The 144,179-nt window shown below is 34.7% G+C and overlaps 1 protein-coding gene across 3 annotated transcripts; it reads right to left on the reverse strand.

Moving 5' to 3' along the window:
* Positions 1-10,517: 10,517 nt before the first annotated feature.
* On the reverse strand, positions 10,518-117,420 carry LOC149532677 (lipid-binding serum glycoprotein family protein). Of its 3 annotated transcripts, none has more exons than XM_089807440.1 (6): positions 116,908-117,420; positions 48,564-48,703; positions 23,439-23,790; positions 22,039-22,287; positions 11,507-11,632; positions 10,518-10,931 (listed from the first exon to the last, which is right to left on the reverse strand). In XM_089807440.1, exons 1-6 carry the CDS (start codon positions 117,346-117,348, stop codon positions 10,764-10,766), a joined length of 1,476 nt encoding a protein of 491 aa, XP_089663566.1. In that variant the 5' UTR covers positions 117,349-117,420; the 3' UTR covers positions 10,518-10,763. The 3 variants fall into 3 exon arrangements, with proteins under 3 accessions (XP_089663566.1, XP_089663568.1, XP_089663567.1); XM_089807442.1 differs by lacking the exon at positions 116,908-117,420 and adding an exon at positions 77,289-77,456; XM_089807441.1 differs by lacking the exon at positions 116,908-117,420 and adding an exon at positions 76,677-77,441.
* Between the last annotated feature and the right edge of the window lie 26,759 nt (positions 117,421-144,179).

Genomic DNA, 144,179 nt, shown 5'->3' on the forward strand with positions numbered 1-144,179 from the left:
CATATAGGATAGTTGCATGTATTACACTTACCCTTGTTTATTCTAGGCAGTCTTCATTATAGTTTTGGTGGGATAAAACTCTTTGTAGTTATTTTCTTTCAATGCATTTAATGATTTACTTGGTGATTGCAAGAGTAATTGTAAGATCCTTTTCTGTCTTCACTTGTTATTGGACACATTGTTGATGGAGTTCATACTTTTTGAGTTGTTTGGAATGTTGTACTTTGAATGTGTATTTATCTATTTTGGCAAGTCATGTGTTCACTTTGTAGTACTAAATATGATATGTAAGAAATGTACAATAACTTGCTCTTTATTAACTTCATTTTTTGTGCTATATCATGTTGATGTATGAAATTTCCATGGATGTAGGTTCAACAATATTGTGTTAGTTGTGGTGTTTCTATGTGAAACATGCAAATTATTTGATGATGATGTATAGGTTTAATATTTTTCAGTGTTCACAAAATTTATTTCTTGAAATAATATTTAGATATGATACACCTTATGTTCGTAGACAAGTTTCTCTTCCATGTGTTTTGTATGTGTAGCTAGCAAGCAACTCTTGTATAAGCCAAATTTCACCAAAAAAATCTTCTTCATATTGCTCTGCTCATTGTGCGAAGTCTCCATTTTCTTCCATCATTCTTTCTAGTTGGTGCACTTTTCATGTGATTTTACTACTTTACTTCAACTTAAAGGATAAACTGTGAACCCTAAGAATTTGAATTTTTTGTGTGATGATTTTTGGACATAGCCATGGATAGCGTTGTCAATTTAATTCATTCAACTCTAGATCATCTTCATCACACCAATTACCATTTCAATCATGTCTACAAGAATGCAATTCGTGTAATTGTGAGGGTTTTCTTGTCAGAACTTTTTTAGTCACATGGTCATGTGAGTTCTCACAACCTGAGTCCAACTGCCTAAATCATTGTCATTGCTAACATCATTGATTTGTATGATATCAATAGCTCAACTCAAATGTAATAGGGTATATTGTTCAAACAAATCTTTTGATGTTAGTTATTTCCTTGACATTTGATTGGCATGAGGAAAATGGATATTTTCTTCTTCAAGTAGGCTTTTATTAGCAAAGTAAAAAGATTTATATCTAGATTCACTCCAATTCTAATAATTATTTTAATTGGCTTTTGTCTTTGCATTTCTATAATTTAAATCTTATTCCTCAAAACATCTCTTTTATAATCATGCTAAGGTCGGTTTTTTAATTTTCAAACTCTATTGTCATTTTAGAGAGATATTTTCTTCATTCGGCAGGGTTTAGATGCATCCCAATATAATTGAAGATTAAATGTTTGTATTATCTATTTGTGAATTTCGGAGGCCATTTACTTGTTGAGGAAGTAGGAGAAAAAGAGTTAGTCAAGTGACTCGATATGCTGAAGCTGAACATTATAGCAAAACTATTAAACTGACATGTGTTATTCAATTGGCAAATTGTGGTTTGTGGGAAAAGATCACTAAGGGTTCTCTTGGTTCCTGGAAGATGACGAGAATTGGTTTTTTCAAAATCCGGATTTGAAAATTTTTGTGTTTGTTTCAAAATTGGAAAAATGGAATTAGCATACCAGGCTTCCAATTTTCACTCAAAACTAGGTTTTCCAACATCCTACTAGCAAGTAGGAATTGAAAATCAAAACCTGGTTATGTTTTTTAAGGAGTGTAAAAACAATAGATTGGACTACTTTTTGAAATTTGCCTTCAACTCCAAGCTTATGCATAAAAATGTGTCTTCACACACATCTTTTGAGTGAAACAAACGGTTCAATTAAAATCCCAAAAAATCGAAATGAAGATTTGTAAAACCTTGATTTGGCTAAACCAGTACCTTGGCAGTGTTGGATATCTGATTGAAAAGGTCATTGTCAGAAGAAGAACGATTGAAAGAGGGAGATTGTTGTTAAAAGAATGTTTTCAATCATTGATTTGTCATTGATGTCAAACTTGCTATTAGCTGTCCAATGACAATTGCTTATAAGATCCAAGTACTATCACTTAGTTGATTGATGAAGAGGATTTAATCAACAAGATGTAACAAAAGCACCTAAGGGAAAGGTTGAGTTATGGTTTTGTAATGAAGTGCAAGGATTAGTTAAGACAATGGTTAAATGATGTATTGATAACATACATAAAGATATAGAAGTTGGCCACACTTAGAAACACTAAAGGAATAAGTTGGAACAAGATTGACTGCAAAGCTTAAACTAAGTTCATTAGTAAGTGTCGAGCAAGTTAGTTCAAGCTGAGCAAATTTTCAGTTAGTGTTGAGTAAATGAAAAATCTAGTGTGTGTCGAGTGATATAGAAGGAGCCGAGCGTGTTCAGATGTTGAGCAAAGTAATAGGTGTCGAGCATCAAAAAAACTTAGTGGATGTTGAGTGAATCCACAGTAGGTGTTGAGCATCAGTAAAAACGTAGTTGATGTCGAGTAACACAATATGTGTCAAGCACCAGAATTTCAATAGTGTCAAGCTACTGCATTATTGAAAAGTGAAAGATTCACCAAATCTAAGCTGACAAGTTTGTTACCTCGAATTTTGTGAACTAATTGGAGGATAAGGATGATGAGCTGGTGGTATAGAATTCTATGTAAACTATTCTTGAGTGAATTCAAGAGGATTCTTCATGATGTTTCTAGAACGAACAAAATGTGAGTTAGATTCAATGAATCCTACCTAACCCATTCGAATAGAAATCAAAAGAGGAAAGAATCGAGTGGGAAAAAAAAATCTCAAACTTCTATTGAAGGAGTCACAAACCAAGAAGCAAAGAGTTGCTGGAGTGCCAAAAATTGTGAAGTGGTTGAAGGGTGTCAAGGAGAAGACATCAAGGAGAATGAAGAAGAGAGCACAGAGACTCTACTTCAATAAGTGGTCGAAAAGAGAGGGTTGCACTGGCATATCGAGCATGAAGGAGACAAAGCTTGAAAGGAGGGCAAGTTGTCAGAGCTGCAAAGACTGAAAGCCAAGCAAATTGTGAAGAGCTAAACAGTGATCTAAAATCTGCAAGATGAGTTGTGAATTGTAATCAGGTCAAAACCCCTTATTGTTACTCTCTAGCAATTGTGTCAATTAGGGTAAAATCCTATGGACTTAGGTTGGTTTAACAACCATTTGTAAATCCTTTAACGGGGTGGCATCCCAAGTAAATATTCTGAAGTCCTCCAACCAAGCCCACTTCTAACAAGGTGGTTAAATCCTTTAACCAAGTCACATTTAATGATGTGTTGTAGCCTTTAACAGGGCAGGCCTTTCAGAGGACATCACTTCAGAAGAGTGAGAATTGAGTAGCATGTTACTGGTGGGTTTTCCCAAATTGGGTTTCCACGTAAATCATTGTGTCATGTGTTGATCTTTTCATGTGTTATGTTTGCATGTTGATTTACAGTAACTTGCTAAATAGGAAAGTTTAAGCTTGGATGAATAAATAGTTTGATGGGCTTGAAGAAAAAGGTTGAATTGGACATTTGGACTTTGAATAATTGATTCACCCCCCCTCTCAATTATTCTAAAGGTAAAAATCTAGTACAAGCCAAGTTGATTGTCAAGACTATAGGAGTTGAATGATTAGTACAAGCCAAGTTGGTAGAGGAAGCCGAGTGAAGAAGAAATCTCAGTTGAAGCCGAGTAAGTAGTACTCCAGTGGAAGCCAAGTAATGTAGAATCCTTCAGAAGCTGAGTGGATAGTTGTAAACGCACTAAGCATTAAATGCGATGAAAATAGGGTATATTATCTTATTTTCAACCATTTTTCTTCATTGCGAACAAAGAACAAAGATGAGAAAGAGCGCAAAGCAAATCCAAAGTAGAGAATCCAGTGTATAAGAAGATTTCAACAACATTCCAACATGATTCCATCGATTTCAAGGTATTTACAACTATGTCAAGCTACAAAGTTTCATGTTTTCTTTGAACCAAGGTTTGTAGAAATCCCAATTTTTTAAATTCCACAAACCAAATAGACCCTAAGAGTACCTTGGCAGTACCCCTAGCTCTACCTGGACCCATTTCCAAGTAACTTTGTAAAACTAAAAATTTTAAAGGAAACTTTTATATATAAATGATTTGTGATTTGTGAGATGCTATTTTAGATAAATTAGATGTTATCCATTCTTCCTCTCCACAAGATAAAGTAAATATTTAGTGGAATTGTTTTGGAGCACTTGTTATCTGGTATGTATACACTTTGGAATTATGGGAAAATATCCTTTTAACTGTCCCCAATGTTTAACTAGCCACAAGATTATTAAGATAAAGCTTTTTTGGTCTCCCTTTGTATAATGTTTGTTGAATATTATCTATAAAGTAATTTTGTTGCTTTATTTTTCCTTATGCATTTATGTTTAACAATGCTAATTACAATTTGGCTAATCTTTTGATGTTAATTTTTTTTTTAAATTGTTTGTTCTTCCTCATTCATATCACTTTCTATTTTTAGAAGTTTGGTTTATTGTTGATACGATCTTTAATTATTATTTTACCAATTTAAAAGGATGGTGTTGTTTTTTTGTGTTGCAGGAGCAACACAATATGAAGTTGAGATGAAATATTAAAATAGAAGGAGATGCTTCTTTTATACTACATGTTAAAGTGATATGTTAAGTTGAATGAGATGGAGACACTTTCACTATTTTGTGTCTTTAAGTCGACTAAGCTTGACTTTGTTCTTTTTACCAGATGTCAAATGCTATTGTTTTATCTTTCTTATTCATATATTTTATTTTATTTCAAATGAAATAAAATCCCCCATATGTGTGTAAAGGTATGGTTATAGATAAGTTTTTCTTGCATCAAACAAAATAGTCTACAAGGTAACTGTTCTTATTTATTCATATAAATTGTTCAAATAGATTAAAAATTTTGCACATCCTTAAAATTTGAAATATTTATTGAAAAGAATACTTACTCAATTGTTTGGCGAAATTAAAAATTATTATAATATTTTTTGACCTATTAAAAATATTATTTTCAAAAATACTAAATTTATTTTATAATTTGAACATTTTTATCTATTTTAAATTTTAAATCTTATTGACTGTGATGGAGGAAGGCAAGCAGAAAAATAAATTTTTAGTTTAGAAAATTAAATAAAAATTTAAAACTTTAACTAGTGCTAAATATTTTTTCACTAATATCAAAGACTGAACAACTTTTCACAGTTATCACAAAGGTTGCCACATTTTTGAAACTTTTCTTGTTCTAGACGTCTCTATTCTTGTAAATGAAATTGAAAGTGGTTTAGTAATGTTTCCGGGAGATATGAAAATGAATATCAGAGCATATTATTGAGCACTCAAATGTTTTAAAACCATTTTCATTGAATCCCTATATTTTCTCAGTGAATTTGTAAACCATGCGCAGTCAAAATGTTTTTGTTAGTAAACCAGAACTGTCTCGGCATTTCTTTGGTTTCATGTTTATGTTACGCTGATCTTAGTCTATGTCAAACTTTTTCAGGAAGGCTAGGTATGACTAATATTGTTTTGTTTACATTGGATTAATCTTTACATGTTCTATTTCTGTACATTTTAGGCGCGAGGCCCTGAATCGAGAGAGGAAAGTTGTACTATATTTATCATTTTGTCATATTGAAAACCTATTTTATTTGTCGGGTGACATCATTATCCCAAGTCTAATTCCTATGAGCACTGATTGGTAGAGTTTTGGAAATTTTCTATCAGTTTTGTCTCCTTAGTAACATTATTTGTAACATCTTTTAGAAGGTTAATTCAGAGTTTTCTTTTTCATTTTTAAAACATACTTTGTTATTTGTGCATTTATTTATTTCTATTATATTTAGGTTCTAATGTCAGTGGAAACTTTACAAGGGTCCTTTAGTACTAGAACAATGTTCTCTGATATCGAATTTATGTCATGTCAAGAAAATGAGTTTGTAGACATCTAACTCATATAAGAAAAAAAATAACTAGATTAAAGTCCTTGAATTATGTCACTGATATCCCAACACTCAAGCTCCTCCTTTAAAAAATTTCTCACAGGGTCTCTAGATTAAACAAAACATAGAGGAATCCAAATGGTATTTAAAATGTTTGCGAAATCTTATATAATTTGGTCAACGTCTGAACCTTCTAATTTACTTGATTTCCACCGTTTGGCCCAAAAACTTGTAGATGAGCAAAGGGTTAATCTCTATAATGCAGATACTACCATACAGACATATCTATGGCGATCTTAATGTCTAAAGTGGTGTAAAGGAAAAATGACTAGAAGAAATGAGAGGAAATAATTATCTATGGCTTTTGTCAACTTCCCATATTCCTGACATTCTATATCAGTCATTTTGAAATATGAAACCAGTTGGCTAAATTTACATTGACCTACACGCTGAAGCACTATATTCTAAATTCATTTAACTCATTTCTAGTTCATAAACTCTAATATCCACTTCCTACACTAACATTTTTAAATTTTTAAATTAGGTAAGTTGAAAGATGATGTATGCTCCATAGAAATTTAACAGGAATAGGTCTTTCACCATTCTTATATGTCACATTATGACGTTGTTCTTCAATGTCTTATCATGAATGTGTCTCAAAAGATTTCTTCTGAATTCTTGTACAACTAAATCACTATCCAAACCCTTATTGTGAAAATGGCAATGACAAAGAGAAATATTCATACATTGGAAGCGAAGAAGAATCAACTATGAAACCTTACACAAGCAATGAAATCGCTAATCAAAGTACAAGCACCAGTCCTCTATTTAGTACATTTTCTAAGATTTATTGTTTCACTATCTTATTAAATTACTTGATACACAATTTATTTACTTTTTTGGTTTACATTGTGTACGCTTTCTTGTTTCATGATTCATATACTCTGAAGAGTTAAATTTATCCTGTGCTCTATTTGTAGCTTCAGAGAAAAATTATTGTTTCGCTATCTTGTTAAATTACTTGATACACATTTTTTTAAAAATTTTTGGTTTACATTGTGTATGCTTTCTTGTTTCATGTTTCATATACTTTTTAAGAATTAAATTTTTTATGTGCTCTATTTGTAGCTTCAGAGAAAACAAATCATATAAGTCATTAGAAAAATTTCAATACAACTAAGCTACTGGGTTCTTTTTCCTCTCATGCAATTTCTCATTAGCAAGTTGAATAAGAGGTTCAATCTCATTTTTCAATCAATTTTCCAAAATTTGTAAATTGTAATATATTTTAAAGCCATTTTCTTTAAAGCACTATGAGAAAGTATCATAGCTTTAGACAACTTAAATAATCACTCTTTTTTTCTTAACATCATCTAGATTCAACTCAGTTGAACTTGGTTGATTTAGTACATACCATGATGAAAATCAAACCCTTGTTGAAATGTAGAACAAAATAAAACTATCACTTTGTAGAAATAAAATTTAAATTGTATGTGTGGTAACAAAGGGCAATATGTGGTTTTCATATAACACTCATTTTCTACTAAAATGTTATAAAAGTAGATCAAATAATATGATTTCTACTATAATATTAAACTTATCTAGTCAAGTCAAAAGCACATAAATTTGTGTAAAATTAATAGTCTAGCACCAATTTTAAATGTTTCTTACAGTTAGGTTATCTTTCAAAACTTTAGACTTTCAACTATTTACACAATTTTTTTTAATGTAACTATCAAACTTTATGATAAGGGAGATGAAATACTCATTGTATCAATGTGACTTGGCAATTAAATATTTATTTGATCTACTGGATTCATAGGTAGTCATTTACTTAGTGTAAAGTCATTTTCATCAAGAACATTAATTAATTATCGACATGGGATCTTTTTTATTTGTATTTCTAGAAATTTTGTTTTAAATTGATTAATATAATATAATAAGTATTTGGTCTATATGAATTATTACTTCAAATATATTAAAAAATAATATAATCATTCTTCATGTAATATTAGAAACCCGATTAGGTCTCATGCTATTTGTAAGAATGTATAATATATATTTTTTGTCATAAACACTTGAAAGTTTATAAAAATTAAATTAAATTAAATGAATTACTTATAAATAACATAAAATTATAAATCACATAAAAATTATTATAAGATAAATTTTAAAGAATTTGTTGTAGATTTTGGACTTGAGGTTCTCAAATGTATCTAAATGGCTGAATAAATATATGTCTTACCTCAAATAATCATCTATGTTTTGTAAAATATACTAATAACTAATAGCATTACTAATTTTTTCTTAAAGTCAAAATGATTTTTAGAACTACTTTGGTAGTATTTTTTATATTACAATATAAATCTAAAAAATTAGATTAGATAAGAAAAAGTACAATGATAACTATCTCATTAAGTCCATTCAATAGTCTAATCCTAAAGGGGATTGTCTATGTAGGGGCCAAAATGCACTTTTAATAATTAATTTAAATTTTTTATATAACAGTTTTATGAATTTTAATATATTTTAAAAGATAAACAAATTGGTTATGCAAGTGCATTTTAGCCCCTCCATAGCCACAACCCCACCATTGAGCCTAAGTACTAGATGCTTCTCCATGTATTTAAACATATCTAAACAAGTAGGTTATTATCATAAAATAATTTTTTTACTAAAAGAACCTTGTTTACAATTGATATTTATAGTTGTAAGGATTACAAATGTTAAAATAATTATTTGTCATATGGTGGTATTTGTATATAGATGATCAGAAACCTAAAATGGCAACAATTGTTTCAACTAATAGTATGTAGAGGAGTACAAAAATATCAACGGCTATCTTTTCCACACTTCTTGTCTGCTCCCATACTATAGCACAGCCCTTGTTTAGTCCAGCTTATTAGAACATGGTTGATTAGAGCGATGACAAAAACAATAAAAGTTACTTTCTAAAGACACATTGTGTATTGAAGTAAATGACATCTTAACTTGAATTTTTCAATCACGGTGTAATTAATTAAAAGATAAATTTTATTAATTTATCTTCAAAATTCATTCCCATTGTAATTCATGGTGAAAGCTTCAACACAAAATTTGGTTTGTTATTATATTGAAGTAAAGTCTTGGATTATAAGCAAGAAAACAGAAGCTCCACTTTCTATGTTTTTAGTTGAAAATATCATCTTCATTATAGTTCTGATAATTCTAACAGGCTAAAAATAATTTTTATTAATGAAATATGGCCCGAATTTAAAATATTTAATAACGCTGGCTTCTGTTTGATAACCACAATGCAAGGCCAAAATGGCCCAAAGATAGTGAGAGGGACCAGACAGCTCAAGAAGAATGACAAGAAACAAAGATGGTGTTAGTAGGTATTAAAGTTCGTGCCCAAATTCATAATAATTATGTTTGTTGATTGAGGATCATAAGCATATATATAATCACAATTTCAAACTCGTGTTGATTTATTTACCATAAAGAGTTGGAAACACGGTCAATTACAGGGACGACAAAACCAGTAAGAGGAGCTCTAGGGTACATTGTAAGATAATGACATATATTTTACAATAACATGTTGTATATGTTCATAAAATAAATTTTATCCGTGTCTTTTAAGATTCATTCTCATTGTATTTCATGGTGAGAGCTCTAACAAGAAATTTGGTGGTTATACCAAAGGTATATCCTGGATTATAAGCAAGAGAACAGAAGCACGCCCCACTTTGTATGGTTTAAATTATATAATATATTCTTTATACGAATTCTGACATTTTTAAAGGTCTAAAAGCGGTTTTAATCATTAAGTGTGGTCCAAATCGACCATAAACACATCTCCAATCATGAAATTGTGATAAGATTTCAAACACATTCTAACTCGTCTACGAGATACACCAAAACAGCTCAAAGACTAGGAACCAGAATGGCCTGAAGAGGCTGCACGTGCCCAGATAACTTTAGAATGAACACAACAGAGGTGTCTAATCATCTGAAAATTAAGTTTGAACAGACCACGTATTTCCAAACCAACTCACTCAGAAGGTATAACAACACAGGAATAAACATTTACCAGCAAACACTCTTGTTAATATATATGTATGTGCTAACTAATACAAGTCTCTGCTTGTTAATACAATATCCACATTCCCTTGTATCATATGAAATAGCAAGTTCTTATATTCCATCGTAATGCGGATTTATTAGTGATATCCATAAATGTGCATGAGTTTGTCATACGCAGAACAACCGCCACACAATTACATATGCATCCCTCAACTGTTAGACTATGTTGAAGCAAGTCTTTTAGAACATTTCAGCAAATTTGGTTTCCTTTCCAAATAGCATTTTCTTTCTCTATTCACTTGCTATCACCAAATATATCATTCTGTGCTGCAAAGCCTTTAAAGTTTTCAAACCTTTCCGGAGTAGTTGATTCCTCACATTCAGTATCAGGAATGGCTAGACTAAACTCGGCAGTATTGAAGCTTATAATACAGGCACATTCTCCAAGAAGCAGCAGTATTTGGTAATTCAATACTTTTTGCTTTTCATTTTATACACAGAAGTACAAAGAAAATCAATTGAAACAAGGGCTACCCCAAGAATGTAAATTCATGAATATCATCCATGTTTCCTGCATACTTTACACCTCTTTTTTCGAAAGTAAATGAAAAAAGATAAATATGTGGATGAATCTCTGACAAAGTTGGCCAAACAAACTGCTACAGGGGGTCTAGCCTTTATATATTTATTGCACAATGGCAATGAATAACATATCCACATGCTAAACTAGTAAGTGCAAAGAAACTTCTACCATATCATTTACAGTATGTGAAATCTTTAAATAGCATACTGTACGTCTGTACATACAATCAATTGAGATTCATGATATATGACGTCAGCATTTTGAACTCTGAAGTTCCGAATGATTGGTAAAGGGAATCCTTTTTTCAATTGTACATTTACCAAAGGTAATAGGACATCCTTCACAAGAGTTTGAACTATAGCCTGCAGAAGATTCAACAGAAGGAATGTTGAACGTGAGATGTCATAAATTGCTCATGGTCATGAAATGTTCATAAAGTCTAAGCAGTGAAGTTAAAGTAATATCTCTAGCAGATGCAAACAATTGTCAGGAAAATCAAAATATCATGATTTTCAAAATGTCCACAAAGAACATGTATAGATGACCCATAACACCACGTTTTGATTCCCCAATGCTCTATAGCTATGCTGAGGTTAGATAGCATTACATCAATGATGGACCATCAAGAAGCTATCAATTATACAGAAAGGTTCATATGCAAAATAATCCCTAACAGGACCAAAAAAAATGACACCAATGATTCTTGATGCAGTGGATAAACGCTTCTTTTAACATAACAGAGAACTATCAACGGAAGAACATACAAAGGATGGTGTCCTTTTATTCTTAGACAAGTAGTTTATACATTCTTTCTACTAGTGGTGAATAGGACAGTAAAATTTTCAAATGTACATGATTTTTGCACAAAAATGCATCGGCAAAGATTCTGCCAGTCAATTGAACTTAGTAGGTAGAGAATCTACAAACTGGAATTTACCTGGATAAATCGCATGTGAAAATCACCAACATTGCTCCACTTAAGCTTAAGGGCGAGGTTTTGTAAATTTGCCTCACCAATAATATTGTTCCCAGAAACATCCATTAATCCATTAGCAGAAATTGTCTGTTACAAGGATCAATCACAGCATGTTTCAATTAGTGATGCTCATAGACACTTCCAGTTTCACGAAATACAGAATAATAAAACAATCCCAGAAGATCAAGCAAATACTGCTTGTCACTTTTGTTAGAACCATTATGTCAATACAGATTCCACCATATCCACTGTTGGCTGAGGAAATGTTCAACTCTAACCTATTTCAAGTAGGGACATAATGCTAACCTATTTTTTTTCTATCTTTCTAGTGTTAAATATTTATACAGGGATTAAATACACCTGAACCACTCAATTCCACCAGTAACCTGTAATGATATTTTCTTGAACTTCACAGTACCATTCCTCAAATGAACTTGTTCAATTGGATTCTAAAGTCTAGGACCTTTCAAGAAAGAGTGAAGATTTAACCATGTTAGTTCTTTCTACAAGACAGAGTTCATATATACAAGACTCCCAAGACTTGTCTAGATTTTGAAGGTCCTGAGGCATAGTTACACTGCCCTGGGGGACGGGGGGTGTGTCGAGACGTGGGGACAAGTTTCCGAGTAGGGGGGTAGAGGGGCCTTGATTTGGGGACAGCGAGGGACGACAGCAGGGGGCAGCAGCAAGGAACAGGGGGAGATGTATATACTATACATGTGGTACTTAAAATGCTAGTTCTGAAAATATCCATAACAATATAAGACACAAAAATGTACAATTAAAAATACTAATTTTCTAAAATTTAAATACTTGAACATTGCTTTGTGATTGAACATCGAACGTGTAAGTGGAACATTGAACATTGAACAATAAATATTAAATTTTAAATACTCGAATCAGCAATAATAATAGGCATAGATATCAAATTTTCAATAGTAGGAGTATCTTATCAATCATCATAAAGATGATTACATTGAGCAACATAATATCAATATGATATTCAATGTTCATAACTTCATATATCAAAACAAGTACAAACTATATAATCAAAATGACAAGGCTCAAATTGTAGTGGAGGCCTCTAATCATCCCAATGGAGAAATAAAAAATGTTATTTCTTTTTTCAAAACAAACTTAAATTTTTTAAGTGGATGGGAGACATCCAATCGTCCCTTGGAGGGATTGAGGGACGCATTCTTGTGCCCTTGTCCCCTCAAGGAATGCAAGACCTTGCATCTCCGTGAGAATGATGGTAATTGGGAAGCATTGTTGGGGACATTGGAATAATATCCCCCCCTCTCCCCCATCCCCAATGCGTCCTCTCCCCAGTGTGTCCCTATCTTGAAGACATGGGCATTTTGGGGGGTGCAACGCGTCCATGTGTTACTTTACTATGTCCTAAGCCAGGCAGACCAAGCAGAAGTACAAACCAAACTAACTAAACCCTGGCTCAAAATATTCATATATCAAAACAAGTACAAACTACATAATCAAAATATTCATATATGAAAACAAGTACAAACTACATAATCAAAATGCCAAGGCTCAAAATGTAGTGAAGGCGGCTTCTAATTATCCCTCGAGAAAAATTAAAAGATATTAATTTATTTTATAACAAACTTAAATGTTTTTAAGTGGATGGAAGACATCTGGCCATCCCTTGGAGGGGTCGAGGGATGCGTTCCTATCCGCCTGTCCCCTTAGAGGACGTCGGGACGTCCCCGCATCTTTGTTGGAATGACGACGAACGGATGATGCTATTGGGGACGCCAAAACATCCCCCCATTCCTAATGCATCCCATCTCGAAGACGTAGACATTTTGGGGGGCAGACCCGCCCCCGTGTTATTATCTCCTAAGGCAGGCAAACCAAACAAAAAGTGTGGGTACTCAAGACCCAAGCTATTTGAACCAAACTCACTAAACCCTAACAAGCTTTGCCATGACAATTAGGTGGAAACTAGGAAAATAGGAAAATATAAAAAATAAAACAAGACTAAAACAAGTAGTTTAAATTAAAAATCAAAATCTTGTGAAAAATACCGTGTACCATGAAATATGGTGTGCCCTCAAAGGTATTAATGTGGCCCCTTGGGACTCCTAGGGGGCAGTAAACCCAAATCCCCATGAAAGGGAGTAGGCATCAGTCATGTTGGGGGTTGCCACCATACACACATGCTCCAATTTTGAAAAGTGCAAAATAAATGCATTTTGGGCCATGTTGAACTGAAAAAGCTAGGGTTTTAGTTTATTCTTTCAACATTTCCCTTGTTAAATCCTAAGTGATTGAAATACATAGTTGCCAAAAAACTAGCACTATACTTGTACAAGTGATAGGTTGATGAAGGGTGCTCCCCTTAATACCATAAACTCATAACAGAAACAAAGAAACAACAACAAATGCGAGAACAAAATATGGACTTCTTATTTGCTCCACAAATGCGGAATTACAAAATTCACAAGTACAATATGCTAACCCACATGGGCACCTTTCATTACAACAATTTCCAAAACTAAGCTGCGAACTACCACCCAGAGCTCTCCTAGACAATGTTCGAGCTTTTCTTAAATAGGAAATTTTATGCCACCCGAGAAGGTTCTAGACATTGAAACTTAATACCAAAGGCCAACAGACCCTAACAATACATAAAGAGTCGGCCAAATACATCTTTGACAATTATTTTAGATATTTCGGGTAGCCCAACTTTGAAAGGCCATAACTCACAAACCATTACTCTGATTGGCTATTATAACCACTTTTCAAAAATGCCAGCTTGATCTACAGGCTCGAACCAATGCTAACGCCCTTTTGTAGAGTTTTCAGACCTCATCCGGGCACTCTAAGGTCTCCAACGGTGAGCCTGAAGATTTTCTACAAATATTTCCACCGAAAATCCGCAATAACTTCTCCAATACCTATGCTTGAGCAATGAGATTTTTATGGTAGGCTTACAACTCTAAAATGAACCTTCCTATAGAAAATGAGAACATTCCGAGCTCATATGAAAAACTTATTAAAAATAGTAAGTTCCCATAAATAGTAACCACCCTGTCTACTAGTCTTTATTAAAATAGAAAAGACTAAAAAGAAAATATTTTTGGGTGATGCAAGATTGCTCTTAAACCCAGGATGCTCCTGCATTAGACACTCGAGGTAATTTGAGAAGTGACTCCATCACGTCTCAAGTGTTCAGAGGAAAGCCAAGAGGGTAAACCTCCTCCCTTGCAAGCCATGATGAATCCTCTACTAGTCTCCCTTTCCATTTGACTAGGTATTCCTCATAAGTTTTGTTCCTTGTACTTTTAACTACACGACTGTCCAGTATCTCCTCAATCTCCTTTGTAGCCGAACTAGTTGCTGGAACACTCCTTTGCGCTTATGCAACTTCATCACCATCACCTCCTTCATAATACTCTTATCAAATCTAAAATATTAAATACTAGTGAAATATTCAATTCAGCAAGCAACTCCACTTCATAAGCATTTTCACAATCATGCCTTTCACTACTTTGCACGGTCCAAACTTCTTCATCTTCAACTTTTTATATGTACCCACTGGAAAACGCTCCTTCCTCAAATGAACCATGACTCCATCTCCAATTTGAAACTCCTTTTACCTCCTTTTCACATCTTCCTTAGCCTTATATTGTGTATTAATCTTTATGATGTGCTTCCTCAGCTCCTCATGGATGTTCTTCAAATGTTCAACAAATTCTTCTACTTCAGCACTACTTATCTCCTTTATCCAACTGCCTCAATTTAGAAGCATTTTTGGGACTACTCCCATATACAATCTGAAATGGTGATTTACCAGTACTCCTGTTGACAGAATTATTATATGCAAATTTCACTTGTGGTAAAATCATATCCCATCCTTTTGGCTTGTCTCCAACCAAACATCTCAGCAAGTTTCCCAAACTGCGATTCACAACTTCGGTCTGTCCATCAATCTGTGGATGATGTGATGAACTGAACTTCAAATCTGTTTTCAACTTCTTCCACAATGTACGCCAGAAATACCCAACAAATTTGGTATCTCCATTTGAAACTATACTCTTGGGCAAACTACGTAGTCTCACTACTTCCCTAAAGAACAATTCTGCCACATGAACATTGTCGCTAGTCTTCTTGCAAGGAACAAAATGTGCCATCTTTGAAAACTTGTCAACCACCACAAAAATAGAATCATGCCCTCGCTGTGTCCTCGGTAATCCAAGAACAAAATCCACGTTGACATCCTCCCACTGCTTCTCTGGTACAGGTAATGGCTGATACGATCCTATATTCTACTTCACTCCTTTTGCCATCTGACATACTCTGCAACTCTGTATAAACTTCTTCACATTTGCTGCAACTGTGGCCAGTAATAATTCTCAGCAACCAAAGCTGTGGTTTTATCTCTACCAAAATGTCCAGCCAACCCTCCACTATGCTTCTCCTTGATGAGATTCTCTCTCATTGAACTTCTGAGAATGCACAACTGGTTTCCTTTGAATTACATACTATCCCGGATCATGAAACCCAACCACTTTGTCCTATCAAGTGTAACAGGTTCTGTACAAGCCTTCAATGCTTCACCAAAATCAGAATCATTTGGATACAAAGTACTGAGTTCCTTCAACCCAACCACCTCTATCTGCATTTCTGTAAGCAAAAGTTGTCTTCTACTGCAAGTATCTGCAACTCTATTAGACTTCCCACTCCTATGTTTCAAAACAAATGTATAACTCTGCAAAAACTCAACCCACTTCTAATGCCTTTGGTTCAATTTTCCTTGACTATATAAATATTGCAAAGCTTGATGATTAGTATACAAAACAAACTCCTTAGGAAGAAGATAGTGTCTCCACTTCTTCAATGCTTGAACTATAGCATAAAATTCCTGATCATAAAAAAAATATTTTCTTTTGGCATCATTCAATTTCTCACTAAAGTAAGCAACAAGTCTACCTTCTTGGCTCAAAACAGCTCCTATTGCAGTACCACTAGTATCACAGTCTACTTGAAACACCTTGTTAAAATCAGAAAGTGCTAAAACAGGCTACTCAGCAACTTTTTGTTTCAACAAATTAAAACTCTTATTTGCTTCTACAGTCCACTTAAATTCTTTTCTATCCCTTCTCATTGTTTCAGTCAAGGGTCCACAAATACTGCTAAAACCTCCTACGAACTTCCTGTAAAAATTAGCCAATCCATGAAAAGATCTTACCTCTGTCACACTTCTTGGAGTAGGCCATTCAAGGATAGTCTTCACTTTCTCTAGATCCATTTTTAGACCTTCTGCTGAGACTAGAAATCCTAGGTACACCAACTCCTTTACAAAACCGCACTTCTTCAGGTTTATCAACAACTTTTCTTCCCTCAACTAATCAAACACCTTGTGAATATGGATCAAATGCTCCTCCAATGTCTTACTACAGATCAAAATATCATCTAGGTAAATAATGACAAACTTACTTGGAAACTCCTTTAGTACCTCATTCATGAGCCACATGAAAGTTCTCAGTGCATTGATTAGCCCAAAAGGCATGACTAACCACTAATACAGTCCTTCCCTTGTCTTGAAAGCAATCTTCCACTCATCACCTTCTCTGATACGAATCTGATGGTACTCACTCTTCAGATCTATCTTTGTGAAATACTCAGCTCCACTCAAACAATCCATAATATCATCCATCCTTGGCAATGGAAATCTGTACTTGATTGTGATCTTGTTAATAGCACAAGAATCTGTGCACATCCTCCATTCTCCATTCTTCTTTGGTGCCAATACTGTTGATACAGCACTTGGACTCGGACTCTCTCGAATCAACCCCTTCTGCAACAACTCATGAACTTGTCTATTCAACTTTTCACTTTCTACTGGTGTCATTCTATGCGCTGCCCTGTTTGGCAAACTGGCTTCTGGAACCAAATCCATTTGGTGACTAATCTTCCTCATTGCGGGCAATCCATCAAATACATTATCTGATACAATATCAAAAAAATCTCCCAACATATCTGCAACTTCTGCAGGTACCTCCTCTACTTCTTCTTTACTATCTTTTGGAATTATAGCAAAACACATGCTCACGATTCATACCTTTGAGAAACTCTTTTCCATTAACAAAAAATAGTCTGGCAGGATTACATACCTTTTCTTCTTTATCCTTCAATGGTTTCAACTTATGTTTCACTCCATCCTTGGTCAGAGTATAGGTATTGGCTCACCCACCATGTACAGCATGCCTATCAAACTGCCACGGCCTACCCAGCAACATATGACATATGTCCATAGGTATGATATCACATAGTACCTCATCCTTGTAGCTTCCAATCTTGAACTTCGTAGAGCACTGCTCATTGACCATGACCTTATGGTCATCTTGCACCCAAGCAATACGATATGGATGCGGGTGTTTCTGTCTCTTCAGCTTCAACTTGGTGACCATTGTTTCTGACACCAGATTGTCAGTACATCCACCATCAATGATCACATCACAACACTTATCTTCACATCTGCAACTTGTGCAAAACAAACTCCTTCTTTAATCAGGTTCATTCTCACCACTCAACAGGACTCTTCTGTTAACTAGGACTTCTCTTTCAACATCTTCAGAATGTGAAGATCTGGCATCTTCATCAACATGAGTAACTCTAGCCTGGCCTTTGTTCTTTGATCTGTTCTTCCTTGGCACTGAGAACATTCAAATGCTCTATGCCCTTCTTCTTTGCAGTGAAAACATTTCCCACGGAAGCCTCCTCTTCTAGATCCTTGTCCTCTACCTCTTCCTCTCTGATCTCTATTGTTTTGATCATGGAAACGATTGGAATTGTTTCCCCTCTGGTTCTGATTGCTACTTCCAGCCTCATCCTTGTTCTTCTAATCATCATTACGACCTCCATAAGGTCGTCCGCCAGATCTTCCACCATGACCTCTTCCACTATTCTTGTTATCAAACTTCTTGCTTAGTTTCTCCTCAACCCTTAGGGCAAACTGGTATGCCTCCTCAATACTGGTCACTCGAACAAGCCTCATCTCATCCTGAATGCTTGGTCATAATCCATTAAGATAATGGACGACTTTCTCCTTATCAACTTCTGCATGGCCGATTCTATTGAGAACTCGGTAGAACTCTTCAGTATACTCTTGAACTGATTTTCCCGCTTGCTTCAACCCTTGCATTTTCTTCAACAGATCAAGCCCATAATCCACGGGAATGAATTGTCACTTTAGTTTAGCTACCATTCGTTCCCATCTAGTGATTTTGTCCTCTCCCTTTCTATTTCACTCCAAGGAAACCTCCTGCTACCAGATCTTCACATGTCCCTTCAGTTTCGCCTTCGCAAACTTGACCCTATCAGGATCCTCAATATCTTCAAAGTACTCCTCTAGTTCATTGATCCAAGCGATCAACTCTCTGGGTTAAGATTTCTTGAAAATGTGGGAACTTCAAACTTAGGTCTTTTTCCAATCTTGGAGATGGCCCTAAAAAGTCTCTCTTCCTCTAGGTTTAGAACTCCCTCCGCTTCGGTATTTTCATCTACTTCGTCCTCATCCTCGCTTTCATCTCTTATAGGAAGATTTATTCCTCTACATATTTGTTCTTCCAATGCTTGCATTTGTCTTTGAAGGGCTCAGAAACCCTCAGGTGTAACACCTACAGCTCTTCCACCACGCACTCTTCGTGGAGACATTTTCGTGCTTTCGCTGAAACCCTAGTGCAAGTTGCCTCACAATCGGCGATCTGTCTACACACTCAGCCGAAACCATGGTCCTGGAACGAATTGCCTCACAGTCGGTGATCTGTCCACACACTCAAGAACTCTAGCTCTAATACCACTTGATGAAGGGTGCTCCCCTTAATATCATAAACTCATAATAGAAACAAAGAAACAAAATCGAATGCGAGAACAAAATATGGACTTCTTATTTGCGATGCAAATGCAGAATTACAGAATTCACAAGTACAATATGCTAACCCACATGGGCGCTTTCATTACAATAATTTGCAAGACTAAACTGCAAACTACCACCCAGAGCTCTCTTAGACAATGTTCGGGTCTTTCTTAAATAGGCAAATTTTATGTCACCCGAGAAGGTTCTAGACATTAAAACTTAATACCTAGGGCCGACAGACCCTAACAATACATAAAGAGTCGGCCAAATACATCTTTGACAATTATTTTAGATATTTCGGGTAGCCCAACTTTGAAAGGCCATAACTCACGAACCGTTGCTCCGATCGACTATTATAATCACTTTTTGGAAATATCAGCTCCTGATCTACAAACTTGGAACTGCACAAACGCCCTTCCATCGAGTTTTTGGACCTCATTTGGGCACTCTAAGACCTCCAACAATGAGCCTGAAGATTTTTCTGCAAATATTTCCACCAAAGATCCACAATAACTTCTCTACTACTTATGCCTTAGCAATGAGATTTTTATGGTAGGCTTACAACTCTAAATGAACCTTCCTATAGAAAATGAGAACAATCTGAGCTCATATGAAAAACTTACTAAAAATAGCAAATTCCCATAAATAGTAACCACCCTATCTACTAGTCCTTATTAAAATAGAAAAGACTAAAAAGAAAATATTTTGGGGTGATGCAAGATTGCTCTTACACCCAGAATGCTCCTGCATTATAGGTACCCATACTGGTACATCTTTTTTGGTAAATAGGAGACAGGAACTTGGAATAGGTAATATATACGACTCACCAAGACCTACGAATACTTGATGAGTCAGAAGATGAGGCATGTCTAGCAAGTTTCCTGGACTTGGACTCAGACTCTCCCAAGTTTTTGCCAATAGACAAGTGGATTAACAAGAATTTTCAGCCAAGAATGGAGTATTTGGTATAGTTAATGACTACTAGGAAAGAGCCTTCAGCCCTTACAGAAGTGTCAGACTTGTTGATTTGATGCTTTAGCAGATTATGCTTCGACAACAGTCTGCTTTACATTTATTGCTGAACGAATTGATAATTAAAAAACAAATTTCTGAGTTGAAGATCGTTTCCATGAAGTTTGCTGATTGATTGATTGCTCAAACTCATTCTTGTTTGATGATTGAAGGATTTGCTAATTCTATGCCTGAATGGTTGATGCTTGATTTTTTTATGTTTGAATGATTGATATTTAAGTGACGGATATTTGAATGATTTGAATTATTGATATTTAAATGATTTAATTGATAGATGGATTGATCTTTTGCTACTTCTTGGTGTTAAAATGTTAGCTGACTACACAACACCCCCAAGATCAAATGAAAGACCAAAATAGCTTCCACGAGAATGGCAAGAAGATGCATAACAATGCAAGAATGGTGATATTGCTAATGGACATGTCAATGTACATAATGAACCTTGCATATATAGGCAAGGTGAATATGGAGGATTAGACAAGATGCAATGCACATTCTATCACCCACATAAGGTGGAAAAGTGATCGTGTGCTAAAACCATGAAAGGTGGAAGATCCAATTGATGTGGAAAAATGATCATGTGATAATACCATGAAAGGTGGAAGATCCAATTGAGGTGGATAAGGGATAACTTGATAAAACCACCTAAACTGGAGGTGCTTCTAAAGTGTGTTGTGATCACTAAATAAACTTAAGTGATATATGTAATAAGGACCAAGGTGAGATTATCACTAGGTACGAAACCTTAATTATGCCACACTTGGTTTGTTTGTTTGAATGAATTGATGATCTATCCAATGATTCTCTTAATGAAATGATTTACCCTTGATATCCATAAAAAGTCACCGCCCTTAACAAGTAATGAGTCACCACCCTTCATTATTTCCTTCTGAAAATAGTCGTCTATTTCCAAATCGATTGATTTCTTTCTTCATTCCAAGTTGAAGACTGATTCAATGATGATGGTCCATGGATTGTCCTCCTTAAATGAAATGATCTCCCTTTTATATCTCGTGTTTGAGGGAGCCACAACTCTTCATTTCATGCCTTCTAATCATATCATATTTTATTTTTATTTTTATTTTTATTTTTATTTATTATTGAATCACATTTCAATAAGGAGTCATTACAAGATGAGTTTCTTTGGGAAAAAAGTACATTTCAGAGAAAAGAGATAAGCAAACAATCTAAAGATAGTAAGATACAGGTCCACGAATGACACAACTTTCTGATTATTGGAATATGAACCTTACACTATACTATATTTTCCACAGGTAAAACAGGCTTGAACTTAAGTTCCTAGCCAACTGCATTCCCAATGGACCATTCTTGTAAATATGCTTTTGTTATATGCTAGCACCGGAAATATCAAGCAATTGAATTTGCTAGTATTCAAACGAGCTATTTCCCAAATCACATAAACGTAGATATTATTATGGATGAATTAGAAGCAAACTTATTCAAATTCAGAATTCTTTTGTACTTGCAAGATCAAGGCATTAGGTGTTTTCCCAATCATTTGAAAGCAATTTGCAATCTCAATGGGTGTAAACTCTAATATTTTCAACATGTCACTTACCATTGATACGCAAGCTACAGGAATAGTATTGTCACCATCCATAACATCTATTATCATATCTGCAATAACAACAGCATCTACCCCTTCTGAAGTAATGGTTATTATTGGTGGTGAAGACACTGAAATATTTAGTTTCATGTCATCATTGGGATACATTTTATAGAGCTTGGGAATAATAAACCTCCAGCTAGCTGTATTTAAAAGTGACTGTTCTGGCAGCTTATCCACTAGCCAGCTTAGTAATCCTTCCTGCCAAACAAAACAGCCATAAGACTTGTGTCAGAAAAAAAACGGATTTCAACTTGCAATGAATAAATCAACCAATAACCTAAAGGTTAGGTGACTACTAGCATCTATTTTTCTAATTCATCAACTTACAATATAGACATCGTCAGCATGATGTCAACTATTTAAAAGACAAGTCCATTTCTTCAAATTTCATAACACGAGATATCAAGTAGATTAATAAATAAACAGAAACAAATATTAAACATAAAAAAAAAAAGAAATGTTTCAAGTTTCTTGACATAATCGATGGGATTGTCCTGTGGACTAAATACACATATATGTGAAAACAAAGTTGTCGTTAAAGGAATTCCAGCCTAGTCGAAAACTAAAATTGTAAAGCTGATATTAAAATATTGATAAAAACAAAGTAAAAATCAGCTTGCCAAGTCTATATCAAGCCTGAGTCTTGATAGCAGGGTCCAAACTCACAAAATGTGTAAGAAAACTCACTTTATTCCTACAGTGATTCTCGCAAAAGATCTTACAATTTTTTGAAGGTTACCTTATTTCCTGAACCGTTACACATTTTAAGGAAAAACTAGGGATGGTCAGGGACATGCACTACTATTCCATCATCTCCAAAATGTGAAATGAGACTAGTCATCATATATGGGTGATGGCATACTCCCCCACTAGGCTAGGCAAATAAGGAAAGAATATCCTAATAGCATTGCAAAAGAAAAAACATCCAAGATTGGCTATCAACCTAAGGACTTACAATATAACACACTGATTAAAAGAAAGAAAGGGAAAAGAAGAATAAATAAGGTGTTTGTGACTCGCCCTAATTTGGGAGTTACTAATACATCTTGACTGAACTAAGAGATGATAGTTAAAAACTTAAAAAAAAACAAGGAAGAAGGTGAAAATAAGAGAAATAAGTAAGAAGGCAAAGTGCTAGAAGGAACAGAAAATTAAGAACAAGAAAATGGAAGAAACTGAGGTGGCCAAGCAATGTAAATTTTGACAAACACCCTAAAGTGACCTTCAAATGATGGGGAAAGATTGCATAATGACCTATATTTCCTTTTCTCCAGAAAATTAGTACTCTGCTTTCCAAAAGAAAATAAAAATGTGTGGTGTGTATAGGGAAGGAACCAAGAAAGTATTACATTAGTGTACACTTCAGCAGCCGAATTCAATACAGTTTCACTCAATGCAATTTCCATCATCTTTGATGGACCACTACAAGAGATCCCAGGTTGCAAATTGGAAAGCCTGTGGATTTGAACATTAGGAGGAGTCATTGACACAAATAGTCCTTCAACTCCAATACTGATTGATTTAGGACCTACATCAGGAGCTTGCATGACTGTAAAATTCATTGCGACGTTACTGTCAACTCCTATTTCCTTAGGAAGATTCTGCAACAAGGAATCAAGTTTCATAATGCCTTCCTTGATCTTTGATGTCACTGCATTTTCTACTGCAGCCCTAATCTCCCCTTCAAATGCATCCACAAACCTGTCCAGGCAATAAGACAGTATATAAATCCTTTGAAAAATAAATAGGCCCTCTTATTTCATATTAAAAAGGCAAAAAGGTTTTCCTTCTTGGCTATGTCAACTTTTTAAAGATAAATGTCAAAGATAATTTCTATAGAGGATTCATTAAATTCACAGACAATGTGATAATATATTCTGTATAAGAATGTAAAAATTACTGAATTTTCTAAAGCACTAAAATATATACAACGTTAACATATAATACATGGTATTTATGGTCAAAATCCATACTATGGCTCATAGCTGTAGCTATGATTCTGGTCTACACAGGAACAGCTGAGAAACATTCTAGGCATACCAAAGTGGAATAGCTACTTACAATTCACTCTGTTTTCTATGGAGCCAATGGTGTCGCCCTCTTCTGTTCTGAATGGCTAGTTGTTAATAGCTGATTTTGGGACAAGAGTTATCCTTGTCTTTGGGAGGAGATATGTAATCATCTGATATATATATATGTTGTGCAAATGAACATTGAATGGAAAGGTGGAGAAATGATTTGTTGGCTTGCTGCAGTTAGAAAATCTTGTCAGTCCTAGTATACCTCTTCCTTGGAGTGGGCTGTTTGTGCAAAGATATCATAGAGAAGGATCTATAAGATGGCTTTCATCTTTGATCATTACTTCAAGGCCCATTCTCCAGTGGATTTATGGCAAAGCTTCATCTTTAGAGAGATGCTTCCTAAGCCATACATTATCCAACCTCTGTTTTCCCTCAATCCAGAATTTCCTTCCACTAGAGGATTGTGTATCTGTGTTTGAGTTGCGCTATGAGTTACTCTAATTGTGTTATGATGCCTAGTTTGTAAAAATTATCATGAATACATTCCATGGCATTTCAGAGCTACCATGGGTCGATTCAACCACATAGGCTAAAGTGCCTCTGAGCATATCATCCTGTACACCTCGTACTTGCTACTGAGCATCTAGTTTTTTAAAGTTACTGCAATTCGTACCCAAAATCTAGCAGGCAGACAGTTACAAAATTTGCAGTCCCAATATAATGACTCTCCATCTTCCACAGACCCCTGATTAGGTAAGAGATTTAGACTGAACTGCTTGATATTTGATCATTTAAGTAATGTCCTTTTGAAATCTTGACACAGAGGTAAATTGACCTGGTAAACTTCTCATGCCAGCTCCATATAAGAAATATGGTTAAAGATGGACAGACTCTTTCCTTGTTGAACTTCTCCCTTTTTCTGTTTGCTGACCATCTTCTACAAAATTACGTAAAAAATGAACTTTTTCTAAGCCTCTCTATAGAAATTTCTTTAGCATGTCACAGATTTCCTTTGGAACCTTATTCACGGTTGCAAGCAGTGAGAGGAGATAAACTGGCACAAGTTGGAGCGCTATTGGTATTAGTTGAATTCTTCTTGCCAAAGATGACCAATTGGAAATCAAATGCTGAATTTCTTTCGAATTTTTCCCTCTAGAATCCCTAGAGCATAATTGTTGTTGGCTTGATGTTGAGCTAGAAGCCAAGAATACTTATCCAAAGTAATTGTCCTAAAAGTGAATTAACAGCTTTGGATATAAATGTTAAAGAATATTATTGTTCAAATCACCCTTTGAAATTAAAGCTCTATTATTGAGTATTCCACAATAAGAGGAATTTGTAATCCACAAGTTGAAAATTATGAAGCCATGTGCCTCATGGAGCACAAGACAACTTGTAGATTTAGTGGTACTCTTTGGACAATCTTATGAGCCTACTAAGAATCAAAACATTCTTTTGAGGGAGATCAGATCCTTCAACAAGCTTGTCTTTGACAAAGGCAAGTCATTGCAGCAATTTGTCCGTGCCATGGATCTTCTTGCAATAGAACCTACAATATGTTTACCATATCTTCCAATTCCTTATGCTCCCATTCATTGGCTACAAGTTGTTCGAAACCAATATATATGTAATGTCCCTCTTATTAGGGTTAGCAAAACCTGCAAAATAATTGTGAGAATCATAATAATAATGTATCTCATTATACTATTCTACCCTCTATCTTATAACTAACCTTAAAGATATCTCTAGATCGGGTTTCCTAACCCTTGGTCATTTGACCATCTTCTCTAGAATGCACCCTTTAAGGTTCACATATGCATATGTTGACATCATCAGAATATTCTGGCCATTATCCATTTCCCATCCAGCCATTCATATAGGGTTACTCATCTCCTACACTAGCAAAAAAGCCATTCACACAAGGATCTCACTTCCTGCACTAGCACTATGAGGTTCCATTAGCCATTCATACGAGGTTTGTACTAATCACTCGCACTGGTGCTATGAGATTCCACCTAGCCATTCATATAGAGATGACCTCACACTCTACACTAGCACATAGCCATTCATATAGAGACGAGCATGATCTCTACACTAGCACAATGGAAATTAATTAAAAGAATTTATATTGCTAACTTGCTACATAACCATTAAGTCTTTATTATTAATAATGTCAAATTATGGGATGTTATCTTTGCTACACCATATTCTCACATATCATTATCTTTCCAAATTTCTATATGTTTTCATCTTTATCTAAATACATACTATACTCATAAATTACTTCATGATAATATAGAGAGAAACTTAATAATAAACAACTGATACTTACCTTTAAACTCTATCAATGTTTTGGGTCCTTAACATCCTCCACTAAGGTGTACGATCACCTTTACCTTTGTAGTGCACCGACTATTTTACTTTGGCGATGAGTCTTGTCACTACACTTGAATAACCATGCTCTTATTATAGTGCTTTCCTTTCATTACAAATGTCTGATTATTTCATTCATGCACAGGTTTCAAGGTTTTCCACTTGTCATGCTAACCTTTGACCTCCCTGTTATGTATGCCATGTCACTCTCCTTGGCCTTTGACTTTACCCATGTTCCTCACAGTACTTTCAAAACCCACGTGGGATGAGGTGGCACTTCTCCCTTCATCCCCACGGTCTCCTATTCCCTCCAACCACGTAGTAGCTTATGTCTTTATCCTTTATTTATTGTGTTGTTCCTTCTTCTAATGATATTAAGATTCCATTGATGAGCATCTAGGTCTTTCTTTCAAATATTTATATCGCTTGAGTTAAAAGTGTTTGAGGATTGTAACCCTTTACATTATCATGTCCTTTATATTAATGGCATTAGTTGTTGTAATTTACGTATGAAATAGTAAGTGTAAAGTTGATGTGAAGATTACCATTATTAATAACATTATATATTGATTTACTTTACTAATCATAGATATCACTTCTATATGAATATGCTCAAGGACTCAATTGGTCTATTATTATTGATAATTTATATTATATACTTTTTTTTATAGAAACCTTATATAATTCAAACATGTATTATATTATTTATACATAAATCGGGCTCTTGACAATATATTTTGTTTCCTTGTTTTGTGTTGCAATTTTTCCTTTGTGTCGTGTTTTTATGTAGTTATGGTCCCTATTCAATCTTGATAAAATTTGTTTCTCTCGGTCATCTTTTGGCCCCGTATTTTGGTCTACTCATAGACATAGATATATTCTCTTTGTGCTTGGAGGAGGCACACATCCATAAAGCAATTGCTAAAAGGCTTCTGAAAAATTGTATAAGTGGTCTACAACCTTGCCTATTTGGTGGAATATTTGGTATCTTTTTTATGATCCCCATATGCTCAAGATATAAGAAGTTGAATAGAACCTTGGTCTATGATCTTTACCTTGAACCATAACATGTCAAGGACAATAGAAACATATGGACCAAGTCCAAGCATTGTGTTCCCTCAGAACCGCAACCCACACCTCCTTTACCATCACCTCTTAATCCCCCCATATAGCAAGTCCATGGAAAAACTTGGAATCAAGGAACTACATCTCAAAGTTCCTAAATTGTAGGGTTCTAGTACCTTCTTTCTTTTCACTATCTCCTTGAAGCCCCTAAACCCATGAGAGAACCCTGAACCCTTGCAAAATGTTTCTAGTGCTAAGTCCATCTATGGCCCAAACTCCACAATTCCCCTCCTCCCCAATTCCCAAACCATTCCTAAGCCTGGTTCTCATCCTTCTAGTCCTCTTCATTTATTATTTCCCAATCCTTCCCAAAACTCAATCCCTATGCTATCTTCCTCAATTATCATCTATTGTTTCCTCTCAAGGGCTTAACCTCATCAAATTCATGCCCTCAAATTGCAAGAGCCCAAATGAATTTGTCACCATCTTCATTTCCAACTTCCATTTCTCTCCCCACTTCTAACTCTCAAATTACTTCATCTCTTCTTAGGTTCTCAAGTCCTTACCAAACCAAGCTCCCACCAAGCACTAGAACATTCAAAATTCTGCACCAAGGCTACACTCATTCAACTATCACAATGTCTTCCAAAAGCCATTAATGCCTCAATTTGACCTCTACAATGTTCCATGTTTTATTGTGTCTTTCCTCTTTCTTATAACCCTAAAGGGCCTTCTAATTGTTTAGTATGAGAAGAAGAGAGGAAAAGTGAGGGAGAAGAGAAAAGAGAAACCATAGGGTTGCAAACAACAAGATAGAAGAGCACCAAGGAGATCAAGAATTAGTTTGGGGAGGCCATAAGATTGCATTGGGAGCTTTAAGGAGCCAATGGCAACACACCTCAACTCATTTGCAAGAGGTAAGTGTTGATTTTTTTGTATGTTAGTGTATTTTTCATTCTTTTGTCAATTTTTTAGTTTTTCATTTATAAATCTTGAATGTCTTTTAGTTTCTACATGTTTTTTTACTAAATTGCAAGGTGCAATCTTGCAAACCCTACAATTGGTTTTTATAACAATTTGCAAACATCTATTTGATTTTACATTGTACAATTTGCTCAAAAATAATGTAGGGTTTGTTGTTTTTTTTAGGTCAAGTTTGTAATGGATTTTTCTTATTGCAACAGCCTTAGCTTTCATTTTCCATAATGCCTAAAAAGGATGAGGCTTGGATCTATACTGAAGAATTTCCTGAAATAACAAAATATCAAACAAAATGTTTCTTTTGTAAAGAAATAAACTCGGGTGGCATCTATAGATTCAAATATCACATTGCATTAGAGGCTTTGGAACAAGAGAAGTTAAATAAGAAAATTCAACTTGAACAGTTAAGTGCTATTGGCTCCCATGCGCCCTCATCCGCATTTGCATCTGTAGGTTGCATTGGAGAGGGTTCTTCTAGGCCTCCCTTTCATCCTAGTGTTACTACTACTACTAGCCCTAGTGCTTGTCCTAGTCCTAGTCGTTCTTATACTGAACTTGGGCCTATTATATTTCAGCCTAGAGTGTGGAAGTCCAGATTGGATAGTTACTTTGTACCATGCACTACTCCTTGCTCACAACCTTCGCTTGAGAGCATGGGTAGTTCGAACAAGGAGATTCATGATGCTGCCAGAAAACAAATTTGCAAGTTTTGGTACTTTTTGCAACATTCCATTTATTGCATTCAGGTAATTATTTCTTTTTTATTTGCTCTCTTTTTTAATTATTTAATATTTCTACTTGTGTAATCGTAGATTCATATTTGATATTACATAATGATTTGTTATCTAAATTTCTAATAATAATCTATTTGTGACAAAACTCCTTATTAGCAAGGCATGATAAATGCTATGACTATTTGTGGTCTAGGCTTTAAAGCCCCTACTGAGGCTGAGTTCGGCTTCCTCTTAGATGAAATGGTAGAGACATGAAGTTTGAGCTAGCCGACCACCCAAAGGAATGGACCATAAAGGGTTGCACCATCATGAATGATGGTTGAACAAATAGGAGGGGAAGAACACTCCTCAATTTTCTTGTTTCTTGTGGAGGTGATTGATAATTCTACTTTCCTACATGCTAATTTAAATTCTGATTTGTTGATGGTCCATGAATCATAATCATAACAATTAAATGTTTCGCTCTATTTCAGTTTTGTAGGATGCACCATGTTCATCAAATCTATTGATGCTTCCTCTCAAGTCTCAAAACGCCACATACTTGTGTGAGGTTATTGAGGAAGTCATAGCAAAGGTGGGGGAAGAACGTGTGATGTAGGTGGTGACAAATAATGCAGCAAATTATGTTGTTGCAGGTAAACTTTTAAGTTTTAAGCTTAATTGTTTAAGTTTTAACTTATCAAATTTTGAACTTTTGTAATTATAAGTTTCTTAACATGTGTAAATACTAAAATTCTAATTAATTTTAAAATTGCTACAGGCAAACTATTGATGGAGAGGCACCCCACTATATTTTAGACTCTTTGTGTCACACATCGCATTGACCTCATGTTGGAGGACATTGGTAAGATTGAGTGGGTAAAATCATGTGTCGAAAGGGCAAAAAATATATACAAGTTTATATACAATCATGCATTTGTCCTCACCACAATGAGGAAATACACGAAAAATAGGGAGTTAGCTCGTCTAGGCATCACGAGCTAAGACCACTGCGGGTATAGATGTGAGGAATACCCTCTTTGATGAGGATGGTTTTTGGGCACCTACTCAAGAAATAATCAAGGTAAATTTTTTACAATTTAACATTTAGTATTGTTATTTATTATTTAATAATTTTAATTATTTAATGATTTAACTTTATAATTTAGTTTTGACTCAATTTTTTTTTTTTACATTATATGTAGATTAGTGAGCCCCTTGTATCTCTCCTACGAACTGTTGATGAGGAGAAGCCCTCTATTAGCTACATATATGAGGGCATGGATAGGGCCACAGAAGCCATTAGAGCCCAGTATGCAAAAGTGTCGGAGAAGTATGGCCCCATTTGGGACATTATTGATAGTAGATGACAGAATCAGCTCCATAGGCCCATCCATGCAACTGCCTATTACCCTAATCCAGCATATCGCTTCCTTCCTAACTTTAGGGCGGATGAGGAGGTTCTTACCGGCCTATACAAAGTCATACAGAGGTTGAGTCCTGATGGTAGTGCCGCAACTACAACCATTGAGCTGGACAAATTCAGTAATAAGGAGGGGTCGTTTTTCTCTAGTAGGATGGCCATAGAGGCTCACACATCATTACAACCAGGTAAAAACAATATATTCTTAAAGTTAATTCATAATTGTTACAACTTATGCATTTTAGTTTTTAATTTTGTAATTTAGCCTTAAAGTTGTGCTTGTAAATGAGACTAATTGTTTTTCTTTTCCCTCATTTCAAATAGATGGTGGCAAATGTTTGGGCAATCAACCCCAAATCTTCAGAAGATTGTCATCTATATTTTGAGTCAACCTAGCAACGCTTCTGGATGTGAGTGCAATTGGTCTATGTTCGAGCATATCCACTTGAAAAGGTGAAAATGGTTGCATGTGCAGAGGTTGAATGATCTTGTATTTGTTCATTACAACCTCCTCCTTAGGACCAGACATATTTTGGCCATTGACTCTTCTCCGATCATTCTAGAGGAGATTGATCCAAAGTCAGAGTGGCTCACTGAGGCTACAGATGCAGCAGTCGTCATTGAGGAAGACCATGAGTGGGTTGACCAAGTAAATATAGAGGCAGAGGCTGTGGCCATTGCAGAGGAGGCTAGAGCTCGTTCAAGCATTGACAAACGCACATGTGCACGCACAAAGCACGCCACAAATACAGGCCCTAGTGATGTTAGTGCACCCATCTCACATGTGGGGGCTATGGCTCAGTGGTCCTCTAGGACCTACCTTAGATGCCTTTGTAGAAGGCATTCAGAGGCTGAGTCTGACCCTGAGGCTGCAGTTGATCTTGAGGATGATGATGAGCCTGAGGCTTGAGCTAGAGCCTTGTTTTTTCATTTTGTTTACACTTTGACTTTATAGATAGACATGTGTTTCATGATTCATTATCATGGATCTTCATCTTACATACATTATGATTTGATGTCATTTGATTTGGTTTTATGATTATCATTATGGATCTTCATCTTACACACATTTATGATTTTGACAACATTTATAATTCTATAATCCATATATCTATGTCATGACTCATTATGATCCTATGATTTTTATTTACTTAAGCTACAATTTAAATTTTACGTATGTGATGGACTTATCAATTAGGTTTCTTGTTTATGTATGTTAACTTCTATTTGATGATGTTATAGTGTTTTTTAGTTATATTCCGTAAAGGGTGCATGAAACAAGTTTTAAATCGTTAAAATCTTTAAATTTCAAAGGTTTTTTCAAGATTCATAGTAGCGATTCACGATTTGAGTAAGCCTTGCCAATTCCAATTGGTTCTTTGATCTCTCTCTCTCTCTCTCTCTCTCTCTCTCTCTCTCTCTCTCTCTCTCTCTATATATATATATATATATATAGACACACACATACACACACCTTCCTTATCCTTTCAATGCCGATCAAATACATTACCTTTAGTATGTCGATCATGTTCTATATATCATACATGTAATAACGGGTTGTTATGTGCTCATTACTTGTCATTAAACATGAAGCGATACATTATCGGATACAAGTCTTAATCAAGACTAATGCATTGGTTATGAAACGATTTGCATCTGTTCAATGTTAGTAAGGAAGTTATAATATTATTATTAAGTATTGAGGTAAACATATCTCAATGCATATATATATTGCCTCAATACTTAATAATAATATTATAACTTCCTTACTAACATTGAACAGATGCAAATCATTTCATAACCAATGCATGTGTATATATATATATATATATAGTGCATGTGCATTTGTGAATACTGAAAATATATCAATGACAAAGGCAATACATTCTCAGGCATATTCAGATCTGCACACATATATTTACTGGAATAAATCATAACATAGTTATTATTGAAGAACTGAAATCTTCACATAAGCTTCATTACTTTCAATTCAAGTCTCCACCAATAAAAGATCATAAAACTTTACATGATATCAAAGCCTAGTTGGTAGAGAGACTTTTTCAAATTCAAAATCTTGAAACAAGAGTAACAATATGTCAAACAATGTGAGAGTAGAGGACAGGCTTAAAGGAGCAGCAAATTTCTTCTCATGGAAAATACGAATTATTACAATTCCCGAAGAATTAGCACTAGAATCCTTCATTGAATCAGATATATCGATGCTTGAAGATGAGGCACAAAAAGCCACTTGGAAAAGACGAAATAATAAAGCTAGGAAAATAATTGTTGATTCAGTAAAAGATCATATTCTTCCATCCACTTCAAATCTCAAAAAAGCATTCAAAGTATTCATAACAATTAAGGATACATTTGAAATCAACAACTCAAGTAGATTGATTACATTAAAAAATCAACTGATGAATACAAAAATGAATAAGGGAGAATGAATCTCATCCTACTCTGGAAAAATTTCTGAAATAAAAGAGCATCTATCTTCTATTGGAAGCAAAGTAGAAGATCCATAATAGCACTTAGAGGATTACCTATATCTTGGGAAGCATTCATCCAAGTTGTAAGCAGACCTTCAATGCCAACTTTCGACCAACTAAAAAAGATTGCACATCAAAAGAATCAAGACTAATTTCTAGAGGGATCATTTAAAATCAAGAGGGAGAAAATCAAGCTCTTTTCTCAGTTTCTAACAACAGTGGGAAAAAGAGGAAATTCAAAGGAAAGAAATATGACAAAAGTAAAGGGAATAATAATTTCAAAAGAAATGATTTCTCCAAAGTTCAATGTTATAAGTGTGAGAAATTTGGATATGCTTTCAGAAATTGTCCATAAAGGGAAAAAAATCCTAGCTTCCTTAGCCGAAACAAAAGAGGATAAAAATTTGTTATTTTTATTCTGCTCTATCAAGTGGGATGAAATCCAACGAAAATGTATGTATAATACATAGCGATGCTTCCTGTCACATAACAAAATTCAAAGATAAATTTGAAACTTTTGGAAATTATATCACTGAAGGAGTCACAACTAGAGACAATTCCACATATCCAGTAAAAGGTATTGGGACCTATTTTATACAACTAAGAACTGGGGTTACACTAAAATTGAAAAGTGTTCTTTTTGTACCAGGCATAAAAAGAAATCTAGTATCGATCTCTAGACTTGCTAATGAAGGTTTCCAAGTCACCTTCAATGAAGACAAAATATTGTACTGGCCTAAAAATACTAATCTCAAGAATGCTATCACCATAGGGACTAGAGACAAGACTCTATATAAACAATGCAACATTCAAAAGCAAGCTCTAAGCCATGAAGTGACAAATTCTAATAAAGTATGGCATAGAAGGCTCGAACATATTGGATTCAATTCACTTCTAAATATAGAAAAATCACAGCTGGAACTCCTAGCCTAATTTAAATCATAAAGGCACGTGTAAAGGATGTGCCCTAGGAAAGAACATAAAAAAAACCCTTTCCTTCGAGTGAACATAAGTCTAAATCAATTTTGGAACTAGTTCACTCTGATTTATGTGGACCCATGCCAACTCTTTCTCTAGGAGGATTCTCTTATTACGTAATATTCATTGATGACTTCTCCAAGAAAACCTGGATCTATTTCTTAAAAGTCAAAGAATCAAATGAAGTCCTATCAAAATTTAAAGAGTTCAAAGAAACAATGGAAAATCAAACATCAAAAAGAATTAAAATGTTAAGATCAGACAATGGAGGAGAATATACCTCTGAAAAACTTCAAAGCTTTTTGTACCTCTGTTAGGATTAAGAGGAAGTATACAGTACCTTATAATCCTCAACAGAATGGAGTGGCAGAGAGAAAAAATAGAACCATTGTTGAAGCAGCAAAAGCTATGCTTCATGATCATAATTTACATTTCTCATTTTGGCCAGAGGCCACCAATACAGATGTATACATTCAAAACAAATATCCACACTCTACACTAGAAAACATAACTCCTGAAGAAGTTTTTTCAAGATCTAAACCTAACTTAAGTCATCTTAGAATATTTGGTTGTCCTATTTACATTCACATTAGAACCAAATTAGAACCATCCGGCAAGAAAGGAATATTTGTTGGGTACAGTGAGAACTCCAAAGGGTATAGAGTCTATGTACCTGGACAAAGATCAATTAAGCAGAGATGTCATATTTGAAGAAAACATTGCTTTAAAACTATCCACAAGTACAGAAGATGAGCCCACCATAGACTTAGATGAAAATCTACAAACTGAAATTCAGAGGGAGAACATATTAGAAGATAATGAATCATTACCAAATGCGAAGAATAGAGACACCGCTAATATCAAGAAAAGGTCATTATGGGCAAGGAAAATGATTGAAGAAAATAATGTTGAGCCAGATGAAATTTTCAGAGAAAGCAAGAAAACCAAAAACAAATCTTGTTACACTGCATTAGTAATTGAGCTTACTAAGTCTGAACCGTCAACTGTTAAAGAAGCCCTAACTTGTCATGCTTGGAAAGATGCTATGGTTGAGGAGTATCAATCCATATTACAAAATGATGTTTGGGATATTGTACCTAGACAAAAAGACAAATTAGTTGTTTCATCAAAATGGTTATACAAAATCAAATATGCTTCTGACAGTAGTATTGAAAAGCATAAAGCAAGGTTTGTTGCTCAAGGTTTTTCTCAAAAGGCAACTATTGACTATGAGGAAACTTTTGCTCCAGTTGCTCGCTACACTTCTGTAAGAACAATTATTGCAATTGTAGCATCCAAAGGATGGAAGATACGTCAAATGGATTTCAAGACCACATTCCTAAATGGTGTCATAAATGAAGAAGTATATATTGAGAAACCAGAAAGTTTTGCTATAAAATATAAGGATAAATATGTATGTAAACTCAAAAAAGCTCTCTATGGCTTCAAACAAGCACCCTGAGCTTGGCATGAAAGGATAGATAGCTATCTCACCAAACTAGGATACTCAAAAAATGAAGTTGATCCGAACATATAGTTCAAAATTTCTAATGATGAGATGTTAATACTTGTTTTATATGTTGATGATCTAGTGATAACAGGTAATGATCACTTGATTGAAAGATGCAAACAAGATCTTATAGCTGAATTTGAAATGAAGGATCTAGGTCTTCTACACTATTTCTTGGGCCTAGAAGTCTGTCAAAAGAAATATCATATTTTTCTAAATCAAGGGAAGTACACTCAGGACAGCTTAACTAGATTTGGAATGATGGACAGCAAACCTCTAACAACTCCGATGGAAAACAATCTACACAAACTAAAAGAAGAAGCTTTGAATTCAAAATCTATTGATCCTACTCTTTACAAATAGATCATTGGATCTCTTATGTATCTTGTAAATACTAGGCCTGATATATGCTATGCCACAAATGTTTTAAGTCATTTTATGTGTGAACCAAAGAAGATTCATTTGATGGTTGCTAAACATATCTTGAGATATCTACGTGGCACTATTTGTCTTGGTTTGAAGTACAAAAATGTAGAGATCAAACTTTAAGGATATACTGATTCTGATTGGGCTGGTTGTTCCATAAACTGCAACAATACCACAGGGTGTTGCTTCAGTCTTGGATCAACAATGATATCCTGGTTCAGTAGAAAACAACCTAAAGTTCCACTAAAGCTGAGTACATGGCAGTCTCCATGGGAGCATGCGAAGCAGTATGGCTGAGAAAGCTATTATTTGGTCACTTTGGAAAACAACTAAGTCCTATAGTGATTCATTGTGATAACCAGAGCTGCATCAAACTTTTTGCAAATCCTATTTTTCACAATCGATCGAAAGCACATCGAGACTCATTATTACATAAGAGACATGGTTGACAGAAATGTTATCAAGCTGATTTATATCAGCATAAATGAACAAAATTCTGATATTTTCACCAAGCCTCTTGCAAAGTTGAAAATAGTGTACTTCAGAGGTAAACTTGGCATGACAAATTTGTAAATGCAATTGTAAATTATTATATTCATGAATAAAATTAGATGTTTGCAAACATGTGTTAAGAAAGGTGACGACCTTTCCTATGTGTAAGATCATTGTTGTAAGGTGACGACCTTATTTATGGTTGATCTATCTTCTAACACAAAGTGTTGAAGTATGCATTATCATTGTTCTTCGGGCTGGATTTTGCCAGACACATTAATGACCATCATGATTCTTCGGGCCGGATTTTGCCGGACACCATTATTTTGGTTAAATCATTTTTTTCTAAATGGTGCATAACCTTGTATTATATTTTCTTCAATTCCCTCATTGCTAAAGAGGGGGTGTTAAGAAGATTAGCTTCATGGAGATTGAAGAAAATTATGTATCTATGTTGTTATATATCTATTCAGTATATTAAACCTATACATATATATATACATGTGTGTGTGTGTGTGTGTGTGTGTATATTTCACTCATGCTTTCTTACTTAAAACTCATTTATGTATGTATGTATGTATGTACACACCTTCCGTATCCTTTGAATGCCGATCAAATATATTACCTTCAGTATGCCGATCATGTTCTGTATATCAGACATGTAATAAAGGGTTGTTATGTGCTCATTACTTGTCATTAGACATGAACTGATACATTATCGTGTACAGGTCTTAATCAAGACTAATGCATTGGTTATGATACGATTTGCGTCTGTTCGGTGTTACTAAGGAAGTTATAATATTATTATTATGTATTGAGGTATGGTTATGTAGTGTCACAACCCTACGTTATATATATATATATATATATATATATATATATATATATATATATATATATATATATATATATATATGTATGTATGTATGTATGTATGTATGTATGTATGTATGTATGTATGTATGTATGTATGTATTGTGTGCATTTGTGAATACTGAAAATATATCAATAACAAAGGCACTACATTCCCAGGCATATTCAGATCTGCACACACACACACACACACACATATATATCTACTGGAATAAATCAGAACATAGTTATTAAGGAACTGAAATCTTCACATTAGCTTCATTATTTTCAGTTCAAGTCTCCACCAATAAACGATCATAAAACTTTACACCTTTATTTTGCATTCAAGAGTGAAAACCCCTAGGAAGTATGAGTATCTTCCAGGATTGTGGAGCAGCAATTTTGGTACCCAACATAACCCTTGAGATGTAATTTCAGTTATGGACATAATGGATGAGGATGCCAAATTGATGTCACTCTTGATAAAAGTTTCTCCCATAAATGGATTACTCTAAGGTAAACCCTTATTCTCTAGGAGTTTATGGGTTTTAGATGCTTGCATGTTCATATTTTTTATGTTGACGAACTAGCTAATGGAATATGTAATGCCCCCATTTCTCAAATACAATTTAATAATAAATGATAAAATAAAATAATTAATATAATATAAATTACTATTAAATTGACTGTACTATTAATTATTTAATAATAATTATATAATGTAAATACTAAATATTAATAATATGATACATAGTATTATATTATAAATAAAAACATAATAATTTTTTGTAAATAATTAATAGTTAGTAAAGCGAATAAATAAGATATTATGATGAAGATCATAGTAATTATCCTTAGCGAAGGGAAGACCCATTTACCGATTTACAAGGGATCATTACATCAATCAAATGATATCAATATTAATCAAAAATGATATTAGCAATTGGTTAGGCTGTACAAGTGGCATAGAATATCTAACTGATGATTAATTTTGACTCATCAGTTAATCATACTTATGGATAAACAAGGAACTGTTAATAGCAGTGATCTATAATCGATTAATAAGAAGAATTGACTAATCTACATAAGATAACCAATCAGTTATAGAATGGTGTGATTAAGTAATGAAGAAAGGCAATTATTATAAAACAATTGGGATGCAGCAATCAATCACGAAGAGGTGCAATTAGACTTAAGGAACAGTAGATATTAAAAAGACATGTCATTTGGCCTTGTGTTGTATCATTCCTGAAATAAGCTATAAGAAAGCATTCCCATTATACCCGGAGGAGAGAGGTGATTCAGAGAAGGAGAATATTACAGAAGTTAATCATCAAAGATAATAAATATAGCAGCATCATTTTCCCTATAATCGGAGCAATAAAAGTAAACATTATTCATTGCAGCAAACTCATAAACTAGGGCAGGAAGAGCAATTTGGAGAGAGCAGTGATATTGGGGGAGAAGATTATTGAAGAAGAATATCAAATATACACCAGGAAGCAATCAGCAAAAACAATTAAAACAATTCATCATCCACTCGGTCATTGAAACAGGCAAGTGCAGATAAAGAGACCAGAGAAACTAAGATATATTGTGGAACTAGAAATAAGGAGATTACAGTCAACCTACATACAACTATAATACTATTACGTGCAGTCTAAAGTTTAAACATAGTGAACGATAATAGTATGGTGGCAGGAGTCAGCCGCTGGAAGTTATCAGGATAAAAAAATAGACCACGGGAATAAAAATAGATATAGTCAGCAATACAGTAGATATATAATCAATTCTTATAGCATATCAGTGATCGTATAAGGGAATCGGAACTCGGTTCTACTATTACAAATTCAAACCAAGTGCATAATACGAGGAATATAGAATGAACAGAGAAAACTTCAGCAATTAAAGTATATACAGTCATCAATAAACAAAGAAATAAAGTATAGATTAAGACATTCATGTCTTACAGTTTCATATTGCTTCAGACAATAACAACAGAGGTATAAGGAGATACCGACGTTTATTTACAGTTACAAACAAGGTCTGATCAGGACCATTATTCCAGTCAGCCCATCATTACAATTATCAGGCAAAGGTCTCTAACGATAGTGTGGAATTGATCAATACTTATACAATTTAGCATCAGTCATAAAGAGTAAGGTGGATAAATTCATAAATATGCAAGAGTTAATATCATTTGGTAGTGGGTTGACCATTAGTCTCTCAAGGACAATATTAATAAGATTCATAAACTCCATAGTTGAATATCAAAGTTAGTCATTGCATCAGCACAATTAATGAACATCGTATAATGACTTAAGATATTAATTGTGGGATATAAGAACAATAAATGAATTGAAACATATAGTATCAATCTAAGTTTGCAAAGGAATCTGAATTAAGGAGAATATTTCATTGGGAGTGTTTATTGCAATCAGAATTCATCTAAAAGGTTTCATAGTAATAACAGTTACGGAAGGGGTCATTACAGAAGATTTAGCCTATTTTAAACAAAAAACTTTTTAAGTGTTTGCAGATCAAAGAAGCGCATCCAGCATCAATAGAATCGAAAAAAATCATTTCTGATATGGATGTTATAAATAACCTAAACACATGCATGGATCGAGTATCCTCATGCAGGGCTTAGAAACATAATTTTGGACAAGATGCTAATTTAAAAGGTTGCTGAAGAGACATTGTTTTCTTCACCACTATGAATTCAAATAATGAAAGACTCAGCAGACCCAAAAACAAAAATTAACTAGGTTTAATAAGAGAAATTTAAAGTTTAAGTTACTATATCAGAAAGTTAGATATGTTGTCACTGGAACTTTGTGTTATAGATTTGCTTTTGCCTCCTAAGCTGCAAAAGAATTCATTGTGTGTTCAGCAATGTTTCTAGGACACAGGTATACAATTTAGGAATGGCCATTAAACTAAAATAAACAAACTAAAAGCAGCTAAAACATTAAAAAATGAATATTAGTTTCTGAAATTGCAAGGAAAACCCTCCCCCTTTTGGCTTTGTAGGGACTTTTAGCATTATTTTCCTTTAAAAGATATATTTTTTAAAGCACTAAATGAAGCGAGTTAGCAGTCCTAGAAAGGGGATCTGCCACATGGACCAATGTGGTTTCAACCTCAGGTAATGAACCAAAATTATCATAGAAACTTGCTGTTACAATCTGTGGACATGTAAATGCGTTTTTTTTTGGGGAAAATTTCGCATAATGCAGTTATCTAAAGAGGAATGCTTTTACATACATGGATTCCACTAAAAACTTTATGCAGTTTCAAAAAGTATGGCTCCTCATTTCAAATTCAGATCCTAGAAAGTTATGTCTTCTACAAGTTGCAAGACTTTAAATAAGAATAAAGTCAACTAGAATGGATTTTGTCTTACTAGTTCAACCAGGATGAAATCATCACTAATGGAATATGAGACATCTTACAGTGCTGCAAGCAAATCTATTCCATGCAGAATAAAATAACAAAACTGAATATTATCCAAGAAGTTTGATCGATTTTCCTTGTACCTCAAATCATGCGAAATATTATATTGCCCCATGTTTGACTAATGTGCTCATCCTTTAGCATAAGTATACCCATTGGGGTATGTGAAGAATTCACTAATACGATTTTCGTGCAAGATCATAGTTTTGGAGATTTTAGAAGTGCCTCAATTTTGTGAAATTGTAATTATAAACTAAGTTGCTGGCCCTGGTTCTGATTCAGATTCAGGTTCAGATTTGGATTCCCAGATTCAGCAAAAAGTTCTTTTGGGCAGGTCCCAGTACTGTGGGTGTGTGTGTGTGTGTGTGCGTGTGTTCATCAAGTATCAAACCAGTATGAACTAGTTCACACAACAGTTCATACACAACTATGTGAACAAGTACACACATAATTGTTCACAATAGAAACAACTTTGCATGAATAGGTACACACCTCAACCCAACTATTCATCACATATATAATTTGTTACCAGTGATTCCTTGGAGCCCTGGACTCATACAATACAATTCATATAAGATTCAGATTCGGGTATGATTCATTGACAGTTCAGAATAGGTTCTGCATGCCAGATTTTTGTAGGCTGAAAATGCATATATATTATATGCTAAAAATTATAATATATGAACTTAATTGAAATTCCTGTTTTTAGGTTAAATAATGTATATATTTCTGATTTTGATATGCCTCTTGTATGGACGCACCCAAAACATACCTGTCCCCAAAATGACTTGGCAGACTGACGTAGCCAAATCCAAACCAGTATCTTAGGAATCACCAATGGGATTGGGCCCAACTAAGCTTATCCTTAGGTGTAACTAGGTCTCACCTCAACTGCTCCTCTACTTGGATTGGGTGTCACCAGACAGTTTGTGGGGATTGAGTCCTCACTGTGTTTTTTAGTCAAAGCTGACCTCACCGATAATCTTCTGTGTAATTGGACTATGGTCTTTGACTCTTTGTTGTCACCATCACCAGTGATCACCATCATCAGCTTCAGGGATGTTGGCTCTGGATTGCTACTACAGCAATAAAACAGTCAATAAGATAGTAGTGAGTTCTAAAGCAGTAATTTCTTCCAGCCTCGTGTGATCGATACATTACTTTCGTGGATTGATCAAAATGGTTCTCATGGGTCTTTCTGTAGGTACTATTATTCTCATCGGAATTTACTTAGCTTTGACAACTAAATCTGCCTTACCCAACGAATCCTAAGCCTCTGATGCAAATCTTAGGCGTTCGTAGCATTCACCTTCGAAGTAAAATGCTAGAGACATAGAACAAAGGCAAAAATGGTGAAAAATTCTTGCGAGATGAATGAATGATCATCAAATGGCCAAATACATGCTCTATTGGTCGAAATTAAGGTTAGATGCTTTTTAGATTTTTTTTTTTAATAATGGCATGTAGAACCTTTTTATGGCCATCAACAGCCTTGGATGACTCTGGATTCCTCCAGATGCCTGTCCAGAATCTTGCTGAAATCCCAGTGGGATTAGAATCCAAATCCCACCAGAATCAGGATCCGGTAACTAAGATTATTAATTATAATCGAAATTCTATTCTTGATAATTTGGCATTTTGGTTGCGGTCTATAGTAAGGATAGCAAGACAATGTTCAGTCATGGATCACTGAATTGATGCATCAGGATGCTTGAGATTTTTCCCCTTGACGGCAACAATGAAGGGAGCAAGATTCTACAAATCAATTATGGATTCTCACTGGAATTTGCTTTCCACACTAGGTTTCTCCAAGGTAAATAAAATAAGAGCCTCTCTCTCTCTCTCTCTCTCTCTCTCTCTCTCTCTCTCTCTCTCTCTCTCTCTCTCTCGCTACTAGCACTGGGAGGGGTAAGTCCTAAAAATAAAATTAGATAATTTTATTATATAAATGTCAAAAGATAATTTTCTGATATTTTGTTATATATTTATTTTATATAATAAGAACATTGAGCTTGATATATATATATTTTAAATCACATTAACTTATATTTATCATTTGATTAACGTGATTTTATTAATTTTCTTTAGTGTTGTCCAATTTTGTTTATCATTAAGGTAAGGTTTCAATCTAGTATAGGTTAAGTTTCAAATTAGTTTTGGATTGGAGTTTAATTTTCATTTAGTTGAGGTTTTAAAAAGGTTAGCATTAGGGCTATGGTTCAATTTCATTTGGTGTTATGAACAACATTATTATTAATTTGATAAATTTCATATTTGTAACCCTTATTAAATGCTAACCTAAAATGAATGCTAATAATAACACTAATAATAAACTTTAATTAAATCATGATCATAATTGATCCTTAACATAGGATCCTAATCCAAAATTAAAACTATCTTAACCCTTAATCCTAATTCTTTATTTTAAATGTTACCATAAAGTTAGTTGTACTTATATTTGAACCACATCCTTAACTATGATCCTAATCGTCATCATATAAGCACAATCCTAATCATAACACTGATTAAATAATAGCCTTAACCATAAGTGAACAAAGCCGATAGTTGAATTATAATCCAAATTAAACCCAGCCCTAATTGAACTATTACATATATGCATGGATTTAAGTTCAATCTAATATTTAAGTATATATGCCGAAAATCATAATAAATGAACTAAGTGACTCAACTACCTGTTTTTAGGTTTACGGATAAAGTTCTATTATGATTAGGCACAAGGTTTACCTAGTTTGACTATTAAATTAGGTTTACATGTTTAAAGTTCAATTTGAATTTTAGTTTAGCATTAGGATTATAATTCAATTAATTTTGGGCTACAGTTCACTTTGGTTTTATGTTACGATCAGGATGTTAGAAAGTAAAGTCCACCAAGATAACTAAGAGGGGGTGGGGGAATCAGTTATTAGATCAGTACAACTTTTATCGACCTTATTAAACCTTAAACATGTGATCAATATAATCAACATCCATAAGAAGATACACATACATAATAACACCAGATATGTTAACTAAGGAAACCCTTGATCAGAGGAAAAACCCCAGTGAGGATGATACCCACAAAATGATGTACTAATATATAAGTTCCTTGTAAGAGGATAGACTCTGTTAGGAGCCAATGAAATACATTCAGTATATATCAGTCCCTGTTAGGAGACTTTGAATCCCTGTTACGAGATTTCAACCCTCTGAAGAGTTGTGCCAACCCTGTTAGAAGTTGCAGAAGGCAGATGGACCCATTGTCCAAACAACTCCAGAGGCAAGACCACCGAACTCACTGTCCAACTGGCCACCGAACTCACTGTCCAACTGGTCTCTGTATTATTTCTTTCAGAATAATAGAAATACAACTGATCTCAGTGACTCAAACTCTTGCTGTCCTCTTACTGTGCCAATACCGCACCAAATACCTTTTAGATCTCAATACCAAAATTCTAACTTCACATCACAATGATCCCTTTGATCACTTACTCACATTTACCAACTTCACATATCCAATACAATTCGCTTACAACTCATACATTGCACACTTCATCACAAGGAAAACAATTTCCTTTATACCATGTCCTCAAAATAATTCATTGAGTCAGCCTTGAGGCTTTCCCAATTAATTATAATAGGACCTCATTAAGATAATATAATTCATTACATCTTTTCATAATTACAAAACATTGTTAGCTCACAGTACTTACAACTTCTCACACATGTGACCTCAGACTTTGCGCACTCACTGACGTCATCATCAAGCTGTCTATTGTCACTATCTAACTTCGCTCATCACAATTCTATCCCTGCTAGGAGATACAATCCGAACACCAAAAACCACTTTTTAGGTACTCTATCTGCACATTGTCTTCTGTAAGTCACAAATAATTCTCACGTCTTCGACTGCCTACATGCGCACTTGTCCATGTCATCAGGACACACTATAGAACATATCTCCAACTATGCTTGACCTCATCATCAATACTCAATCTGTACGACCTCATTCTCTATACTCAATCCATACGACATCATTCTCTATCTATTACTCACGCAGTTTGTACAAATACAATACTATGTTGACATCAATGACAAAAACAATCATGAATGCAACATGTTAATCTCCCAAATATTCCAGCAATACTTAGGATACTCCCCCAAAGGAATACCATCAACATTCATGTTAACACAGGATTATATATTAAGGTTAGGGATAGTGTTCAAATTGGATTAGTGTTCAATTAGCGTTAGGATTAGTGTTCAGTTTGCTTTAATGTACGGTTTATTATTCAATTAGGTATAGGGATATGGTTTATCTTTAAGGTTACAATATAATTTGGTTTATGGTTATAATTCAATTTTATTTTTTGTAATTTTGGGTTAAATTAAAGGTTTATATATAGGGTTCAATTTGGTTTGTTGTTAAAGTCATGGTTCCATTTCATTTAAAGTTTCGTTAGGGTTCACTCTAGTTTTGTTTTTTAAAGGTTATATTCTCAATAAGAATTTAACTTCTGTAAGGAAATTTGCAACAAAGAATATAATTGTTTCCACATAACCCATAATAGATCTGAAATAAACACGGAATTAAAATCCACATGCAAGAGAATAGACAACATACCCGCAAATTGTGACACAAGATATATCCTGGGAAACCCTCATTGAGGGAAAAAAACCCAGCTTCCAGAAGCATTCATCACCATGTATTATTTAGCAAAAATACCATTGCAATACAACCATGGAAGCCTTCAAAGCCATAGCCACCACTGAGCAATCTATGTGAACAAACATGAATCCACACATCCCATGCCATGCTTCCAACCTTCACAAATGCTCCCTTGGCTAACCTATCAAGCCTTGTCTCGCTTAACTCTTGCCTTTTTTCTTCTCCTTGTCACAACAACTACCCTTGTGGCTGCTTATATAGTAGCAAGTCCCACAAAACCACCAAGTGGTATTACATAAACCATGTGCTACCTAACCCATTAACCCTACATTTAATATTGGGCATTTAATTCTTTTCCCCAATATTAAATAATTACATAAAATATTATCACAATGTTACAATAAAACTCATCAAATATATCCCATGGGAATCTTTACATGTCGCACATCCATCTAGGTGGAACATTACATAATAAAATAAAAATAATACAATATAACAATATTATGCAATGTGTGCAACACCCATTATCTCAATAACTTCTAGTGTGAAGATTATGTAATGGATACATTTTGAGTTTAATTTTATTTATTGATTAATTAGGTTTATAGTCAAGGATCAATTTTCTATAGTCTTAGCAAAAGGTTCTAATTTGGTTTACGATTTTGGTTCAATTTATCTTAGGTGTAGGGATTAATTTTTTTTAGTTTTTTTTTCCGATTTGGTATAAGATTAGAGTTCAATTGGTATAGTATTCAATTAGGTTTGGGTTTAGGTTTAGGGTACAATTTACTTATGGTTGTAGTTGTTAGATTTCACTTAGGTTTATAATTAAGGGATGACATAGTTTACTATTACTTTGTTAGGATTCAATTTGGTTTAATATTCAATTAGGTTGATTATTTGAGAGCTCCCCTATCATTTTCCCTTTATAATAGTAGGACAATTCTCAAAAACAATAGTTTCCCAGGGCAGGCCCCAATAAATTATAGAGAAAGGTAGATATCAAGAAATGGATTTATTTTATGTTATTAATTAAGGATACAACAATATTTAATTTAATATAGAATTTACAATAGGCATTTGAGAATATCCAATACAGATCTTTCACTTGTGTCCATGCTCTTTTTATGTAATACTACAACTTTTCTTATAACTCCTAGCATGAGTGGTTAGAATCAGCTGTATATAAGGGTCATCAACAATATGAACTAAAATAAAAGCATGGTGGTCCTTCAAGATACATAATTTTTGGAATCAACTCATATTCATACTCTTGGATACACTGGTTTTGTGAATTTCTTAAGCATTCAAGTGCATGCAGGAGCATGTTTTGGGGTATGAATTAAAGGATGAAATAAATGTAGGCATGAGTGTCGGCATGTTAATTCCTATGTGAAGATTGTATCGTGCTAGAAACCAGTCATAGTTGTACTTATATGATTAATTTTTCAGCACTTGAAAACATATTTCTGATTTTGGACATGTTTTAATTGAAGAAAAAAATATCATTGATCTCGATTTTCAACTTACAATAGAACCTGAAAGAAAAATTGAATAAAAATCTGATAAAATAAGAGACAGATTAACGGATGGTGTTAGGTTCAAATGGACTATTTATGATGAGAAGAATGCAACATGAGAAAAAATGATTTTTTTCAAAATCAATATCCCCAAGCTGTTTGACTAATCATTATTATAATGTTGTAGATGCATCTAATGCTACTGAGCACACTCAATGATTTACATTAAGAGAAATGCTGTATGATGAATTTCCCAAAAGAAAGGGATTATGCACAAGTAGTTGAGTCACTTAACTGTAGATACAACAATAAACGAATAAATTGATGTTCAAATTAGTGATTCTATGGTGTCAAAGCGACCTCCATGGTAGAAAAAGCTGTGTAACTTGTTTAAATAATATGAACAAATTCACTTATTCATATTCTTGTAAAAGTCCTTACTTTTGATCTACTGACATGAAAGACTGCATTTGTTTGATGGTTTCTAATCAAATAGGGAAGATAACTTGTTGAAATATAGTGGAAAGAAGATCACAAATCTTTGGGGGATGGCATAACAAAGTGCATCCAACCAAGGACACAGGTTGCACCTTAGATGTTCTTGGTTGGGCTTGTTAGTGGTTACTAACTAATTGTTTGAGTAAACCCCTACTATGCTATGGATGCTGTTTGGTTATCCACACTGCATGAAGAACTAGCTTTTCTGATGATACACCATGGATATGTACACAAAACTTATAATCAACAAAACATTTCCATTAATTTATTTTTAATCATTGTTCAATGGAGAATGTGTTTGAACTTGTATTTTCATTCACCCTATTTCATATTACAATAGCAAATCGGTGCCCAAAATGAATGGCATGTTAGGAGTTAATAAAATTTCCAGGTTATGGTTTCCCAAATTTTTTTCAGTTCTTTCAACTTTTTTCTCATTTTCTTCAAAGTTGGACTATGTTTCACCTGAGTTGCTCTAATCAACCTACAAGGTCTGAGAGCCTTGTAGCAACTTCAATTGAACCTAGTAATCATATTAACAAGAGATTATAAGTGTATAGAACAATTGTCAATAACTGTTAAAAATGAAACTACAGATCAAGCTTGCTAGAATAAAGCTCTATTGCCAGCAAGCAAATGCTCAAGAGGAGGAAATTGGTAAATAAATAGCTGTTAACTCATAGATTGCAAAGAAGACATTGAAGACTTGCTCAAACAAACAGAGATACACTAATGGAAAGAATAGGGTTAGTTACAGAGGTAGACCTTTCCTACCCTCCTGGCATCTTTTATAATTGAAAGGAACTATACCCATAATCTACAAAACTGAAGCATCACATATGCTTGACTGATAAAAATTCGACCAGAACCAGATGTTGCTTGAAATATTATTATACTAACATACACAAGAATACATGATAAGAATGTTAAACATCAAGTAAAATCATCAGAAACTTGAAATAAAAAATAAAATTGAGCTGATATCTCCTACACATCGGTTCAGACACATACCCTTGATAAAACCATGATGCTCCACCATCTAAAGTAATGGCGATATCCTTCAAGTATGTTCCACAGTCCATTGTGATCAAATATAAAGATCCATTTTGTTCATCCAGCTTCAGAGTGATTCCAACTTCCATTCCTTCAATCTTTTAAGTGGAGTTTTCATGATCAGATTCTTCATTAGACATTAGCATGGTAACAATCCCATCATTATCATAAGAACTTGGAACAGAATTCTAAACATTTTCAAATGTTCTTTGAATTCATCTACTAAAGATAAAATGAAAATTATTCTGATATTTAGGGAGTTGATGAATAAACATTGTTACTTCTTCTAGCCTGAGATTGACTATCATATATATTTGTGCAATATTATAGCATTTAGTTTTAGTGCAACTTCCTGTAAATAATCAGTGATAAGTAAGAAAAGGGCACTTACCCCAATTACACCGTATTGTTATTAGCTTCAAACAAAAATACAAGCAAAAAACAATAATTATGCAATTGTCCTCCAAATCATTAAACACATTTTTCAAATGCTTTGTGCTAGAGACACATAAGCATTTGACCTGTAGCACCTTTCACTCTTGATTTACTTCTTTATTGGAGTTTTCAGACAGATTTGTTGAGTATTTACAAGCTTATGTATCAGGCTCAAGAGATTAATCAACAGAGAGGTCTTGTCTTTGATTAAATGCCCATTTTAGAAACACAGAGTCCTATATCTAACTGTTTTCTTTACATGAGGATCAGAACGGACCATGCCAAATGGCTAACAACGAGGCTCCAAGTATAGCTGAATTTCTTTAATTACTCATAAAATCCACTGAGGAGTTTAATTGTCTAAACTTGAACAAGATTTATCAGGAAATCTTAGGACATAAAAATTTATGCAAACTAAAGAACAAATTACACATCATATTTATTGCTAAAGCAAGAGCACTGAAGTGTAGAATAAATTGGAAAATTATACCCGTGTTGAATGTAGCTTGCAAAATTATTACCAAGACATTGTCTGTTCAGCTTAGTCATTGTTGAGCTCTAGATTTTCTGACGAGAAGACAGGCTTTATCAAAGTCTGCTATCTCCCAAATTCCCTGCTGTACTAAATTGAATGAAACAAGACAGTGCCTCAAAATAAAAGTTCATTTTTATTAAGATTGATTTCTAGAATGCTTCTGACAAAATTGCAGAGTCTTCCATGATTACAATTATTCAACTTGACCTTGGTAAGCTATTTTGTCCATGCAATCAAAATAGTTTTTTGAATGATTTGGCTTGTTACATCAGAGCACTTTAGCATTTTGGACCCCTGTTATCAATGTTGTTCCCAACCCAACCCTTCTATGACTTAGTCGTCGATGTTATGGTTATTTTTGGCTCAACCAGCTGCTGCTCAGATCATCAGAGTGATTTTATTGGCTACAAACCCCTGTTCTCAGTTATTTAATGATCATTTTGCAAGCAATTCTCTCCTTTCCATCACGGAAGAATTCATATGCTGTAATGCCTGAAAATATATCATCCAGAATTTGGATCTAATATTTCAATGAAAGAAAAGTATTGTTGTCTACAAAACTATCTCATCCTCACCTTCAACAGCTCCCCTAGTATAAATGGTTCTAAATTAAACCAAGAAAATAGCTCAAGATTTTTGGAATATTTCTTTTCGGCTTCTCTCTCTATGCTCTAGAATTAAACAATATGAGTGGAAAACTTTTCATTTTCAATTGCTAGCAAAGTGTATTTTGCTATAGAGTTTCAAATTTGCGCAACGATTTTAGTTGCTATAATTTTTGTTATTCTTCATTTTGAGTTCCACTTGTAACAACACACAATAGACTTGCTAAATCCCTACCAATCTCCTCTAGGTTAATTCTAGTGCTCTAAGGATTTCCACCAGTGCTCCTTGGGGATGTGTTCCCTGTCCAAAATGTGCATCTTGCAGAGGGGATGTTTCAGGGCCATGGGGATGGGTAGGAAACATTATCATCACATCACTTTTCTTAGTCAATTAGGAAAAGTGCCCATAAAAATCAAAAACTTGCAAGCTATGTTGGGGCATGGCCAGGGGTTGTCCAACCATCCACATTCTATGAAGGACAGCTGGCCATCGCCTAACTTAACCCAGGACATTTTATTTTGTTTTTTTTTTAAAGTTGCAACCTTGTGGTTGTTTGGTTTGTGACACACGTATCTAGGATTTACAAAAAAATCTGAAATGGTGTGTGTCACAAAGGTCAATGTGGTTATGAAGGTGTAGATTTGGCCTTGGTTGCAAGGACATTGCCCCTCAACCCCACACTGCATCGCGAAAGGCAACACACCAAGGGTGCTGCCCCCAGACCTTACGAGGGGTGTTATCAATGTTGTTCCCAACCCAATCCTTCTATGATTTAGTCGTTGATGTTATGGTTATTTTTGGCTCAACCAGCTGCTGCTCAGATCATCAGAGTGATTTTATTGGCTACAAACCCCTGTTCTCAGTTATTTAACGATCATTTTGCAAGCAATTCTCTCCTTTCCATCACGGAAGAATTCATATGCTGTAATGCCTGAAAATATATCATCCAGAATTTGGATCTAATATTTCAATGAAAGAAAAGTATTGTTGTCTACAAAACTATCTCATCCTCACCTTCAACAGCTCCCCTAGTATAAATGGTTCTAAATTAAACCAAGAAAATAGCTCAAGATTTTTGGAATATTTCTTTTCGGCTTCTCTCTCTATGCTCTAGAATTAAACAATATGAGTGGAAAACTTTTCATTTTCAATTGCTAGCAAAGTGTATTTTGCTATAGAGTTCCAAATTTGCGCAACGATTTTAGTTGCTATAATTTTTGTTATTCTTCATTTTGAGTTCCACTTGTAACAACACACAATAGACTTGCTAAATCCCTACCAATCTCCTCTAGGTTAATTCTAGTGCTCTAAGGATTTCCACCAGTGCTCCTTGGGGATGTGTTCCATGTCCAAAATGTGCATCTTGCAAAGGGGATGTTTCAGGGCCATGGGGATGGGTAGGAAACATTATCATCACATCACTTTTCTTAGTCAATAAGGAAAAGTGCCCATAAAAATCAAAAACTTGCAAGCTATGTTGGGGCATGGCTAGGGGTTGTCCAACCATCCACATTCTATGAAGGACAGCTGGCCATCGCCTAACCTAACCCAGGACATTTTATTTAGTTTTTTTTTTAAAGTTGCAACCTTGTGGTTGTTTGGTTTGTGACACACGTATCTAGGATTTACAAAAAAATCTGAAATGGTGTGTGTCACAAAGGTCAATGTGGTTATGAAGGTGTAGATTTGGCCTTGGTTGCAAGGACATTGCCCCTCAACCCCACACTGCATCGCGAAAGGCAACACACCAAGGGTGCTGCCCCCAAACCTTACGAGGGGTGTTGTTTCTTAACCCCACTAGGAGGCAATACCCCCAAATCCCCATGAAGGGTGCTACCCCACAGCCCCATCGAAGACATTGCCTCCAAACCCCCATCATACTAAAAGTCCAACCGAGCAATAGACCAATGATGCATCATCATTACAAAATTTACAAAATACATGTCATGTGTTGCAAGTCTCTACGTCTTTACAATCATGGATTATCTTGTTTTATACATAGATAACTTTCTTAGTATAGAAGGACTTCCATTGATAAAGATGGCATGCTTTAGTCATTTTCTTGTTGAATGTGGGTTGAATCATATTTGGTAGGAAATTTCATTTTTATAATGCAAAAATGTATTGATCATGCCTTGAACAAACAACTCATAGAACAATCCCATCTACTAGTATCCCAACCATGGTCAAACTAGAACATAATTAGTTATATTTTTAAGTAATTTTTCCTCTTCGTTAATGAGTTTGACAACAAAACATGCAGACTTTAAGGCACCATGAAAACTTAAAAAATAAATCTCTCAGTTGAATATACACAAAAGTCCAACATATTTTAATTAACACAAGCTCGTGTGCATATATAAAGAACATCATAATTCCTATTCACTTACCCATGCTCACAATGGTTCTATCATGTCTATGATGAATTCTTTGCAGATACTATCAAATGAATATTTAAAATTTCCTTATTTTTCAATAGTCATTTTTACTCTTCTTGTCTCACAAACTTGTGAGTATAGATTTCCACAAAATTGTGGAAAATCTATGTCCTCATAAAAATGGCCGCATGGACATTATCAACATTTATAGAAGGCTTATCTATCTTTACAAAATGAAATATCTTTAAGATACAATAAAGCTTGAAATTTGCTCAAGTACTATGTAGAATATTGAGATTCTTCTATTAAAAAGAGTGGAAAATTAGGATTTCACTTTCTTGTTAACACATGTCTCTATCAAGGTTAAGACACTTATATTGCCCAAAGTTTATAGAAATAATGGAAAATTGTCAAACCCCTTTTTCGTTGAGATGGCCAATATTGCACTGGTCTTTCTTTCAATGACCAATCATTATGGTGGTACTAATGACAGTTGCTCGTTGATTAGTTCTTTTCTGGTACATTATGTTGTTTTCCTTTTAGATATTCAAACTTGCTATAAACAAGTTTTCTCACATTTATAATGAGGAATTAAGTTTCCATTGGTCATTGAGGTTGTTTGGGGTAGTAAAACAATAAATATCTTGTTAAGAAATACACACACACACATATACATCTATGCATTTATTTATAAATATAAATATACATATACATAGATGTATATATGTATGTATATGTACCCACAAATATGTATATATATGTCCATATAAATATAATAATTATACATATACATACACAAACAAAAACATATGGAAATCATTTATCACAATCCATGGAGCTTTTGACAATAATAGGTCATAATGTGAAAGCAATTCTCATTAGTACCACCATAAGAATTGGTCATTGAAAGAAAGATTGGTGCAAAATTGTCATTAGTACCACCATAAGGATTGCTCTCATTTCTTCTATGGAAGCGCTTCTATGCTAAGCTCACTTCTCCAAAGTTCAGTTCATCAAAGGCCAAACTAATTCAGACATATGGCGTAGTTATGTCTCGAGGAAAAGAATCCCTAATTCAATCATTTATAGTTTTCTACCAAAATGGCATTTCCTAAGTAATCTCACTTTGGAATCCAAGTATTCTCAAAGAAAACTCTTTGCATGGTATAATAGAATTGTTCTATAAAATCTGATTTAAAAGATTCAAAATCAAGTAGACAAGGTAAAAACAAAGCTCAATCAGCTTCAAGAGGTAGTCCCCCCCACCAAGTCAATGTCCCCAAAGTAACGATTCATGTGTTGGCTTATGCCTATAGAGGAGCAGAAGAGACAAGTTATCTAGGAGAACCTACATATGGTAAAAGCAATGCATCACTTGTTAGTTATTCTCTAGCTCACTATCACTCACTACTTGTGCTCCAATTCATTCAACAGTTGGCTTTTCTAACTTTAGGATAAAATTCATCAACTAACAATTGTGATATTTGAGCAAGAAAAAGTCCTCAAAAGATGAAGCGAGCATCATATGAGACAAAACATCACCGTAAAATCAACAAGTTGAGGCACAAAAAAAAATCACTATGGAAAATTACATGTTGGCACTTCATTACATCATAACTTGCACCCTGTGCAATTTCATGTTGCATAGGATTTCTACTTTAGCCAAATCTAAGCCAATGTCAACATTTAATTTGTGTGAACCTATCATGGCTGTTTTCCCAACCATTTGGTCCAAATTATGCATGGACACATGCGTGATATCCACATGACTCAACCTACAAGTATATGTTACCGAGTTGGCTATTGGAGTGTTCCGCTCTCTTATTCTTATCATCGTAGCACCCCAATGGGCTTAGACCTGCATCAAGAAAATGACCAGTCCCTTATACCATGCTAATTTGACCTCATTCCATAATCTTCTCATAATCTTTCATTCTCTAGATTTGACCTCATTTGAATAGATTTCACACTTACACCAATGTTCTTTCCCTTTTTACACCATCTTTCACAATGATCAAACCATTTCCACCTATTGAAAGCTTTGTCAACTTGGGAGTTAACCACACAAACAACTTCACCTATAACATAGGTTGTTAGGGAGTCTTCTCAAGTATTTTTCCTCAGCACCCATCTACGTCAAAAGTAGTGTGCACATGAATGTAAGCATCATCAATGAGTGATGACTTAAGAGTGTGAGGCTCGTTTGAAGATTGACAGTAAGTGTTTGGTTTTCACTCCTTCAATTCCCTTCATTTTCATCCTTGAATCTGTTGCTCTTGTCAGTGTTGCTCCAATTTATGCTCCAGCCTCTATTTCACTTTTTTCTTCTTGGGAAGGGTTAATAAGCCTCACCCCAAGAGAGTGCAAATGTTCATTACCCCTCCCTTGAGCCGCTTCTTTTCACCTCTCTTTTGAGCATCCCTCTGTTAGAAAGTAAAGTCCACCAAGATAATTGAGAGGGGGGGGGATCAGTTATCAAATCAATATTACTTTTATCAACCTTATTAAACCTCAAACATGTGATCAATATAAACAGAAACCATAAGAAGATACACATTCACAATAACACCAAATATGTTAACTAGGGAAACCCTTGATCAAAGGGAGAACCCTGGTGGGGATGGTTTCCACAAAATGACGTACTAATATATAAGTTACTTGTAAAAGGATGGACTATGTTAGGAGGCAATGAAATACACTCAATACATATCAATCCCTATTATGAGACTTTGAATCCCTGCGAGGAGATTCCAACCTTGTTAGGAATTGTGCCAACTCTGTTAGGTATTATAGAAGGCAGAAGGACCCACTGTCCATACAACTTCAGGACCAAGACCACCCAACTCACTATCCAACTGGCCTCTATATTATTCCTTTCTAAATAATAGAAATGCAACTGATCTCAACAACTCAACTCTTGCTTTGTCCTCTTACCGTGCCTCTTCCGGACCAAACACTTCCCAGATCTTAATACTAGATCTCTAACTCGCATCATAATAATCCTTTTGATCACTCGCATTATACTTCACATCCACAAAAACACTTAATCCACTTGCTTTTTCACTTCATCACAAGGAAAATAACTTTCGTTTATACCAAGTCCTCAAAATAATTCGTTGAGTCAACCTTGAGGCTTTCCCAATTAATTACAATAGGACCTTATTAAGATAACACGCCACATTACATCTTTTCACAATTACATAACATTGTTGGCTCACAATATTTACAACTTCTCACACATGCGACCTCCGACTTCGTGCACTTATTGATGTCATCATCAAGTTGTCTTCTTCCTCTGTCTAACTTTGGTCATACAGATTCTATCCCTGTTAGAAGATATAATCTAAACATCATAAACTACTTCGCGTGAGCTCTGTCTGCAAAGTGTCTTATGTAAATCTTGAATAACCCTTACGAGTCTTTGACTTTCTACATGCGCTCATAGCCATGTCATCAAGAACATTTCCCTAATTGCACTTGACCTCATCTTCAATCCTTAATCCATACGATCTCAATCTTTATCTAGTACTCTACCAATCTTCTTAGTATGTTGACGTCAATGACAAACATAGTCATGAATGTAACACTCAGTCATGCTATCAATCTCTCCAATGTTCTAGCAATTCTAGAGTACTCCGCCATAGGAATATCATTAGCATTCATGGTAATACCCCCTATTTTTGTATCCCATGGGCATTATTCATATACAAGTGTGTCTAGTATGGCCTCATCTGCTCCTACAATTTCCTCTTTGCCCCTTCATCATAGCTTTCTTAGTCTCCTCTCGCTTGCAAATGAAGGATGTGAAATGTACACCTTCGCCACCTAAGCATAAGTTGGAGCAGAGCCCTGCTCCTAAGTTTTAGTGTAGGAAATCACCTCCTAGGGTTTTCTCATCTATATTAGATCTTTTTGTTAAGAAGGTTCCAACTTCTCTAGAAATTTTTACCGCCCCTTTTCCAGAGGTTGGCAGTATACCTATTTTTGAGCCTCTAATTGAGTCACCTTGTTCTTCTTTAAAGTTAATGTCATGTCAACTATCTTCACAAGATAGTTGGCCCTTGATTCACATGAGTTGTTGACTAAGATCTTGAAGCAACCTCATTCTTGGCTCTATTTGCAAGTGAGACACCCATCACTACTTTAGCTAATATGCCTATTAACGCATCCAAGAATAGAGGATCCCCAAAGGAGATATGCAACCTTGCATCAAGAATAAGCAACAATGGAAATTCCCAAACAAACTAACAAGAAATGAACACAAACATTAGAAATGTCATTAGGTTATCATCAAGTTTGTAACATCCCCTATTTTGTTTAATTTTAAACATTCTATATACTTGTTGAGACTTAATGCGAATTTGAGTTGGTTGGTTAAATTTGTTAATCATTATGGTTTCATGTGGAAATGAAGTGTTACTTATTAGTTATGATTTCATGGAACTAGAAATGTTGGGTAATCATTATGTGTGAATTGGAAATGGTTATTAACATGGTTATTGTTATGATAATTTTGATTTCATTGATAACTTGGAAATGTGTTATTACCATGATAAATTTCTTCTTGCAGGAACACAAGGAAGGGGGAAGCATTGCCAGAGAAGGAATTGGGCATGAGGGCATCAACTTGCCATCGAGCCAACAGGGATGAATCCTAACCACCATGGCTAGGGGAAATGAACTAGACAAGCACGTGTATACCAATTGACCACCATGAGCTCACCAGGTCAACACGTTCAATAAGATAATAAAAATATTCACTTAAGCATGAACAAGCTAAGAACAATTGTTATCTTTACATATTGAGTTGACCTCAAAACCTCCTTGTAGCATCAGATATGTTCTAGTATAATGATACCACGGTACTCACATGTAATTGTACATATACATACATATAAATGTACATATGTGTATATTCAAATGACATACATGTATCTGGGTATACTAAAATATGACGTATACACAAAAATACGTATATTTAGGATGCTACATATAAGTAGGTATATGCGTACGTACATATACAATTACATATAAATACGAGATGGTGTCATTATAATAAAATATAAGGAGCAGATTATTGTTTCCATCCTATGTCAATACTTAACTATTATTTCCATTGGCCTTTTCAGCCTTTAATTTCTTTTATTGGCTTTTGAATTTTAAATCAAGAATGTAACGTCTGCTGCTACCTTTGGAGTCACCTTGTGTGTAACTCCTCTTGGAGATTATAATTTGTAATCTAGAGTAGCTTGAAGAATGAAATCAATATACCATTCTATGCTCTGCATTTCACCTTATTTATTCTTGCAATTATTTTTTGGCAACAAGTCATTCCAAGCTCTTCTCTTCTCCTTCATACCAGCAATCCTAGCCATAGTAGGGAGTTTAACTTACACAAATTGGGGAATCATTCCAGGCCTTTGTGAGCTACTATCTAGCAGTTAAGATTGACATATCTCTATCTTTGCAGCCTGCCAAGTTGAGCACCTTTGTGCTCTTATCTTTCTCATTTTCTCACGAAACTAAAGCTTTGAGATCAAGCTTGTTGCATGAATGTTTAAGAAAATATATATATGAATTGTGCCAGTAGGACTAAGATCTGTGATTGACAATTATTACATATGTTAGAATTATCCAATATGACTTATTTAATGATTAGTACTAATCAAATTAAGTGGTGCATGCAATCGGCCTGTTTCAAGTCGATCTATCAACTATATATTATCTTTTTTCGTTTCAGTACCTAAATTAATTGGAGAAGTAAACCCAAACTGTGCACTCTTATACAAGGGTATAAATAGTATGCCTCTCAGATAAGATGAGGCACCATCACAGAAAATTAATAATATCATCTTGTATTACCATGAGGCCTTTTCTAATATCTACATAGGTCCAAGTTGGGCAAAGATTTATTGTCTAGGGTAAATAGAATTTATCCAAGATTCATGGACAACCGCACAGAGATTCATCATGGACAACTAGTAAGGTTGAGATGAAAGGTGTAGGTTGATAACAACTAAATGTTGAGAATACTTGCAAGACAACAGGTGGAAATCTGTACAAGCCAAATAGTAAATGAACATAAGCAAACATGTTAAACTGACTCAACTCGTGGTGGTCAATAGGGTATAGGTCTTGTTTGTCAAGTCGAGTGGTGGGTGATCGGGTACAAAGTGCCCATACAAATCCTTGACCAAGGTAAGTTAGTGGCAGTACTTGTTAGGATCACTCGAGGTCAAGGTACCATGCAGACAAATAGATGGGCTAATGGGAGGGACTCCATAGTCTAGCCAGTTGTATAATTGACACTCTAACACTAGGATGCTCAGGTGGCAAGACCAAGTGGTCTCCCGTGCCTATTACCGCGCAGGGTAGAGCCATTCTAGTTTTAAATGAGAGGGGATACAGGTGGTTCGTGGTTGGCACATTAAGCCCTTGATAATGCTTCTCCTTTCCACCAAATGCAAGAACTTACGCCAGACAAAGTTCAAATCTGCCTTCTTAAGCCTTCATGATATCGGGTATCTTCTTTTATATGTTATTCAAGTTCGGTTAATTATGAAATTGTCATGTCACTATTATAAATATTTTCTTCGGATTTGAATAGTATTGGTCAGTTGAACTCTATAGAAAATGATCTCTCTTTTCCATTAAGTAATGGTTAGTTATGATGACAATTATAAATTGCATTTGTTGGATGAATGCTCTTTTTCAATTGTTAGCTAAGATAACATAGTAATTCAGTTACACCGTTATAATCGTTAACCCTCTTTCATATGAATTATCTATTATAACCTATGTTCCCCGGCGAAGCGTACCCAACCTAAAACCCGACATTTCGGAGACAGGACATCGCGGGGACGGGGGGAAGGATATGGATCATCCACCAACCATCCCAAAATGTCCCCTTTTTTCAAGGGACATTTCGAAAACTTGGGGACATGAGGGGGACAAAAGGGGGAGAGCCAACCGTACCCGATACGGAAAGGGGACATCTAGACGTCCCCCGACCGTACCGGGTACGGTCGACCGTCCCCTATTTTTGTATGCTCAAAACTTTTTAAAAAAAACATTAAAAAAATATTTAATGCCTCCTTGGTCGGCTAGTGAGCCCCACTCCTCCAAAAACCCTAAAATGTATATAACTCCACACATTTAAGTTGTTTTAACAATTGTTTGGTTTTCATTTTATGTTGCAGTTGCCTGAAGTTTTCATTTTGCAAGTAAAAGAGGTAATTTTTTGCTTCCAAGAGCTTGACCAAGGGTTTGATCTTCTATTTTGTCCACTAAGTAAGTATAAAACTCTTTGTGCTTTCATCTATAATTTTTTTAATAAATTTGCAGCTTGCAAAGTCTGATTTTTTTTAATTTTTTCATTGTTTCAGCTCATATATCTATTCAATTGCATATTTAAACACAATGAGCAGCAGTGGGAGTACAAGTAGTAGTAGTGAAGAAGAAAATGTAGAGGTTGATGTTACTAGTAGTGACACTAGGCAAAAACCCAATCCTAAAGCTGATTTGTTTAAATGCCCTTCCGCCATTACGAAGAATTTTGCAAAGGGTCCTTTCAATAGGAAAAAACCTCTTCTCCAATATGTCACACCTCGGCCAAAAGATAAAAAGAATTCCGGAGGGACTAGGGTGTGGGATTGTCATGTTTGTCTTGATGATTTTAGGGGCAGCTATACAAGAGTAAAGTCACATTTTTTAGGTGTTTCATGCCAAGGAGTCAAAGCTTGTCCTAACCTAACCGATGAACAAAAATTAAAATGCCAAAGATTGCACTTAGAGGCTGAAATAGAGGGGCAAAATTTGACAGTGACATCACCGTCCATTCCCTCATAATCATCTAGGCATATTTCATCCGCCATTGGTACTAGTGGCAACCCTAGTGGGTCTAGAGGGAAGAGAAAGATAAGTAGTGGTGAGAAGGGCTCGGTGAAAAGTATGTTTAATGCATAGGCAAAGGAGAAGTGTGAGGCATCCATTGGTAGATTCTTTGTTGCTAATGGTATCCTATATAATGTAGCCCGTTCCACTTATTATAAACAAATGGTGAGAGATATTTTGAGCATGAATTTCTCATTTGTACCCCCCAGTGAGCATAAGCTACGAACCACTATCCTAGATGAAGAGTACTCAAAGGATTTGTTGCTTTGTTATTTGAGGATATGAGACGCACTTGGGTTTGGACAGGCTGCTCTGTTGTGATGGATGGGTGGACCAATGTTAGACATCGGCCACTCATCAATATCATTGTCACATCCCCTGCTGGCTCTTATTTTTTGAGAGCCATAGATTGCTCAGGAAAGAAGAAGGATGCAGATTTCCAATTCACCATTTTGCGAGTTGCCATAGAGGAGATTGGGCCCTCTAATGTTGTACAGGTTATCACAGATTCTGCACCTGTGTGCAAATCAGCTAGTTTGATGATAGAGGGTGCTTATAGGCACATATTTTGGACCCCTTGTTGTGTTCATTCCTTGAACAATGCATTGAAGGACATAGAGAAGATTGAATGGGTGAAACAAGCGGTGCTAGAAGCTAGAAAAGTGCAAATGTTTATTTGCAACCACCGCACTTCACTTGCTCTATTCAGGTCCTTCTTCTCTAAGAAGGAGTTCCTCAAACCAGCCGAGACAAAGTATGTCAATTATAATTATAGTTTACTTTTAGTTTGTTTTAACTTTAAGTTATTTAAAAAAATTATTTATAAGTTTACCTACATGTGATGCATTTTGTTTTAAATTTTAATCATTAATGTTTAAGTTTAAATTTTTAAATTTTAATTGTTGCTATAGGTATTGCACATATTTCATCTTGATGGAGAGGATGATTGAGGTGTATGAGGCCCTTCAATTGATGGTGGTGAATCCAGAGTGGGGACGATGGTCTCATTCTAAGTCCTTTGAAAGAAAAGTAGTGAGGCAAAGGATCCTTGATGAGAGTTGGTGGTCCACAATGAAGTAAGTTGTTGATTTTTAAATTTACTATTACTCTTTTTCTTGCTGATTTTCCTACTAATAATCTTAAAATTCTTAAAATTCTAATTTTGATTTTTATTTTTGTTGGCATCTTGATCTTGCAGATATATTTGCTTTGTCATAGCACCTATTGTTGATGTCATTAGATATGCTGATACTAATGCTCCTAGTTTGGGAGAGATCTATGAGACTGTTGACAGCATGTTGGGTAAGATGAAGAGAATTGTTGCAACAAAGGATCCTACATTGGGCTTTTATGAGGAGCATATTATGCCTATTGTGACGCGAAGGTGGAACATAATGAATACCCCACTTCATATGGCAGCCTTTGCTCTAAATCCCAAATGGTATGCACAGATGGGTGGAAGGGTCCTCCCATGTGATGATCCTGAGGTTTTGGATGGCTTCACAAGAGCAATTGATAAGATGTATTCAGCTCAAAATGCCTCTACTCTTCGTGCACAGTTCCTTGACTTCACCAACCTTCGTGGCCCAAACTTGGATAAACCACAAGCAAGGTTGGATAGAGTTGTTTTGGCACAGAGGGATCCAATTGGATGGTGGACCTGGCATGGGAGAGATACACCTGAGTTAAAGATACTTGCCAGTCGCCTCCTTTCACAGGTTGCTAGTTCCTCAGCTGCAGAGAGGAATTGGTCCACATATTCATATATCCACTCTATCAAGAGGAATAGACTTACCTCTAAAAGAGCGAAAAAGCTAGTGACAGTGCATCATGCTCTTCGACTTGCCGATCATCAAACTCCAGAGTATAGGCAGACACCAGCTTTGCGATGGGATGTTGAGCCTGAGGATATGGCCTAGATAGATGAGGATGACACAACACCAGGACTGGTTGGGGTTCCATTAGATGAGACTGTGCTTCCTGTGGAGGATGACAATGAAGAGGACTCTGATTTTGATGCCATGGCAGTAGAGGCAGAATAGGAGTAGCAGTTTGCTTCATTTTCTATATTTTGCTTTTTGTGTTGAACATGAACATGATTATGATACATTGATAATATGATACTTATTACTTTATGGCAGCCCTCTACCCTTTGGGCCTATAGCTTTGGGCATATTTTGATTTTGATTTTCAGATTTATCATGCTTATCATTATGAGTTTTATGATATTGACAATTGTTAATAACTTAATGTTCATTGTTCAATGTTTTCTGATATTGTATTAATATGCATTTTGACAATTGGGTACTTAAATAGTAAAATCGGATATTATTTCGTAGATGGCATTCAAATTTTGTATGTTATGGTTCTATTATGTTTAAATGACATGTTTTGTGCTTAGTTTCATATGAATGACATGTATGTTTACAAATTTCAATGTATATTTTAAAATTTCCCTATATATATATAGCCGTCCCTGTTTGCCATCCCCCCCCGGTCTCCAAAATCGTGGAAAAAATTTGCCATCCCGAAAACCCATCCCGCCGTCCCCTGCCGTCCCTGTACCGAAAACTTGAGGTAACATAGATTACAACTATCTTTCTTACATGTGAACATGAGAAGTACCTATTATGCTAGTTGTTAGTTAAGACTAGAAAAATTGGTATGTTACAAAGTTGTCATGGAAACGGAAATCTTACATCACCATTGTCAATATACAACTGCTATAGGTTCACAGCTTATCATCCCTCAAAACTATGAACAAACATACCAGAATCATCCCAATTGCTCCTAGATTTATTCTACCTCCTAATCATTTAGCATACTTGTTACTTCTTCCACCACCTTGCACTCTCAAAAACTAGAACTGGTACCCTACTTATATACAAGATCGCCAACACAAGTTGACTTATCTGATCATTGATTTTTAAGACAAAGGAAACATATTACAAACAAATAGATCGAGACACAAATCATAAAAATGGCCCCAAATGAATACATCGTGTCATGCAAACATATAGGAGGGTCAATGAAACATATTACAACATAGTACAATGATTACACATTGGATGTCATAAATCTCCATCACAAGCCGCCACTCGCTACCTTAACCATTAGAATAGTAAAGTCAGTAGGATTGGACCAATTTTAAGATAACATCATCTAGAACCATTGGAACACCATGTGAAGCTGGACAAAGGATCCCCATGATGCCTAGGCCACACCATCAATACCGCAAAAGAAAATGAGCCAACTAGATCGATCGCAAGGTAAAACTCCAATTTTGCCCACAACCCCTCCAATTAATGTTGATGCAAGTGTTCAACAAATCTCTAGTAGGAAAACCTCCAATAGGTATTCACCAATGCTACTACTACCACAACCTTTGTTCCGATCAAACTTACCGATCCATTTATATCTGCCCCGATCATCACTGCAACTATCAACCAATATCTACTTTATCTTTTGTTGTTTGACTCCACCTTTGAAATCACTCAGCACATCAACCTTCACTCCACTCTCAAGATTTTGCTACTCATCTAATACCACTATTTCCCCAAGTACTTTTCAGTATAATCAATGTTTGGTTGTCACTAACCTTCAAGTTTACTAGTGCATGCTTGTATTTCAAATACTTCAGCAACTGTACAACTTCAGAAACTTTATCAGCGACATGTTGTGAATTCATCACCTTTTGATCCAAAATAGTCTGATCACCTATGGTGTAAGTTCTCATTCTTAGGTTCTTAGCTTTCATTGCTTCATCCTTCGAAGGAAGTAAAGTAAATCTTTTGCCATTTTTTATGATAGAAACAACATTCTTTCAGCAATCATAAATAGCACCAACATCATATTGCCAAGGTCTACCCAACAAAACATGGCAAGTACTCATGTTAACCACATCAAAAAGTATCTCATCTCAGTAAGATCCAATGTTGAAACCAACCCAATATTGTTCTTTCACTTCCACCATGTGATCATCCTGAAACCAACTTATCCCATAAGAAAAAGGATGTTAGAGTCTTCTTAGTCCCATCTGTTGTACCATTTCCTAATATACAAGGTTATTTGTACTTCCACTATCCATTATTACTATCAGATACAAGATAACCACTATACAAGGTTATTTGTACTTCCACCATGTGATCATCCCGAAACCAACTTATCCCATAAGGACAAGGATGTTTGAGTCTTCTTAGTCCCAACTTTTGTACCATTTCCTCAAATACAAGGTTATTTGTACTTCCACTATTCATTATTACTTTACATTTGCCACCAGAGTTGCAAATAGTTCGGAACAACTACATTCTTTGCACAGGTTATAGTTCCTAATTAGTCAACATAACCCTTATCAACATCAAAGAATCTCATCTCATGTATAGCTTATCTTCTATGTTCCCCCAAGTTTCCGGTACAAGGACAGCGGGGGACAGCGGAACGAGTTTCCGAGACGGTAAACTTTTTTGGCGATTTTCGGGACGAGGGGGACGACAAACGGGGACGGCTATATATATATAGGGAAATTTTAAAATATATATTGAAATTTGTAAACATACATGTCATTCATATGAAACTAAGCACAAAGCATGTCATTTAAACATAATAGAACCATAACATACAAAATTTGAATGCCATCTACGAAATAATATCCGATTTTACTATTTAAGTACCCAATTGTCAAAATGCATATTAATACAATATCAGAGAACATTGAACAATGAACAGTAAGTTATTAACAATTGTCAATATCATAAAACTCATAATGATAAGCATGATAAATCTAAAAATCAAAATCAAAATATGCCCAAAGCTATAGGCCCAAAGGGTAGAGGGCTGCCATAAAGTAATGAGTATCATATTATCAATGTATCATAATCATGTTCATGTTCAACACAAAAAGCAAAACATAGAAAATGAAGCTAATTGCTGCTCCTATTCTCCCTCTACTGCCATGGCATCAAAATCAAAGTCCTCCTCATTGTCATCCTCCACAGGAAGCGTAGTCTCATCTAATGGAACCCCAACCAATCCTAGTGCTGTGTCATCCTCATCTATCTGGGCCACATCCTCAGGCTCAACATCCCATCGCAAAGCTGGTGTCTACCTATACTCTGGAGTTTGACGATCGGCAAGTCGAAGAGCATGATGCACTGTCACTAGCTTTTCCGCTCTTTTAGAGGTAAGTCTATTCCTCTTGATAGAGTGGATATATGAATATGGGGACCAATTCCTCTCTGCAGCTGAGGAACTAGCAACCTATAAAAGGAGGCAACTGGCAAGTATCTTTAACTCAGGTGTATCTCTCCCATGCCAGGTCCACCATCTAATAGGATCCCTCTATGTCAAAACAACTCTATCCAACCTTGCTTGTGGCTTACCCAAGTTTGGGCCACGAAGGTTGGTGAAGTCAAGGAACCGTGCACGAAGAGTAGAGGCATCTTGAGCTGAATACATCTTATCAATTGCTCTTGTGAAGCCATCCAAAACCTCAGGATCATCACATGGGAGGCCCCTTCCACCCAACTGTGCATACCATTTGGGATTTAGAGCAAAGGCTGCCATATGAAGCGAGGTATTCATTATGTTCCACCTCCGCATCACAATAGGCCTAATATGCTCCTCATAAAAGCCCAATGTAGGATCCTTTGCCGCAACAATTCTCTTCATCTTACCCAACATGCTGTCAATAGTCTCATAGATCTCTCCCAAACTAGGAGCATCAGTGTCAGCATATCTAATGACATCAACAATAGGTGTTATGACAAAGCAAATATATCTGCAAGATCAAGATGCCAACAAAAATAAAAACCAGAATTAGAATTTTAAGAATTTTAAGATTATTAGTAGGAAAATCAACAAACAAAAGACTAATACTAAATTTAAAAATCAACAACTTACTTCATTGTGGACCATCAACTCTCATCAAGGATCCTTTGCCTCACCGCTTTTCCTTCAAAGGACTTAGAATGAGACCATCATCCCCTCTCTGGATTCACCACCATCAATTGAAGGGCCTCGTACACCTCAATCATTCTCTCCATCAAAATGAAATATGTGCAATACCTATAGCAATAATTAAAAATTAAAAATTTAAACTTGAACATTAATGATTAAAATTTAAAACAAAATGCATCACATGTAGGTAAACTTATAAATAATTTTTTAAAATAACTTAAAGTTAAAACAAACTAAAAGTAAACTATAATTATAATTGACATACTTTGTCTCAGCTGGTTTGAAGAACTCCTTCTTAGAGAAGGACCTGAATAGAGCAAGTGAAGTGCGGTGGTTGCAAATAAACATTTGCACTTCTCTAGCTTCTAGCACCGCTTGTTTCACCCATTCAATCTTCCCTATGTCCTTCAATGCATTGTTCAAAGAATGAACACAACAAGGGGTCCAAAATATGTGCCTATAAGCACCCTCTATCATCAAACTAGCTGATTTGCACACAGGTGCAGAATCTGTGATAACCTGTACAACATTAGAGGGCCCAATCTTCTCTATGGTATCTCGCAAAATGGTGAACTGGAAATTTGCAGCCTTCTTCTTTCCTGAGCAATCTATGGCTCTCAAAAAATAAGAGCCAGCAGGGGATGTGACAATGATATTGACGAGCGGCCGATGTCTAACATCGGTCCACCCATCCATCACAACAGAGCAGCCTGTCCAAACCCAAGTGCGTCTCAATTCCTCAAATAACAAAGCAACCTTTGAGTACTCTTCATCTAGGATAGTGGTTCGTAGCTTATGCTCACTGGGGGGTACAAATGAGGAATTCATGCTCAAAATATCTTTCACCATTTGTTTATAATAAGTGGAACGGGCTGCATTATATGGGATACCATTAGCAACAAAGAATCTACCAATGGATGCCTCACACTTCTCTTTTGCTTGTGCATTAAACATACTTTCCACCGAGCCCTTCTCACCACTACTTATCTTTCTCTTCCCTCTAGACCCACTAGGGTTGCCACTAGTACCAATGGCGGATGAAATATGCCTAAATGATTGTGAGGGAATGGATGGTGATGTCACTGTCAAATTTTGCCCCTCCATTTCAGCCTCTAAGTGCAATCTTTGGCATTTTAATTTTTGTTCATCGGTTAGGTTAGGACAAGCTTTGACTCCTTGGCATGAAACACCTAAAAAATGTGACTTCACTCTTGTATAGCTGCCCCTAAAATCATCAAAACAAACATGACAATCCCACACCCTAGTCCCTCCTGAATTCTTTTTATCTTTTGGCCAAGGTGTGACATATTGGAGAAGAGGTTTTTTCCTATTGAAAGGACCCTTTGCAAAATTCTTCATAATGGCGGAAGGGCATTTAAACAAATCAGCTTTAGGATTGGATTTTTGCCTAGTGTCACTACTAGCAACATCAACCTCTACATTTTCTTCTTCACTACTACTACTTGTACTCCCACTACTGCTCATTGTGTTTAAATATGCAATTGAATAGATATATGAGCTGAAACAATGAAAAAAAATTAAAAAATCAAACTTTGCAAGCAGCAAATTTATTAAAAAAATAATAGATGAAAGCACAAAGAGTTTTATACTTGCTTGGTGGACAAAATAGAAGATCAAACCCTTGGTCAAGCTCTTGGAAGCAAAAATATTACCTCCTCTACTTGCAAAATGAAAACTTCAGCCAACTGCAACATAAAATGAAAACCAAACAATTGTTAAAACAACTTAAATGTGTGGAGTTATATACATTTTAGGGTTTTTGGAGGAGTGGGGCCCACTAGCCGACCAAGAAGGAGGCATTATATATATTTTTTATGTTTTTTTTTTTAAGTTTTGAACATACAAAAAAGGGGGACGGTCGGCCATACCTGGTACGGTCGGAGGACATCTAGACGTCCCCTTTCCGTACCCGGTATGGCTGGCCGTCCCCCTTTTGTCACCCCATGTCCCCAAGTTTTTGAAATGTCCCCTGAAAAAAGGGGACATTTGGGGACGGTTGGGGGATGTCCCATACCCGTCCCCCCATCCCCGAGACGTCCCCATCCCTGAAACGTCAGATTTTAGGCAGGGTACGCGTCCCCGGGGAACATAGCTTATCTTTCAACAAGTCCAACCTTCTCTACTCGTTCCTCATGTTCTACTAGGTTTAGTTCACCCATGCTAGAACCAACCAAACATTGGAAGGTTCTATGACCAACATTTCTACATTATAAACAAGTGCCTTTGAATTCCCCATTGTGTTTGCTCCTTACCTGAAACTTCTAACACCAGTTTATCTTTGCCTTTATCAACAACTGGTTTATACCTAACCCTAGGGGTAACTAGCGCGCTCTTCAACTTATCTTTTACCTTTAGGGCATGGTAATAAGCATCTCCAATTGTACTAATCCTCAACATACTCAAGTTATCTTGAGTGTTAAGTCTCACACCATTAACATATCTAGCCACCTTTTCCTTGGATGACTCTTGGTGCTTGGACCTAATTGTCATCACGTGCTCTTCTTCCTAAGATCTTAAAAATTCATGAAACGATGAGTGATCAATATGAGGCTATGATACATATGTCTTGAAGTCACTACTATTAATTCTACTGGCCCTAGCCAATTGGATCCCCTTGTTTATTATTGATCTTGTTGATGTTGTGGTTCCATGAGCTATTTCTTACAAGGTAACAATGCATGGAGACATCACATTATGCTTTCATGATACAACATCTCTTCTCCTTAGAATGACTTTTGTTCCCCTTTGTGGAATGCAAATCATTCTAAGGGAGGCCTATTTGTCCATCTCCTAATCTCATTTATATTTATCTCATGATCTCTTCCTTATCTCGATTTTTATCTAATCTCATCATGTGATCATATTTGTTGCCTAGTGTGTGGGCCAAACTATTACACTTTGTTTATGATCTTTTATACCTAATTATCTTTATTTGTGGCTTAACACTACTTGTTGAAGGCCAATATTATGATATATGATCCTCGGCATAACACAACTTGTCACCCTCAACATTGTCTAAATATCTTTGATCACATCTAGTATTTGATCTCAATCTCAATACCTATGATCAATTTTTGTAACCATTTTCACTTTCATCTAACATGTTTGTTGTTGTGACGATATCACTTAGCATTGTCTCACGAAGGTTTGACTCAGGTCTCTTCCCTTGGGGCAACTCCACACAGCTAGAAGATTCTACTTCCCCTTCACATCTTGGGTATATCTCTATTGACCCTCTCTCTACTAAAGATGCATCACTTTATAATATGCTAGCTAAAGTGAAGGCAAAATGTAACGTCATAAGTTGCACACAATGCAATTTTACATAGTATAGGCCTTTTGCTTTAGCTAAATCTAAGACAATGTCAACCTTCCCTTTCCATCAAACTGCCATGTTTGTTTTCCTAACCATTTGGACCTGATTATTCATGGACACATACATATCGTGGAGACAACCGTGGACCACACTCTCATCCTCCAAATATCTACAGCTGAGTTGACCACTGAATTATTATCCTCTAATTCATGGTAATGTAACACCCTTGTGGGCTCACACCAAAATCGAGACAATGCCCATTCCCTTATACCTTGCTAAATTGGCCTCATTTCATGAATCTTCTCATATTCTTGCATTCTTTGGCTCATTCTAGTTGCTTTCCCACACTTTCACTAGCATTCTTGCACTTTCTATTCCACCTTCCAATATGATCAAAACACCATTATCAACTACCAAAGCTTTGTTGACTTGGAAGGCACCACCATTCCTTGTCCTAGTGAGCTATGCCACTTCTGGTCTCAAAGAGAGGTGATTTGTTTGTGCACTTCATTGTCCTTTACTTAGCATATCAATTGTTCTATTTTGTTACAATTATCTCTTTCATCCCCTGGATCAATATAGTGTTTAGAGGTTGTTTGTGGACGTGGAAACACCAAATGAAGTTTTGACCTGGCAACCCTCTAAAAACAACCACCCCAAAAAATTTGCCCTCGGTTGTGTGTAAGTACAGAGGAGAAGGATGGAGTTCACACTGGAGGCTTCATAGCTTGGACTTGTAGTAAGTATTCTTTCTCCTTTGTCATTTCAATTATCTCTTTGCTAATTTGTACTTTGCTTTTATTGTTGTTTCATTGCAATTAGCATGTAGAACCAGACATTGGCTGTTTGGCACCTTTCAGTATGTCTCCTTGAGCTCTGTTTGTACAGCACATCTACACACTGCACTGTTATCCTAGACCCACCCGAACACCCTTGGCAAAGAGCTAGCAAGGTCATCTGGGAGGTCCCGATAACTTGGGTTTTCATTTTCTATAGTATAAGTATTTTTATTCTTAGCCTTTGCAGGTCACACATATTTGTTTTAAAATGAAAAAACATAGAGGTCATACTGCCCCGAAGGTTTGCTCCAAGTGGAGAGTTAGATTTCATGTCTTCGGGGGGTTTAACTACCCTTCGCAGTGGTTTGATTTTCCTCCTCTACACACTTGACCTATCCACTTTGTTTTGATATTGTAATCATTCTATGCAAACAGCTTGTGATCGTGCTACCACAGGGCTCAATATCATTTTTCATATCGGATAGCAAAGCGCCTACTGCTCTCATCATAATGGAGGCAGCATGAATAATAGTGCAATCTGCAGAGAAGGGTAGGCTCTATGTGTGCAATGAAATATCATTGGAGATACAAGGAATCCGAAGGATCATCCAGCCAATAAAGGAAATTGTATTTATTATCTGTCTGCTTACTAGCTCAATGGCACTTGCGCTCCAATTTGCGCAACAATTGAGCTCCACGACCTCATAAAGGCAAAATGCCTCATCTAAATCTTGCAATATCTGAACAGGTAAATTAGCCCGAAGATGTAGCAAATGGCAGATGTGGCATCCAATGCCCATAAAATCAGCAAAATGGCTAGGGTTTGCAGGCCTCTGGATTCTGGCATGCTAGCCATTACATCTTCTTCGCTCATTAATATCTCTGCTTCATTTTTCAACATACACTTCACAAGTTTTTTTGTATCTTCATTAAATTTTGCTCCAGCCACAATCTGATTTTGCACCATAATTTCTGTTCCGACTGCTTGTTGATTGTAATACCTTCTACCATACCATAATTTCTGTTCCGTACTCACAATCATATTCACAGTCAAAACACAAAAGAAAACTAGGTGCAATTAATTATATCCTTATGGGGATAGTTAGAAAACTTGACTTTCAGAAACCAGTTACAATAATGAGTCTTAGAAATGAAACACATAATGAAAACTGTTTCACATGTGATGGTGTGAACATCTAAACTCGTGAAGCGAAATTTTCAGAATATGACCTGCGAGAACTCCTGAGTTTGCATTTTTTTTGTGCATTGCAAGTTGTGAAGTTCTGGACTGTAAAATTGGGTATCAGTTATGGTAAAGCACTTTTCTGAATCATGGTAAAGGTCTGATCGTTCATGCCTATGCATTATAATCCTCCCCTCTCACAGGAATGATAGACCTGCAGGTTTCTGAATCTGTGCAGAAGCTTCTCAAATATCAGGATAATACCTGGTATGCCCGCTTAAATAACAAACTTCCCTAATTATGTCCTCTATCTTGTCCTCCATACAGCTAATAACATGCTAAGAATATCAGCAATATGGAAACAAAATAGTTGTGTTGGATTTACATTCACAGCTAGAGTATCAAATCTAATTGTCGTAACCGTTACTACAATTATTTCATACGATTAACATGTGAGTGGTGAAAACATGCTCAATGTTTTGTAAAATATATATCGCTTCAAGCGAAATGCATTGTACACTCGAATTTCATTATCAATAAAATGAGCTTTTGTTGTGTGTGGTTGGGTTTTTCCCTTCATTCTCGAAAGGTTTTCCCAGGATATTTTTGTGTGTCTATTGCATCTTTTTTGGTTATTTGTTATTGCTGTTTTTTTCTGATTTCTGGATTAAAATCCAACATGGTAATCAGAGCCAGGTTCATTGTACCATGGTCTTATGGAGCTTTGAGAATCTGGTACTGAAATTGTTGAAGTAGCCTTGATTGCTATTTTTTTTGGTTATATATTTCTTGGACGGTTACCAGATCATATGATAATAAAGATGTTGCTACTTTTCCTTTTAATCACCGTCATCAGTTCATTTATCACGATATTATCTATGATTGTGTATGGTTTGAGTGAGCTAATTTTTGTATTGGTGCTATGAGGTTTCCTGTTCTCTATCAGCTTGTTTGGATGACCATTTCACTGAATCTGTAGTAGCAGTCTTCTGTGTTCTGCCATGTGTCTTATGGGAGAGCAAGGCACAATATCCCATTTGTCACAGTTATGCCAAACGGATCCCACCATTTCTCAATCAACTTGACTGTGGTATTTCTTGTCATCAATAAGGCCATCAATCTAATGCAGATGTTCGTGGAAGGAGTGTGGAAAATTTTCTTGCTGCCTGTTTAGAGAAGTCTGATTGGATATCCGTGACATGCATAGTATCTTGATGATCATGTCTTTCATTCTGGGGTTGAACGGTCTTTTATTGAATTAGCATATAGAATTTTTTTTCTCAATTGTCAGAGGAGAAGTGGTCTTTTGCATGTTGTGTATCAAGGCCTTGGTTTATTCAAGTAGGCTCCTCAAAAATTTTGACTCTGAAACTACTCATGTGGCATGCATTATCTAAGCTACTCGTGTGGCATGTATTATCTTTGCTGAGTAATGGCATACCTTGGAGATGTTACAATTGGATTCACGTCGGCGGCTATGAAGACACATTGTAACAATACGCATACTGGATTCTTGGGAGATAAAGAGTCACCGACAACAGCTACACCTGGACATGCATCGTGTGGTTGATGAAATCGTGCAGTTCCAACCTATTGTTGTATGATTCAATCTGCAAGTCACTCTTCGCCTGAAGTTATCCCTGGACCCATATGATCTGGTTCTACGAGTTTACGACCTAAGCTCTAGTCATTTGGAAGTATTGTGTTTTGCTTTGTCGGCATCCAGATATCGTCTGGGATTTAATCTATCTATTATCATGCATGGCTCATATGGACTCCAGAAGTTTCTGTTTGTGCATGGCTCTATATCTCTCTATTTGAAAAGATCACCATATTTATTCTCGCTTGCAAATTTTGAAGTGTCATTCATGTCTCCTTCGTTGGAGGGGTTGAAAAGTTATTTCAAAATTTACTTTGTTTTGGAGTATGAATTCACCCTGCAGTGTGCGCTCTGCTTGAATTTAATGTGTACAGCATTCGCTTTGAGGATTTTTTTTGGAACCTTGCAAATTTTGTGTATCAAATTTGCCTTATTCTGTCTCCACTTGGTTAATGATACAGTTGGGGATAGCATTTTTATGTTTGTAAGAGTCTGCCAGATCAACCAACCTTATGTTTATACAGACATAAGGTGACAAATCAAAGGTTTTATGGCCATGAAAAGAATGGCATCAATCTGTGAGTGCCGTATATTATCTAGAGTTTCTATCGTCGTGTCTCCTCGGTGTGATTTCATAGTGCAGTGTTTTTTTTTTTCGTACTTTGAATTACTACTGGATTCATGAGCTGAACTGAAGAAAGTGAAGAAGAAAACTACAACGGGCGTCTGTAATGATTAAAGTATGCTTCCAGAAGAAATTAAAATAAAGAACTCATCAAATTTCCAGGAACAACGAATATCTCTGTTGCAGTAGTATTTAAAGGGACTTCAACAGGATACAGGTTCTAACATCAGAATCACAGTATCTATACCTGATGGAAATGACAGGTTGTCATGAGATCTGCATTTTCAGGAGAGATTTTTCTGGCTTAGTTGATTATTTTTTCTTGTTTGATGTGAGTGGTGAGATGGCATCGTCTCAGCTGGCTCATTATAAGGAGTCTGTCTTGATAACAGGGCATCATATGTAGACAACATTTCCATGATGTTGCATTCCATATACTGTATCTGACGGTAAAGGCTTTCAGTTGAATTTCTACTGGAGCCACACCAGGGGGAAGTTGATTATACGATGGTTCTGGTTTGCAATATTCATGCATTTTGGATGCTAAGACTCTTCTTGAGGAAAATCAGCAAAAGAGATAAGTATCTCATTTTGAATATTGATCATAAACTGGTATCTGCATTTTTATATAATAGGTTTATCTCTCTTGGTTGCAGGACTAGGATGCAACAAGAATTTATGAGATGAGCTAATATTATGAAGATGATGATGTTTCTTCATTGATGGTTCATATTTATGTTTAGAGGGAGATGTTCAATCTCAAAGGGAGGTAACATCAACTCTCTTATTGTGGTTGTTCTTGTTAAGAGGGAGTGTTTATGGAATCCCCGTCATTTTCATTGATATTGTTGATATTTTGGTATTATAGATGTTGAGACTTACGTTGGAAATGAGTTTCAGCTATGATTTCCATTTATAATAGGTTTTAGAAACTCTTGATGGAAACGAGTCTTAGCTGTGTTGCATTTCTTGTTGATTATGAATTCTTACTCATAATAGTTATAGACCTGATAACTCTTTCACTCTGGGAGTGAACATCATGTTGAGAGAGTCTATGATGGCATCACGTTGAAAGATTCTGTGATGGGAGTTGGAAATCATGTTGAGAGAGTCCATGACTGTATCACATTGAGAGAGTCCGTGATAAAATGCTGGTTGTAAACCTTAATAACTAGTCATGTTCAGAGATTCCATGACACCTTGAGTGAGTCGTAATCAAAGGTAATTGTAATTTTTGCAGTTTTTTCATGTTGAGTGATCACATGATTATGAGTAATTGTCACAGGACTATCATGTTGAGCAATTCCATGATATTTAACAATGAGTAAATTGTTCTCTTAGTGTCATGTTGAGAGATTCCATGGCAACATCATGATGAAAGATGGTTGTGTTTCTTGCAGGGTTTTCATGGTGAGTGATTCCATGAATTTTATAGTATCCATATAATTAGATTTTAATCATTGACATTTTGATTGCAGCCTTGTGTGACTGTTCAGCTAAAGATATCTCTCTAGCTAAGAAGGAGAGTTGAAGATTATAGTTGCAATAGAGATCTTTATCTCTAGAAATATGGACGTTATTATCATTTTGGTGACCTTCAGCTGAAGAGGACACTTCCAATTAAATTGTAGTATTAAATATAAAGACATGTCATTTGACATGCGTTGAGGCATGAAAATACAAATAGTTGTTTATGAAAATAAAATTTATGTTTTGGGAAGTTAGAGAGACATTCGATTAGAATGTGAAGTGTCTCTCTTTATGTTATATAAATTGCTTCAAGCAAAAGGCATTGTAAACTTGAATATCATTATCAATAAAATGATCTTTTTGTTGTTAGTGGCTGGGTTTTTCCCTTCATTCTCGAAAGGTTTTCCCAGGATATTTTTATGTGTCTCTTGCATCTTTTTTGGTTATTTCTTATTTTATTTTTTTCAAAATTCTGGATTAAAATCCAACATGGTGGACATAATCTCTGGCACGGTGTGCACCAATCTAAGTTTGTTGCCAGGATGAAGCAAAGGCAGATTTTTTGAATGTGAAGCAGTGTAAAGGCAAACTAATTTGATTTAGCCTGTGATCTAGATCCTAAATCCTCCAAGCCCGTCTACACACATAACAAACCAAAGACAAGCAAAAGCCCAATGTTGATTGCTTACAAGAAGTGTAAAGGATTGGTGGACATAGTCTCCGGTAGCGTATGTTCAAGTCAAAGCTTGCAGGTGTATATCAAAGAAAGGTGAGGCAATTTACAGAATTTTTAAATGGGAACTAATGTCAAGGCAAATTCATTTGGTTTGTTCTGTGATTTAGACGTAAATCCTCTAAGCCCATCTATACGAACTGATGACAAACAAACGCCCGATGCGTGATAAATGAGAAGATCCATCTGACTACAACTATCATTCACGGAGTCATATTTCGATGGGGTAGGGAAATGCGAGAATGTGACACAAGGGAAAGCAAGTCTTAGAAACAATATGTAAATAGGTAAATTACGCACATACGGGGACGGAAAATTGGGAATGCACCTTCATAATCATTTGCAAGTACTATAACGATAAAAAATGATCCGACTTGATGAGAATTTTATTAGCCGGTTGTGCTTTGCAAGTAGGAAGGACAAATCTCAGACAGAACTGTTAATATTAGAATAGCTTGTCTTGCATCTCAGGGTTGCATATAAAATATTTGAATAGTCATTCAGCGCGATTTACAAAATTCAAGGAATCAGAGACACCTTACCGTCACAGAAGCTCGTCCTTCGTCAGATACCGGGTAGGGCACTAACCAGGTTGTATAGTAATATTTCCATTGCATAGTCAAATTCACCTCCACTTCTGAAGTTATAATGTTGATTCCTTCCGAGCCCAATTGAATGGACGACACAGGCACTTCAACGTTGACAATGGACGAATTATATACTTCCGCATTGAAGTGGGCAATTAACGGCACGTACAACGATTTTTTTATAGCAGGTATTTGTAAGGGAACTAGAGATTGCAGAGCCTGCTGGACGAGAATGTATTTGACAAAGTTAAGGCCTTTTTCAGAGACGGTGATCTGCATAAATCCTCTATCCTCTGCCACTTTTGAAATTGCATAGGAAAGACCCTGACACCCATTAGATATTCCTAAGAATAAGAGAACGATCGTATTAAAAAGATGTCTACCCAGCAATACCATGGCTGTTTTTATTCAGACATCAAGCATACCCTGTGGGGAGCAATGGGAAATTAACTAATCGATTGAAAGAAGATTTGCCGGAAAGATCGCTGAACATATGGTACAAAGATGAAGGAAGAAGATTTGCCCACGCTTTGAACTAAGAAGAGTATTGGTGGCATATTCGTTTACCAGGCGTATACATAATGGAATCCCCGATAACACGTTAGCGATGGACGCCTCTGTAATTATTTCCACGTTGTGTAAAAAGTATGATTTCCCAGAAACAGTCCAAAAAAACTTATTTTCGATGCTGTCCTTATTCAGGGCATTTCGGGCTTCCATAATTTTAACGGCTCTTTGGACTCCTATTTATGGTGGGACCATTTCGTAGAAGGGTGCCTGCATTGTTACGAGTGTTTGTTGGAAATTTAAAAGCGTAAGAGTTTTTTAGAAGTATTGATGGCAAAATTCTTTAAGAATCTATAGACAACTTTTTAAAATTTAGGGTGTTAAATATTTAAATTTTATTTATTTATTTATTTATTTATTTATTATAAATAGTGGGAATACTTCTAACAAGTGTCATGGTAGAAACTAAAGTAGAAATAACAAATTATTATGTTTTTTCTAATTATTGTAAACTTAATAACTTTATTATAATTAGAAACATTAATGATAATTAAAAAGTTTAGAAATTAAATTATAATATCCAAAATATTATGAGTTCATCTTAATTTTAATTAAATGTAATTTAAGTAATGAATAAATTTAATAATTACAATTCTTCGTTTTTATAATGGTGATAATAAATAATTTTAATTTTAATATAAATAGTTGAACACTTATAACTTATAAATTATATTTAATTTCAGTACTTATTTTAATTTTATTTGTATTATTTCTTAATCTTCATTTTATTTTGTAAATATATTTTTAGTTATAAATGATTAATAAAATTTAGATTTGGTCTTTATAACATATTATGTTTAAGGTTTAAAATGTTAAAAAAGAATTACATTCTGAAATTTGGAGGGAGCAAACATAAATAAATTTGTTCTCTTGAAAATTAATATATAAGGGGTAAGTCGGTTTAAGCCAATTACATTAGTAAAAATAATTTTTATAATTCAAATATTTTAAAATATTTGCACTCATACTATACAAGTATGCAATTTATTATTAAAAAAATTATAATAAAAAAATTGTGATTGGATGATAATGATTTTTTAATCACTAATGACACAAAGCCTAGAGGTAGTTTTCTAAATATATTGTTTATTTTGATTGTTCAAGTCATTTTAGTCTATTCTTTGGTTGCAACATTTGGTTCCCTTTTTTATTTAATTTATTTTATCCTTATTCTATTCAATTTTTTTTTAAATAGTTTTTTTTCTTCTTGACCTCTTATATGGATCACCTAGTTCACGACTAGACTTTATTCAATAAAAAAATAAAAGTAGTTTTTTTTTAATAAGATTATAGTGTAACATTCATTGTTTTTTATGATTAGCTTCTCCTTCATAATTGAAAATATTTGTCTTTGTATTTTGGACGTGTTAAGTGTTAATTTCTTAATGCCTATTATAGATAATATTTAATATAATTTAACTAATAATAATAATAAATAATTTAATGAAAAGATAATAATTTACTAATAACTAACTTTTATGGATTATTTTATCTATAAAAAAAAAATTAAATTTTAAAAAATTGAATTTATTTTTATTCTTATATGATAAGATACCCCATACTGAAATTTGAATATAATTCTCTTGCTAACAGTGATCTTAGCCTTATGTTCAAACATTTTTTTGTGATCTAATCTTTAAACAAAATGCAAATTGGCGACACAAAAACAATTCCAAGTTTCAAGGAGTAAAAGATAATTTCATTTTAATAAATTAATGCTTGTGTAGTAGAAGGAATGCCTTCTAACTCCTCATGGCAATGGATGATCAAATAATGTATATATTAAAGTTATGAATTAAAACAGTATGCCTTCTTAAACCCATAAATTCACATGGATGGGGGAATATGTATTATCTCAAACAAGGCAAAAATGTTGGAAAGTTGGCTAATGTGAATGGTTACATGTTGTCATTAATAGCAACACTATTATCAGTTAAGGTTGCTTATGTTAAGGAAAAAGTTTTGGTATGATATAATGAAGAAATTGTCTAAGTACAAATTAGGAAAACTATCACCAATCGTGCAGTTTGAGTCACACAGTTTCAGTCAAGGAGCTTCACTAGAAGCAAATGAAATGCCACAATTTTGGAATATGGTAAAATAGTGAGTTTAAATGATATGTTTAAGATCGCTAATGTTAATATTTCAATATGAGATTTGGGTGAATACCATGAAGACGGTATATTCTCGCATAATCGAATTATGTGGTAAAGAATGGAAAATTGGACTAAGGAATTGAATTGTCATGACAATTCAAGAAAGTAGTATTGTAGGGATGACATCCTAGATGTTTACCCTCACTTAGCATATTGAGATAAAAAGATTTGGAAACGTGTTACACATTTTGTTATTCAGGCCAATCGGACAAAGTTAAAGAAAAGGGTATATATAGAGATAATTTTGATATGTGAAGGGATATATAATTATGTTATGGTATGATTATGTTATGTGAGCTTTGTTTATGTTAGGATATATTTGTTGGTTAGAGAAGAGCAGATGAGCATTATTAGATGCAAGAAACAAATATGGACTAATCAGATATTTGAAGATATCAATAAAGTCAACTTTGGTATGGTACATATACCACTTGTATAAGTTGTTTATTGCTGTAAGAGCAGTGAGCTCATTTTGTACAACTCCTAACAAGGTCAAGTCCTCTAACAAGGAGAATTGTACTAAATGTTTGTAATAGAATCTGAAAAGGGATGAAACTCTTAATAATGTGTTCTTTATTAGTATGTCATATTGTGGGTACTATCCCCACCACAGTTTTTCCCTTGGCCAAGTTTTCCCTAGTTAACAAAATATGGTGTTATGAGTTTCTTTGTGGCATGCTCTTATTGTTATTCAGATTATTTGTTTATGCATTTTATGGTCAATTGCTGAAATTATCCAAAGTTGAATTGAAAGTGTTTGGGGGCATACAACTAGATTTTGTAGATTCAATGGATTTATGATTAACATCAGAAGAATGAATTACAATGGAAGAAGAAATGCTAATGTCAATAGAACACAATATGAAAGCATTGACAAGACATTTGTGAGAGAAGGAAGTGTTGTAAACACACAGGTATGGAAAGAAAATGGACAAGTATGCACAAAGAGAAAGATGGATGCAATGCCTAGGGTTGAACCTTCTACTTCAACCTAAATAGCTAGCATAGCTATAGGGGAAGCACTTTACCAAAAAAATATTAGGCCCCTTGATCGATAAATTAATGTATGTGAAGTTAACTATAGGTATGTTAGGCATCATTGATATTGTATCTAAGTTCACCGAATGTTAATTTGATGGTTTCGAAGAACATTGTAACATTTGGCATGTTTTGTAAATTGCATCAACTTTATGTACTTACATGGAATGCATTTATTGTAAAAGTGTTTTTCTGATGATTTAAAGGGAAAATTTGAGTTATTCATCACCATTTGAGCATCTTGAGACTACAGAGAGCCTTGAGTGAAGAAGCAAAGTGATTTGAAAGTGTTTGTGAAGAAATTGGTGGATGTCCTAGTGGAATCGTAACGAGGTATCTTAATCATTACAAAGTTGTTTTAAGCTTCTATTTGAGGCTAGATAATCATGGACAAACCACAACTATATAATGTCAAGGAAATACCTAGGTATTAGTTTTAAAAATACCCATTCAAATCAATGTTGGATGACCCTACTGGTGTGTTTTCCCGAACCCCACAAGGTGTCTTACATGTAGAAGACATTAGGGCCTATATACATTGCAAGGTAGAATCAATTGGGAATGAGGACATAAGGTTAGACCTAGAGAAGATATATAATTCTGACAAAACCCTTGAACCAAAGTTTGCACACCTAGAGAACTTGAACATTTTGAAGTATGTAGACTATGAGGAATTTGAAGAACTTCAGTGGATAAGGGTAATGTTCAGTAGGGTACATGACCAAAAAAAATCGGTTGGGAGATAAGCCAACAATGAACACTGAAGAGCTAAGTCACTTCATGACTAGACTCGATAATGTTGGTATTGTACTTGTGGCTATTAAAATGGTCAAGAAAGAGATTGAGACTAATATCGGTACTATGTGGGATAGGAGAGTTGTGACCCTATCTGATTATAAGGAAAACACAAAATATATTCATTGCTAAGATCATAGGCTACAAGATGCACTATAATACAAGGCATAGCTCAATTTCAATGGGAGTAATTCGAATAGCCTACAAGATGGTCGTTGAAAATGAAAATTTTGACATATGTGAAATCCTAAGACAATAATTATTTGAAAACTTGAGAAGGATAAAGCATGATAAGCACTAATCTTTCATGTCTGGATCACATGTACTACATATTTTCTTTCACATTATGCACAAATTTCCAAATTGCACCCACATGCTTGTACATATGACAACTGCACCATGGATTTAATCATTGAGCATTACCATATGCCATACAAAGGTATATAAGTGCAGAATTATTTGGAATGTTCAAGGGATTCCAAAAACAAATGAAGCAAAGATTCAGAATTCCTAAATTTGTAGAAAAATATGCATAGACTTATATGTTTCATGGTAGAAATAGATATAATTTGCATGGAAGCAACAAAACCAAGAGAAATATTTATCCATCTAATGAGATATGAAGTTGTTGAGGGGACTCTTGAACAATATATAAATGTGATGCTTGCATCACCCATTCACAAGGAATGTGAGAGATGGGGAACTGATAAAGAAAAGTCTAGCCAAGTCGAAGAACAATTGTATAAGGGTCCAAGCAAGAGAAAAGTGGAGAAAATGGTTTAGAGAATTGTCATGCAAGAAGGGTTAAAAAAGGGAGAGTGAGTAGAGATCAAGAAGTCAAGCAAAGTTCCCACTAGAACCAAGCTTGAAGGAACAAGTACTGAGCTTGAAAAGGAACCAATTTCGAAGGAATTTGACACATAAGATGTTGCAGATGTGGAAACTACAGCAGTAGAGGTTACCCCTAAATCTCGTAGTGCACCAAGGAGATCTACAAGGACTCCTCAATCAGCGAAGACAATGAAATCAAATAAGAGTGGACCTAATAAGACCCCAAGATAAAAGGTAGAGGCACAAGGCCCTAGCCCTAAGAAGCCTAAGGTCATAGAATAAGGAAGAAGGCACAAAAAAGGCGAGAAAACAATGAAGGTTGAAGAAGCACAAGATGAACCTGTTACTACATATGCAACTGAGGAATCACAGACTGGCATTGAAGCATAAAGGAAGAACTGGAAACCTGACCTAAAGTCCATCACAGCTTGGATTGAGCATGATGGAAATTTGCACCAAATTCTGAAGTATTATTGGAGGTATGAGGAAGAGCAACAAGGTATGATTAAAAATTCTATCATCAAATATTTATAGAATTTCAAGAGGAATTTAGTAGAGATCAAGGGTAGTATCCCTGATCATTTGTTTAATAAGTTGGATGAGAAGAGGTTAAGAGCATTAAAGAGGGTAAGAAAATAAGAGAAGATAAGTTGTGCGAGCTTTGCACACTCATGACATATGATGAGATACATGAAGTATTGGATAATGTAAGACCTAAGTTGAGGACAAAGATGAGATTAGTGGAGATAATGGTTGGCTTATATGATGAAGAGGGGAAGAGGTTGAAAGTCTATTGATAGAAGTATTAAATGATCCTAGTCTTAAGAAGCCACATGTCACCAAACCTAAGAGAAGATCAATGGGTGTAGCTATCAATTAAGCTACAGATAAGGCTACTAATGAGGTAGATGATACTAATCAGTTCTTTAACACTATGAAGCAACCATGTTTCTTTGTGAGTAGGATACCTTTGACTTTAGATGCTACACCTGAAGAGCAAGAGCAAAGAAAAGGACAATCTGACAAACACAACTAACATTGGTGAAATTATGGCAGAGGCAATAGATATGGCAAGTAAGATTTATAGTGATGATGATAAGGATTAGAATCACGTAGTAGTTTAGAACCTAGGAGAGGACGAAGGACAGAAGAATATGGATCAATTGATCAGACAAAGTTAACATCTATGGAAAATGAAGATAAATCAACATTTCCTGTAGTAGATGATAACAACCAAGTGGAAACTTAGTTTACTTCCTCTGTACAAAGGACAAATATGCAAGATACTACCACAGTTGAGAAGGAACGAAAATTCCCACTCCTATTAATCCAAGCATTTCATTCCAAGCATTGTTGGCAAGTAGTCATTTGAGCCAAGAAGTTGCTAAGTTGGTCAAAGAAGAAATGGATGAAGATGTATTTATACAAATATCATTGTTTTCATATGCCAAAGCAAAGGAGCAATCTGAGAAGAAAACATAAAAGAACATGAAGATTCTTTAGCAAACCTTACACAAATTGCAAAAGACATTACCTATCCCTACACCACTCTCAAGCAACAACATTGCATATGATTTTAGAAAGGTAATAGAAGACTTTAACTCTCATTATTTCTTACTATCAGAATTAGCTAGAGCTTGAGAAGAAAGAGAATATGAGTTTGAACAGTTCCACAAAGTATGTGCGAACATAGACAATGACATTCGGGTCATCGATGAATGTATGGAGGCTATTAGAAGATGCATTCAATAGGGTAAGAAGATCTACATTGTATGCACCATACCAGCAAAGTATGTAGAGGATGTTACAAAATGCATCAAGGAAGATGAGGAGAAGCTAGAGCAGCTAGCAAATGAGTTTGAACAAAAAGATCTAAGTGTTATTGATATGGATAAGGTAGTTGATAAAACTTATGATGCCATCAGTATACTTCAAAGACATAGAGACAAGGTATTGGGGAGATTTACCTTATTACGAAGTTTGCTAACCCCCAAACTTGATATGTTGCAGAAAGAGCTTAAAACTTAGGAGTCTTCAATTAAGAGTTATGAGTCATTCACATCACTTGACTTGAATGGAGCAGAGATAGCAACCTATTCTATATGTGCAATCATACAAGTGGCAGATGCTATGAAGAAAACTTGGGATACATAGTATGAGACTCTTAGAAGGAATTTTGTAGATGTACTGAGGTATGTGAATTAAGAAGAAGACTGGCATTACAATTTTGACTTGTACATAGATCACTCATATTTGTCATTAATGTCAAAGGGGGGATAACAGACAATAAAAATATATAAGAGAGTACATGTATGCAAAGAGTATAGATAAATATGTACAAAGGAGGACTAAGGAAATAAAAGTTAATTAGAATGATATGCGCGAGGAATATAAAGTTTTTACATGATAAGTTTTTAATGTTTTTTTTAAAGCTTTTGACACTTAGCCAATTTTTAATTGTGTTGTCATCAATGGCAAAAAGGGAGATTGTTAGCAAGATGGCTAATGTGAATGGTTAGATGTTGTTATCAATGACAAGACTATTCTCAGTTAAGGTATCATATGTTTAGGATAAAGTTTTGGTATGTTGTGATGAAGAAATTGTCAAAGTACAAACCAAGAAAATGTCGGCAGTCACACAGTTTGAGTCAAAAAGCTTCAGTGGAAGTAGATAAAAGGCCACAATTTGGGAATATGGTAGAATAGTGAGTTTAAATGGTATGTTTAAGTTCGCTAATGTTAATATGTTGGTATGAGTTTTGGGTAAATAACATAAAGACACTATGTTATCGCGGAATTAGATTATATGGTACAAAACGGATAATTAGACTAAGGAATTGAATTGTCATGACAATTCAAGAAATTATTAATGTAGGGATGACATACAAGATGTTTACCCTCACTTAGCAGATTGAGATAAAAAGATTTGGAAATGTGTTACATATTTTGTTATTCAAACCGACTAGACAAAGATTTTTAAAAAGGGGTATATAAGGAGATAATTTCGATATGCGAAGTAATCTATGATTATGATATGGTACATGATTATGTTGTGCAAACTTTGTTTATGTTGGGAAGTATATGTTTTGATGGTCAATGCAAAGAAAAGGTTCTATGGGCATGATCAAATGCAAGGAACACACAAGGACTAATCAAATATTTAAAGATATCAATAAAGTCAATATTGGTATAGTATCTATACCACGTGTATAAGTTGTATATTGTTGTAAGAGTAGTGGGCTCATTTTGTAATACAACTCCTAACAAGGTTGAGCCCTCTAACAAGGTCAAGTCTTGTAACAAGGACAAATGTACTAAATGTATATAATAAACTCCCAACATGGTCAAAAGTCTTAACATGGTAATTTTTATTAGTGAATCATTTTGTGGGTACCATCCCCATCAAGGTTTTACCTTGGCTAGGGTTTCCTTAGTTAACAAAATGTGGTGTTATGAGTTTCTTTGTGGCATGTTCTTCATTGTTATTTAGTTTATTTGTTTATGCATGGTTATGGTTGATTGTTGAAATCCAAAATTGGGCTAAAAGTGTTGCAATATTAATCCATCCTCCACCTCCCCGTCTTTGAGTTTTCCCAATTTCTAACAAAAGTATCAAGCTAAACCGAGGGTTTTCTTCCCCATTCATTTTCCCTTAGTGCCTACACTTTGAAGAGGGCTAAAACATAATTCTAATATTTTAAGAATTAATTAAATATTTTGGCAATAGACTTTTATTTGTGTGTGTGTGTGTGTGTGTGTACATACACATACACACACATGTGTGTACATACATATACATATATATAGTTTGAAGTGGTATTTTTATCATTTTGATTATAAGTTATTGTACATTTATAAGAATTGTTTCTTTAAATTTTGTGAGAAAATAATTTTTTAGTTTAAAACTCAAAAAAATGTAAAGAGGAAAATTAAAATTGTCATATAATATTTGTTTTAATTTTAAAATGTACATATTCATCAGAAAATATGAACCGTGCCTAAATGTGCCTTCAAGGATTATACCTTTGTTGGATCGTCCTCACCAATTGTGACCAACCAATAGAGCTACAATCCTTTTACATTGCTAAAGCATTTGGCAAATAGGTTAACAATTGAAATGAGCTTGGTTATCAAGAATCTTCATGGTTAAGGGTGCTTGAGTTAAAGAAATTACTAGGAAGGGGAGCAAAATCTTTGTGTTTAATCTTATGGGCAATATCTAAAAGAAATGTATGAGCATGTTGGATGGGCCATTGATGATAATGAAATATGGGTTCATGTAAACCACTACTTACAAAATATGAGTTGGTTTGAAACCATATAATTGAATTATAAATAGTTATCAATCATTTTAAAATTAATTCAAATATTTTTTTTATTTATCAATAGACAACAATCTTAAGAATTAGGCGAAAGTCCTAATAAATTGTGACATAAATCAAAATTAGCTTTGGTACTTTAAATATATGTATCTAAATAATATAGGAGAACAATCATGAGTTGCATGTCTTAGAATTTTCACATATATGATAGATATCTCAAGTTTGATATCCTAGACTTTGTCAAACAAATATAATTAGATATCTAACGAAGGGTACTCCACTGCTTAACAAAAATACACAATAGAATTGAAAAATAACAACAAATTGCAAGAGTAGGAAAATTGGATTCTTATTATCTTCACAAAATGGAATTACAATATTTGGAAATATGACATACAAAGCTACATGGGTATTTTCCTTTACAATGTTATGTAAGCCAAAGCCACCTTATACATCCTCGAAATTGTCCTAAACAACCCTACATGCCTTTCTTATAAAGGAAATTTTTAGCAGCCGAAGAAGGTCCTAGAAATTTTAACCCTAAACTTTGATGTTGACCAACCTCAAGATATTATTAATCATATTTTATTATATTAGAGTAGACCTCAATAATTTTCAAAACTCAAGAAATTTTGAAGGAATTTTGTTTTCTTCTTTTTCAGGTGCTGCAACTTCCAAAGATCATAACTCGTCGCCAATTGTTTTGATTGACTATTGTGGCCCCATTTTGGAAATGTCATGAACTGCTCTACAATGCTCAACTTGTGCAAGCTCCAGTTAGTTGAGGTTTGACCCCTTTTTGGAGCTTCTAAGGCCTTCAAAACTGAGTTTAAAATTTTTATAACCTGCTACCAATACTGGAAAAAAAAAATTATAACTTCACGAATAGACTTTATCTTGCAATGAAACTTAACAAGCAGAATAATATATCTAAAATGAACCTCTTGGGAAGAAATCAGAATGTTATGAGCTTGATCGACGAGCATACTAAAACTAGTAAGACTCTAGAAATAAAAACTCTACACTAAGATAGCCAATTGAAAAGATAAACAATAAATATTTTTTGGGTGATACAAGATTGCCCTTATACCTAGGATGCTCATGCATCAGACACCAAGGGTAATTTGAGAAGTGACCATGTCGCATCTTAGGTGTTCAGAGGAAAACCAAGATGCTTAGCATCCACCCTTGTCAACCATGAGGAATCTTCAACGGGTCTCCATTTTTATTTGACCAAATATTCTTCATATGTCTTACTTCTTGTGCTCCTACCAACACAACTACCCAAAATATCTTCAATTTCTTTTGTGGTTGAAGTAGTTGCTAAAATATGCCATTATGCTTCAACACCTCCTTCGTGATACTGTCAAATCTAAAAAGTTAAACACTGGTGAAATGTTCAATTCAAAGGACAAGTCCACTTCATAATCTACATTTCTCGAATCATGCTTCTTCAGTATCCTACATGGTCCAAACTTCCTCATCTTCAATTTATTATATGTTCCCACTAGAAATCCCCCCTTCCTCAAATTAACCATGTCTTCATCTCCAATATGAAATTCCTTATGCCTCATTTTCTCATCTTCCTTAGTCTTGTATTGTGTATTTATTTTAGTAATGCTCTTTCTCACTCTCTCGTGCAAATTCTTCAAGTCCTCTGCAAAGTCTTCAACTTCGACACTACTTGTATCCCCTTTGTCCAACTTCCTCAAATCACAAGTGTTTCTAGACTACTTCCATGTATTATCTAGAATGGTGATTTACCAATGCTCGTGTTGATAAAGTTATTGTATGCAAATTTTACCTATGGTTAAATCAAATTACATCTCTTTGGCTTATCCCCAACCAAACGTCTCAACAAGTTCCTCAAACTCTTATTCACCACTTATGCATGTCCATCACTTTGTGGGTGATGTGTTGAGTCGAACTTCATATTTGTCTTTAACTTCTTCCACAATGTGTGAGGCCTCACCCTGACCCTTCGTAGCCTTAGTTGTTACTTTATCATTTTGATACTCACGACTCGAGATGTCGAGACATTATCAGATACTTGAACATATTATATTATTTTATATTGTGTGATGTTACTTTCAGATATTGATGTTCGTCATTTAAGGTTTTATGTATATGTATGTTGATGAATAAAGTAAAAGGTAGGATTAACATTTTGGTTTAAGATATTTTAAATGGTTAAGAATTGAATAGGATGAGAGGAACCTTGATTTTGTTATAGATGGATGTTTTAATTTATGTGATTCTTGATACGTATATATACATATGTACATGTGATTTTCGGGACTACTGATGTGTGCAATGAGTGTGCAGATATTTTAGCCGAGGAAACCGACAGAGGAACAGAACTGATCCCTATGTGCTCATTGTGGAAACCTTGTTGTTCGTAATCAAATTTATTGTGAGATGTATGTATGTATCTTTCTGCGATCAGTAAATGTTAATGTTCGTAACTATGTTCTTTTAATGTCGCTTGACACTCATGAATTGTTTGTGCTCTATAGCGTGCTAGTTAGGGTTAGCTTTGTAACCCTTGGACCTAAGTCGGATTAAGTTAGTATCTTTTGCTAATTGGGTTCTTAATCGAGTTTAGTCATCCTTAATCCATATTAGAGCTTAATCTGCATTTTAGAGTTGTTAGTTGATCCTAATTATTTCCTAGCTTTTGTTTGGCTCTAAACCTATTCCTAAGGCTTTAAAACATGAAATAATTATACCCAAGGGGTATGGGTATGGGTTGGGGGTCTTTTCCAACCCCTAAGCCCCTTTTGTTGACTTTTGAGATCACTCAAAAAGTCTCATTTTACCTTTGTGCGAAAATTGCAAATGGTCACTATGAGTTGCCTTACCTCACCTCCACTTAGTGGTCAACCATAGTATGGGTAGAGTTAGGAGCTTCTAGATTTGTAAGTGGGTGGGAGAAGTTATTGATCCCTTTAGTGGTTGAGTTTGAGGCTCATTTAGAGGCCCTTCTTGAACTAGTGGAGGTTGTTACCCAATCTCTACATTTAGAGAGGAGTCTTGGAAGATTGAAGCAAGGAAGGGAAAAGCTCTACTCAAACTTGTTCATTTGCCATTACCTCTTTGTGAAGGTAGGAATTCTCATCTCCCTTGTTCAGAACTCATGTTTGTTTCATGCTTATGCTACCTTGTTGTTGTTTGAATGTTTGTATGTTTGTGGGTATGTTGGGAAGCTTTTAAAACCATGTTATTTTGAATGATTTCCTTTCATGTTTATGTTTGAATTTTGAGATTTTCTTGCATGGGTGTTTTGGCATTACTCACCCTTGGAGAGGGCAGAAGTGGCCAATTTCGGGAAAGGTCCTTTTAGTTGGACTCCAACAGTGTAGAGTCTCTTCTCAGGATGAGAAGAGGGAGAGAGGGTAGGATGTTATGGGCCCCTAGCTGTCAACACAAACCACGTATGAGTTTTGGCATGTAAGAATGGAAGAACGGAAGTTCTTGATTTATAGCCCCGATTGGGCACCTGGTTTGGTGTTGTGTCTGACGTCTCCTGTTGGAAAAATCCACCTTCCCCTAGTTTTGATTCATTGTGAATCCTATTGTGAAAGCCTTGTATGAATATGTATGTTTGATTTGTTTCTTGGTCATGCTTGTGGTCCCCTGATCAGATTCTGTTCCCTCCACGGTTCGTAGAAATGTGTTGCAGAATTTGATATGGAACCCTTGATGAGGGTCATGAAGGAAATTTAATTTAAGTGTTGTAATTTAGGATTGAAATCCTATGTAATTTGTATCTCAAAACCTTATTGTAATGGCAACGACGCCGAGTTTTCTTCCTGGTTCTTTCTCGGCTGAGCCTTTGAATCAGGTTTGCCAATAAAATTGGTGTTTGAGTATAATTGGTTAATATGTGATTTAATCGTAATTTTAATTTAGATGGATACACATCAAAAATAGGATGGAATTGATGTTAATTTAATTTGGCAAAATTTTCAGTTTTCTTATATGCTGAAAACGAAAATTATGATCATGCATGTAGATTCAGTTTTCATGATTATTAGAATCAAACAATTATTGCATTATTGAACAAAACGGATAATTCAAATTCTTGGTATGTTAAGGTTGTAACAAGTATTTATAGATTTGCTTTAAAAAGAAATAATGACAAAGGTCGAATTATTCAATTCAAGTTATATAGGAGAACAAATGATTATGGTGTTAATGTGAATCAAACTATTGTATCAATGTTTATATATATATATATATACATGGCTTTGAAATCTATACTTAGAAAAATTTTACAAAAAATGTGTGTTTCAAGAGAGTAAACTCTCTGTCTTTTGTATTGGAAAAGAATTGTTACCATTTTGGTAACAGAGAACCTAAAAGATTCCCTCTTTATCCCTTTTGCTTTATGAAATTTTGTATTTAAAATTATAAAGAAAAAAAAAAAAAAAGTCTTTTTAAAAGAAAGAAATTATAACTTAACTAATATCCTAATATCTTCTCACCTAATAAACTTTTGCCTTAAACTCTTACCCATCTTACCTTGGGCGTCACTTCTCAAAATGCTATTATTTAAAAGGGTTTTTAAAAAGGTTTATGTGCAAAGTCTTTGGGGATGATGTCACCCCCTGCCCTTCCTTAAATTTCGCTAACCTTGGAAGGAGATTTCATTATGTTAATGTTTTTTTTTTTCCCCTTGAATTTGGTCACCACCTCACACATTTATGGGGAGAAGGGTGTCAGCATACTTCCTCTAGGTCTGAGCGCTTGGGAAGCGTAGTGTTGTTGTGCATGCTATGTAGGGGGGGGGGGGGGGACAAGACCTGTTGAGGAGACCCTTGGATCTGACGCCACTTTCCTAGGAGTCTCCCCTTTCAACAAGCCTTGTCACGTCCTTGTGTTGGGGATGCGCACAGATCCCTTGTGCAGCACGCCCAACCTTGGGGAAGCGCCCTTTTTGTGGGGGGGTCTAATCAACTTGGCTAGTGGCCAAGTGGGGATGGTTAGGTGTAGAATAGTTAGTAGAGTAGGGTTTAGTGTTAGTTAGGTGCTAGTTAGTATTGAGGTTAGTGGTAGATTTAGTTAGTTTTAAATTTGGTTAGTTGTTAATTAATGTAGTTTTAGTTTTATAGATTTAGTTGATGATATTTAAATTAGTATTAGTTAGTAAATGTTTTATTTAGGTTGTTTTAGATTTTCACTTTTTTTTTTTGTTTGTAAAGATAGTTATAAATTATGTTTGTTGAATTGTTTTAAAGATATATGTTAATTCAAAAAGTTTTTAGTTCAAAATTAGTTTAGTTTGGTTGCTTGTATTTTATTAGTGTTAGTTAATAGATTAGTTTGGTTGCTTATATAAAGTATTAAATTTAGAAAGTTTCTTTTAATAATTTAAGATCAATAGTAAATATAATGTTAATTAAGTTAATGGTTATAATAAGAAATCAATTAGTCTTAATTTAAAAATAAAGATGTAAGTTAGTATTACTAAAATTTGTCGATAGTATGTAATTTAGGATCAATGCTAGTTAAATTGATATTTGTTTTGGAAGGTTTCCAATTTTGAAATGTAATTAGTAGATTTAGTTTAGGTTAGTAAAGTTTAAGTAATGAAAGTTAGTTTCGATTTCGATTCATTCAATTTTTAGATATTATGTAATCTTTAATTTAGATTTGATTTTAAAACTTTGAATGTATTTAGTTGGTAAGTAAAGTTAGATTTAGTTAGTGTTTATTTATTTGATTAAGTGTATTTAGTTAAGTTTTTATTATAGTTAAGAGTTTGGATGAGTAAATAAGTTTATATGTCTTTCCTTAATTTTTAGTTAGTACTTATTATAATTTAAAATGCTTAGAAAATTTAATATATTATTCCTCCTCAGGATTTTGAACTTAAGACGTAACGTAGAGAACCTATACTTAAACTGTGATCGCAAACTTATCAAATGTAACCATTATAATAATTATTAATTTATCTAAATAAAAAGATTGTGTGTTTTTGCCCTCGTAGTTTGGGCATGACACAATGTTCTCCAAAAGTATTTGTTAGAGTAATTAGATATTTTCTAATTAACTCTATTCTATTTAAGCTAAACTTTATGTAATGTCCCATTTTTTTGGAGGAATTAATTATAAAGTTATCAATTAAAAATATATATATTACAAGGTAACTTTATAAATTAAAAAAAAAATTTAAATCTTCTAGAGGTTGCTGGAAGAAGCAGAGAAAAATTAAAAAGGGAGGCCGACCTATCAAGGAAAAAAGAATAAATAGGCATTGAGGGCTCATTGCCTATCATCGAGATTTATTATTTCTTTTTGCTAATGTGCGTTGTGGAGCCTAGGGTTTCTACAAGTAGTCACAATTGGCCATTGAGAACGAAAACTCTCAGTTGGTACGCAATATTGAGGGTGTGAAAGATCACCTGAATTATTGCAGCTTTGGGAAGGATATTTCAGTCCTTTCACTTGTGCTTAATTGTTGGTTTGGAGTTTCAGTTGGAGTTGCACTTTCATCATATCATCTTCAGCATTCAGTCTCCACCATTGGATCAATCCAGTGGCCTATTGGTACAGGTCATTACAGTGGTATCAGAGCGATTTCCTGCCAACCTGATAGGGTTACCCAACCACCATTTAATTTAGTTTACAAAAGAGCCAACATAATTGAGAATATGGTTGAGAGACATTCTGAAAGCCCATCCAGAAGTGTGCGAGATGATGAGACTTTACAGCAACAGGAGAGGCTTCTACAGTCAAAAGAGGCAAGTACACAGGCAATGATGCTTATGATGCAACATTTGATTGGGGAAAATAGGAGGAATAATCATAATAATGACCAAGATGATAGGAGCATAGCAGGATCACAACATAGGACATGGTCTGGAACAGCTGACAAACCCACACGTCCTACATTCAGAGAAGAAACTCCAGCACGCACACCTGATGCTATGATAACAGATATTGTAGATGAACTCCGACAAGCGAGGAATGAGTGGGATTCATTACCAGAATATGTATAGGATGGATCGACATTTGACAGGTACTTGAACTATAGAGCTGCCAAGCAGAAGCAAGTAGATAAACACAGTGAGTTGCAACAGGTCACCAACAAGTTGGTATTACCCACATTTGATGGCAGTGGAAAAATGACTGCTCGTGCTTGGATTCATAAGGTGGATACTTTCCTATCTTTGAAGATTATGACTGAATTTGAAGCACTCAAGTATGCCACTTTACACTTAGATGGGGCAGCACATGATTGGTGGACACATGGCATGATCATATTGCAACACAATCAGGTAACCACTTATCAGGAGTTTGTGGATAGATTGATAGAAAGGTTTGATAAAAAAAATCCTAAAGTTTATTTTCGAGAGTTAGCCCAGTTGAGAAAGTCAGGAGGCTTAGAACAATTTATCAATGACTTTCAGAAGCTTGCAGTGATTGTACCTGACATTTCAGAAGGGAGGCTAGTCATTTTATTCACAGAGGGATTAACTGAACCACTCAAGGGGTGGGTGAAGGCCTTTGATCCTCCTACATTATAGGAAGCCATGAAGAAAGCCTGTAGTATGGAACTTGTAGCTCCAGCAAACCGGTTTAGTTCAAAGAGTTCTTCATCATTTAGAGATAACAAAGGGGAATTCAACAAGGGTAAAGAGAAGGTTAGTGACTCAAAAGACAAGCTAGCTGCACCTTGGGATAAGGAAACACTTAATGACCTACGTAGGAAGAAGCTATACTTCTTTTGCAAAGGTCCCTATGAGTTTGGTCATGATTGTCCTATGAAGCCTAAGGGGAAGGCTAACTGGGTGATGTGGGCTTATTACGAAGGTTCAGATTCAGACATCTCAGAGCACCATCATGAAGATCCTGATGAGGCAGAGGGTGAACAAGAGGTAGATAGTGTTGAGAAAAAATAGGCTCCAGGATACATTTACAGGAGTCACGTCTATCTAGTATTCAAAGAGAGGGATCTTTCAGATTTCGTGGAGTCTTGGAAGGACAAAAGATTATTACTCTGTTGGATATAGGTGCCACGCATAATTTCATTGATGCATGATTTGTGGAGAGGCGTGGACTCATTACTGAGGAGTTCGAGGGAGTGAGAGTTAAGGTAGTTGATGGATATACTCTTTGTTGTGATAGGATGGTATGAGATCTACCTTTGCACCTGAACAACTATGAGTTCAAGGTAGACTATCATGTGGTCAACATGGGTGACATGGACATAGTACTTGGGATGCAATGGCTACATTCTTTGAAGGAGGTTACCTTGAGATTGGAAGAAGCTATACTTCTTTTGCAAAGGTCCCTATGAGTTTGGTCATGATTGTCCTATGAAGCCTAAGGGGAAGGCTAACCGAGTGATGTGGGCTTATTACGAAGGTTCAAATTCAGACATCTCAGAGCACCATGATGAGGATCCTGATGAGGCAAAAGGTGAACAAGAGGTAGATAGTGCTGAGAAAAAAGAGGCTCCAAAGATAGATTTACAGGAGGCACGTCTGTCTAGTATTCAAAGAGAGGGATCTTTCAGATTTCGGGGAGTCTTGGCAGGACAAAAGATTATTACTCTATTGGATACAAGTGCCACGCATAATTTCATTGATGCACGATTTGTGGACAGGTGTGGACTCATTACTCAGGAGTTCGAGGGACTGAGAGTTAAGGTAGCTGATGGATATACTCTTCGTTGTGATAGGATGGTGCGAGATCTACCTTTGCGCCTGAACAACTATGAGTTCAAGGCGGACTATCATGTGGTCAACATGGGTGACATGGACATAGTAATTGGGATGCAATGGCTACATTCTTTGAAGGAGGTTACCCTAAGATTAGAGGATATGGAGATACGATTCGTGGTGGATGGAAGGACTCATGTGCTGAAGGCTATCCGTAATGGTGATGTCAGGACTATCTCATTTAGGCGGTTGGAGAGATTAGCCAAACATAATAACATAGAGTTGGCGGCAATATGCGCTTTGATGCCTACCCAGGAGAAGCAACATAAGACTTAATATCATCCAGATATTCAGAAATTGAGAATCAAGTATGGGAAGGTATTCAGTGAGATTCCACCAGGCAGGCCACCAGACAAAGGTATTGAATACATTATCGAGTTGGAGGAAGGTGCTAAGCCTGTCATGATCACACCATACCGGCACCCAAAACGACTCAAAGATGAGATCGAGAGGACCATCAACGAGTTGCTACCAATGGGACACATCAGACCAAGTAAGTCACCCTTTACATCTTCTGTTGTTTTGGTAAACAAGAAGGATGGTACTCTACGAATGTGTATTGATTACAAGGTGTTGAATAAGAGAACTATAAAGAACAAGTATCCCATGCCACGCATCGATGAGCTAATAGACGAATTGCATTGGGCTTGTTATTTCACAAAAATTGATTTGACATCAGGCTATCACCAGAGCAAAGTTCGAGAGCAGGATATTGAAAAAACTGCGGGCATTTCGAGTTTGTAGTCATGCCTTTTGGTTTGACTAATGCACCTGCCACTTTTCAGTCCACTATGAACAAGGTCTTCCACCATCAGTTGAGGAAATTTGTGCTAGTGTTCTTTGATGATATTTTGATCTATAGCAGGACATGGCAGGAACATTTAAAGCACTTGGAGACAGTATTAAGCATTTTACAGAGTGAGTCCTTGTATGCCAAGGACTCCAAATGTGATTTGGGGATGACAGAATTGTTGTATCTTGGACACATCATTAGTGCGGAAGGAGTGCGAATGGATCCTGAAAAGATTTGTGCTATTGTTGATTGGCCACCACCAGAGAACCTTACACAGTTAAGAGGGTTCCTTGGTCTATGTGGATTCTATCGCAGGTTTGTTAGTGGCTACTCACGACATGCAGCGCCCATGACAGATTTGCTAAAGAAAGGGGCATTTGTGTGGACTCGAGAGGCACAGGAGTGTTTTATGCGGTTCAAGGAAATAATGACTACATGCCCAGTATTAGCATTACCTGATTTCACAAAGCCATTTGAGCTTCAATGTGATGCTTCTAGAGAGGGAGTTGGTGTTGTACTCATGCAGGACAAACATCCTATAGCTTATGAGAGTAGGAAACTCAGAGGGGCTGAGAGATCATTCAACATATATGATAAGGAGATGTTAGCCATCATGCATGCCTTGGCCAAATTCAGACAGTATCTTGTGGGCAGCAAATTTTGTACTAAAACTGATCATAATAGTTTGAAGCACTTTTTGGGACAGCGGGACCTGAATGATCGTCAGCAGAAGTGGGTGAGTAAGTTACAGGCATATGATTTGATATCACATATGTTAAGGGGACACAAAATATTGTTGCAGATGCTTTATCCCGTAGGCCACACCTCACTTCTATGATTCAAATATCAGAGGATTGGCGACACTTGATTGTAGCAGAATATGCCAAAGACACGTAGGCCTCCGCTATAGTGGAGGGGACAACAATCGACACCAGTTACACTCTCATAGATGATTTGATCATTTACAAGAACAAGATTTACTTAGTCCCAGGATCGAAAGTGAAGCAGTTGATTTTGAGAGCATTCCATAATTCACCTACAGCAGGCCATCTTGGGTATTTCAAGACTTACAAGTTAGTACGGGAACGGTTCACTTGGAAGGGACTTAAGGCTGATGTTTTGCAGTATGTGTGTGAGTGTCATGTTTGCCACCAGAACAAACAAGAGCACACTTATCCAGCAGGGCTCCTACAGCCACTTCCTATTCCTGACAGGAAGTGGGAGTGCATCTCTATGGATTTTATTACGGGCTTGCCCAGGGCCAGGGGCGCGATTGTATCTATGTGGTGGTGGATAGGCTGACAAAATATGCTCACTTCTTCCCTATCGCTACTACATACTCAGCAACTCAGGTGGCAGAGGTCTTCTTCAGGGAGATTTTTAGATTACACGGTTTGCCTCGAAGCATTATGAGTAACAAGGACAGCCGCTTCATGAGTCACTTTTGGCAAGAGATATTTCAGTTGTGTGGCACTGAGCTTACACCTAGTACCAGTTATCACCCACAGAATAATGGTCAGACAAAGATTGTAAACAAATGGGTGGAAGGGTATTTGAGGAATTATGTGGCAGATCAATAGCGAGCTTGGGTCAGATGGATATGTCTCGATGAGTATTGTTACAATACTACATATCATATGACTATACAAATGCCACCCTTCATGGCACTTTACAATTATGAGGCACCTAGTTTCTTACATTTGTTGTTGGGAGACAGTCGAGTACCCCGTGCAGGTGAACTATTACAAGAAAGTAAGGATATAGCTGCTACTCTCAGAGACAACATTGTTAGAGCTCAAAACCAGCAAAAACAGTATGCAGACAAGAAGAGGATTGAGCGTAGTTTTAAGGAAAATGATATGGTTTACCTCATGTTGCAGCCATATAAGCAGTCCACTCTCAAGAAGAGTGGTATAGAGAAACTCAAGCCACGCTATTATGGACCATTCAAGATCATCAAACGAGTTGGTGAGGTGGTTTATGAGTTGGAGCTTCCCACAGATAGTAGAGTGCACAATGTGTTTCATGTATCACGCCTCAAAAAGGCATTGGGTCAGAATGTGATGCCTTCTATAGTATTACCTCCCTTGGATGATGAGGGGAAATTGATCTTAGTGCCAGAATCGATTCTAGATAGTAGAGAGAAACAGCTTCGTAGGAGAGTAATCAGAGAGTATCTAGTGAAGTGGAAAGATTTACCTATTGAAGATGCTACTTGGGAGGGAGAAGTGATTTTGCAGCATCCTGTTAGGATAAACCACGGACAGAAATAAAAACTACATGCAAATATAACCAATAATAGAACACACAAAAATGAACACAAGGCACCAAGATTTAATGTGGTTCACCCAATCCATGGGCTATGTCCACCAAACAGCAAGTCCGATCTTATTACAATCCAGTGATTACAACCTGATTACAATCCGTAATCCTTTACAGCTCAATACCGCTGCAAGAACCAATTTCGTATCACCACACATGAAAAATACCCAACCCTAAGCCCTTTTTATACAAGTATTAAACCGCTTTAGGGTTATAACATGTCGGCCATATGTCGGCCATAATATGTCGCCTACCATGTCGGCTACTTCCCAAAAAAAAAATTCACTATTTATGAAGTATGTACAGTACTTTCCTGATCAGTCACCACAATCTAACAATCTCCCACTTGGGGACTGATCAGGCTCCACACTAAACAACAATCTCCCACTTGGAGACCGATCTTGTAGCAATACAACTACCGCATGGGGCTCCCACTGGATCAAACCACCCTAGACTCTGCTGTTCTTTTATTCACATTTAGTCTAAAAGACCAACTGAAGCTGAAGAGGAGTTCAGCTTCTCCCTTGTTACAACCTTTGTCAACATATCTGCTGGATTTTCATTGGTATGTATCTTCTCCAGCTTTAACTGTCCATCCTCCAAAACTGACCGAATGAAATGGTACCGCAACTGTATGTGTTTGGTCTTAGAATGCAAAGCTGAATTCTTAGCAAGATGAATGGCACTCTGACTATCTGTGAACAAATAATTATCCTTCTGAGGATGTCCCAATTCTTCCAAGAAGAACTGAAGCCATATCATCTCTTTGGCTGCCTCTGTAGCAGCAACATACTCTGCCTCTGTAGTGGAGAGAGCATTAATCTTCTGTAGCCTAGAAACCCAGCTCACGGCTGCCCCACCAACAGTAAAGACATAACCTGTAGTACTCCGCCTGGTATCAATATCCCCAGCCAAATCTGAGTCAACATAGCCCTGTAAATCAGTAGTAGAGCCCCCAAAGTGTAAACACTTATTGGATGTTCCTCTCAAATATCTGAGAATCCACTTGACAGCATTCCAATGCTCAAATCCTGGATGACTCATATACCTGCTAACGACTCCCACTGCATGTGCAATATCTGGCCTAGTGCATACCATAGCATACATCAAACTTCCTACAGCTGAAGCATAGGGTACCTTGGACATCTTATCCTCCTCTTCCTGTGTCTTGGGACACATCTCCTTAGTCAATTTCAAATGACCAGGTAAAGGTGTGCTGACAGCTTTAGCATTCTCCATAGAGAAACGTTGCAACACCTTCTCAACATAATCAGCTTGAGATAGCGTCAATGTTCTGTTCTTCCTATCTCTGCAAATCTTCATACCAAGGATTTGTCTTGCTGCCCCCAAATCCTTCATAGCAAATGCATGTGCTAATTGGCATTTCAGCCCCTTAATATGATCCATGTTAGACCCAGCTATAAGCATATCATCAACATATAAACATAAAATAATGTAGCTATCATCATCCAACCTCTTAAAATAAACACAATAATCTGAATGACACCTATTATATCCATGCTCATGCATAAAACTATCAAATTTCAGATACCATTGCCGAGGTGCTTGCTTCAAGCCATATAAACTTTTCTTCAATTTGCACACTAAGTTCTTCTTACCTTTGACCTCAAAACCCTGTGGCTGAGCCATATATATTTCTGCATCCAAATCACCATGAAGAAAGGTTGTTTTAACATCCATCTACTCTAAATGCAAATCTTCAGTAGCCACAAGACTTAAAACAGTACGTATAGAAGTCATTTTAACAACAGGAGAAAATATCTCATCAAAATCAATTCCCTTTTTCTGTGCAAATCCTTTTACAACTAACATGGCCTTAAATCTTTTCTTACCTCCTTCCTCTTCTTTCAACTTGTAAACCCATTTATTCTGTAAAGCCCTTTTACCTGCAGGCAACTTGCACAAATCCCATGTCTTATTTTTCAGCAAAGAGTCCATTTCATCTTTCATTGCAGACTCCCACTAAATCTTAGTATCCACCTGCACAGCTTCATCATAACTTTCAGGTTCACCAGCATCAGTAAGTAAAATAGAATACAAAGAGGGAGAAAACCTTTGTGGAGGTCTAATTGGCCTTGTTGACCGTCTAACATTCACTGGTGTGTGTGGTATTTGTTGTTGCAGTTGTTGCACATCATGAGGAATGGCTGGAACATCAGCTTTTGGAGTATCATCCAGCACTACATAATCATCTTCTTTCTTCTCATGTTGCTGCAACAGATCTTTGTACAACACTTTTTCATTGAATATGACATCCCGGCTTCTTATAATTTTATGATTTTCAAAATCCCAAAACCTATAGCCAAATTCATTAATGCCATATCCAACAAAGACACATTTCTTTGATTTAGCTTCTAGCTTGGTTCTATTTTCAGAGTCTATATGAGCAAAAGCTTCACAACCGAAGGTTTTGAGAAAAGAATAACTCACCTTCTTACCAGTCCATGCTTCCTCTGGAATACCACAGCCCAAAGGAGTAGAGGGACCTCTATTAATCAAATATACTACAGTATTGACAGCCTCCGCCCACATGTGTAAGGGCAACCCAGCATGCAACCTCATGCTCCTTGCGCGCTCCATTATAGTCCTGTTCATGCGTTCAGCCACTCCATTTTCCTGTGGAGTCCTTGGAATAGTTTTTTGTCTACGAATACCATTAGTGGAGCAATAATCTTCAAATTCATGACTACAATACTCACCACCATTATCAGATCTGAGACATTTTAATTTCTTACCAGTCTCATTTTCAACCAAGCATTTCCATTTCTTAAAAGTTTGAAATACATCAGATTTCTGTCTAAGGAAATAAACCCATACTTTTCTAGTTGCGTCATCAATAAATGTAACATAATAATGAGAGCCACCAAGGGAAGATACCTGAGCCGGTCCCCATACATCTGTATGCACAAGCTCTAATTTCTCCTTTTTGTTTTCCTTCCTTGTCTTTACAAAACTCACTCTCTTTTGTTTTCCATACACACAACTTTCACAAAAATCCATATTCACACATTTTAGACCTGGTAAAACTTTCCTTGAATGAAGTACTTTCATACCTTTCTCACTCATGTGCCCAAGTCTATTGTGCCACAGCGCTGTATCAGAATCTACAGCAGCTATTTGATCTCCCTGCTCAACTGCAGTAATTGTTCCTGAATATTCATTTTTCTCTGAAACAATCAAACTAGAAGGAACAATATGACCTGTACAAAGATATAAGGTGCCTACTTTCACAACTTTTGCTACTACAAGGGAACCTTTTGAAACCTTCCAATTTTTATCATTAAAAGTAACTACACAACCCTCATCACCGAGTTGCCCTGCTGAAATTAAATTTCTACTTAGTTTTGGAACATGTCTTACCTCATGTAGTAGCCAATGATTCCCATTCTGCAACTTAATCTTAATTTTTCCCTTTCCAACAATCTGACAGGGTTTATTATCCCCCAAATAAACAAGCCCAAAATCCCCTTGGACATAATCAATGAAATAACCTCTATGAGGTGTAGCATGAAAAGAAGCACCAGAATCTAAAACCCATGAATCATCAACAGTCTCTAAAGACAGAAGCAAAGCATCCTCTTCGGATTTGTTACTTACCACATTTGCCTCTTTGTCTCCATCTGATTTATCTCCTTCATTTTTCTTTCGAGTCCAGCAATCTTTCTTTTTGTGCCCTGGTTTCCCACAGTACCAGCAATCATTTGGTCCTCTCGATTGAGACCTCCTCCCCTTTGACTTTCCTCTTGATTTCCCATGATTTCCAGAGTTACTTCCTCTTTCAATCGTTCTGCCCCTGCTTTGTGCATTTAAAGCACTTCCTGATGTAGATCCACCTGAGGATTTTCTACGAGTTTCCTCACTTAAAATAACACCGATCACATCATCATATTTTAGGGTACTAGATCCAGGAACAGAATTACTCACCGCCATTACCAAGCCATTCCAGCTTTCAGGCAAAGAACACAAAATCAAGAGAGCCCTAATTTCTTCATCAAAATTGATACCCACAGAAGATAATTGACTAGTAATAGTATTAAACTCATTTAAATGGTCTGCAACAGATCCACCTTCTGCCATTTTCATATTAAATAAACGCTTCATGAGAAATACCTTATTTGAAGCGGAGGACTTTTCATACAGTGTTGCTAGGGTTTTCATCAAATCTTCTGTCGTCTTTGCTTTTGTAATATTAAATGCCACCGATGGTGCCAAGCATAACCGAATGCTTCCGAGTGCCTTTCTGTCCAAAACATCCCATTCAGCCTCTGACATAGTTCCCTGATTCTTGGCTTTTCCTTCCAACGGCTTCCATAAATCCTTCTGATATAAATAGTCTTCCATTTGCATCTTCCATAACTGGAAGTTCTGCCCATTAAACCTGTCAACCCTCAACTTACCCTCATCTGCCATCGCTCCCACTCAACTATGAGACTCCCACTTAACCGTGAGACTTTCCTGCAGAGGATAACTGAAAGACAACCTTGCTCTGATACCACTTGTTAGGATAAACCACGGACAGAAATAAAAACTACATGCAAATATAACCAATAACAGAAAATAATAGAACACACAAAAATGAACACAAGGCACCAAGATTTAACATGGTTCACCCAATCCCTGGGCTATGTCCACCAAACAGCAAGTCTGATCTTATTACAATCCAGTGATTACAACCTGATTACAATCCGTAATCCCTTACAGCTCAATACCGCCGCAAGAACCAATTTCGTATCACCACACATGAAAAATACCCAACCCTAAGCCCTTTTTATACAAGTATTAAACCGCTTTAGGGTTATAACATGTCGGCCATATGTCGGCCATAATATGTCGGCTACCATGTCGGCTACTTCCCAAAAAAAAATTTCACTATTTATGAAGTATGTACAGTACTTTCCTGATCAGTCACCACAATCTAACACATCCAACATTAAGATTGATTGAGGCCAAGCAATTTTACGAGGGGCGGACCTGTAATGTCCCATTTTTTTGGAGGAATTAATTATAAAGTTATCAATTAAAAATATATATATTACAAGGTAACTTTATAAATTAAATATTAAAAAAAATCTTCTAGAGGTTGTTGGAAGAAGCAGAGAAAAATTAAAAAGGGAGGCCGACCTATCAAAGAAAAAAGAATAAATAGACATTGAGGGCTCATTGCCTATCATCGAGATTTATTATTTCTTTTTGTTGATGTGCGTTGTGGAGCCTAGGGTTTCTGCAAGTAGTCACAATTGGCCATTAAGAACGAAAACTCTCAATTGGTACGCAATTTTGAGGGTGTGAAAGATCCCCTAAATTATTGCAGTTGTGGGAAGGATATTTCAGTCCTTTCACTTGTGCTTAATTGTTGGTTTGGAGTTTCAGTTGGAGTTGCACTTTCATCATATCATCTTTAGCATTCAGTCTCCACCATTTGATCAATCTAGTGGCCTATTGGTACGAGTCATTACACTTTAGGCATCTAATAATTAATTCTTTTACTAATTATTATAATGCAACCTAGGTTTTACCTTTTAGGGTTTTGATCTCCTCTATAAAGATTGATCTCTTTGTAATTAATTATTCATTCAATACAATTTGTAATTCTTTTTTGGCACATCAAGAATGTTTCATCTTTTGTGGATTTGGGAATTCTAGCCTCCATAGCTTTTGCTTCTCTCTTTCTATGACAGGTGTTTGCATGCAGGTGATTTTTGGGAGCTATGGAGTTGAGTTGTCATCAACTTTAACATGGTATCGGAGCTCCAAATCTTCATGCCTTGTTCTTTTTATGAAAGGTTTGGCTTGGCTTTCAAATTTGTGTTTTTTCTTCTAGAGGGTTTCATTACTTAGAGGTTTTTTGTGTTGGATCTGGAGGGTCAATTTTATTTTTTGTTCACTTTAAGCCCAAACAAACATCATCGTTAGATTTGCAGTGCCCAAATAGCCATATTTCCATAAAAAAATTGTCCAATTTGGACACAATTGTTCTACTCATATATGGGCAAGCCTGTGTCAACTAGGTACTAACACATGTTAGTCCAAGTACGTTGCATGCACTAGTCATGACATCATTCTTCTCTAGCCAAAATTTGACGGCCTTCAAACTATCATCTTTTTGAGTATTTTTGTCACAAAAACCAATTGGTGGTATTTTGGTCATATCCACGTCGTACAAAAATATTTTTTGACAAATCTTATATCGTCAAAAAGCTCTTTCCAACCCTATTGTGATGGTGCAAACTATTTGGACTTTTGATTCTTTTTTGTTGCATGTTTATGCAATCAAATCCAAGGTTTCTATTTTGCACTCCAAGAGACATATCTTGAGCATCTAATCTCTAATTCGAGAATTCTTTCTATCGTTGGAAAGGTCTTTCCTAGCTCTTTCAAGCTATGTTGGTCGTTTTTGTAGATTTTGCTCTAGGAATATTCTATTCAGTTTTTGGTATTTTTGTAATCTAGTGGATATCTTGGTTGCTTTAGGTTCGAAGATCAATTTTGTTGCTTCAGATGATTTGTCTTGGGTTGTACTATTTGTTGTACCAGCCTTATGTCTCTTCTAGTCTATATAGACATCTATTGTATGCATTCTTGCAAACACACTGACATAAAGTGTGATATTGCAATATGTTTTTCATTTTAGTTGGTTTGCATAGTTTTGCCTTATGATTCGAGCAATGTCATCCGAGGACACTCATGCAGATTATTGTATTCTTGCGATTCACCATATTTTGTGCCTTATTGTACATGCATTACTCTGATTAAAGTGTAATGGGGTATTGATGTTTTACCTTTGTTTGTCATCTTCCTTTGTCCTGTAAGTTTTCCTTCTGTGACATTAACATCATAACATGTCTGAGATTGATCACCTCAGTACACACATAAGTATTCTTTTGTACATCTTGATCATGGTTCCTTGACATGCAATTCTTTAGGCCCACTTTTTCAGTTGTCTATCACCTCACCCCTGTCTATATTAGGGGGGGGGGGGGGGGGGGGGAGGGGTGGGTTTTGTTGTTTCTTATGCTTCATTGGTTTGATGGAGTGAGCTATGTATTCACTTTTAGTTCCTATGTACTAGGCAGATGTAGTGGCTAGGTACCTATCCATTTCAGTAAAATGGATCGCTTACCACTTCTTTTCATTCCTACTTTGGTTGTGGTCTTCCATTTTTCGATTGATCAGCTCTTCAAGCTTTAGTGTTTCATGCCATATGTATCTTAGAGTCCAATTGTTTGCATGTTTGTGCCTCTTAATTCAAGTAGTGTCTTCTAAGAGCACTCATGCAGATTGCAATCTTCTCTACTTGTTCAGGTTCTATTTTAGTGGTGGCTCTTTAAATCAGTAGTTACTTTGTGATAGAGCTTTGTAGCTTCTATATGCTTCAGTGATATTCTTCATGATCATCATTTTGTTCCTATCTTCTGCGACATTCTCTAGTTTGGAGGTTTCTTCAATCCTTTACTAGCTCTTTTAGCATTATTTCCATCTCTTCTTGGAGTAGGGTTTCACCCATGTGGTTTTCTTTATTTCTCTTTTTTATAGATATTTAATTGTGCTTGGGTACCTCATCAGGATTTGTTTCTAAGACCCAAATATACTTCCTGTAGTAGTTTTTAGGTTTTTAGCTAATCCCTAAGTTTATCTTAAGGGGAGGTATTAGAGTAATTAGATATTTTCTAATTAACTCTATTCTACTTAAGTTAAACTTTAGGCATCTAATAATTAATTCTTTTAATAGTTATTATAATGCAACCTAGGTTTTACCTTTTAGGGTTTTGATCTCCTTTATAAGGACTGATCTCTTTGTAATTATTCATTCACTCAATACAATTTGCAATTCTCTTTTTGCACATTAAGAATGTTTCATCTTCAGTGAATCTAGGAATTCTGGCCTCCATAGTTTTTTCTTCTCTTTCTGTGATAGATGTTTACATGCAAGTGATTCTTGGAAGCTATGGGGTTGAACTTTCATCAACTTCAACAATATCCAACAAACTTGGTGTCCCTCTCTAAAACTATGCTCTTTCATAGACCATGTAGTCTCACTACTCTAAAAAATAATTTTACCACATGAATAACATCATTAGTCTTCTTGCAAGGAATGAAATGTGTCATCGTCAAAAATTTGTCAACCACCACAAAAATTGAATCATGTTATCTATGAGTCATTAGTAAGCAAAGAATAAGGTACATACTAATATCCTCCCATGGCTTCTTTGGTAGTGGTGATGGTTGATATAACCTTGTATTCTACTTTACTACTTTTCTCATCTGACACACTCTACAACTTTGTATAAATTTTTTTAACATTTTGTTGCAACTGTGCCTAGTAATAATTCTCACTGACCAAAGAAATGGTTTTATCTCGACCAAAATGTCTAGCCAACCCTCCACTATGCTTCTCCTTGATGACATTCTCCATCATACAACTCCTTGGAATGCACAATTTACTCGCTCTAAATAACATATCATCTTGGATAATGAAATTCAACCAGATGGTTGTGTCTAGAGTAACAAGTTTTGTACCATTTTTCCAGGCTTCACCAAAATTGAGATCATTTATATACAAACTCTTGAGTTTTTTGAATCCAACAACCTCAATCTACATCTTTCTCAACAAAATGTGTCTATTGCAACTCTCCAAAATCTTAGCTGATTTCAAATGCCTCTGATTCAACTTGCCTTGATTGTTCAAACGCTACAAAGCTTAATGATTAGTCACTACCACATTTGGGGTCAAATTGTGACAGCGGTGTAATTTGTGGTGATTTTCATTAAAAAATATTGCAATTGTCCCCGACGTCATCACATTACTGATGTCAGCATCGTAATTGCGACACCCGCATGAGTATTTATATTTAAAAATTAAAAACACGACATAAACCATTCCCCATTTGTTTTAATCGATTGTGGAGAGTTGCGCACGAAAGATTGTGGCGAACTCCGAATGAGAGTATAGAGAAGTTGTGAAAGAGTGTGGAGTGTGGAGATCTATGATTGCCTAGTTGTGCCCTTGCTCTGTATTTTATTGCCCTTTCTCTACATTTTGTTGCTGTGGTATTTTGCTTATAATGCACTCTCCTCACTAACTTTGAATATCTTCCTCCCTCTATGAGATCTTAAACTTAATAAAAACGTTTTTTTTTGTTCTCCATGGCATCGAATGAGCTTGACTGTATTGTAATAATCTCCAATCAATCTATGGTCGTGCCCTAGCTATGTGATTGTGTTGTTGTGTCATGCCCTTGTGATCTTTGTACCCTTGCCCTTGCTCTGTGATTGTGTTGTCATGTCATGCCCTTGCCCTTGCACTGTCCTTGTTGCATAAATATTCCAGAATGGTTGGATATAAAGGCTCCATACGCTAGGCCAACAATGGATGCCAAGGATGTAACCATGCATGTATTGGCACAGTCTCCCTACGAGGATCCTAAGTCTCTATTATTGTTGTTAATTTGGACATCACTATATGATCCAAAATGTTATGAAGTACTAAAGCCAGTAGTAACTTATCCCATGTCTCCAAAAAATGTAGCATAGTTCAGGGTCCCTTGGCTCCCAGGAATTTGTAGCAGCTATTATCACTGCTAGAAGAATAACTTCAGTGAAGAGTTGAGTGTAAGGAGTTGAAGAAGCAAGTTCTGCTTCTATGTAAATGTCATAATCACGAGGCTCATTCCCTTGCAGAAGCCTCTGCCACAATGACATTACCTCTAAACCATGCAAAGGATGTTGAAGTGGTTCCCAACATTGAAACACTCTTATAAGCAATGGCGAAGCAAATGCAGATGCAACACATGACAAATTTCACAACTTGTAGTCCTCTCGATATTTGGACTGTAAATTGTTAAAGACACTTGCAAGTGATTCTAATGTCATAGTACCTACCGCAACACTTTCCTGGATTCTATCCAGTGCTCTCATAATATCCTCTATGTTGTCTAGTTGTTGTTTCTGTCGTGCAATCTCTTTCTAAAATAGCTCCTTCTCCTTCTAGTATATTGCCATAGACTCTCTCTCATTCGATTATGGTGCATCTCAACTAGTTGCTCCAATGATGCAATCACCCACCTATCTCCAAATTGTGCAAGCACTCGTTGTTTTACAGAATCTAGATAGATACTGGTTCCAAAGCCATAAATTTGAAGACCATCATGTGTGTGTGTCCCACTTCAGGGAAAAATGGATGTCATGTTCTTGTGCATATGTTTCAATCATTTCCTCGATAACTTCCATTTCAGCATTCAAATTTTCAAGATTGGTCAAGATCCTACACAAAAATAATGCAGACCAAGATAAATGGGTAGAGCTCATAAGAAATTTTACAAAAACATATCATAGTAGATATTTTTAGAGAGAAACAAGCCATAACCCAATTAAATTGGTCTAGTTGTTAATTAGTTGGGTTGATTACAAATTCCTGTAGAACTGTCATCATATTAGGTACAATAAAACGAACAATCGATTGTTCCCAGCTAGTAGGATCAAATACACTTTTCCAAGGTAATAAAATTGCATATGCAGATGAATGTATGTATGTATGTATGTACGTATGTATGTGTGTATGTATGTATGTATGTATGTATGTATGTATGTACGTGTGTATGTATGTACATACATATATATACATATGTATATGTATATATATATATGTGTATATATACATATGTATATGTATATATATGTATATATGTGTGTGTGTGTATATGTGTGTGTGTATATATACATACACACACATGTGTGTGTCTATGTATGTATGTATGTATGTATATAGAGAGATCTTGTGGATTGTGGATTGTGGATTGTAAAAAAAACAAAAAAACACGACATTAATCATTCCCCATTTGTTTTGATTGATTGTGGAGAGTTGCATGCGAAAGAGGGCAGAAAGCTCCAAACGAGGGTGAAGAGTTCTAAACGTTGGTGGAGATCTAGGATTTCATTGTCATTTGCTTGTGATCACTGCATTTCGTTGTCGTGCCCTTGTGATCTCTGCATTTCGTAGTCGTGCCCTTGTGATCTCTGTATATGTATGTATGTATGTATATATACACATATATATACATATGTATATGTATATGTATATTTTTATATGTGTGTGTGTGTATTTATGCATAAATACACACACGTGTGTGTCTATGTATGTATGTATCTATGTATCTATGTATTATGTATGTATACAGAGTGATCTTTTTTAAGGTGCTTATTGATCCAACTGCATACATATTCCAAAATCCAAATAATAAAACAATAAAACTCACTCAACACGTAGCATGGCCACAGATGCGATGGCAACGCCTATTAGTAGATTCATCTTTTTCTCTCTCGTTTTTCATGTGTTTATTTCGCTTGAACTATTATTTCTTAGGGGGCATTTTGTAATATTGAATTCATTTTATACAGGAGGTGATGAGGACATTCCTGGATGTACCTATATTAGATGTACGGAAACACTAAAGAATTGTGATGAATTGCTTGCGAGCAATGATGGTGGACTTCCCCTGAGAGTAGCCCAACTTTCAGATACTTTAAATATTGATCCTTTCTTAAAGATTTTAGATGTTAACGAGGAATTTAGAATGTGGGGCGGGGCCTTGCAAATGAGCTTCCACTTTACGTGGTTGGCCCTAATTAGTAGAGAATATTAAACTATTCTCAAAACCAAGTGAAGCTCATAATTACCCTATGATTGCATGACAACTAACTGTGTAAATCTCTTGGTTTCAAGCAATGCAAAAGGAGGCCATAATTCAATATGCAATCTCAATTCATATGCATACAACATTAGGTGGAGCTGAAAAACATAATAGGTTTGCATTTTTGTTAGAGGTCTTTAATTAGGTATTTTAAGTTATAGACCATCATGAACATTATAACTTTGACTCTTATAGGCAAGGGTAATGTTCTCAACATGTAAGCAAATCAACACTTTCTATGTGTCAACTTGTTTGTCCATAGTAGTTAGAGTTATAACGTTCATGATGGTCTATAATTTTAAAAACTTAATAGACCTATTAAATAAATGTAAGCGTGGTGCATTTTTTCAGCTTCGCCTATTGTTCATGCATATAGAATGTAGTTGCACGTGCATTCTTGATTCAGAATTTAACAAGTAGGGTAGGCACCTACAACTTGACAGATTATTCCTCTATGGGGGAGATGGCATTATCAGTAGAACCCTGTAACTTGGACACTCTATGGCCCTTTGTCTTTGCAATATGGAGACGCGGAAATCAACTTAAAGATGAATTAAAAAAGAAATGGCTAAGTGTATAAGTTTTCTAGAACTTATGTCAATTGTTTTAACTCATAACTTATGTCAACTTTTTTAATTATGGCAGTTTTCTAACATTAGATTTTGTTGCTCCAGTGCTTGTCGATGGTGACAAATGGATTGTACTTACCAGATAGAATGCAAACAAGTTTACTAGGATTGCATCAAAATATGAAGTGAGGTATGTGGTACTTGGTACTTTTCTAATCTATATAGATAATGGTCATCATTTTTTTAAAATTGCAGATGAGTTAACTTTTTTTTAAATTAATCGAATTGGGCATGTGAATTTTATTATCACATTCTCATTACAACTTTTATTGTTGAGAAAAATGATTATTCACAAGGATTAATGATTTTGGATATTTATTTTTATGGTTTCAAATGTACAAACCATTTATCCAAACATCTTGATTTTGCAATCTAGTTTCTTCAAATTTGATTTAATAATTTTAGCTTCTTCCTTAAGAATGACCCAAGTCCCAAAGTATGATTACCCAAATGAATATTTATATGAAAGAAAACATGGGAGTTTTGAGAGACCATCCATGGACTATCCAAATCTACTCTTTATATGTTTTCAACCTCCTAATGAATTTACTATTTTTATCTTGGACTGTGTGATTTGCAGGAAGATGTGAAACTAATGAAGGACATGGGTTGGGATGCATAAAGGTTTTCCATATCCTAGTCATGGATATTACCATGTGAGCCAATTTTTTAACCCTTATACAAAAGTCACTAGCAATCAGCAGTACAAAAAAAAAAAAAAAAATTGTTTTTGTGAGAACAGATGGCACAATCAAAGGTGGAATTAACAAAGTTGGAGTGGCCTACTACAATAACCTTATCAATGAACTCTTAAAACATGGTAAAAATTAATACTATTTTCTATTATGGACATAGAAATCTCTATAATTTTATGCAAGCCTTGACCAAATCATGTTTAACAAGTTCTAACTTAAATTTGATCCTTGAGAAGTTTTGCTCCTCAATTCGCTTATTTCTTTTTAATTTTGAACTAATTACATTTTCTGATATTGAGCACAAGGCACACTTACAGACTTTTTGTTTCAATAACAAATAATGTTACTTACATTTTTGCTGTAAAGATCTGCAATCAATCGATTTTCTAGGTCCAGGAATAGCACTCCTTGGTCTAAATGCTACTCAAAACCCAACTATTGTAGCAGTGTGGCTAACAGCGGCACTTAGTTTGAGTTCATTCAACCAAGTTGGTTTTCTTCTAAATATGCACATAGGTCTCTTGTCTTGATTGATATACCAGTGTCTTCGTTTTCAAACATATTACAATTAGTCTTTGTAGCTTACTGAAGTATATCATTATGCCATTGATTTAGAACTCCTTCATTTGAATTTAATGTGTGTCAATAGCTTTAAGAAACTTGAACAATGATATCATGATTTTCTATACTTAGAAAATACACTCTTTGAATATTTGGATTCGTCTTTCTTTGTTGCATAAGCAGGATATAGCACCATGGTATGCAGGAGTTCTTCATGGTAGGATGGTTGATCCCTTTTTTATCCTCAAGTTTCAAGGCAATGGATTGATTTCTTATTAATTGGGTTCATTCATGACAACAATCCTATTCTTCATATCTCTATTGGACGGGTATCACAAATTCAATTGTGATGACATGTTCCGACAACTAACTAAATATGAAGCAATGTGATAATTTATGTTATAGTTGTGATTGAAGGCAGCAGATGAGTTGTGAGTATTAAGAAAGTCATAAACAATTGTAGCCTCCCTATTTTGATCATCAATGTAGGAGTTCAATGGGATTGCTAAAGGTCCATAAAAAGGATTGTCTACATGAATTGTAAAAAATAACCCATGAAAATGTGCTATGTTGGCAATGTTACTATAGAGGGTAGACAATTTAGGGCTAAATTGGTTGTTTCTTTGAAGGAAGGCTCATCAAAAATATATTCTGATTCTAATGAGCTTGAGGAATAGTATGGGGAAAGTGCATAGAATTTAATAGTGGAGTCACAATGAGTAATTTGTTTGTTATGGGGAATGGACAATTCTAGGTCAGGCAAAACTAAATTGGGTGTAATGTTGACATTGTCTAAAGAAAGATAAATGGGATCACCAAGCAGAGGGCTCGAACATGTAGCCATCTCGTTACAACTATCCATTCCATTCATTGATGCCTTGATATAATTGGTCACTTCTATAACTTCTTCTTGTTTCTCTATACTTCCCCTTCTCCCTCTTGGCTTTGAAGAAGCTCCTAGAAGAGGCTTTCTACCTATTTTCTTCACTGAGTTACTCAGAGCCTTCATAGATTGAATGAAATGAGCACCCCACAAATACTCTTAAACAAAACCCAATATTAGAAATATGGCACCAAAGATAAATAGATATTAGACCAACAATACATCACCACATAAATGTGTTAGCTTGCACATTATTGCATACATTTTTACATCTGATACTAACCCATAGTTTGGCTTGTTAAAACAAAAGAAGAGATTTGAATTGCTAAAAAAAAAATGTTCTTTGTTGACCTATTTTGCAAACAAACTAAATTGTAATAAAAGGAATTAAACTTGTTCTATGTTTACCTATTTTTCAAGCAACACACTAAACAATAACAGAAAATACATTCTAAAATTTGATTCTACATCACCTATTTACCAAGCCATTGGCTGAATTGTTTAAAAAATATATTGTGTGTTAATCTATTTTCCAAATAAAATGCATTATATCATATTCAATACATTTCATGCAGCTATAGTACCATTTGTAGAGATATCTGATGAAAGAAATTCAAATTAAAGCTCTCCAAAAGTTTTAAGATTTCTACAATCTACTATAATGTCTTGTTCTTTCTTTAGTTGTCTTGTATTCTAATGACGAAATAGTCCTTTACACAATTATATTCAAAAACACTATAACACATTTTCAAACCAATTGAAACAACAGCAAATGCAGATGACCAAAAAAAGGGTTTACAAAAAAAGATAATAAAATGGGCAGCCAAGCAACATAGAGAGAAAAATACTTAGGGCTAGAAAACCCTTATATAACTTCGTCTGGCAATTATGAGCTATTCTTATAAATCTATTCTACAACTTAGCTTTTGCAAGCTACAACATTCAAGATGGCACAATATGCTTATTTCAGTGGAAGGACATCTAGTAATCAAATTGAGGGGTATAACATGAATTTACTATCTTTTTTTTAATAATTCGACTAGTCATCACAATTACGATGGAACGTTCTGATGGCTAGCTGTCACTTGCACCACACAGTTGTCGCAAAACCATCTCAATTGCAATGGCTAGTTCTAACGGATCAACGTCGCTTCCGGAATACAGTTGTCGCATGGACGTCACAATTGTGATGGCGTCAATGCGAACTCTTGCCCCTTCCTTCTTCCAAGTTACAACAGTCGTATCTGTTGTAATTGCAACAGATGCCTTTGTCGTCACAATTTGCAATAGCAAAAGTCTGATGCTCATCCAATTGAAGCCAATTCATAGTTATATCACTTCAGCAACGGGTGGTCGTCACAACTCAGGTCCAAATGTAGTAGTGAGTATATAAAACAAACTCTTTAGGTAAAAGGTAATGTCTAATAAGACCATGTGTGAAGAAATCATTTATAAATTTGAGGGTATGTGAAAAAATAGAGGATTTTAAATGTTCCAACTTGGAGGCATGGAAAAGGACAACACAAGGTTTCATTTGATGAAGTAATTTTAGAGTTACAATTGCCTTTTATCAAAACAAGGTATGTGTCAATGTCATTGTTGTTCAAAACATAATATTAGTTTATGATAAATAAAAATGGAGCATAGGTGATTAGACTAATTTTTTTTAGTAGAAAAATCATATGATATTCTAAAGTTTGAACATCATGAATTTCATAATTGTCAAGTTAGAGTGAATTGGTTTTTTACAGAAAAAGGCTGTTGGTATATTGTTAACAAAATTTTATTTTAATCACAAGATGTAGATGAAGCACTCAATGAGCATTAAAAGGTCATGGAGATACAACAATGATTAGTCTTGACTCTTGGGTTGTCTAAGGCATATTTACATCATAATGATCTAATGAAAGCTTCAAACCAAATAGTGCAAAGCTTCAATACTTTGTTTGGTTCTTCAAGTGCTAAAATGGGAAAACAAAAACATTTTGGGTTAAGAAAGAAGAGGGTGATAGCATTGGTCAACATATTAATATATTTCATTCTCTTCTTATTCAACATACTAGAACAAAATGTACAAGTTGATGATGATGATGATGATGATGATGATGATGATGATGCCAAAGCCATTTTAATAAGCAATATGCCTTCGAGTTTGGACAACATTGTGCTTGCATTATTTAAATGGAATCCAAGTCCAAGCTTGGGAAATGTGTTTTCTCACTTATTTGATGAAGAGAAAAGGGTTGCTAAAACTCACTATTTATTGAGGAAATTGCTTTGTTTATCAAAATGAAGACTAATGCCTCAATGAGGAAAAATAACTTCAAAAGCTTCTATTGCGATAAAAAGGGCACATTCTTATGAATTGTAGTGAACATGCTAGAGATCTTAAAGATGACAAGTTGAAAATAGATAATGCTTTGATTGCTAATGAAACTAAGGGAGAAAGGTGTTTGCAATGTATAATCAAGAATCTTCAAAAAATGGTAGTGAAAATGTATATCTTGTCTACGAATTAAATAGATTTTGTTGGAGGTTGGAAAAAATGGAGGTAGGAGGATCTATCATCCCAAGCTTGCTTCTCCCTAAGGGATGATTTGTTGCACCAAAAACAAAGCAATTTTATTGTTTGAATGCCTCTTGAAGGATAAAAGGAGGTATTGTGCAAATAATTAAATTTGCCTTGGCCTGTAGTTCTGTAGAGCAGTTGTTCATTTGCAGATAATTGAGTTTGTCTTGGTCTAAAGACATGTGATTAGTATCAACAAATCATTGAGTTTGTCTCAGTTCATAATATTGGAGATGTGTTACTATAGATGATGGAGTTTATCTCAATTCACAAATGAAGTTATATGCTTGAGGATAATAAAGTATGTGATGATTCATAGGTGTTACTGGGTAATCCAATATTTGTCTAGAACAAGAAGTTTAGGTTGATATTGATGTAGAGTTGGAACATTTTCCCAAACAATAGGAGTTTGAGCAAATGCAATGCAAAGTTGAATATTCAATTATATGCCTCAACATAGAAGTTTAGGCTAATGTTGATAATATGTAGGTCTTAGTTTTTTTTTTTTTTTTTGTAATGTAAACTTTAAAGGGGTGTTGCTAGGAAATAAAGTCTACATTTAACAATCTAAATAGTTTGACTTTAGGTTAGTTGACAATTACAAATGATGATATTTCTATCAAAATTTAACTGTGTAGTTTATTGAGTCAAACTCATTGACACACATTACATGAGTCACTAGTGATTCACATATGAATCCTTCTCTCATGAGAATAAGCGGAACACTTAGCACTCATTGGATCTAGATAGTGCTTGACCCACCTAGATCCAATGAGTGCTAAGTTTCCATTTATTCTCATGAGAAATGGATTCATGTGTGAATCGCTACTCATGAAATATAAGTCAATGAGTTTGACTCAAAAAACTCCACAATTAAATCCTCACAGAAATATCACAATTTGACTTGTTGTAGAAAATGTCTCCTACTTATCAATTACAAACGATATAATAAAAATGTTTCTATGTTATAATCTTCAATATAAATCTAATTTTAATTTCTTAATAATCATTCAAAACTATTAATTATATGTTAGAAGTGCCACAATTGAAATCTACAAACTTCATCTATTAGAAATAGAAATGAAATTCTACATAGATTTTGTTAATAGATTTTGATTATTATTTTTTATTTCTTAAAGTCTACCAAATGCTCCTTCAATTTTTTTGTTTAAAGTAGGATAGTTATGTGTCAATCAACCTAGAATTTGAGCTCATAAGCAAACTCCGTTCGTTCATTTGAACTACATCACTAAAAGGTAAATTGGGCGGAGCTCCCAATAATTGTAAAGATAGAGAGTGCGGAGCAATTTACAGTAGGGAAATCAGAGGCGCAAAGTTCCCTACGCGCGTAAAATCGCCCTAATTGCTTTGAAAGTCTCTGAACAACCCAGGTTCAATTATCAGGAGCTACAGCGCATTCAGCTTTCTTTGAGTAGAATGTAAAGACTATTGTTTTAGGGTTGAGATTCTTTCGAGGACAAATTTTCCGGGAGTAAAAACGAGAGCAGACAGTAAAAACTGAGAACAGAGCATTTGCAAAATAATCCAATCAAAACCTAAAATTCACGGATTTAAAGACATGCCGTACCTGGACAAAAGCCCGTCCTTTATCAGAGACAGTAATCGGAAATACTCCAGTTGTGTAAGAATACTTCCATTTCATGCTCAGATTCACCTCCACTTGAGAAGCTATGATACTGATTCCTGTTTTCCCCAAAATAATCTCGGAGGAAGGCACGCTGATGTTGGAAATACTTGCGTCGTATAGTTTGGCTTTGAGGTCCAGAATGTAGCGGATCTTCACGGTCTTTTTCATATCTGGTATGCGTAGAGGAACTAAAGATTGGAGAGCCTGATCAACCAGCAGGTCTCTCGCATAATTAAGACCCTTTTCTGAGATATTAACCCCTATAAAACCTTCCTTCTCGGATAAATTTATGGATCCGTCTGAGATTTGAAGACGGCACTCGCAAACATTTGCTGCAAACAACAGGATCAATGTTACGAGCCATTGGAGCAGCAAATCCATGGCCGCTTTGTTGTTGTTGAATCCTTCATAGAATTTTCTGTGGCTGGAGCGGTTTTATGATTGGGGGGCAGTGAAACAGAGCGATCGGAGAAATTGGTTTTATTTAACGGACAGGTGGCTTTTCAGCCTAACTTGGTACCATATGGCCGGCCATTCTGCTTGCTTTATGTGGGCATCCTCTTCGGCATTTTGTGTGACGTGGCAAAAGAATGGTACTTTTAGGGTTAACTGATGTTTTTAATGATTATTTATTTTGAGCTACCTTTTGAGTGAAGCAATTCAATTGATTCTCTAGAACTGATCACCATTCACCCAGAATGTCACATTTATAATAAAATTTTAAAAATGTAATATTTATTGTATGTAAATTAATTGATTAATTATTATTATTTGTATGAGGCAAGAGTCTAGAACGCATTGGTAAATTGTAGGTAAATTGTTCATGGGGCGGTATTGGGTCTAAAAATAATAATAATGAATAATAAATAATCTAGGTTCGATCGATTACTTATAAAAAAATATAGAGGTTCAAATTTGATTTGTTATCTTCTTGTAGGCTCATTTTAAATCATTTAACTTTACCAATTGACATAAAAACTTGTGCACTCTTTTATCACATAGTAAGTTCAAATTCGATTTGTTATCTTCTTGTAGGCTCATTTTAAATCATTTAACTTTACCAATTGACATAAAAACTTGTGCACTCTTGTATCACATAGTAAATCAATACTGTAGATGATGTAATATTTATGAAAATAAAAAGTAATATTAACAAAATTTGACCTAATATTTTTAAAATTATTTTATTCATATAATAAAAGAAAAAAATCTTGAAATTTGCATTTATTGTTTTTATAGATTGTTTAATGAGTCTTTATTAGGAGTATCTGAATTAGACGGTAATGGTATATTCTTCAATTATGTTATCAACCAAAGTCTTCATGTACACTTGTCCACTCTTGGATGAGATTGTGAAACATTCTTGGGAATGATATAAGATATGTCAAAATTTAAAAATACCATTTTATAAAATTGACTTGTTATTTTTCAAATTGTACTAGAATGTAAAAATAAAGTAAAAAGAATAATGAGCTTCACATTTATTATTCTTAAATATTATTTATTTATCTTTATTAATTTTTTAAAACAATATTATTATTTGTTAAGTTTTAAAGACAATATTATTATTTACATTAACTAAAAGAAAAAAGAGAAATATGTTGATCTTACATTTATTTTTCTTAAATGTCATTTATTTTATTATATAAAAAACTTGTTTTGCTTCATTTGCAAATTTATATTTATATATTAAAGAATATTGAAAATATTCTATAGTGTTAATAATTAATATCATAAAATTATAAATTAAACTCAATTTTTTTTCACATTTCCCATGTCATAATTCATGGAGTCTAAGATGGTTTATTTATTAGTTCCTGTCATTGTTGATTTAATAGGAACAAATATCAAGTAAAGAAAGACATAAATAGGATGTGAGAAGAGGGAGGAGGTATTTATAATTTAGTTAATTAAATAGAAAGAGGTTTTTTTTTATTAGTAAACGGGCGAAGCTTTATATTATATTAATGAAATAATAAATAATTACAAGATTCTATGTTCTGACGGGCACTAGTAGCAAAGAACAGAGAAAGAAAACCTCCAATCTAGCTCGAGACCGAAGTCCTTTATTATACAAAAAATAAAAGGGGCATACCCCAGTAAGAAAATTTATCAAATAATTTTCATAACATTCTACATACATTTATACTTTGGTAATTTTAGTGTGATTAATCCACTAGCACTCCAAGGAATGCAACCTTGTGTGTTTGGAGTAAGAGCCCTGATTACATAAGAAGCACCACAAGCTAACCACCAAACAATGTTAATTGTTAATCCAAAATTAGAATATAATCAAAGTCCATAATAGTATAATCTAGGAAGGGAATAAACTACAAAAGAGTCAGAGTGATCCGATGTGTAATCCTCAATTGTAAATAAGATTGACCGAGTCTAGAGCAAAAAACTGCTCTCCTAAGTTTGATAATAATTGGGGAAATTAAAGTTTGTGTCTAGATTGATTAATAGGTTAAATTGTAGTGAAATAAGGGTGAAAGTACTCTTTATAGATATTGAGGACTGTTCTTACAAATAATAGTTGTATTGATGTTAGTTTTATTAAAATGTTGCCTATAGTCCTTTTTTTTTTTTTTTTTTTATCAATAAGAGGCCGAAGCCAAGGTTAATTTTTATTTATTTATGATTAATTATTATGATTATTAGTTAATTTTGAATAGATTTGAACCCAAGACCTCCGAGATAAGAGGCTCACAATTTACCGTTGTGTTGTAGGCTCTTGCCTTCCCGTAGTCCATTTTAACTCCAAGATCTTTGTGTATAATTAAAAAATCTTGTTCACCCATGCCAAGTTTAGCCTTGTAATTTGGATTAAGGGTAAAAATGTGAAGATTATCAAGATATGAAAGGAGATGACAAAATGCAAACTAATAGAGAACATATTGGGCGAAAGCCAAACCAAACCTAATCAAATTTAAATCAAGATAATCTAAATAAGGATATCATATTAATATTGTCAAAATTATACAAAACAACTTATCCAGCCCTGATTACCCAAAAAAAACTATCGTGGTTGCCTAAGTAGCGCGCAGCAAGACAACATATATTAAACTTTATACATTGTATACGCTGCCAAGGGAAAATGCAGCCAAGTCATATCTGAAACTTTATACAATATATATGTTGTCAAGGAAAATACAGCCAAGCCATACCTAAAAAACTTTAGAGTAACTACAGTAATATCAGCTCGAAGCTATCGTGACGGAAGAGAGAGAAAAACCAGAGCAAAGACGTAGGTTTCATCCATAGTCTTGGTTGTGCTTCCTAGTTCCATTTCTTGAAGACCATGATAATTTCAATGGCTTCTTGGAGGTTTTTCGCCCTTGAACCAAGAGGAAATTCATAAGTATTCCTAGTCTAAAAGAGGGAGGAGGTATTTATAATTTAGTTAATTAAATCAATGATATGAAATGTAAATATGATAATGTAGTTAATAAAATATTGATATGAATGTAAGTATGGTTTGCATTTATTTGTATATTTGTATATTTTATTTTATATGTATTATTTATATAAATTATATACAATGTGAGGAAGAAAACATTTGGTTTTAATATTAATAGTTATTTGTAAGAATTGTAAATTTAATAATTTTTTAATCTAAATTGAATAGTTGTTATCTAATTTTCAATAGAAAACTATTACAACATTTAAAAATCATATTAAAAAATTTAATATTTTTCAATTGGAAAAGTTTACCATTTTACTAATACATCTCAAATGTCAAAATCAGAAGAATAAGACATTTTTTAATATTGATTAAAGGGTAACGTCTCATAAGATCAAATATGAATAATAAATATTACTATGAACAATAAATAATACTAATATTATTAATAGAAAAGAAAATATATCATGAGAAATTTTAGTATTGAAAAATAAACAATTGACTAGAAGTATGATCTCATTTAGATTAACTTTTAAGACATAAAAATTTCACAATAAATAAATAATGACACAAATGAAACATTAAACTAGGTTGAATTATCATTATTTATGAAACAGATACAAGATTGCAATTTGTCCCATAATGTTATAAAGATCATTAAAAACAATAGTAATACAAGCCACACATTACGTTACTAAAATAGTTTTAAATCTCAATTATTGGAGCATACATAATTAAATAGAAGAAAGTTTAGCAAATGTAAATCTTTTTAAAGTAGTTTCAAAATAATACTAGTTCCCAAATGTGAATCCTTTTTAATGGAGAAGATTTAACATTTGAAGGAAGGAGGAACATGCATATGACAGTGATGAATATAATAATAGAACTGACTGGAATATGAAGCAATGGAACTTTGACAAAACAAAGATAGGTGTACCTTATTGTGCCCCTACAAGACGAGAGATTTTGCTTCTTCGTCATTCCTCCATTCAAAACACAAGGGTATATACTAATACGGGCCTCCTACATGTTGAGGTAAACTTTGCCTCCCACCTACACATAATGCAGTCTCATTACTTGCACATTATACGCTCTCAACACTAAGAATAACCAAAATATTTAATAAAGTAAAGTCAATAAATTTAATATTGAACAACTAAGGCTTTAAAATGTATGACATGCACTTAGTAGGTTTTTTGTTCAACAACTTATTGCACAGGGCAGATGCTCTCATCAGCATTAATAATCATGAGTCCGGCCAAAAGTGAATTGAGCTTTGTGAAGCATGTGGTTTAGCATTTGTTACTCACGATTTCCCTATTGAACCCATGCTTGATTTGGTACATATATTCAATAGAAAAGAGAAGACTGTTGGATGCTTGATTTGGTATAGATATCCAATAGAAAACAGAAGACTATTGGACATTTTAAATTTGTAGTGCCTGATAATTCCTCCAACAATTGTGTAATCTCTAGCCACCAGAATTTTTGTCAGAACGAAAATACAGGATGTAGAGTTTATCCACAATTAATATTTCATGTGAGACATCCTAATGCTAATAAACATGTATCAGAATATAAGTTCAAAGCCAAATATAGGCTTCAATAACATAGACATTAGATACTGGTGACATATATGTGGACATGGATTAAAAAAGTTATGCTAAAAGGAGTTGTTTAGAGTCTATGTCAACTAACATGATAAAAAAGCTAATCTAGAATAGATATAAGAATGAACAAGAACAAAAATAATAAACTAGTTAGACCATAATCCTAGTATAAATTATATTTTATTATAAAATTTTGGTAGAAGAAGTAGAAAACCCATCAAATCAATTAGACAAACACAAATCACCATAAACTGCCATGGAAAATTGACAAAACAATCTAGTTTTCAACACCTCAGAAGGAAGAGAGAGATTAATATTTCTTTGAGTGAAAAAGATGTATCAAAACTATCAATTACCTTAAGAGGTGTAGGTCTAATGGCCTCGATTGCATACATCTTATCAACCTGCATTTCATAGGATTTGAAACATAATTATGAAGCTTGTACTCCTTCACTTGTATTCCAATAATTAAACAAAAAGACAAGTGACATAAGAAAAAATGCACATCTGATATAAAACCTTTTCTGCAAAGAAGACAACCTGGGGAGAATATACAATGTGCCATCATCTTGTGACTTTCTTTCATGATTTTGAATGCCTACAGTGTTTGCCTTCCCTGCTCATTGAACTTATGGTATATTTATCTATATCTCTAGGGTATGATCACCAAGAGGGACCTCATGAGTGATATTGTAGAATGAATCAACGTGAGAAGGAAGAGAAGATGGCTTCTTGGATGGTCTCAGAAGGCAACAAAGACGAGATTAAATATTCTATGGTGGTAGGGATGAATAATTCTTCTCATATTTTTCAAAGCTTTGTGTATTCACAAGATTTAGGTTTTTCAAAGACTAGAAATTACAATAGGAGAAAGAAAGAGGCCACCATGGATTCCACACCTGAAACAACCATTTGCAGCTTCCTTATGTGTATGTTCAACAAGCAAGCATTTGATAAGAAATAAGGTCTCATTCTTTTAGAAAAAAAAGCTCTATTTTTAGTTTTGATCCTCTCAAGCCATGAAAATACATTAGTTCATTTCTCTCAGCAGAGGCCACGTCCCAGCCAACATGCAAAATGTCAAAAAATAGCCAAGGCATGTGGACTATTGAAATTTTGTCATCTTGAGTTGGGAAACATTATTTATTTAATTATTGTGATCTGTAATATATGTTAGAGCCAATGTAATGAGATGACAAAGACTTGAGGATTGTGCACACCTGCAAACTTTGAGTAGTGCCTTGGAATCCTCTCCTCCTGCCAGGCACTGTTAGAGATCTTGCAAGAAATGCCTTCTCTAGCTTTGAAATTTGTGTGTTTTGTCCAATAATTCATGTTCACTATTTCTAGCCCAATTAGACAATAGAGAAATAATTTTAATATATGTTATACTTAAATAACTTGTACTTTCCTTAGCCAAAACACAGCATTAAATAACAAATAGAAAAAATATGAACTATGATTGGTGGGTACGATTAATGTTTAATCACTAGTTATTACATAAGCCTCGGCAATAGTTACTACCATATGCATGGCAAGAACTAACAATATCTCATAACTTTAACATTGTTGAATTGAGACTCTTACATGTTGAAATTTTTGTTACTTTAAACAAAAACTAAAAGCTTTGACTTTAGGAATATTGGATTGTCAAGTGCTTCCAAATTATTTTATATAAAATAAGAATTTGATCTTTTAGTTATTTTCTAAAATTGGTAGTATATGCTTATAAATTTTAAGAAATTTTATTATAATTTTAAACAAATGCTGCTATTTTAGATCATAATAAAAAAAATAGTAGGAGTTATTTTCTAGAGCAAGTCTTTGTGAGCATCACATAGATCTAACAAGCATTAATTGTTCCACTTATTCTCATGAGAGATGGGTTCATGTGAATTACTACTCATGAAACATGGGTCAATGAGTTTGACTCAAAAACTACACAATTAAATCATGATAGCAATATCATAATTTGACTTATTGTGGAAAATATCTCCTACTTAAGGGGCTTTTAATGAATGGTTCATAAGGCACAATACTTGGTGAAGGTTTCGTAAATGGGGTTGCAACATAGTGGGTTTAACCATAGAGAAAACTATGTGGTTACGTGCACTCAAGCTGTAATATTACTGGGACGGGTGGCCTCCCAAGAAGTCCTGGTACTTCACTCCTATGAGCATCACGTAGAACCAACGAGTGTTAATTGTTCCATTTATTCTCATGAGTGATGGGTTTGTGTGAATCACTACTTATGAAAAATGGGTCAATGAGTTCAACTCAAAAACTACACAGATAAATCATGATAGCAATATCAAAAAAAAAAAAAAAAGGTTAATTAGGTTTGCAAGGGACGACAAACCTTGTATGCAAGAAAGAAACTAACTAGCGACAAACACACAAAAAAAAAAACAAGGACACAAACATAAAATTCTAGAAAAATATTCATGGAGGTTCTTAAGAACATAAGCAACCCTTGATTATCCTATTGCTTATATGTTTCTCTTGATTATTTATCATTGTCTCTTTATATGATAAAATTGTTGATATGAACTTGTTTTGAAAGTGAAGAATCATTGTTTTTTCACTAATTTCAAACCTACTACTTGCTGGTAAGACAAATGCTTAGTTGATTTGAGTACTATCATTTGTTTGATCAATGGAGAGGAATTGATCAAATAAGATAACAAGAGAACCTAGAGGAAAGGTTGAGTTATGGTATGTAAAAAGAGTACAAAGATCAGTTTAGACAGTGATGATATAGTGTATTTTTTATCTACTTAAGGCTACAAAGGTTGGATGTACTAATTAAGTCTAGAAGAACAAGTAAGAAGAATTGTGTATGCCAAGCTTGATCGAGTGGACAACAAGTGTTGAGCAAAGTTAGTGCAAGCCAAGCACAAAATCAGTTGCAGCTAAGCAAAGTGAAGATTCAGTGTATGTCAAGTAAATATAGTGTAAGCCGAGTAAAGTTTAGTTGGTGCTGAGCATCAGTAAACTTTAGTGTTTGTCGAGTAAACTAGTTGAAGACGAGTGGAAGAACAATATGGAAGCTAAGTGACAATATATTGATGCTAAGTACCAGTATTCATGTTAAATCGTAGATTTGATGAATTTGAGCCAACTATTTTATTTTCTTAAATTTTGTGAAGTGTGTGGAAGATAACTACGATGAGTTGGTGGCATAGAATTCAATGTAAACCATTTTGTGGTGAATTCAAAGAGGATTGAAAAAGAAGTTTCTAGAGGAACCAAATAGAAAAGTGGGTCGATTCATTGTATCCTACCTAATCCTACCTAACTAAAGTGGACGATTGAGGTTGAACGACAAAAGATCTTCAATCTCTATCTATAGAAAGAGTTGGTCAGAAGCAAAGGTTGTCATGTGTGAGAACCTAAGGAAGACAAGGATTTTAGGGTATTATTTCATTCAGTAGCTGAATCGGAGACTGCAAATGGCATGCAAAGCAAGAAGGATTAAGAGTATGAATGCTTGAATGGTGAACAAGCTATCAAAGTTGAAGTGTGTGAAAGCCGAGTAGAATGGATGACTAAAACAAAGATCTATAATTTGTAAGTGAGTTGTAATTTGTTATCAAATCAAGCCTTATTGTTACTTTCTAATCATTGTATCAATATAGGGTAAATCCTTTGGATTAAGGTTGACCTAACAGTCATTTGTAAATCCTTTAACCAGGTAACATTCCAAGTGAATGGTCTAAAGTTCTCTAACAAGGCTCACTTCTAATAGGGTGATTGAAATCCTCTAACTAGGTCACATTTAACAGTGTGTATTGTAACCTTTAATAGGGTTGGTCTTTCACATGGTATCCCTTCAGAAGAGTGAGAATTAGTAGCATGTTACTTGTGGTTTTTCCCAAATTGGGTTTCCACATAAAATCCATGTGTCAAATGTGTTATTGAATATGTTATATTTCATTTTACATTTCTGCAAAGTTGTTTTGACCTAGGACAGTAGCCTACAAAGTTTAAGGATTGTATGATCTAATGGATGCATGCATAATAAGGTTTTATGGATATGGGTTCACTAAGCTGTGAAAAGTTTTATTTGTACATACATGGACCTTGGATAACTAATTCACTCCCCCCTCTCAGTTATTGTAAAGAATTTCAACAATAATTAAGCATTATGGCCAAGATTTGTTTAGACCCAGGAGAGACAAATGTTGAGGAAACTTTGTAACCATATGAAGAGCCCACAAGTGCACTACTTTTACTTCATGTCAGACTATAGGATCCTATTGATCTCCACTCACCTAATGTGATTAAGACTAGAGTTGGTGTCGGGGTTCACACTTCTCTTTCATTTCACCAAGTCGATTCTCCATGATTTAATTTCTTGGTTGCAGAGACCCAACCCGATTCCCATATGCAGCCAAAAGAAAATCTTATTTTCATTGGAGACCCATCATTTGAAATTGCATGTCCAACCAACTCCTTCAAATACATTGTTAAAGGTGGGTTTTCTATTCCATATGGAGCCAATTTCATCCAGTGCGAGAGAAAAGTCACTAGAAGGAACACATAAGAAGGTCCTCTGGGTAAGGTACCTAATCCTTTCAATTTTACAATTAAACCTAACAAAGAGACGAGCCTTTCTATTGAGCACAAGAAAACTAGGCTTTAAAGGGTTATGTTTTTTAAATGCTTCCTTAGCTCCTAGATTGCCTTCTAGACCCTTCTTGAATGAATGGATCCATAATACTTGCAAGCATAAATTAGCATTTTGATTTTCATATTGTATAATTCTTCAAAAAGGTTTATTTGTTATCTTTTCTATAACTCTAGTTCACAAAAAGATGTGGTTCACAAATAGTTTTGGAGGTTTGGCTTCTATGGGTTTCATGCCCTTCCTTAGTCTTTAGATGTTATCCATAGCTAAGTTTTTTCTCTTTAATCCTTTGATGGATGACTATTGGGAATCTCCCACCATTCTTGTGTAATCTCCTTCCTCGAGTCTTGGATAATTTTGGCAAGGTTATCAATGGTGATAATTCTAATACTCCCATCCCAAATACAAATGCTAGGGTTATGTTGTCTATCAATCCTAGTCGACTTATTGGACTATATTTGGTTTGACATGGAAGATGTTCCCATTTGTTGTCCTCTCACCTTCTTTGGAGGCATCAATGCTTTTTATGTAGTGTCCTCTAGTAGTTTTATTTTCAATTATGATTGTTGAACTCTTTTAGGCTGATTTTCATGTTTGTGTTAGTTTAAGAGATATTTAAATTATAGTACTATGACATTACTTCATGACTTGATTATTATATCAGGATTGATTTCATAGTTGATACAATTTGTGTATTGTTTAATGATAATGATTACTTTCATGATGATGCTTTAATTACTCTTAGTTAGTAAATGTGAGTGCTTTCATGATTATGAGTCATTTATATAGGATTCTTATTCTATTTGTACTCATGAATTCTTATTATACTTATCCCATACTTGCATGTGTATGGTGTGTGTTTATCTATTTTGTATTTCTATTTGATGTGCACGATTTGGTTAAGGGAGTGAGTCGTAGTCATCTACTAGTTGGGGTCTACACAATGGACTACTCCTCACCATTGCTTATTTAGTTTAGACATGTATGCATATGTATATGCCCATCTTTTATGCAGGTTGCAAATACCAAGCATCGACTTCCTTGAATTGTAGGATGAGTGTGCCCTATTACAAGAACTCAATGGTAAGAATGGGGAGATAATGTTCAGATCCAATCCCAACCATATCCTAATTATTTTTCCTAAGAAAGAGGACATGTATCTGACTACCTACCTTTTGAAACCTATGAGTTTCTCTTTGTGTGCATTGTTTGATTTTGACTTTGGTTAGTTTTGCTTATGTTGCTTTTATGTGGATTTGACTATGTGATTTAGTTGGTTAATGGTTGATTATGATGCTTGGATTAATCTTATGATATTCAAATTTTTAAATATTATTTAATTAAAAAAATAAATTATTAAAATATGATGATATTTAATTAATTAAAAATTAATTAAATATGTAGTTTAATTTAAAGGTCTAAATTGAAAATTTGGATAGAAAGAATTAAAATAATATATTTTTAATATTGATTTATTATAATTATATAAATAATAACGATTAAATTAGAGTTGTATTTAAATAATGGACTTTAATTATTATTATCAATTAAAATTAAAAATTATGTGTTCACTAATTGATAAAGTGGAGAAAAAGAAATAAAATAGTAATTTAATTAAAAGGGACTTTAAGTGTGCATGAAAGGATTAAGTAATTAGAGTAATAATTATTTTTATTTTATGGCCTTTTAGAAAATTATATAACACAAACCCTAAGTAGGGTTAGGGCTCTTTATTAGATAGTTTCTAGTTCATTTCGCACACACGGGTTTTGGGGAGCAAAACTTGGAATTAGAGTAAAAGAATTGTTAGAAGTTTCAAAGGATTTGGATTTGCATTATCTCAAGATTTTAGTTGTTTGGAGGTAGCATATTTCTTCCAATTTGAATTGTTAAACATTGAATAGATATTTGGATCTAGAAATTTTAATATTAATTAAAGGATTTTAGATGGGGAAATAGTTCCAAATCTAGCTAGGGTTTGAATGGGAAAAGCCATATATGTGTTACTAGTACAAAACTCACATTGAAACTTGAGGAAATTGAAAAATGAAGATCACTGTAAAACCCTTCTATTTGAATATTTTCACGATAGAAATTTGGAGAAAGTTTATTCAACAAGCCAGGGTTTTAACTAGTACAAGTTTTACTCAAACATTACAATTTAAAATAATAACAATATACCTTTATACTTGCTAAAAATATTTAGATAAATAACATAACACAATGTTTAGAAAAGAAAACAATAATAATATTCCATATGTTAAACATTTTAATTAATTTTATAATAAATATAATTCATTACAAGAATCTTATATTTTAAATTAAGTCTCACTTTATCTATATAAAGAAAGGAAGCATTGAAAAGTGTGCCCTATTTTAAAGAGGATAAACTATCTAAATAAAATACAAAGGGCCTTTTATTGTTGTACTTGTGTAGGCTAGTACTATTGTATTCACTTTGCATTTTTACTCAATTAGTTTATAATCTATGAACCAATCATTATAAATTATTTTTTGATTGATCAAATATTCATAAATTTTAGTATTAATTTATTAATAAAATTAATTATTAAAATTATTTCTCTCAATCATGATTGGTTCATTTGATTTTGTCTTATAAGACCCCTTTTTGCGAGGTCTCCTTACATATTGCTCTCTTTTCAACTATATTTCCGCTTAATTTTGTTGGCTATATTTTCACCTAATTTATTATTCTCTTGAAATTATTTATAAACTTTTTAATAATTAATTTTATCTACATTTTTATTAGTTGATTTGAAATACTTACTTTCTCTCATTTCAAAATCATATGTCACATTACTCTTTTAAATTTTTTTTTTATTAACCTTCAATATATTCTTAATTTGTTTGTTTATTAAATAACATGCTATATATTATATTTTGTTTAATATTTTACTATAATTCAATATACTTACTTTCTCTCATTTCAAAATCATATATAATATTATTATTTCAAATTTAGTTTTTATTAACTTTCAATATATTCTTAAATTGTTTGTTGATTAAATAACATGCTATATATTATATTTTGTTTAATATTTTAGCAATGTACAAAAATTAAGATATATTGATTATCAAAATAGTCCTCTCATTTCTAAAAAATGAAATCAACAAACATTAACTTATATTATTTTATTTTAGAATACATTTTATAATAGTAAAGTATTGTATACTACATAACTAAAAATAATATTTTTTTATACATTTATTTCTAAATCTCTCCTCTACTATATTGATTAATTATTACACCGAAGGCGTACTATACTGAAGTTTTCAAACTTCAAAAATTAATCTACGATCAAAAAATCAGTACAACCAATGCAAGACGATCTAAAAAAATTCGTGCGTCCATCAAATGGCATAATGTAAAATGAGAGAAATGACAGATTAAGCGAAAGGCATCCCTTCTTTCACATAGCTTACAAATTTGTTTTTCTGCCAGGTCTTTTGGTAAACACAAATGCACATGCCACGAAGCTATTTACTGGGCCACAGGGATGTTAATCAGAATGCCATGTGCAAAAGGGTTTGATTGTCTATCACCCTTCCCTCCCTCTTCTGGCAGGTGTGAAAAAGTATCTACTTTCCTTGCAATCTATACTTGTTTCGTAATTTTGCACGCTATTCCCACAATCTATAAATAGTGTCCTTCCATCTTCTAAAAATTACTTCCATGACTCTATGAGGTGATAATTTGGAATTGAACCCCTTCATTGGATTTTGTATGCTTGTTTTCTAGGGTTTCATTGTTGTTTATGAATCTCAAATTTTGGCTTTTGGTAAAATAACATCCTTTTTGTAATGTCCCATTTTTTTTGGAGGAATTAATTATAAAGTTATCAATTAAAAAATATATATTACAAGGTAACTTTATAAATTAAATAAAAAAAATCTTCTAGAGGTTGCTGGAAGAAGCAGAGAAAAATTAAAAAGGGAGGCCGACCTATCAAGGAAAAAACAATAAATAGGCATTGCGGGCTCATTGCCTATCATTGAGATTTATTATTTCTTTTTGCTGATGTGCATTGTGGAGCCTAGGGTTTCTACAAGTAGTCACAATTGGCCATTGAGAATGAAAACTCTCAATTGGTATGCAATTTTGAGGGTGTGAAAGATCACCTGAATTATTGCAACTGTGGGAAGGATATTTCAATCCTTTCACTTGTGCTTAATTCTTGGTTTGGAGTTTCCAATGGAGTTGCACTTTCACCATATCATCTTCAACATTCAGTCTCACCATTTGATCAATCCAGGTTCTTCATTTCAATCTGTAGTTGCAACAAGTTCTCAATTATATACAACCAATTAGAGTGTCTCTGTAATGTGCTATGTCATAATGTTTTGGTGCTGAAATTTGCCATATCATTTGTAAAAACATTTGGTTTTCATTGAATGAATACATTAGCACTATTATTTCTTTTATTTCAACAATATATTTTAGCAGTGTATTAAATTTAGGGTTTTGTTTAGTGGCCTATTGGTATAGGTCATTATAGTGGTATCAGAGCAGTTTCCTGCCAACCTGATAGGGTTACCCAGCCACCATTTAATTTAGTTTACAAAAGAACCAACATAACTAATAATATGGCTGAGAGACATTCTCAAAGCCCATCCAGAAGTGTGCGAGATGATCAGACTTTACAACAATAGGAGAGGCTTCTACAATCAATAGAGGCAAGTACATAGGCAATGATGGTTATGATGCAACATTTGATTGGGGAAAATAGGAGGAATAACCATAATAATGACCAGGATGACAGGAGCATAGCAGGATCACAACATAGGACACGGTCTGGAACAGTTGATAGACCCACACGTCCTACATTTAGAGAAGAAAATCTAGCATGCACACCTGATGCTATGGTAACAGATATTGTAGATGAACTTCGACAAGCAAGGAATGAGTGGGATTCATTACCAGAATATGTACAGGATGGATGGACATTTGATAGGTACTTGAACTATAAAGTTGCCAAGCAGAAGCAAGTAGATAAACACAGTGACTTGCAACAGGTCACCAACAAGTTGGTATTACCCACATTTGATGGCAGTGAAAAAATGACTGCTCGTGCTTGGACTCCTAAGGTGGATACTTTCCTATCTTTGAAGATGATGATAGAATTTGAAGCACTCAAGTATGCCACTTTACACTTAGATGGGGCAGCACATGATTGGTGGATACATGGCATGATCACATTGCAACACAATTAGGTAACCACTTATCAGGAGTTTGTGGATAGATTGATAGAAAGATTTGATAAAAAAAATCCTAAAGTTTATTTTCGAGAGTTAGCCCAGTTGAGAAAGTCAGGAGGCTTAGAACAATTTATCAATGACTTTCAGAAGCTTGTAGTGATTGTACCTGACATTTCAGAAAGGAGGCTAGCCATTTTATTCACAGAGGGATTAACTGAACCACTCAAGGGGTGGGTGAAGGCCTTTGATCCTCCTACATGTTAGGAAGCCATGAAGAAAGCCTGTAGTATGGAACTTGTAGCTCCAGCAAACCGGTTTAGTTCAAAGAGTTCTTCATCATTTAGAGATAACAAAGGGGAATTCAGCAAGGGTAAAGAGAATGTTAGTGACTCAAAAGACAAGCTAGCTGCACCTTGGGATAAGGAAACACTTAATGACCTGCATAGGAAGAAGCTATATTTCTTTTGCAAAGGTCCCTATGAGTTTGGTCATGATTGTCCTATGAAGCCTAAGGGGAAGGCTAACTGGGTGATGTGGGCTTATTACGAAGGTTCAAATTCAGGCATCTCAGAGCACCATCATGAAGATCCTGATGAGGCAGAGGGTGAACAAGAGGTAGATAGTGTTGAGAAAAAATAGGCTCCAGAGATACATTTACAGGACGCACGTCTATCTAGTATTCAAAGAGAGGGATCTTTCAGATTTTGTGGAGTCTTGGAAGGACAAAAGATTATTACTCTGTTGGATATAGGTGCCACACATAATTTCATTGATGCATGATTTGTGGAGAGGCGTGGACTCATTACTGAGGAGTTCGAGGGAGTGAGAGTTAAGGTAGCTGATGGATATACTCTTTGTTGTGATAGGATGGTCCGAGATCTACCTTTGCACATGAACAACTATGAGTTCAAGGTAGACTATCATGTGGTCAACATGGGTGACATGGACATAGTACTTGGGATGCAATGGCTACATTCTTTGAAGGAGGTTACCTTGAGATTGGAGGATATGGAGATACGATTCATGGTGGATGGCAGGACTCATGTGTTGAAGCCTATCTATAATGGTGATGTCAGGACTATCTCATTTAGGCGGTTGGAGAGATTAGCAAAATATAATAATATAGAGTGGGTGGCAATATGCGCTTTGATGCCTACCCAGGAGGGGCAACATAAGACTGAATATCATCCAAATATTCAAAAATTGAGAATCAAGTATGGGAAGGTATTTAGTGAGATTCCACCAGGCAGGCCACCAAACAGAGGTATTGAGCACATTATCGAGTTGGAGGAAGGTGCTAAGCCTGTCATGATCACACCATACCGGCACCCAAAATGACTCAAAGATGAGATCGAGAGGACCATCAACGAGTTGCTACCAATGGGACACATCAGACCAAGTAAGTCACCCTTTGCATCTTCTATTGTTTTGGTAAAAAATAAGGATGGTACTCTACGAATGTGTATTGATTACAGGATGTTGAATAAGAGATCTATAAAGAACAAGTATCTCATCCCACATATCAATGAGCTAATAGAAAAATTGCATGGGGCTTGTTATTTCACAAAAATTGATTTGAGATCAGGCTATCACCAAATTAGAGTTTGAGAGCAGGATATTGAAAAAACTGCTTTTAGATGTCATTACGGGCATTTTGAGTTTGTAGTCATGCCTTTTGGTTTGACTAATGCACCTGCCACTTTTCAGCCCACTATGAAGAAGGTCTTCCACCATCAGTTAAGGAAATTTGTGCTAGTGTTCTTTGATGATATTTTGATCTATAGCAGGACATGGCAGGAACATTTAGAGCACTTGGAGACAGTATTAAGCATTTTACAGAGCTAGTCCTTATATGCCAAGGAGTTCAAATGTGATTTAGGGATGACAAAATTATTGTATCTTGGACACATCATTAGTGCGAATGGATCCTTAAAAGATCCGTGCTATTGTTGATTGGCCACCACCAGAGAACCTTACATAGTTAAGAGGGTTCCTTGGTCTATGTGGATTCTATCATAGGTTTGTTAGTGGCTACTCACGACATGCAGTGCCCATGATAGATTTGCTAAAGAAAGGGGCATTTGTGTGGACTCGGAAGGCACAGGAGTGTTTTATGCTATTCAAGGAAATAATGACTACATGCCCAATATTAGCATTACCTGATTTCACAAAGTCACTTGAGCTTCAATGTGATGCTTTGAGAGAGGGAGTTGGTGTTGTACTCATGCATGACAAGCATCCCATAGCTTATGAGAGTAGGAAACTTAGAGGGGCTGAGAGATCATTTAGCATATATGATAAGGAGATGTTGGCCATCATGCATGCCTTGGCCAAATTCAAACAGTATCTTGTGGGCAACAAATTTTGTATTAAAACTGATCATAATAGTTTGAAGCACTTTTTGGGACAGCGGGACCTGAATGATTGTCAACAGAAGTGGGTGAGTAAGTTGCAGGCATATGATTTTGATATCACATATGTTAAGGGGACACAAAATATTGTTGCAGATTCTTTATCCCATAGGCCACACCTCACTTCTATGATTCATATATCAGAGGATTGGCAACACTTGATTGTAGCAGAATATGCCAAAGATAGGTGGGCCTCCTCTATAGTGGAGGGGACAACAATCAACACCAGATACACTCTCATAGATGATTTGATCATTTACAAGAACAAGATTTACTTAGTCCCAGGATCAAAAGTGAAGCAGTTGATTTTGAGAGCATTCCATAATTCACCTATAGCAGGCTAGCCTAGGTATTTCAAGACTTATAGGTTAGTACGAGAACGGTTCACTTGGAAGGGACTTAAGGCTGATGTTTTGAAGTATGTGTGTGAGTGTCATGTTTGCCAGCAAAACAAACAAGAGCACACTTATCCAAAAGGGTTCCTACAACCACTTCCTATTCCTAATAGGAAGTGAGAGTGCATCTCTATGGATTTTATCACGGGCTTGCCCAGGGCCCAGGGGTGCAATTGTATCTTTGTGGTGGTGGATAGGCTGAAAAAATATGCTCACTTCTTCCCTATCCCTACTACATACTCAGCAACTCAGGTGGCAGAGGTCTTCTTCAGGGAGATTTCTAGATTACACGGTTTACCTCAGAGCATTGTGAGTGACAGGGATAGTCGCTTCATGAGTCACTTTTGGTAGGAGATATTTCGGTTGTGTGGCACTGAGCTTACACCTAGTACCAGTTATCACCCACAGACTGATGGTCAAACATAGATTGTAAACAAATGGGTGGAAGGGTATTTGAGGAATTATGTGGCAAATCAACACCCAGCTTGGGTCAGATGGATATATCTCTGTGAGTATTTTTACAATACTACATATCATATGACTATACAAATGACACCCTTCATTGCACTTTATGGTTATGAGGCACCTAGTTTCTTAGATTTGTTTTTGGGAGATAGTCGAGTACCCCGTGCAGGTGAACTATTATAGGAAAGTAAGAATATAGTTGCTACTCTCAGAGACAACATTGCTAGAGCTCAGAACCAGAAAAAATGGTATGCAGACAAGAAGAGGATTGAGCATAGTTTTGAGGTAAATGATATGGTTTACCTCATGTTGCATCCATATAAGCAGTCCACTCTCAAGAAGAGTGGTATAGTTCGAGAAACTCAAGCCATGCTATTAGGGACCATTCAAGATCATCAAACGAGTTGGTGAGGTGGCTTATGAGTTGGAGCTTCCCACATATAGTAAAGTGCACAATGTGTTTCATGTATCATGCCTCAAAAAGGCGTTGGGTCAGAATGTGATGCCTTCTGCAGTATTACCTCCCTTGGATGATGAGGGGAAATTGATCTTAGTGCCAGAATCTATTCTAGATAGTAGAGAGAAGCAGCTTCGTAGGAGAGTAATTAGAGAGTATCTAGTTAAGTGGAAATATTTACCTATTGAAGATGTTACTTGGGAGGAAGAAGTGATTTTACAGCATCCACCATTAAGATTGCTTGAGGCCAAGCAATTTTAGGAGGGCGCGGACCTGTAATGTCCCATTTTTTGTGGAGGAATTAATTATAAAGTTATCAATTAAAAAATATATATTACAAGGTAACTTTATAAATTAAATAAAAAAATCTTCTAGAGGTTGCTGGAAGAAGCGGAGAAAAATTAAAAAGGGAGGTCGACCTATCAAGGAAAAAAGAATAAATAGGCATTGAGGGCTCATTGCCTATCATTGAGATTTATTATTTCTTTGTGTTGATGTGTGTTGTGGAGCCTAGGGTTTCTGCAAGTAGTCATAATTGGCCATTGAGAATGAAAACTCTCAATTGGTACGCAATTTTGAGGGTGTGAAAGATCACCTGAATTATTGCAACTGTGGGAAGGATATTTCAGTCCTTTCACTTGTGCTTAATTGTTGGTTTGGAGTTTCCATTGGATTTGCACTTTCACCATATCACCTTCAACATTCAGTCTCCACCATTTGATCAATCCAGGTTCTTCATTTCAATCTGTAGTTGCAACAAGTTCTCAATTGTATACAGCCAATTAGAGTTTCTCTATAATGTGCTATGTCATAATGTTTTGGTCCTGAAATTTGCCATATCATTTGTAAAAACATTTTGTTTTCATTGAATGAATACATTGGCACTATTATTTCTTTTATTTCAGCAATATATTTTAGCAGTGTATTAAATTTAGGGTTTTGTTTAGTGGCCTATTGGTACAGGTCATTACACTTTTATTTTTCTCATTGTCTCATTTTGCAGTTTCTTACGGATGGCCTATATTGTCATTTTAAATTTCTCACAGGCAAAGTTGTATAGTCATATAGGCTTTACTTGCGAGGTTTCTCATGTACAACAGATGCAAAACTTGTCTTACACTTGAAAGGATTGTTTAACTGGTATCGACCTACACATCTGGTTTTACTCATCCAATAGGCTGGGCTAACTGGTGTGGGCCTAGTTCCTCTCTTTGCCCACCTCCGTCCAAAATTCCAATGTTGTTAATCTTCTTTTTTTAATGTGTCTTTGATAGTGTGATTTCATTTATGTAGGATTAATCGTGTATGTTTGAATCGATGGTGAATCTTGATGAGTTTGGAAAGTCGCTAACGAGTTGAGGTAGGACTCAAAGGAGAGCTTTTTCCTTTTGTTGGATGTTTCTCTACTTTGTTGTTCACTACAGAAGGGTCACTACAGAAGTATGTTGTCACAATTTTGGTTGTGAATCGAATCAACATTGGATTGGCTCAAGTTCAAAATATTGGAATGATCGCTTAATGTTTAGATTGAGCAATTCTATGCCAATGCTGTATGTGAATTTTACATTATCGATGGATATAGTGAGGGAGTGCTTGTAGCCTTTTTTTTTTGCACTCAAATTTTTATATTTTTTTTAATTGTTGTAGTTTAGTTTAGATACTTAATTTTTGGGATTCATGTGTTTATGATATGTATTTTTTTGTTGAAGTCAAATTTAATAATTTAATTTAATCTTTAATTTTTAATTTACAAAATAGTACACACTTTTATTTCTCATTCATATGATTATATGTATTCTATTAGATCTTATTGATAATAAATATATGTTGTGATAAGCAAAAAATATTTTTGAAAATAATAATAATAATTTCACTTCTTCATTCTATAAATTGACCATAAGTTATTATAAATATAATTTTGATGAGATGTTCTAGATTGAAAATAGATAGATCATATTGATGGATATAAAAGAGATTTCAAAGATAAGAGTATTATTTTCCATTTTATGAAATTGATAATAATTTTCATTTTCTATAATTGTCATAAATAAAAAAATCTAAAATTACTTGAATGAATGTGTTAATAATAAAATAATTTAATTTATTATAGTATACTAATGATTCTTAAATGTATTTTTCCCTTCTAACATTTTTAGAACAATTTTCACAATGATTTCTCATTAAACTTAAATCTAAAACTTTTCAAGATTTAACAAGAGTGACTTCAAAATATTATGTCTTCGAGTGAGATTGATTGAAATAATAATTTTTAATATCTTTTAACAAATTCAACATTGTTATTCTTCACGTTAATTTATCTTTATTATAACTTATGTTTTCAATCAACTATTTATACTCACTTTAATTCACTCAAAAAGAGAAATTATTACCCTATCAAATAAGAATTTAATTGAAGAGCTTGTAATGACACAATGGTAAATTGTGACCTTGTCATTTGGAAAGTCTTGTGTTCAAGTCTCTTTGAACACATTAGTTTTTGCAACTAAATCAAAATAAAACACAACTTTTAAGTTTCTTTCACTTTTAAACATAAGTAATATATAATAAGCAAAATATTTCTTAAATATAATTTATAAATTAAGAAAAAATAATTGCAATTCAATTATTATTTATTCAATTCCCACTCTACATATTATGGTTTCCTTTTGTGCTTTATCATGTTCACTTTATGACTATGTTGGAATTAAAGTAACTTTGATCACCTACCTTATACTTTTTTTTTTTCAAAAATTTAGCTAATAGAAAATATTTTGTAGTTTTTTATTCTTATTATATACTTATTTATTCTAGAGATATAGATAGAGGAACTCATTAGATTCACTAGATCACATAAAATATTAATTTTTAAAAATCATATTTAAAATGTACTCATTATTATAAGTAAAAACGAACCACTAAAAAAACCTAAACTTAATCAATTCATTATTATTATTGTTTACATACTTACCACTCTTGATTAAAATAAAAATAAAATAAAGGTATTTTTATAGCCCATATTTTTTTAGATCTCAAAAGGAATCAATTATGTTGATGGTGTAGCATATTTCATGACGTAATCTAAAAAGCTTTACTTGTCAAATAAAATTTAATCTTGTCAAAAAGCATCCTTGTTTCCTACTTAGTTTCTATTATATTTTTGTTCTGATTATGTTTACAAATAGAATATTTTTTATTGTGTTGGAACTAATTGAAATGGTACAAGCCACCCTTCCACAATATCACATCTTTTTAAAATATCGCTTTCACAACAACACATCGGCTTACACTTGCACCTTCATCTAGTGCAAGTGCTAGTTAGTATAACATACACATTGATATAGGTACCTAGTAATCATTCATATGAGAATTGCATATAGTTATCTATTAAATTATAAATAAATAAATTATACTACATTGAATATCATATATTTGATATATAATATATTTTGATAAATAAAGTTAATGCAACGATGCATTTTACTTGCAGAAGAACTAATATTATGTAACTTAGAAATTCAAATTGTATAATATAAAATACATTTAAAAAAGTATATGTTTTATCTAAGTGAACAATCATATTCTTAATTCAAATCATCCACATTAATTTAAATCTGCTTTCAACACAATTACTGATCACATTTACTATTGTATTTGTCATTTAAAATAATACTTTTGTGCCATGTTTTTACTGGCACATATTGATAACAGACTGCATTTATCTATGGTAGGTTGAAGTCATGGTTTCTAGTCTCATGGATGATGCAGCAATACAGTAACAATATTTATTGGAAGTGAAATATGTTTCCCATGAGTGTAAGTGCATCATGCAATATGTTTTTCCCATCACTTTCTATGGTGTATCTAATGATCATTTATGTGGTGCCCTACATTTTAGTCACAACAAATATCTTTTGAAACCATTGCTCATGGTGCCATTATCACAAGTGGTGGCATATGAGACATGTTTGTTGACTACTCCACTTTTTCCTATATATGGAAGTGGTTTCTTAAGCTCATGAAATCTTTTGTTGCAGTCTTCAAAGGTATTTGTTGCATCTTCGTGAGTTTCATTCCTTCACTGCAAAGTTTGCAAGTTCAACATTTACATTTGGTATGTACTAAATGAATGTTGTTGTTTTTTGTTTTTGGCAATGTACAGATAAATGTTTACTATTTTTGGGGCCATCCCAAAATCTGTGTTTCATGTGGCCTTGCGTTCAGCCTGGGTTGTTTTGTTTACCATTAGCTTATTTGTGTAGGGCCACATTATACTTTTTCCCCTTCCTCTTTATGTCTTTCTCACCTTGCATTCGAATGGACTTTGTGGTAGGGTTTTTGAAAACCCTAATTGAAAATTATTTCTGAGCTAATTGTTTCTTGGTTGTGACAAAAAGTCAATTCAATGGGTAGAATAAGTTGGGTTTTTATGAAAAGAAAATAAATTTGTGTCATTGATTTAAGAAAATTGTAATTGGGCATCAATATTGTACAATTTTATATGGATGATTGAGAGTTGATTGTTTAGAATAATACTCAATATCCTTGCAAGAATCAACTTATTCAGTTATCTAACCAAACACAATGAGACATTTGGCATTTGGTTTGTGTTGCCATTTTTTTGGTTATTGAGGGTAAACTATCTTTGAAGGTTCGTGTTCACATTGGCTTTATCAGTTGCCTCCAACCTCCAACCAATATTTCTATAGTAATTTATACATTATCCAAAATGTTATTTATGTTCACATTCATTCACAACATAGCCAAATTCTAGTAACGTTAGAGTTTTGTTTTTGTAAAACTTGTCTTAATTTGGGTTTGATTTATGTATGGATATTTATTGAGGCATTCAGCCTAGTGGGTTTGAGTTGCTCGTGTGAGAGATGTTTTCTCCTATTTCCCCTATTTTTTCTTGTTTTTGGCCCTTAGGTTCATGCTAGTATTGCTATTATAGCCTTCCAATTGATTGTGTACCCTTTTGAAGAAGCCACACCACTTTTTAATATGTGAGCTTTGCATGAGGTTATGAATTCTCATCAAAACATGATAGTTAAGAGAGTGCATGTGTGTTGTGCAAACATTCTCATTTTGCATGCACGACTGCTAGGGTAATACACTAAAAAGTTGTAGAAATAATTACGTTTTGTACATATCCTTTCAAATTTACGCTATTATATTTCTTGACCCCGTTCTCTATAACTTAATGGAGTAAATTAATACGCCTAGCTTACACTTGTCATCATGTAATGGGAAACTTACACTATAAGCATCCATTGATGTGGTATAATACTTTAAGATAAGAGAAGCTTGGAAATATTGAGATTGTGTAGCTTTGAAATCTTTAGATTGTGCACCTTATATCAAGAAAACTGAATAATACCTTCTTTTCTCTTACCAATTGTGTGTGTTTATATAAATGTTTTTATTTATTTGAACTTTTGATTATGAATTTAAATCAAAATATTCATCCCCAACCCCATACAATTATGCTCCAAAAAATTGCATAATAGGGCCCTTGTCAGCAAGAGCAACCAAAAATTCCATATTTCTCTTGTTGTTTGTTGTGGTGGCATGTAGCTGGCTACGGTGACAGTGATGGAAGGCAGTCTCAAAATAATCATAGCCTATGAGATTTGTTCGAAGGGTGGTTTCCAAAAAAGATTCCCATAGTCAAACACTCTGAGGAGCATTTTGAAGAGCCTGAAAGATCCTTGCATTTGTTGACATTTTGTATGAACTTTTAAAGAGGATGACTATTGTTCCAGAGGGTTTATTTTGAAAAAAATTCGACATAACAAAGCTCTGATATTTGAACATATGAATTTTATCTAATAATCAATCAAGTTTCTGTTCACCCAATTGGATAAACTTTATTATGTTGTCTTTCAATCATTTCCCAATCCCCAAACATCCAATTAAATAGGACACCAAATGTCTTTTCAAGAGAAAATAAGATGAGTAACAAGAAGTAAATACTAACCAATGAATATTGGTAGCATAATAATGAACCAAAATAGGGGTTTAATAAACAATAGAACTTATACTTTTCACCCATTAACTTCTATATAGTGAAACTCATGCATTCCTTCACTAAATATGTATGCTTGAGCTTTAATTTTTTGAACTTGTGACATTGAGTTAAAATTTTGAAAATGAGTTGGATGTTTTTTTTAAACATTAGTTTTCATTTTTATTTTCCAAGCATTAGTGATCTGCTTTTGTCTGCAACATGTCTGAAACTAGAGGGTTGTCAACAAAAATAAGATTGTACGTTAATAATTTTGTTTTCTATTTTGCATAATTCCTTCATCAGACATTAAGAAGGTTGAGATGGATATTACTTTGTCATAGTACCTCACCCACAAAACAAAAAAAAAACTTTATATGGTAATTCCTAGTTAGTGAATTTAGGAAAATTAATTTCTAACTCTTAATATTTTCCATTGTTTTCAAAAGTTTCAAAGGTTGTTTTCAGATTTTAAGGTTTTTTTATTTAATAATATTGTGAATCAGAGCATTTAATAAAAAAGCCATACAACATTTGGTTAGAGTTATAATTTATTTTTTTGTCTCATAGGATATAATTAATATTAATATAATATTCTTTATATTTTTAAAATAAAAACATGTTAATTAGGTTTTAAAATGTAAAATATTTTAACAAATTTCACCAATAAAATTACTTTTTTTTATCAAATTGTTAATGTATTGTTCAATTTATGTTGCAACATAACTTGGTTATGAGTATTTTACTTTAAACTCAATTGTCTAATGTATTTTATTTCTACGAAAAACTTCAACAACAAAAATATGGCTTAGAAATCATTTCTATAATGAAATTCATTTTCTAAAATCATTCCTAACTTAACTATAAATAACCACACATAAAATTAATATTGTTAGTAAAATTATATCATATTTTATTATAATTCAACCCTTAGGTGCTATTGCTAGTAATAATAATATTGAATAATTATTTCTATAACAAGAAAAGAAAATGACACTTTTCTTTATAAAAATGTTAGCACTCATATGGATCCCATTCAAAATTTTCTCCAAAATCAAATTGTTTCACTTGCATGGCATGCCTTAGCAATAATCTCCTTTCGAATTTGAAACATGAAACAAATAAGGGAAAGGACTTGAACTTCCTTGAACTTGGTTCAAACTAGTTCAAAGGTTAAGAAGGTTCATAAGTACATGTAGGTGCATTTGAGTTTGAAGTGGTTCAAAATGATTCATAATAGTTCAGAGGCTCACAAGTTCAACAAGCCCAAAGATTCATGATCCAGGTTCGAAGATTCAGCTCACTATTCAAGCTTGATAATTCGAAGATGGTTAGAGATCAATTAATTCAGTGAATTTGTAGATTTAATTAGGCTAATGAGAAGGAGTGGCTCAAATTATGAAGTAAAATTTGAGGAAGTGAACTTTACAAACAATGAACATGGGAACCAAGGATGAATGAGACTGTCTATCTATTGTTAGTAGATCTCAATGATTCTGTGAGGTATTCTCATGGTAAAGTTATTTTGGGGCATGTTTCAAATGCTTAGGGCCTTGTCAATGGACTACAACTCCATTGCTTAAACTAGTCCTCTTAATCTTCAATGATTTTGGGTTTATGCTATGCAATAAAAATGTTGATGGTAGATTCAATTATTTCAACATCATGAGTTCTACATCAATTTTAGTTGTATCTAAACTGATAATATATAGTGGAAGTGATAATAAACGGGCCCAAATAGTTAATGTCAGATGGTTCAAAGATACAATTTCAAAGGACTAAACTCATGTTTCAGAGTTCAAGAAACCAAAGGCCTCATCCAAACTCTTTCACTTGAGAAATAGTTGTCAGAAGAATTTATAGTTTTCAAAGGAAATGTTCAAGATTGTGAGTATTGATAATAGTGGCCCAATATTATGTGGATCAGTGTATGGGTATATTATGAAAAATATTAGATCCCATTATCAGAATGATGAGCTTACATACCCTATATTAGATAGAGTCATCAACTATGCTAATTTGGGCAGTTAGAGTGGATCACCTAGTAGGAGATTGCACCAATCAAGTTCATCTAAAAGAAGGAACTCACATTTTGCTTCATGAACCACCTGATCAACTCAACATTTTTTTCGACGATTTAAAAGAAGGATGGCTCACAATTTGCATGGAATTACACACCATGTGTATGATGTGTTCAATAGAATATGCCACAGTTATCATAATATATGCTTCTCAAATACAGTGATAAGAATGACCCATACAAAGGAAGTTGAGGGTTGCACCTTCTAGAACTCAAATTATTGTTTGAAATAATGATATCTCTTCATCACCAGGTATCAATTTGACCCCACGTGGTGGTCCAAAGCTAACAGATCAATCCACATGGCATAATTGATAAAACATAGGTATTCCAAATGTCATAGAGTGATTTATAGATCTTTCTTCGGTGGGAAATTGTTATTATAAACTTTCAATTTTTAATATGTGAAAGTTAGCAAAGCCCAAATGAATAAAAAACATCAACGAACTAGAAAGATGGGAAGAGGGGATTAATTAGCAAGAATCGGTTACTGAAAATGGATGAGTCTCCATAGAATCTATTAAATGTAAAAAAAATTCA

The sequence above is a fragment of the Cupressus sempervirens genome, chromosome 10 (assembly GCF_028749045.1).
Source record: "Cupressus sempervirens isolate cs-2001-9-10 chromosome 10, ASM2874904v1, whole genome shotgun sequence".
Taxonomy (NCBI): Eukaryota; Viridiplantae; Streptophyta; class Pinopsida; order Cupressales; family Cupressaceae; genus Cupressus; species Cupressus sempervirens.

Excerpts from the sequence above, each read along its gene's own strand:
- LOC149532677 (XM_089807440.1), bottom strand. The coding sequence starts at position 117,348 with ATGGATTTGCTGCTCCAATGGCTCGTAACATTGATCCTGTTGTTTGCA. Across the intron at positions 48,704-116,907 it reads AAGGACGGGCTTTTGTCCAG|ATTGAAGGAATGGAAGTTGG; the intron begins GTACGGCATGTC and ends TCCACTTAAAAG. Across the intron at positions 11,633-22,038 it reads CTGTAGCTTGCGTATCAATG|ACAATTTCTGCTAATGGATT; the intron begins GTAAGTGACATG and ends TCCTTGTAACAG.